Source organism: Pomacea canaliculata, linkage group LG14 (genome assembly GCF_003073045.1).
Source record: "Pomacea canaliculata isolate SZHN2017 linkage group LG14, ASM307304v1, whole genome shotgun sequence".
Taxonomy (NCBI): domain Eukaryota; kingdom Metazoa; phylum Mollusca; class Gastropoda; order Architaenioglossa; family Ampullariidae; genus Pomacea; species Pomacea canaliculata.
The window spans coordinates 8,837,174-8,959,069 of record NC_037603.1 but is presented as its reverse complement, the minus strand read 5'-3'; the positions used below and the strand labels follow the sequence as shown (position 1 = coordinate 8,959,069).

The following is a 121,896-nucleotide window of genomic DNA, read 5'->3' as shown; positions in this document are numbered from 1 at the left end:
GGTATATTGTGCCAGCACAGACTTGTGCTTAAGAGGTCGCATGGCAAAGCAGTCAGCACTTTTATCTGTACCATCCAACGATCTTATATTTATCCAGTTTCTTTCTTCATATCCACAAGCATGGGTATGTCTGTAGGTTCTGCCCTACACACGTATATAAATTCTTAATATCAATGATTTTCAGAAAAATAAGAAACTTATAAAATGGTAACTGCAGGATAAATGGACAATCTCTTGCAAAATACATAAGTGTAAAAAATGGACTTACCTGTACCCTAGACTGTATTTGCATAGTTACTGCAAGAAAACCAATTGCAAAGTTCAAGTAAAAAATAATATACTGTATAATGTGAAATTCACAAGCTCATATAACCATGACTAATTTTTCAATGGGAGAAAATTAGATATTTTCATGTATTTTGGGAGAGTCTTTGAACAACTGGTGATCCAAAAGTATTTTCAATTAACGGGATCAATTTTATAGACAGAGAACAGAAGTTGAAATGAACTCACTGGTCATGATGTTAGTAATTCTGTAAATTTGCATGGTGCTTTGTTCCAAAGAGATTAACACTTGAGATCCTAAAACACTATGTAGTTGGAGAATACTTAATTAACACAACTTTTGAGTCAACTGCATCTGGAGAAACATTCATAAGGCAGTGAAAATCACAAATTCCCCTCCCCCCCAAGCACACACACATATACACATATAAAGATATGCACTTTCCAAACTCCTTTATTAATTTTATTACTACATTCTTGCTGCTATACTATGTCCCTCATAAAGACCAGTCTGACAGATTCAGGACACCATTGCATTTTGCAAATAATTATACTAGCAAATGCCTAACGCAACCTCTATTATCACATGTAAATACAACTCAATCACAAATAATATAACAAGGAGGGAGATTGGACTGGGAAAATGGGATTTTATTAATATTGCACGTATAGACGATATTTTTAGAACAGCCATGTCCTACATGCAGGAACAATTCATTTCACAATTCACTTCACAAAACTACACTCACTTAAAACAGTCCCCTTTATTGTGCTCATATTCTTATAATGCCTTCTTCCTCTAGTCATGCAATCTGAACTGCGAACCCAACATAGATTTTTCACAATGCCTTTACTTCTCATCAGCACTCCAATCTGCAAATGGTTGCCTTCCAATGCAGAACACACACAGAAGGTGATTTCTCTGCACTGCTGTACATTATACATCTCACCGCTCACCCCTGTTCCTCAGTCTCTCTCTCACTTGAACTCTTTCTCTCTCCTGCTTTGCTAGGCTGGCCTCTTGCTGCACTGGTGCATCCCTTTTCAAATCCTGGCCTTCACCTTTATCACTCTGACTCTGACTGTCACCTTGACCTGTTTCCCGTTTTGTCTCCTTGGCTGCCTCCTGTTTCTGGCGGCGTTCCAGAGCTTTGGGCGGCACGTAGATCTGCCTTTCTGGTCGTTCCTGCAAAATATGAAGATGAGCCATAATCACAATGGCTAAGACAGGGTGCAGCTGATTAAATGGTGGATCAGACTGTCTTGAAGACCAAGACATCACGCACAAGGGATGCACACTCAAACATCATATAGAAATCTAGGGAATCTAATACTTTTTAGAGTTCTCATTTCTTGGGGTTTTCCACAAATTATTGTTTAAGATCTGAACTGTTCAGATGAGATACAGTATCATTCACATCTTTAACATTAGATGGTCTACCATGGTCATGAAGTAGGTCAAAATCAGAATCCTATGTACAGTGAAGACATTTCATCCAAACAAAGCCACCAATCAAGCCAATGACTTGAAAGATAGCAGGAAAGCTATGGGACACCCTCACTCATAAAGAGAAAGTCAGGTGAACTAGCAGGTTTAAATGATAGATGCTAAACTCTGGAATTATTTTCAATCATAGTTTTGGGTTGTCACAAGTTTATTTAGTGATGTCTTATAACACAGCTCTGATGTAGTCTGTAAAAGCCACCATGTTTCCTGCATTTTAGCAGAGAAAAACAAGCTGATGCTAATTTATGATGTCACAGCCATCAGTTGACAACAGAGAGGAACTGGAGGCTATCTCTCTGGCAAGTTGACAGCTTGCAGGATGGCAGGAGCAGTCTGTCACATGCTGCAGTATGTGAGCTCATAGTTTAGGGGAAATGTGTAAATACGCCTGTCTTTAATGCATTCTACCTTTGAGAAAGTAGGGAGGGTGGGGGGCACAGGCTACTCGTCTGTGTGAGAATCTGTATAGATTCTACTTCTAGTACCATCAGATTACAAAAATTATGCTTAAGGAGGTTCATTTCTGTCACACAATTCTTCTACTTTGTTACACACATACTGACATGGAGCACAGGGCCTATGTGAGCGACTAGGATCAAGAAGAAGAAAATACTGACATGATTAAAAGTCAGCAGTTCTCATACAGCCAAAAATTATAAGCAGAAATGATTTAAAATATCAACATCCATTTTTAAATGCTACTTCGGTATTTATTGGACTTGCAGTTGAAGCATTACATGGTTACTTCCCATTGTCTCATCTAACCGCTCTCTTCATTTCTTGATCCAACCAGTCATTTACTGATAATACACAACTCTGTGCCTTATGCCACAATTTCAACACTGACAACACTATGAAAAGCTAGAATACTGTGCTATGAGCCCAATATCTAGTATGGTTGCTGTCTACTCTCCATCTAGACATCCTTGTTTCTCGGTAGACCACATAATTCTACACCAGCCAAAAATTCACACCAGGAACTGTTTGGCAAGTGATCCTTCTTTTATTTACAAGACTCAAGCTAAGGAACTTGTTGCAATCTGTTTGCCATTCAGCCTGTTCTATGTTTTAAGAGGACCTTAAAGACTACTTTCTTTCAAAAACACCTCTGAATTCTACAGTAACTCTATTCCCATTGCAGTCCTATGTTGTCCATGGTTCAGATATATGTACTTTCTCTATGTAAATGTGTTTGTGAGAGTGTACTACTTCCCTATCAGTTGTGTTCTATACACATACACTGGTACTGTGAAGGATAAAAAGCCTGGCCTTTTGCTCTACAGCAGGGATGCCCAACCTACGGCCCGCGGGCCATATCCGGCCCGCGAAACTTCTGCCCACAGTGCAGGAAATCGACATGTTAGTAATAAAAAAAAAAAAACGAAAAAAAAAAACGAAAAAAAAAGGGAAGAAGAAGTATTTATCCCCACGTAGTGGCGTCTCCCAATCTTTTTTCCGATGGACGAACATTTCGATTCAGTGCTCCGACTTGGTGTCTCTACGATGAGGCCGGACATTCAGAAGTTGGTTTCGGGAAAACAACTTCAAATATCCCACTAATTACTACATAATTAATGGTAAGTACAACTTGTTTCTAATAAAAAATGGTATCTGCTCTATTTTTTTTCCTTTTTTTTTATTTTTGCGGGGAAGTGGCCCGCGACACGGCTCTCCGAAATGGATATAGCCCGCAACACGGCTGTCCGAAATGGATATGGCCCGCGACACTGCTGTCCGAAATGGATATGGCCCGCAGGCCGAAAAAGGTTGGGCATCACTGCTCTACAGCATTCTCATCACCACCATTCTGATAGTGCTTCCAGCAACAGTGATATAACATAGTACACATTCTCATCAAACAAGTACAACTTAATGTCATGCTCTGTGACATCTCAAAACTAGCATATGCCTCTGTGCTTACACAACCTTTCACTGATTTTTAAAGACAGTGACCAGATAGAAAAAAACAACTGAATTAGTGTTTTTGTCAAATGAATCTGATTGTTCAAGGATTAACAGATAAAACTAGGCATTGTACAGCAGCCTTAAGCACCTCACATTGTCTTAACTGCACAAATAAATATGAAATTATAATAAACATTAAGAAAAATTTTCTGTCTTAGAACTTTCTGTAATGTCTTAGGAAGTCTTTAAAAAACACCTAAAAGTAAAAAAATCTATTTTTCAATGTGTCCAAAGGGTAAACACACAACAATGCAAGAGTAATTACAAACACTTAAGAATAATATCATAGTAATACAAGACTGTCATCTACCATAAATAGGACTAAACTGTACAGCATAACACATCTATGCACACACACACCATGCAAGTGTAATAATGGACACTGGAGAACAATAATGTCATAGTAAGGCAAGATTATCATCTACCATAAACAGGACTAAGCTGTAAAGCATAACATCTATGCAGGCATGCACACACGCCCACACACAGAGGAATACAAAATGTGAAAAGAAATAAAACAGACAACGCACACAAATTCACTAACAAGTGCAAGATGGGGGAAAGTCACAAAATTTCACACACAGCCACTTTGTATTATTGAATCAAAAATTAAATTTGTTTCTCCCCTTACCGTGTCTGCTGGGAGTACAGCTGATAATTCAGCAAGATGATAAATACTAGATAATACTCACTCAGCAATTCTTAAAAAAAATTACTTGTGTGCTAACAATAAAGCATGATAGATAGCTGACTGCATGTTAACAATGGGATATGACATATTCCAGATTGCACATCATCCTTAACAAAAGTTATGACAGATCCCTGAACACATATCATGTGATGGAGACTCTGATGCCATTCTTTACCTTTCGTTTCCGTCTTCGATCTTCAGGATCAAGTTTATTCCCTTCTCCTTCCGTGGATGGGTCTCTGGTTTTTGAGTGAGCTTGAGACTTATCTTCTCTGTTCTTTCTCGTGGTTGCCAACACAGGGCTTCCCTGGTCTTCTCTTTGTTTCATGCTTTCCCCGACCTTGCTGGCTACACTACGCTCACCCTATTGTCAGTTATACACACAAACGCACATATATACACATGCACACACACACAAACGAAAAAAAAAAACCATGAAATAAAAAACACGCAAAACTAACACACCTGTCACAAATTTACAACTTGGAGTAACAGCAACATAAGGCACAAAGCAGCACAAAATTAAATATAAAAAGCAAACAGTTCATAAGGATACAAATGTATTGTTACTGCAAGAATGAGAAAGACAAAGAATGTGTGTGTGCAAGCACACGTGCCCAAGCATGTACATGCATATGTTCCCTATGTTTGTGTTAAATCAGAAAATAAGAAGGACCCTGAGTGTATTAAAACAGTGAACTGTGGCTTCCCAACCCACTCTCTAATAACAACTACAAAATAGTCCTCACTTACGTTTTTTTTCCACAATAAGCATGAGATACACAGCACATGTGAGGGAAAAACACATGTTAGCAGTGTATGTATGTACAACATCTCTCAAAACACAGAAATCAAGATTGATGACTATAAGATGACCCTGCCCAAATGGTCATGCAAGACATGAAGATATGAAGATGAGAATAACTTGGGGGGCTCAGCCAATCAACAGTGAATCTCACATGCATGCTTTATCATAAACTTCTTTAAACTATTAAAAATGACAAACAAAGTCAAGCCACTGAAAAACTCATGCCAGCCAAGTAACAGCAAGCACAAAGTGACCACACAGATAGACTAACTCGATGTCTGTCCCGATCCCGTGGCGGCAGATCCTGGTCTCTCTTGCTGCTGCTAGCACCACTATTTTCATCACGGCTCCCCTCTTTGCCTGCTTCTCTTTTAGCTGCAGTGCTTGACCTGAACACCAATACAAACATGTGATTATAATTTTAAGCATAAAACTACAGCAGTACCTTGGAATCACTTAAAAAAACTTCTAACAATTTCCCAATCTTATCAGAGTCTACGCTTCCCAGCATAAAACTTTTCTATCCACAGCTTTCACATTATGAGTATGTTTGTTTTAGCTTTCTTCTTTATGAAATACTATCACACTGTCCAATGTGCACATACAATAGCTTTTGTCAGGAGGAGGGGGGTGTTTTACGCCAAGCCAGCAACTAAGGCTATATCACGACAAGCTAGCCAACCAGCCCTATAAAAGCTTTTGTCAGGAGAGGTCATTTTAAGTGGAAGGTCTGGTCAGGTAGTGTCCAGTCACTTAATCCCCAGACACTTAATCCCCAACACTTAATCCCCGACACTTAATCCCCTAGACTTTTAATCCCTAAGCACTTCATCCCCAGACACTTAATCCCCAAACTAAACCCTTAACCATAAAAATTATGAAGTCAGCGAAAAATTCAATTGAAATTCAAATAATTATTTTCATATAAACATCACAATAATTTTTATAGTTAAGGGCTTAGTTTAGGGATTAAGTGTCTGGGGATTAAGTGACTGGGAACCTGGTCAGGTAGCTCACCCACTACCACCCTGAACAATACATGGGAACGTTTTCAACAACCAGTCATTGCAGCGTGAAACTTTGTTGGTTGTAGTACATTAATAATAATAAATGCAAAATTTGTAAAGCGCATACTCACACTACTAAGGACCATGCTCTTAGCGCTTAAGAACAAGAACGAAACATGGACAGCATACCAGGGACAGAAAAACATACAGCATATGAACTATAAAAGAATAAACAACCATACTAAACGAAGAATAAAAACAAATACAGAAAACACAAAGAGGAACCAAATAACAAGAACAAGAGCACATGACTAGTTTACAGTTTCCTCCCTGTTAACAAGCTCTCATCTGATGAATTTTTCCCCAATCTGAACCTTGCATCCTGACCTACAACTCACCCTGCTTGACCTTTATCCCTTCTCTGTCCTCCTTCTCTCTCCCTATTCTCTCGACTCCACTCCCCCTCTCTCTCCTGCAGCCGCGATCTGGGCCCACGCTGATCCCTGTCACGATCGTTTTTCTTGTTCTTATCTCTTTCTCCATCTTTCTGTCTGTCTAAGCGCTCCATGCCTCGTTCTTTCTCTCGGACCTTTTCCCTTCGGTCTCTGTAGCCAGGATGCGGTCTTTCATCCTGCTGGTACTGATCGTCACGTCGATAAGTATCTTCTTGTTGAGGCTTGCTGCGCTCTCCTCTGTTTCCAGTTCCTGCTCTATTCACAGGCTTACCCCTGTCTCCACGATTAATCTTCTCTCTCTCTGCTCTTTCACGTTCACGATTTTCCTTTGAAAAACGCAGATTTTCACGTCCACTAGTTTTTGATTCTCTTTCCTCGCGAGCTCTAAATGAGTCTTTTTCATGTGGAAGACCTCTTTCTGCTTCTCTTTCCTTTTCTCGCTCTGTATTTTTCAACAACTGTCAGATACACAAAAAAAGCAAAAATATTCTTTAGAGCTACAGCATCGTGATGCAAAATGACATGTAAAAGTTCACATTTTTATCTTCCTTATTGCAAGAATGAATCAACTGTTATACAAGGTTCCAGCCCTGATTGTATCACATAGAACAGAACATAGTGAGTTCAAGATGCATAAGCCCTTCCACCTTTTCTTGTTTGCTCTTTTCCCAGCTTCTTGTATGCTCAGAGAAGTTCTGCCCTTTTTAAAGAATCATTTGGAAATAATATCATTACATAGGCACAATTTATAAAAAAGGACTAAGAAGATTATTAACCCTGACCTTGACAGGATGGTGATGATGAAAGCCTTCTGTTTTTTCCCCCACGTCTTTATCTCTCCCAGCCTTGTAATCATGCCCCTTTTCCAGCACTTTGTCACGCTGCCTGTCTGTTTCCCACTGCTTGTCTCGACCTTGACCTCGGTCTCGCATGTCCCGCCCTGAGCCCTCCCTGTCACTTGGGTCTTTGCGAGGACGCCTGTCGTCCTCTTTTACTCGTCGCCTTTCTACTTCACGACGTCTGCGCTCTTCTCTCATCTTCTGTACAGAGTTAAAAGAAAGCTTGGAAATGTGACAAAAGATGAACAATGATAAGCCTGCAAACATGTGGCCAAAAAAAAAACCAAACATACAGAAAGCCTGCAGATATGGTAATAAAATAAACAGAATGAAAGCAAATGTGGCAACAAACTGAAACCCAGCAGTAGATCAATCAGCCTTACTATTCTTTAGCCAAATCATTTTCCTTTTCCCAAAGATGTATAATATGCCACTAAATTTTTTAAAAGTTTGACAAATTCTATCTTAACCTAAAATCCTTTGAGAAAAATTTACACAAAAGATTTCATGCATATCTTTTTTTTATCTCTGATGATTGTAAGAAATTCTGATGCTTAAATGATACTTACCAAAAAGGCAGTTTTACGTTCCTCTTTTCGACGTTTGAGGAACTCCAGCAAAGGCGTTGTCAGTCGATTACCACTAGAAGCTTTAGACATATAAAAATGAAAAATCATTAACCTTGACCTGGAAAATCTAAATAATAATAATAATAATAAAAAACAACTAAAACAATATGTCTTTTCTTTCACTATCATATCTTCATAAGAAATATTATCACTGTTACATCTGACAAATGCCATGTGCAAGAAAAAGACTGTCAGACAGTCTCACCTTTCTGCTGACGCTCGCGTTCCTCTAGCTCCTCCAGGTATGTGTCAATGGACACAGAGGATTCAGGTTCTGGGTTCTGAAGAGTTTCTAGGAATCGCTTATAGTCACTGTCTGTTCCAGAGATCAACAAAAACAGCCAATGGAAAAGTGCTTGAAAGATTCTTGTCATTTCCTATAAAAAGTTTGGCTCTGCTAGTGGCAGTCAGTCAGCAGCTCGTAAAACATTCATGGTGGAATTTAGGTACACCTTTCTCAACACATTTATGAAATTACATACCCAATTTACTGATGACCACAAATTGTCTCTTTAAACATGAAAAACTATTAATATAGGACTCAAAATACTAAATATGACTAAACATACTAATAATACTAGCAAGATATTCGCATCCGATGTAGGGTATCAAAACTTCATAAATCACTGGGTCTGTTGTGACTACATACAGACTAGCAAGGTTTTGTTGAAATGTAACAAGTAGGATCACTTAGACATCTGCTCTCCTTGAATATGTTTCATGTATGGTAAATAGCATTGTAAAATTGGTACCCTGTTCTATCGTTCCTTTCTTGGCATCTCCTTTTTTTGCTTTCTTCTTTGGAACCTTCTGGAATGTGGCAAACTCCACCACTGCAGGGTACTCATTGCCTGATGACATAAACATCACTTCAAGCACTGATTTACTCCGTAGGTATGCATATGCAAACAAACACTGGCATTAACACATGTCTTTTTCAATTTCATTTTTAGATAGAGTTATTTTTTTAAAAAAAACTGAAATGGGAAGAAACCTGGGATGACACTTCATCATAACATCTTTTCCTTTCTGCTTATCCACCCTCATGAAAATATAACTTTTTCATTTCTGCATAACATCTCTGCTGCTCTACTCATTTCTCTCTTTCTATAGAAAAAAAAACTATAAAATTATAAAATAAGATCTTATGGGGACCACTTGTGGTCCAGCAGTTTAAATATTATCAAAATCTGATTTATTCTTAAAGAAGCCACAAAGCGAGAGGACTAACTGCACCTTTGGAATCCAGGAACACATAGCCATCAAACTTGTCTCTGAAAGAGAATACATCCTCTGGATTCTGGAAATTAATGTATGCCCTGGTGAAAGCATACTGGCCCAAGCTGCAGAGAGGCCATCAACAGCTGTCATTATTATCAACATCAGCAAATGATAACACAAAGCACAAACAGGATACAATACATTAGTAAATATGCCGTACAAGTACAAAAACAGTTCTGCTAGATCTGATATCTCCGGAGGAAACAGCTGGTTACAGACTAAAGAAAATATACAGTATTATACACCACTGCTGCTAGACATATTCTATCTTTTCCTCCCTGAACATCTCTAGCAGACTGAGCCTTCATATCATCCAATATAACCTTCATTGTGAATATATGGATATTGTCTAATAGTCATGTATATATTAAATCACTTTCCAGCAAAATATGGTGGCCTTCATGAACTGTCCTGGAGCAGTGTTTTAAATATGACTGTAAAATATATTCTGTGATGCAAAATGCAGATAAGAAATAATTAAGATAATGTTACCTGACATGTTTCACCCTTTAACAACGTAAATGAAGAGAAAAGCACATTTCTTTTCCATTAGAAATGATATCTTTAAATACAATAGTTGATGACTAAACATCTAAGTGTATGCTGATAATGGCAGTTCTGCATACAACAGTAATCCTTATTCTAATAAAGATAAGGTTAATGTTTAAAATTTATACTTTAGAAACAATCAACTATGCTGACTTGTCTTTCTCACCTAAGATCTGCACGAACAAAATAAAAGAAGTCATATGTTGGTAATGGTGCCACCTGCTCCAGGAAATTTTCTGGTGTGAGGGATGGGGGAAGGCGCCTCACCACAACCTGATAATAAAATTATACCTTTAAAAACTATACACAACAAGTACAGAATAATACATTTTAAAATTATATATAACTATATATAACAATTACAATCAGATGATGAAACAGCAAATCACAGAATTAGTCTTTGTGCACCAAAGATGAAGCCTACCATGTTAGAAAGAGAGAAAAAGAGAAAATCATAAATCATTGCTATATTATTATATTATGTGTAAAACACCACGTCGTACAATTTGTTTTTAAAGAAGTGCAATTTATAGTCCCCACATCTAAACCAGACAAGCAGCCACCACACCACAGAAAGTGCAGACTCCAAACAATACATTCCACAGATTGAGTAGGATTTATATGACAGGATATAGCAGCTCTATCTCACACACACATAGTCACAGATCACTAAATATAAAAAGAAAGTATGTGGATCTGTGTTGGCACATGTTTCCTGGTCAAAAGAAACTAAAGACAACTATTTTAACTGAGGCTCTGAAGACCCCCAAGAGTTCTAGCTAATGACAAAATATGTTCCTGATGAGACCGCCAGCTTAAAATTCTTCTGTTTGTTCCAATTCCAACACCAATTTTTTTACATTTTCAAAACCCTAGGCACATTTTCTGATTTAAAGTATATACATGATTTATGCCTATTTCTATGCAGTGGAAAGTACTTCAACATATGTGCTCAATCTGGTGATCCTGTTCTGGTACTACTCTTATCCTTGGCAATGAACTGAATAAATTCTCACTTTCTCGTTATACACCTTCAGTAGCAAAAAAAAAAACCAGTTTTGTTACAACCTAAACTTCATTCACTGTGTTGCCAGATTCCAACCACAAGCTGCTATGGTATGTATACTGTATTGGTTATGATGCATCTAAATTGTCATTGAGGTATGTTTTCTTACCAAATGGTGTTTCTGAGTACTGGTCAGCACTCTGACCTTGTCAGTATAGCAAGGGCCATTCAACGGCATTTGATAGGTTACAGATCGCAATACAGTACTTTGAAATGTTGCATATATAAAGGGAATTGTTAATATCGGTAAACAAAAGTAGAAAGACTCCTTTGGCTACTTCACAGTACAAGCAGAAAAATACGAATGAGTGTATCGGCATATCTACTAGATATTTACACAGCAATACTTTCCTATTCTTAGCAAAACTCTCCTTGATTATATCGCTGTACAATGAAAATGACCTCCCCACCGCGACCCGAAAGCCTTTTAAGATTTTAAGAGGTAACACATATAACTAAGCCTTTGATCATTTAAATGGAATTGTCACTTATACTTCAACAAAGTTGATTCAATACGCAGTCGTTCAATGTTGTTTCCTCTAACCACGTCCATGCTCTAACCAAATCGGACTTGTCTTACCTTAGTTGGAGGATGATCTTTATCCTTTCGTTTCCCATCTACTTTTTTGTCATCTTTCCTTGGAATCTTTTCCAATTTTTCTTGAGTCATTACGAATATATCACAAATATACGTCCGTGGAATATATGGAGTATTACAAGCAACGGATGTTGTGGGGTACAAGAGTTGTGCACCGGAGCATAAAAAAAAAATAACGCAGATATTTTAGCAGAAAATAATCAAACATAGCTTTTAAAATTTTAAATATTTCCACCTATTTCAACTGATGTATTGTTACTAAAAATTGTTTTCTTTTTACTTTGCTAAATATTTTGCGCGATGTTAATCTTTTGTTGCTCTTCTTTCGTACTTCCTGTAACCTTCATTTTTCTGTAAACTTGGAAAATGTGGTATGAAATTCTGCCAAGTGCAACTTTAGTTTTCACATTTTTATACGTTCCAAATATCTTCAATTGGGGTCTTAACAAGATCTTCAATAATGGAAAGGTCAGTTACAAATCCACATATGCCTTCTCTCTAGAAATTTCAAATATTCCATGTCAATAGAATTGCTTGCCCTGAACTTCTTGAGAATTGTTTCATCATTATCTCACCTCTAAAGTAACTAAAACTTTATGTTTTTTGTGCTCACAAGGATGAGTGTGGTAATTTTTCTTTGACAGGCATTCCCGAGTATCTTCTTGGTAGACTTCCATTGATCCTAAACAATGCTGTTCGTCTTATCTGCAGGTCATCCAGATCTGAACATACAACACCGATCATCCGGTGTCTTCGCAGGCTGGCAGTCTTTGATCATATAAACTTTCCCCTCTGACATGTTCCGTTGTTTTTGGTACCTTTCCTCACTACCTCACCGAACTCGCTACCCCTCACTTGCTTCGTTTATATTCTGACGCTTTTTCGAGTCTCACTTACCAAGACCAACGCGTGGGGACAGAAGTCTTCCTATCAACTTGCAATAAATTATAGTCCATCTTCGTCACGTAGATTCTTTGACCACCTTTAAATCCAAACTTAGGATGCACCTTTTTTCAAAATCAGTTACTTTACCCTAGCCTAACCAGACCGTGAGCTGGTCTGATGTGTCTATATTTACTTTTTGGATGTATTTGTTGAATGAGTGTGCGATATTTTGTCTATGCTGGTTATCAGATGTTAATGATAAAAACTTACATAATAAAATTATAACTCTAATAAAGGAGTTCCATGATATCAGGAATCGAGGTAATATTAACACCAGTGCATGCTGCTTGGTTTTTGCACCTGGTCAATAAAATAGTGTATTCACAAGAGGGGAAGGTAGTTTAGTTTAATTTATTCCTTGTTACTCCTCGAGGAGCTTAGGGCCGCAAAAACACCTCGCCAACAGATCCGGTTTTGGGAAGCCCCTCCCTCAGTTGGGCCGACATGGTTCTGACGTCCTTTGGCTCGCTCTCTGCTGTTCTTGTCCAAGTTTAAGAGGGGAAGGTAGTCAAAAAAATCTGTAACTGAAGGTTTAAAAATCAATAGTACTTTATGGATGAAAATCATTGATTGCAAAAATAGAATCAAAACTTATTTAATATTTGCAGATAATAGTCCTCTGGGATAAATAAAATGTTATTTCAATAGTTGGAATTGCACGAATCAGTCATTTTAGCAGTTCATTAAGTTTCATGTGTCAAGGCCACAATGGTGATTTTGTGGATGTCTTTTACAGCACTGTGCTCGGGACTGGGAAGCTGCACAGCTCCAAGACTACAGAGTCTACCAGCGAGATTTGCGCATCACAGGCAGTGAATACGTACCTAGGGTCAGTCTACTTAAATCTGTAGCAAAGTAGAAAATACTAAGTTAAATACAGCTATTGATGATGCTGTCATGGTTGACCTAAATGCCTCATTATAAAAAGAATTACATGGGGTGATTACCAGCCATCTCACACCAAAACCATACCACCCCATCGCTTGATTCAAATCATTTCAGCCATGATTATATGTTCCTAAGTAAGACCACCTCATCCCTAGTCTAATAATGAATTAATCACCAATGACACAAGTTACTATGAATGTCAGATACATGATGTTCAGACACTATACATATGCTCAGCTGCCTATTTTCAACAGTCATGTGAACAACTTCACCCACCAACTTACTAAATAAAAATGGCAGCTTAGCATTATATATTCAGAGAATATATCTCACAATGGCTCACAGGCATAATTTTCTTTTTAAAACAATTTTTTGAGTGAAAGCTTTTGTCTTCTTGTATTCTTTACTCTGGAGGTTTGTATTATTGCAGTAGTGCACCAACACCACTGTTGTAGAGGGAAAGAGGTTAGGGTCATTGGCTTATTATCATGGCATCACTTTAACTTATTTGCTGCACCTTCCCCAGTGCAGTTTTCTATCTAGGTCAGCCTATACTTCTTTAGAATCTCTTATATTTAAATTGACAGTGGTTGTTCTCCTAACATGAGTGTTTTTAGATATCAAGTCAGTTCCTCAGATGGTGCCTTCTACTTCCCATGATTGCTTATTCATCTGTTACCAACACATACAGGATCCTTCAGTTGTCTATGAATGCATTCAAGAGCAACTTATATCAACAGCATTATGCATATGTGTGTGTGAAAGGCCAGTAGCTGCCTTTTAGGATTTTCACCTTTCATTTTGTCTGATGTCCATTCTTTTAGCATACAGGGCATTCTGCTATGTTTGTCCTTGTTATTGAAGACACTAAAAGCATCTTTGAAGAAAATGGTATTTTGTTATCTTTGATACATGGCGAGTAAAATTTGTATCTTGTGATGTTATCCCCAGAGACTGAGTTTGGTCTGCTTAAATCAGCAGGGTTTTGTCTCACCAGAGTACCATTGCTTAATGAATTTTACTCTAAAGACAAAGGTCAATTACAGTGTTTCAGGTTCTATACATTCTACAAAAAAAAGGTACCACAGTTCTGAACCTTGATAAGGTGATGCTCCCATCAATTTTTGCTGCCTTTTCTGGGCTTCCTTGTTTAATATCTAAAACCTTGTTGATTTTTAGCAGAACATCCTCTGGCAAGAGACTATACAAACACCATGCTTTGTTTTGATAATTGATTTTAGTAGAATGTCATGAGTGAGCCACGCCTGAAATGTATTTGTTATTTGGCTGCAGGGTTTGGAGTCCATTCCTGACCTTCCGAAACCGTAACAAGCAAAATTGGAAAGACAAGCTTTTAGGCTGGACAGCATAGAAAATAGGTGATATGAGATCATAATGTGTTAAAAACTTTACTTTAATAAAACATGTACCAAATGTCTTGTTTTGAATTTTTCATTATCACATGCAGCTATTCTAATTACCAGCCTATTCTTAAGACATCTTTTGTTTGGTCAACACTAGTTGTGTCAAATTAACAGCCTATTTTTTAAACATCAGTTGGCCAGTATCAGTTTGCATCTAACACTGTTTTTTTTTAATTAGTCCAAAAAGGATGTGAATTGTGGTGGAGTGCCAGATGTACTACAATTTTGTTTTTAAACAAAAAGCAGATGTAAGAGATGAAACAAAAGACATGCAGCCAGCATATTTATTTACCAAAGTTCTGTGGTCAGTGCTGAACTCACAGTTGTGATGTCTCAACCATCTACTGTGAACCATTGTCATGTTTTATGCATCAGTGGCAATGGCTTGAAATATCATTTTGAAAATGACTTAGAACAAGTAAAATTGTTTTTAAAAAAAGCAGTAATATCAATATTAATTAAAAATGGCCTAAACATAATGGTAAATAATTCATGTTCTAGCATGAACAGGCAATGGCAATAGAAGAATTACTGTATATGTTGAAATTACCTTGGTTTGATCATTTTGTGTCATTGCACTTGACATCAACCAAGCACGATGCTGTCACATATTTTTAAGTCCAGATATACTTCCTTCATAGATATTTTTTTTTCTCCTGTCATTTCTCAACAATGGATATGACCAGCTGGTTTCATAATCCATTTATTGCATGCACCAATTCAATCATTTGTTCAAACCATATGGAAATTAGTACCTTTAGGCCATTCTTTTACAATGTGTCAAAGTTGGGTTTATAAAGTCTTGATTGATTATACATTACCCACATCTCACTGTAGAGTAGCACATCTGCTGACATCACCAAGACTGGCAATCATCAACAGCTATTCATCACCAACTCTCATTCAACATGCTGGTCACACCGTACAGCCCTCCCATACCATTTTTTGTAATTTGTAGACACAGTATGATACTCCTTGACTTGCCATCACATCTGTCTTACTGTAAACATTTTGGGTTTTTCACATGCATTGGCTATTGTGGCTTAATGGTGTGTCCGCAACAAGAGGTCATATCTGTGATTTCACATGAATGGCACTTTACTCCATTTCTCACAGGCCCATTCTACAGCTATCAAACCAACACACTTTTCTAGCCAACCCTTTTGATTCACGTCATCTTTAAAAAAAAAAAAAAAAAAAAGTACGAAAGCCTTCCATGGAAAATCAACGTAGTACCAAGAAGAGTCTTCCTTTGATTGCAGGAATATCATCTGTTGTGAGAAGTCGATCTCGTCTAATTTACATTTTACAGACTTTAGGAGAGATGCGACAAAGAAATTTTACACGTTTGCAGACAGAAATTGCAAACGGTATACTAAATATTATCAAGTCTTGAGCAAAGTTAGGTTTTATTTTAAAGAATTAGATCTGGGACTTACCCACAGTAAGGATCATCACAAAAGTGTGCACTGCTGACTACAGCCAAATGTGATTAAGTTTTAACTGATAAAGTACCTCCCTCCATCCTTGCCAACATGCACATTTCCGTCAAAATCACATTTCGATTTAGGTCACCTAGGAACCACCAACAACAAAATCAAAATGATATTAGTTTTGCTAATTCTGTGCTTTCTCAAGGTAAAGGATTGAACATGCGTTAATGATGAAGCTTTTGGGTGTTGCAAAGTCAATCAACACTCCCAAGAAAAATCTCCCATGGAAAAATTCCTTTACGACCTATGAACTCCTGATTGTAGCAGGATAACTGTAAACCATTAATCTACAGTTTCAACAGTCAGATGTTTGGCAAACCTGAATAGATAGCAACCACTCATGCTGACCTTCCTACTATGGCACACCCTGGTCCCAGAACATGACATCCCAGATGCATTATCAAGCACAACAGGGCATGTTTATTAACAAAGTACCAGTGAATAGTTGGAAGTATTGTTAATACGGTAACTCATGTAACTAGTAAAATAATTCTTATTTGGAAAACAAAAACACAGTTGCATCAGCACTACAACAGCCATTTTCTTAGAATGAGATTTTAACAAAACATACCATCTCTCAATGGTGATCAGTTCTTGCAAGATGCAGTCTTGCTAAAGATCACTGTTGTACAAATTTATTTTTTAATCCTATAAAGCATATTTTGATGTTACACACCTTCACTTAATATCCCCACTTTTTCCACATGATTTTAGAATGGCCCTTGGTGGAAAAAACCAACAAACAAAAGAAATCAAACAGGACAATATTTAATGTTTTAAAGATTACACTTGCAAAAAGTAACCATGCATCTCTCAATTGCAGCTAGCCAGCAAAATCTGGATCTTGCTAAACCTGGCATGTAAGACATGGTACCAAAAGACCTACGACCCTTCTTGATTTTCCGGGCAACAGTTTTGTCATTTACTGATTATGTTCTTCTCAAATGCATCAGTACATGCTGTGCCCTCTACAAGCAATTAGCATAAAAAAGTGAACAGGGTTAAAAAAAATTTGCTATGAAAGGTAAACCTAGTTTACTGTTTTTCTTATAAAGAACACTAAACTAACCAATCATTTAAATTTGCAAAGTGGCACAACACCCTGTGAGCACCTCTCCAACCTGTACAAAATAAACAAAAAACTAATAAATAACAGTACCAGGCAAATACATGTATTCATTGTAAACAGTCTTTTGACTATTGATATAACAAATTGTGTATATCAGGATATCTGTAGATGTTCATTTCTCTGTACATCCACATGCATGATGTTGCCTGCACACATGTACACATGCCTGCACTATTTCAGCAAAGGTCTCTGTGCTGCACACGAACGCCACCCTCACAAATACAAAAGTCCATGCCATCATGTTTTCTTGTCTTTTATGCTCAACCTCACAGATACTCTCTTCCAAACACTTCAGTCTCACTTCTTCGGTCAGCAAGCATACATATCACTGTCGGTGGCCACATCAGAACAGTCACAGTAGATATAGATAAGCCAGCAGTTGAATGCCAGTCACATGGGAACAAGAATCTAGCCGGCTTCATGCCAGCCTGCAGACAGGACACACACCAGTCAAGTGGAAGTCAGGGGCTGTACCTGATCTAAAGGCAGGCCTTTGCAACCCTCCGCTTTTCTGATGACACGAAGGTGACAAAACAAGCAGCCCATCCTGTGCAACTGGTGGAGGAGGGTTGGGGGCACTAGGAGGGACAGTGGGGTTCAACATAAGGAAATGTCACAAAAAATGGAGAGCCAGGTGACCTGTAGGGCAATGGTGTCAGGAGGGGTTTCAAGCCACATAGTGGTAGGTGTTTGGGTTATCTTTATCACGCTCCATGTACTCCCTGTCAATGAGAGATTCAATTCGTTTCTTCAGATCTGCAGGCTGCAAAGAGAAATGTTGGAAGTCAAGAGTTACAGCAAACCAACATAGGCAATCTAAGGGTATTTATACATTACATTTTCAGGAACAAGAGGATAAATACACATTAACTGGTCATACCTTGACTGGAAACTTAAGCTGGTTGTACAACTCTGAAATAAGAAGGTTGTGAGGAAGAGTCTTGCGTGTTTTCATGATGCGCACAATGGCTGCATCCACCTGATACTGTCGATCATGGAAGACTCGCTCTGTCGTCGAAACATTTTCCTCTTGCTGCCATCAAACACATTGGGAATCACAATTTAGCATCTTCAATATGTTGAAGGAACTCGTCTACCAAAAGATTACAAATTAAATTTGTCAGGTGTTTAATTAAAACAGCACAATATCAAAGAGCTTAAGCCAAAACATCAACCATTTGGGAATTACAATGATGTGTCAAAGACCACCATCAAAACTGCATGTTCAGAGCCATGACAAGGTCAAGGAGAGTAGCTATCTCCCAGTTCTGAACATGCAGCAAAACAAAAAAACTTAACTCACAGTCTCTTTCATTTGAATCTGATTGATCTTGATACGGTATAACTTGTGCTTGAAATCATCATTGAACTGGAATTTGTCTCCATCTTCCACGTCTTTACCCTACAGCACATTAAGAACGCAATGACACCGTTATGTACCAACAAAGAGAAAGCCATACCAGTTCTTCCATCCATTTAGGCATACATCTGTAATTAAGACTTTGGACAAGATTCATTTTGTAACTGATCTCCACAATTAACATTGTATTAAATATTTTCTTAAAAAATATCAAAATGTACGAATACCTTTGGAATTTTATGCAGGACACGTGCTTTACCACAGGCCAGTGACTGTAGAGTCCGCCGCAACTCTGTATCCTCTGTTGACACAATATTTAGTCTATAATTTAGTAGAAATAACATTGTGACTGGTATCTATTTATTATAAGGTGGATTTTGTGTGCCATGTAATTTATTTACATGTGCTAAAATGTGTGCATGTACACATGTGAGAATGTCTACATCAGTACATGTACATGTCAAATTCAAGACCTCACTTAAGAATACTTCAGTCCGTTCACATCTGTACAAACATGGCCAAATGTTTCTAAAACTCTTGACTGCAAACAAATTTCACACTCGAAAAATGATTACTTGGGTGAGGTATATCCTTTTAATGGCTAACCCTTTTAATGACTTGAAAGGGCTATATGGTGTATGCTTCTTCAACACAAACAAGTCTAAAACCACTCCCATAGTTTCTTGATGTTTCTGAACCTCCATCCTACATCCTCTATTTTAGTTTATAAATCATCCCTTTTTTGACAGTACATTGACTCTTTTTTTAAAAAATGTTTCTTGGTTAATTATTTCTTAGTGAACTGACTTTTTCATTCTGTGTTGATCATTGTTAGGCCTCTTCAGAAATGCTTCTAATTTTCATAACAAATTCCACAAAAAGGTGTGGGAGGAAAACATGATAAACATTTTAATACCAATCTGATTCCTAATGCTTACCAATGCCTGTGGCAGCTTTGATGTCTTGCAAACTATACTCTGTGTGTTCATTGAATAGAAGCAGACATAATGTCTGGAACAGCGAGACCTGTAGCTCTTTCCGTATCTAAGACAGAAAATCATGCAATGCCTGACGCAGTCATCTGTCTGCGGCACAAAAAGGTACAAAGAAAATGATTTCAAATACAGGACATTTTGAGATTCTTTAAATCAGAAACCATCTCATTACAAAAATTCTCTTTAATACATGTATGTTACAGATAACAAAATACAATAAACATCCTGCAAGTTAATGCTTTCTTCTGTCTCCTCAAGCTCCCCATCAGTTCTAAAACTTGATGGCTGAGTGTGTAAAAAATATTTTCCATTCAATATTTGAAAGCTATAAACCTTTACGCTGTTCTGACAATCTGCTAATAATCTTAGCTGTTTACTATATGCTAAATGTATCTATATGTAAAACTAAACTTTATAATTAGCTTTCTCACTGCGTAGTTGTTGAACTCTGCTTTCAGGACACAGTGTCCTAGTGTGGGCTGCCACTGGAGCTTGCGGCCACTGTGTTTGCCTAAGTAGAATTTCTTGAATACCTCCTGAAGATGTACCATCTGAAACAGCAACTATTACTGACAATCATGTTCAGCATTCAATAACTTTTTAGTCTAAATCTGGCTGACAACTGCTTCTATGACATTATTTAACAAAGTTGTTAATCTATTTTGTCTCCAGACAATAATTGACTGAGTTATCAACTGTGAAGTATGTAAATTTATACACAACACTATTCATTGATAAATTTTGCACATTCTTGGCTCAATATTATACATGAAGATGTCACCTGGTACACTCTCAGAAAAAAAAATAAATAAAAAGCATTTCTCACCTCTGCTGGGAGAAGCACCTCACAAACAGGGTAAGTAGGCCAATAGCCCATGGTAAGGATGTTGACAGTGAGGTCAATGGCCCCTGGAGAGTCCAGCACCTGCTGATGCTGCTTAAATGCCAGAACGATGTCTTTAGACAGCTCCATGTCTTTGAACATGCCCTCTAGCTTGCTAGTGAAGCCTCCACCACACTCTGGACACACCAATACCATTTGTTGTTCTTCAAGGTATAAGCCACTTTGTACACACGTTGCAGTCTACAATAATACTATTGAACCATAACCAGACTTGGAATTCTTGTGACCACACTTACACAGTGCAATTTCCCAGCGAAAAGGCAACCTTACTGCATTGTACACATCATAAAGGATTGGGAAAGGTAAGGCAGCAAGGGAGAGGAGATGGGAACCGCCCTCACATAAAGCTGGCCCCAAGTAAACTGAGGTCTCTAACATCTCATTCCCCCAACGATTTGAAAAGGTTAGGAGATGACCTTTAACTACCTGACACATCATAGTATTTCACAACAGTTGTAGTCAATGATATAAAATGAACAATGTGATGGCTTTAGCTGCGAGCTGTTTGGAAAGGGTGATCACTGCAGATTAAACAGTAGAGACACATTTTAGAAAATGTGCAAAAATCAAGAGTTAATAAGATGGCAAGAATCCTGTAATATTTAGCAAACAATACCTTGCTTGAGTTTGGAGAGCATAGACTTTTCAGCATCCACTGAAGCACTCTTTCCCACTAGCAGCCGCTTGGCCAGATCTTTCTTATAAAATGCTTCAAACACATCCTTGCCTGTCAAAGAAAAAAAAAGTGAAAAAATAAGTATAATCTTAAATTGTCTTGCTTTTAAGAAAAACTGAAAGATGCACAGTGCATTAGGCTGCATCATACAAAATTTCTCATGCACTTCACTTTAGACAGACCAAATAAGCACATTTGCATGTATGCATGCACTTAGATTACAAATCCCGGTAGGCATGACATCATAGATGAAGTACGTGAAAACAGCAGATGGGAATATCAATGTAAATAACATCTGTCTGATGAAAAGACTGCAATGATCAACTGAAATTAAAAAATATAATAATCTACACCCAGCCACCATTAGTCTTGCATAGAAAGATAAACTAACACAGGTTTAAAAAAAACCAACTCCATAAGACATTTTCTGTGTATGGGTTGGTTTTTTTTGGGTACTGTTAGTACAATGATGAATGGAGACGAAGACATAACAATAGAATAAAAAAATAACCAAACCAGAAGCAAATTGAAATGATGAAAGCATACAATTAGACTGACAATAAAACTTGGCTCAGCACTGACTGAAGCATACAATAAAACAGGCCTCCACACTGACCATGAATAAAACGGAAGAGCACCATGATCTTGTCCAAGAGTTTCTCTAGCTCCTCTTCTGTGGCCTCCTATGACGAAAAACATTTTATTCTCCCAGTACTTAGCAAACACAGGTCACTTTATGAGATATCACCCTACTAGTCACTTCAACTGTGGTTGTCTTCTCCTAAGTGGACAAATATTTATCATGACTAGGGAACATACAACTCTGACCAACTTGTTCCCCCTACTATGTGTCTCATCTGAGTGATCTTCTCACAACAGTGAAGCAACGCAAGCTGGTCTGATTTAGCAACATTGTACTTATTTTCAAACATATGATTAACTGTTTTAGACAGACTAGGCAAGTAAATAAGCAGACTGCAACAAGATTTTAAGAATATTGTTCCTTCAAGATTATACTCCAAACGGAAAACTACTACAGAGATGCTTTAACAAACTCCATTTACATGTTAACGAGTGGCTTAACTCTATGTGCAGATGTCCAATCATAGAAAAATGAATTCTATTTTTTATATCATAACTTATGAGAGAAATATAAGTTGAAATTTTGTAACAAATCACTATTAACTCCAATAAGATGATTAGTAATTGTTATTCAACACACTATACAGGCGGTCCTCGGGCTACGTCAGCCCCAAGTTAGATGTTTCGTGGTTACGACAAATCTCTTGTTTGCTGTATAAAGCCTTGTTTCAACTTAATTGATTTTGCGTTGTAAACATCGTAATGCTTTGTGTCTGTTGTGCGCAGCGGAAGAATAAACGGTTGCGCGGTTTGGGACCGAGGAGGACGGCATCATCCCAGTTGCATTGTATGCCATTTTAGCTTGCTGCTACATCGTTTTCTCACATGTTCACGGAATTGTTCTTTTTTTTTATTTATTACTGTTTATTATTCCTGTTTCATTTCATTGTTAAACAAATTTTATAAGTGCTTTTTTGATAATTACTGTTAGGATAGGATAAGTGCTTATAGTATGTTATTTACGTACAGTATGTATGTATGTTCCGACTTACAGCAAAAATCAATTTACGACGCGACATAGGAACGGAACAACGTTGTAAGTCGAGGACCGCCTGTATTATGAGAAGAAAGATTAGGTATGCTTAAGCGAATAGGCTGCACATGATGATTTTTGTTGTGTTTAACCTTAGTATACCTTTACAGCTCCATATCTTTATATCTGTCCAGGCCTAGACACATTATGTGTTAGCAATCTACACCCTACACAGGTGAAAGTTATTGCAGAGTGGTAATACAGGGGTCTCCAATAAATTACTGGCTGGTAAAACCATTTGAAGAAGTGTACCACATATTGATGAACACAAGGATTTAGCTCTACCTGAAGGTTTCAGATTTACCCACTTGTAAGAATACGCCAGGTAAATGTGCTTCATGACCAGACCTGACATATAACCTACCTTGTTGCCTGCCCTTAGCTTGGAGTCAACGTACTTGGCTGCAACATACCACGAACAGGTGTTCATGCTCTCAGTGACCGTTTGGTTTAATCACAACATTTAGCAAAAACTATTCTTGACCAGACAATTTTAGACAAATGTCTGCCAAAATCTTTATATAATCATCATGTAAAAACTTTATCAAACTTGTTCAAATATCTGTCCAGTTCAGAAATGTCATATTAAAGGGAGGAAAAATGTGTATTTCAAGAAATCTGTTCGATAAAAAAAAAAAGTTTGTCAGTAGTCACTGTAATTGTACAATTATGTCTGCATGGTCAGAAGATTCATAGACTCGAGGCCTCTAAGAAATAAGTAAAATAGGCTTTAGACTCACCTATCAGTTCTGCAGGTTTGTTTTGACGCTGATTTATAAAGTTCTCAAAACTTTCCTTCATAGCATTTATAAACTTCTGGTTTTGCCCAAAGCATACTTCAATGATGTTGTCAATTTTATCTTTAAAATCTGTATTCAAAAATCAGTTTCCATTAAATAGTTTCCATCAGTTTCCATGAAATATGTCAGATGGGAATTAAAATAAAAATCCAACATATTCTTTAAGAGAAGCTACTTTGGTCCCAAAGTTCCTATTTCTCATGCATACACACATACAGAGGTTTGTGACTTGCTGTGGGCAAAGAACAGGACCCATGTGTCCAGAGATTTTAAAAAAAAGTAAACCAATATATTGTCAACATTTTGTGCATGCTGATCCAATGAAAAATCTTACTTTGAATTTTAAAGCATTTATCACAAGAATCTTCAATAATCATGACCCAATCACTGAAATTTTTAGGCATTTGGGTTTTGAATAAGCGTCCCCCTCCCCGATACCAATACTGATACGCAGCTTCATGGAGCGCTAGGAATCAGAAATCCTCATGGACAACTGACTCCCCCAAAACCCTTTTAGTTCATGTTTTCTTGAATGCTGGCAAGGCAAAAGTAATAGATAAACCTAGGTACATGTTCTCACCTAGTAGGTGCTGCACCATGTCCTTGTCCTTTTCAGCATCATTTGTTGGGTTGACAACAATAAGCTTGCCTGTCTTCTGCAAAAAAAAAAAAAAAAAGACAGGAACACACATTCAACCCTTTCCTAACAATTTAGTTTAAAATATGCTTCAAGAAAGCTTATCTTGCATGATTTCGGTTGAGTGGCCAAAAGCTAGGTGTAAAATATTAGAACAAAAGGGATGTGCTTTCTGATATCACCAATATGAATGTTAAATGCACAAATGCTAGGGATTGTAAAAACACTGTGACTCAAAAATGATAAAATCTGATAAAATTAAAACCATGGCTAAAACAGTAAGACAATATTCAAACCAATGCATGTTGCCTGATAATGTCCATGGTGTGTGCAGTGCATTTGCCACTATTTTTGATGACCCCCACCTACCTTGATGTAAGCACTGAAGGCCGAACACAATTCTTTCAGTCCATCTTTGACTCGAGAAAACAGCTGGTAAAGGAGGCCCAAGTCTGTTACACGGTTCTCATCCAGCAACTGGTCTAAGCCTGAGCACACAAAACCCATGTTTGTTTTACAGAGGAACTCTAGAACTAGTTAGAACAACACATCTAACTGCCACAATAATGTGAGTTTCAATCTCTAACAACATTGCATGGAAGCACAAAACAGAAGACATATTCACCTTTCTGCAAAATCTGCTGTAAATGCTGCTCTAGCAGCTGTCTCTCTACACAAGCAATGAGTTGTTTCCTGTAAATATTCAGAACAAATACACTAAAGGCATATATTAATGTGATTTATCTGTCCTGACTTTTTCAAAAAAGAATGTGTCAGTGCATGTCTGAGCAGATGTGCACATGCTAAAATCTGCGCTCTAATAAGATCATTGTAAATATGTGAGAATTTTTAATGATTTGTAATGCAGCTGAAATAAAATGCATTCATTAATAATCAAAGAGCACTCATTAGATGGTTTCAGACCAGGTGTCTCGAGACTTGAGGCTTGCACCATACTCAATGTAATACACTTCACCTGCTTGACCCAGGTCTTGAATGGGTACTGATCCTTCAGACAGCTGGACAAGGAAAGACAGCTTGAAAGAGGAGACAGGCACTGCACTTCATCACCCCTCCGCTTCTGGCCAGTAAGCACTGTCTCTAACACCTCAACCCCCAACAACCGAAAGATTATGTGGATATCATTTAACTCAGGTAGCAGTGGGAAGCAATCACTAATTTGTGACATCGATCAAATACATGGGCCAGAAGAAAAAGGAGAAATCAACCACTCCCAGTAAATTTCAACACACATGCACTTGTATCCTGAAATGTATACAAAACAAGATCACACATAGAAGCGCCTCACTTTGTAGAACTGTCTAAATAATGAAGTAGACGCTCCATCTCCTCATTAATTCTTTTGTCCACATGGGCCAGATACTCCGGAACCTGTCACACAAAGTAAAGCTTAATTTTTCCATAAAATCACAATGGAGATCTCGATTATGTTAAAAGCTTAATATCAACACTTTATTACAATATTCCCAACATAACAAAAACAGCATTTATCTCTTTAAGATTGAATTTACTGCAATGTATTAAATAATGATGCTTGACAGATCAATGTTTTAATTTCTCAACAAAAAAAGAAAAGGAATACAGTGGAACCTTGGTTAACGAACTTAATCCGTTCTGGAAAGCTGTTCGTTATCCGAAACAATTTTTTCATAAGAAATAAAGGAAATAGATTTAATTGGTTCCCAGCCCCTGCTGACTCACTAATATTTGAAAGTTACAGGCTATATAGGTATTTGTTTTAATGAGGACAGTTATAATGCAATATAAATGGAGTTAAACAAACATAAAAACATTAACGAAAGCATTTAACATCAGAAAACTTGCCCTTTTGACGGCGTGGTTGGAAGCAGGTGTGGGGAGTGTGGAATTACTGCTTTGATTTCCGCTCCATGAGCACACGTGACATTATAAAATCGGGGGTGACTTCCCTTTTCTGTAGCTTTGAGGTTAAAGGAAAAAACTTGTCCAGTGTCTGTTCCTTCTGCCTTTTTTGGAAAACTCTTCGGTAATATGACATCACATATCCGACAGACGCATGCCACCTTCATACTTTGAAATCATTTCCTTTTTCAATTCATTTGTTGGCCGCTTCCTTGTCATTACCTCACTACTATTAATTGCTCTTAATCTTCTTTGGAGCGGTCCGGTGGCGCAACGGTTAGCGCCTGTCACCAATACAGTGAAGGTCGGCTGCCCTGAGTTCATTTCTCGTCTCGGGCACGCTGTTCTTTCCCTGCACGTGGCGTCTGTTTACAGGGCTGGCTGCTTGCCGTAATATAGCCTCAGTTGCTGGCACGGCGTAAAAAACCAATTCCCCCCCCTTAATCTTCTTTGGAGCAATTATTGAGGATTATCTTATTAAAATAAAGCACAAAAATCACTAAATAAGAAGGATGCGCATAGATAAGGAACGACTGATCGTAACTGTGTCTCGAGCGCGAATGATTACATGCTGAACGGTCACATGTGGTTCACGTGGCTGTTCGTTATCCGAAATGTTGTTCGCTATCCGAGACAAACTTTTAACGAAATTTTTGTTAGCTATCCGAAATATTCGCTATCCGAGGCGTTTGCTAACTGAGATTCCACTGTAGTCAAATTTTCACTGATGTTATTATGTACCGAGGACATTTACAAAGAAAAATAGCTTAATTTAAAGTGAATAGATGAGACGGAAATTTTTATTATGGCAAAATCTAGACCTTTAGACACGTATAAAAAATTGTAAAAACAACAAACATGTGTACACTCACATCTCTCTCCTGCATGAGCTGTCGGCCTTCAGCAGCATACAGGCGCTCTGTTGCCTCCAAGAACTTGCGCTCAAACACATCCTGGTAAATCTGTGCAGCAAGCACTTAGACTAAAATCCTGATCAACAGTTCTTAACAATCCATCCTTACTACTACAAGCATGGCTTACTTCAGGCCTTTATGTTTTTGACTGAAAGGTAAATGCCTTGCAGTCTACAAGTTTTGTCTCCGTGGAGTTTAACAGTTATCAGATACGGTTGAAAAACATTTTCAAAAATGGGCAAGTGCTGATCATTTAAAAGTAATTACCAGAAATGTTAATGAGTACAGAAAAAAAAATTGAAGCAGATGTTTTTGAATGATAGCAAATGATCTCGTCTTCCATTATATGAATACAAACATAAATAGAAAATATTATTGAGTGGAGGTTGGGAAAGTTTTTCTTTAATGGAAAGTAATCTGTTCAAAATTTTTATGAAGGATTCTGGCTAGGTTTTACGTTCCCTCAACTGCCATGGACTCTCGAAAAGGTTGATGAAACACAGCTTCAACTAGCACTCATTTATGTTGAATAAGCTTTTAAAAATGCATCATTAACAACTGTAATATGAGGAGAAAAAGAGAAAAAAAGTAGCTGTTCACCTGTAGGTCTGTTAGCATACGCAGTAAGCTCTTCAGCAGCTGTCTGTTCACCGTCTCACCACATCGCTCTCGCTCAATCAGACTGAGTAGTCCGTCCACTGTGCGAGCTTCAACAGTTGGATGGCTGATGATATGAGCACGAAACAGGTCAAGTCCCATATCCCTGTTTTCAGAATAAATTTCATTTCTAATGTTAGCGGCCGTTTTAGGACTAGTATCTGAAAAGTGGGAGATATTTCCAGCAAAATGCAGGGTAACATAACACATTCATAAAGCTTAAGAGGTTTATAACTTTTGTGTATAACCACTCTGCCTGAGTTATAATCAAGATACAATGATAGTACAGGTGCTGAGTCTGCCTGTCAGTCATGTCTTTGTTTACAATAAGTCAACTTTCCACACTGAATACATCCCAGAGTGTACTGTGCATCACTTAAAGCAAGGTTTTTGGAGCATAAGCATCCTCCTCCTTGTGAATTTTTTTTTTTTGCTGAAGAGACTGCATAGGGGTCTTGAATAAAAGATGCATGTTGGGGAACTGTTGTCGTGAAGCCAAAGAATCATTGTACATTTTTGGTGTTTTTATGTTATGGAAAATTTTTTTAAAAAAAACATGCAAAAGCCATGCTTTTTTATACCTCTTGTGACATTGAAATTGTTTAACAATTCAGAATCTGAAAATGAAAGCATGACTTGAGAAAAGATCTCAAAGTCAAAAGCAAAAATAATCAAGAGTACCTTACCCACTCCTAAATATTTCCCATTTAAGGACCTCATACCACTGATATGGTACTACAAGTGTCACATTCACACAAACCAGCATCATCAGAACCCTCTTGTTCTTGTTCTACACGTTCACAGCCCATGAACCAGCAAATTCAGAGCAATCTAGGTTTATATCAAGAGTAAGATATGAAGAGTAGGTAAGAATCATGACCTTCGAAATTAATAAAATAATGGACATTATGAAGTTATACAAGCAGTTTTATGTCTTGTATATAAAATTAATCGACCATTTAAAAAGATGTTATCATTGCTCCAAATCTGAACAAAATATGTCCAGTAGATTAGAAATTACAGATGTTTTAAGTTTGTTACCCTCGAACCTTATATATTTCATAAGTCATTGAAATGGAGTGCTTGAAATGGTGTGTATTCGTGAAAAATGATTAAGAGATATACTGGATTTTTTCTCAGATTTTGTTGGGCTTATTTATAGCAAGTCTTTGTGCGAATTAGTTTTTCCGCCACTCGAGTAGAAATTCTGTGTTGGAGACTTCTAAGATTTTAATATGCTGTATGCAAGAGCTTCAGACATTGTCTATAACAGCTTTAGCTGAGACACAAATCACAAACTTTAAATACTGACATCTTGAGAACAGGGATAGACACTCAGTTTTTGTTTTGTTTTTCTTATATTTTCTTATTCTTCTATTGTGAAAATTTAAAAAAGTGCTGTTTTGAAACTTAATTTTGTGTGCTGATGCCTCCAATAAGAAACTCCTAGGAAGTTGCAATTAATGCAAAGATTCACAAAGAAAGAATCTACACCAATAAAGCAGTGTGCATCAATCAAGTGCCCCCCCCCCCCACACACACACACACACAAAAAAAACAAAAAAAAAAACCCCAACATATTTCATCTATAAAAACAGTCTCATCCCCAACCTCCAGTAAACGTAGTTAAATGTCTGCCACAAGCTCTTGCCTGACCATATTTCATGCACAGGAGCTCTGTTATAATACATTAACTTGCAAATAAGGTCAGACTTACCGAGTATTCAAATTACCCAAAAGTGATCATATACATGAATAGATATGGTATCAATATTACAAAGGATATAAAGTAGATATGAGGACACAGATCAAATGTAACAAAGCAAATTGCCAACCACCCCAATACTCTAATACAAAGAGCACAGCAGACCAAGAATGTGAGAAGTTATCTGCTACAGCTAAAAAGATATCTTAAACACATGCAATGCACTTTACTTACCAGATGGATAGAATGGACGATGTCTGTAGCACATACGTGCGATCCAGAAAAAGAAATATACTCCTGATCATTATCTGCCACATATTTAGTCAATATACTCCTGATCATTATCTGCCACATATTTAGTCAATAGACATGTCATTCCAAACACAAAAAAAAACATTTCTCATAAAACAGTCTGTACACATATATTCTATCACAAGACTATATACATACACACTGTATTCTATCACAAGACAGTACATTCAGACTGTATTCTACCACAAAACACTATACACACTATATCTTATCGCAAAACAGTATGTACATATTGTATTCTATCAGAAAGCATAGATCACTAGCCAATCTATCAGAAGGCATAGATCATCAAACAATATGTAACAAAAATACATAGAATATAACAGCGATAAACTATTTTTTAACAGGCTACTTGGTCAACACAAACACCTTTATCAAGGAAATATGTACACACACATCCACACATAAGAATAACACAAGTAAAAGCCTAAAATAATACCAACTTTCAAAATATCACAAGTCTAGACAATGTTTCTAAGAATATAACAACACACACACACACACCCATCTCCTAAATCTCTTCTTCTTAACTACTTAACGACATACTGAATACCAAAGAAGGCTCTCACCATTTGTCTACAGTGTGCTTGCCAACAGTTGTTCATCAGCTTTAAAAACTGCTCATGTTCACAGGTATCACTGGTTACTGTTAAGGCATTAACATAAAGCTGCATGCACTAAATCCTAAAAAGCTTACAACTCAGTATCACAACTCCCATGAAAGTACCATTTCATCAGCATTTGGTTAGTTTTTACCTAACAAACAGCTGTCAGTTTGCACAATTTTATTTAGATTACAAACAGATATCAAATAGCAAATGTGAAATAGCTGGGTGAAAAACCATTCAGCAGAAAAGTCACAATGTTTATAAGACAGTGAACAATCAATGGTACTTCCTTTCAAGAAATCATATGCCACACTCAACATAAACTTTTATCAGCAAATGACTAAAATATAAGCCTTTGCACTGCGAATTCCGCCTGTTGAGGCAACTAAAGGATACCCAAGGAACTGCTGCAAACTGGCACGTACATGTTTCTGGCAGGCTTGTTTTCAAATGCTGGTACAAACCTGCTGCCATCTTATAGGAGCACATGTTTTCCACAGCCTGGTACAGCTCCTCCAGGCTATATCGGATGGCACAGCTTCTCTGTATGGCCCCTACTGCCTCTGCCAGCTTTAGCCATGTTACCTCTTCAAAATTTTCTGGAATCGGGGGCTTCTCTAAATATAAATATAAATATCTTGGCAAAATAATAGGGTGCACAGTTATGAAATAATGTTATTATTAAAATGGTTCTCTTCATCTGTCTCGGAATTTGCAAGCATATACATCCAAATACAAATAAATGTTCTTGTTCTGATGTATCTTAGGTTATACTAAAAGTCTTAGAGTAGTAACCTACCCAATTCAAAACCCTATGCTAAAGCAACAATGACTAAATAAATATATCCATTAACTTCCACTAATCATCTCCATACATGCATTTAAGTCAAAGCATCGTTTGCAGTTAATAGTTGTAGTCCATTTGAGTGAAGAAAAAGTTAATAGTCAACTTTGCTTGTTAAGTGGATTAGGAGATATCTTTCTAATTTCAAACTGTTTTCGGGCCCAAATAAAATCTAATAACCAACATTTTCAGCTTATCTTATGCTTGTCTAATCACCACTTTTAAATGCTTGTTTTTTTTGTTAAATTGTACAAATATTCTAAATGTACTGTCAACACTATAAACTGTTATCATTTTGGATGGTTCTCCCATTTCATTTTTGTCACTGTGCAACATAAGGTATAAATCTATTCATATGTGCTTATTTGTGATAAAAAGGTTCAAAAGCATATTCTGTATTTCATTACTGCTTGTTCAAATCTGTTGCGGCATGCAATTTTGGGAAAAAATATTAGTGTTGTTGACGTTTATTTTTACGTTTAAAGTGACTGCATAAACACATAGGGGTTAGTGATACAAAGGGGAAAACAAGAGGAAAGAGATGGGTAAAGAGAAAAACAGAATTACGTTGACTCTCAGTGATTGTCAACAATCCTACCACTAGCAACTTAGCAAATATACCATAGTAATTTTGATCATCTCTATATCTGTTTGATGTCTTTGAATTTTAGTATGATCTTATTATATACCTTTAAAATTTTTTATAACAAGTTTTTTGGAAGCCCCTGGCTTTGTAGTCGACAACGGTGAGGCATGCCGACTGATTCCATTTCCTGAGAGCGCTGAAAAGTTTGCCTTTTTCTGGGGTTCTGTCATCGTTGCACAAGTTTCATCCAGTCCTCTGTTTCTGCTCTCCACACTTCTGCGTTTGGAGTTAGAGCAGGTGTCTCCTTTGTTCTCCTCTGACAAAGTACGCTTATTTGGGTTTGAGAGAGGCATGCATTACTACTTAGGCCTAACCCTGGCCCAAATAACTAAGCTAAAAGATCAGACACACGTCTAACGTATCAAATACTCTAGAACTGGCAAGCTAAGAGCTCAAAATGGCGGTGATCCCGTTTGCCTCTACGCGATCAGGGGAGGCCACTCTTTAAGCGGATGTCACAGTAGTTGTCTGTGCGCATGTGCTTGAAGACTTCCTTTTACCTGATAAGTGACCAGCCGTAAGCCCTGAGCGATCGGGTTGTGTTGTTAAATCGTAAAAAATCCAGCAGAATGATCATCTATAAGGATATTATTACTGGTAAGTAAAGAACAGTTCATGTATGGCTTTTGTTTGAAAGATTAAATTAAGCTGTTTGTTACATAGGATTGTTTCATTTTACAACATATACTTTCTTTGCTTTACCCATTCTCTACTCTCATCGTAACCTAGATATTTATTCCCACCATCATTCCTTCTCGAAAAGAATTAAACTACAGCGACAGTTACCTGATCTTCATAGCAGTTGTTAAGATGAGATAAATTAACTAGAGAATAAATTACTTTGTAGACTTATTGTATGTTTACTTTTCTGTTGTCAAATGTCGATCGCATTCATTGTTTTGATTACGCATTTCCTCTCTCGAAAAAAATATTTACATATTAAATGGCACTTTGTCACATTTAGATGGACAGTTATCTACGTCTTCATAAATGTCGCTGTGAGGAACTGATATGAAGTTATATGACCAGTCTGTAAACCTGTTTTAACTGGTTAGCAGAATTCCGCTGATCCCTTGTTCCCCTCCCCCACTCATCTTTGTGCCTTTGCTCAACGTCTTCCAACTTTTAGACATGAAAATTACAACATAATTAAATCCAGATCAAATATTTTCACTTCATCACCCTATTCTCGGTTTGTTCATTAATATCAGTTTCTCATTCAGCCATTACCAGTATCAGCGTTTCTGCAAGTTATGAAGGAACTGAGATGGGCATGAAACTTGACCTAATTTAGACTCATCTGTGTGCCACATGGACGTTAGGCTCTATCCACCATAGTTATCTTTGTTAATCTACACATACTGTTATGAAAAAACCTCCAGCAGCCCTTGGCGCCATGGGGTTTACCTGTAGGGCCTAAGTTTATTCAATTGTCCCTTATAGCACGATGGGCCACTAACGTGGCTTTGCGGGGAAAGCAATTTTCATTACTTATAGCAAAGTTAAAGTTTTCTCCTTACCAAAAATGTATATATGTTCATTGATATAATGTTTACCCAAAAGCAGCAATAATAAAACACAAACTTCACTGTCATCTTCAGATATTAGCCAGTCTTTGTAATACTTATAATTTTATGTTGTTCTGGGGTTGTTAAAGACTATAGCATCCATGTCACCCAGTTCATTAATGGCTTTAGCTTATATTCCCACTCTTTGTTTAGTGCTATCATACCTCTGTTCAGGAACCTTGATGTGACAATGTATTCCATCCAAGCAACGCATTTGTACCTGTTACTTGTGCCTTATTTTTAGTGTGTGCGATTTTACCCATTTCACAAGCAACCATTTCCTATTTGTGATCCATTTGCAGCGGACCTTCTGACATTAAATATTTGCAGGATTGATTTCTCACCATTGTGTTAGTGTAGTTCATTTAAGAAGGAAGATGTTTTGCAAAATCCTGTTTTAAGATGCCTTTTTATTTCAGGTGATGAGCTTTTTGGGGAAACTTGCAACCCCAAGCTGATTGAAAATGCTCCATTCTATGTGATGGAGGCAAAGGTAAGTATCAAGCTTTTTATTTTAAAAGTGCATTGATGTCAGAGGTGTTGTTAATAGGACAAGCTATTTGTGACTTTAAGTCATGTAAAAGGAGTGATAACATATTTGCAGTTTGTTTGGTTTTTTTTTTTTTCAAAAGATGATTAAACAGAAACAGGGTGTAGACAACGTCAACATTGGTGCCAACCCTAGTGCTGAGGAGGCTGATGAGGGAGTAGATGAGGCTGCTGTAGAGGAAGGTCTGGACATCGTGCTGATCAATCGTTTGAAGGAAACTGCATTTGGCAGCAAGAAGGATTTTATGAACTATTGGAAGGCCCATTTCGCATGGTATACCAGTTCGCGGTATTAGAGATATGGTGATAACGTTAACATGGTTTTACACTTGTGGTCATACGCTAGGTCTGAGAGCTTACAGTACTGTAATGATGATGCTACATGATTTTACAGTTTTGGTTATATGATGTGTCTAAAAGCTGAAGTTTTTTTTTTTTTTTTTCACAAAAAATTAATTTTGGCTTTTCTTTAATCGTAAAAAACTTAGAGAATTTTAGCATTTGTACCACATTTACTCAACTTGTAGACAGTATAAAATTAAAGCATTTTGTATTGTGTAATATGAAAATCACAAAGAACTGACACCAGCAGATGTGATGTCATGAGGTGAAAATGATTTTTGTGTGATTTATTGGCTGATTTTTTTTTTCAGTTTAAAAGAGAAATTGCAGGAAGTAAAACCAGAGCGGGCCGATGTCTTCAAAACAGAATGCAAGGCCATGGTAGAGAAATGGGTAGGCTCTTGGAAGGATCTTAGTTTTTTCTTTGGTGAGTTAATGTTGATTTTGCCAACTTTTGCGTGCAAGTTTTTCACATATGAAAAAGGCTGCAGCTTTGTCATGACTGTGATTGTTTTTTTTTTGTTTTTTTCTTCTTATTTTTACATGTCTGGGTCGGTCAGATGTGCATTAGGTGGGTTAACGTGGCTTTAGCCAATAAAGGTTAGGGGTGCCTCAAAGCGGTTTTGGGGTGTGGTGGTGAAATTTAAAATAACACCATATTTGCATACTATGACATATGATAAAACAGATTCCGGCGTGTTTCTATTTAAAAAAATGGATGATTTGATACCGTATGAAATAATTTTTATATCTACCCTGACCAGTTTTATCTCCAAACCTCGTGCTGACCTGAAAATGGCTCTTGTTTGAGCATTTGAGCCTTGGTTATGTATGCGACAATCACATGAAAGCCAACGCATACCGTTCAGACCGGATTCTCTCCCGTAACTCATTATACAAGTGAAAGGCCTATGCTAAAAATAGTTCTAAGCTACTTTTAATGAAAACCAGGTCACTCTTTTTCGAATCATTCACTGCCATTGGCTTCTATTGTATTTTTCGGTTAAAAATTTATTATGTAATCTGATTAGTTCATAACCATAACAACAAGCACTTCCATCACCCCCAAAATGGCTAACATTTGTTGATTTATTCCAGCTGTTGTGCTTGATGCATAGTTTGCTGAATATCATCTAATTAATGAGAAGAATAATTCTCAGAAGTTGTAAAAGCAAAATGCTGCGACTTCACAGCAAAATAAACGAGCGTTTGGAAATACCAAATAGTGACCATTCCTGACAATTTAACAAAATTTAGATAGTAAAATCTGTTATATGTTTAAAAGTATACGATTTGCAAAAAATTTTATTATGATAATGAAACGCAGAGAAAACAAAGGAAAGAACACCCAAAAAAAAAAAAAGCTAGTGATTTCTGAGCAAGAAAGCTGTTAGGGTGAAATTTAAAGTCCTGGCAAACTATGATAGACTTTAATTATGTAGTAGGATGTCAAGTGTAGCATATAAACACTGAAATATATTTTTCAAAAATAATCTGATACAAGATATTCATTTTTAATCTTTTAACTTAAATTTTTACAGTTTCCATTTTAAATGCAAGGGCTTACGTGCTAAACATTATATCTCAAGATAGGCCTGTGCTATAGCATTAAAATTTTGCAGTTAAGAAATGCATATGCTTTATGGGGATATATAGGGATTATGGTATGAACGTTGCCTTTGATGAAATCAACACTTGAAAATCTCTAATTGCCACATTCACATTGAGTGAGGTGTTACTGTTTTTTCTTATATCTCCTAGAAATCTTGAGATGTCAAAATGTTAGTCCATTTATATTATTGCTTCTAGTTTGCAAAAAACCTAAAAGATATGGTATGTGACTTATGGTATTATGTTAATTTGTTTTTAAAATACTTGTAATTTCTTCAAGAAAAACATCGATTTAAGTACAATTTTCATTCAAGGTATGCAAAAACAGTTTTAAAGTACTATTTATATCTTATTTAAAATTACTCTGTATATATTTAAAAATGCTTAACAATATTTAAAATATTGCTTTTAATTTTTTGGAGCGTGCTCCTGACGTGGGTTGGGTTTAACCAAGTGGGAAGCAACGCAGTGATTTGAGATCTCATTCGATTAAAAATTCCATCTCTTGCACGGCTTGCTATTATGATGTAATTTGTATTCTGAGTGTTTATAGAGGCTGATACACTGTTTATGGCCTGTGTTTTCAGGAGAATCAAACAACCCAGAGGCTGCACTCATTGTTTTTGAGTGGAACGATGATGGCGTTAGTGGCAAGGCATATGTTCTTAAAGATGCTGTCATCTCAGAAAAATATGTGAGTCACTGATCTTACAGCTTGGGCTCTTCTTAATCAGTTCCTTGGCAGTTCAAATAATTTGCAATATCTTAGAGCGGAAAGTGTGCATGCCACTAGTGCAGCAAAAATGCATTTTTAGTTGTCATAGTGTGTGCATTACTTTCACAAATTTTGTTTTCTTGTTGCAGTAACCCCACCATCTGAGTTAGCAATGGATCCTTTTCTGCACCTGGCATTCATGATGAGAACAATATTGTGCCGTGATATTTTGGGATTATCTGGACTGCATCTCTGCTGTGACTGTAGTGACAGAACCTTTCTTAAGAATTTACATTATAAAGTGCATCAAAAGAACTGTTCAGCCAGCTTGTGGCATTTAACAGAATAGTAGGGTGTAAAGGTGGGAAACTTAACCATTTCTGGTGGGATGGCAGGGGGGTTGGCATCATTAAGGTCTTGGCTGGACACAACTAATCTGCTGGTACAGTTAAATATATAAGCTAATGCCAAACTCACAACTTGTGTTGTCTGTTGATCTGTCAGAGGTTTCTTCGAAGGACTGATTGTTTTACCATTGTCATTCACATAAACATAACGCAGAACTTGTTCAAAGTGTGTTCCTCATTTATATCACTGAACATTTACCAAAATAATAGGAAAGCCATGCACCTTGCAGAGCAATATGCGGATCCTTTCAGTAATGTACATTTCTATGGCACTTGACGATAACATTAGAATCGCTAATCTAAACAATGGTTAAAGCATACCACAACACCAGATAAGGAATCAAACGTGAAACAATCTGCTCAACAAATGAGCTTAAAACTCAAGATATTTCTTGAATAAATATGGCATGGATGAATTATGCTGGTGGTGTATTGCATGACTGGTGAACCTTCATTCTGGTAGGATGCAAGTGTCTGCAGAGGTACAGCGATGGCATCTTGGAATGTGGTGGGTAAAGAAGCTTCCAACCGTGGTCAGATACTTGAAATCTGATACTTATCTTTCTGGTCAGACTTTACTTTTAGGAAATTGTCCACAGTTCAGTCCGTCCACCACACTGTATAAATTTTCTCCACAGTACACTGGGCTCACTAGTATATTCCATAGGTCTCCGCAAGACAGACTTCTGCTTACCAGCACATAGTTTCTTACTCGGAGGCCAGGTTGCCTCTCCTGGATTTTTGGGGTATCCCTGTTCCCCCTTGATGTTGGATCATTGTGGCTATGTTCAAGCATTCTTTATTGTTAGGCATTGACCCGTACAAGTGGACTTGAGCTTCCCACACCAGGGTAACGACGCCATTCCATTATGAAAATACAGTGTAAGCAATGAAGCAGTTTCTAAATCGGATTAAACATAGTAAACAAGCAGATAAAATGAAAATCGTACTCGTGCATAATTTTATAACAAACTTGTTTACACATATCTAATTATATTATGTATGGCAACTAGACTTTGTTTGCTAGTGATAAAAATTAAAGGCTTTCAACTTGAGAATTTCAGGAGACAACAACAATACTTTAAAAGTACGTGTTGAGTCTATGGCAGACCTGTTTTTCTGTTGTAAACTGCTGTTAAATTAAAATGACAATGCGTGTAAGTTCAGTTGACAGACCTTATAAGAATGTTAAGGTTACAAATAATGCAGACTACTAGTTCAACATGACATTCACATTGCAGAAGTGCCAGCACAAGCCAAATAATTCTAGTATTTTTCACATTTCTAGTTCTGGATGCAATTGAAGCAAAATCTGCATCATTTCAAGTCTTTAGGGTTGAGTGATGTTCAAGCAGCTGCATGTGTTGTCACCTTTGGTCCTGTTGAAGAATGTGTTCGTAAATCTTTATGAAATAATAATAATGGAAACTAATAAAGTGCAGCATCATGACTAAGATAGATTGCACTCTGCACAGGTCAGTAATGATGAAAGATAACAGTGGACAGGGAGAGTAAAATATATAGGTAAACAGTGTAAAGAGTCGTTAGTAATACAGTACTGCTAGGATAGTACAGATATGTTTTCAGGGAAAGTTTGAATGTAGCCTTGGAGTCCGAGTGGTGCATGTGATGTGGAAGAGAGTTCCACTGCTTAGAAGGACATCCATTGTCCATATGTGATATGTCTTTGTGGAAGGGAGGGATTGAATGTGGGAGTCTCAAGTGTGATCCTCGTGAGTACTGTTCGTCTGCCTATTATGCTTTGAACATTTACTAGGGAAATGCCTTGGTAATTTTCTGTTTTACTAGCATCGTCTTTTTTATGTAAAGGTTGTGTTATTGATTCAGTCCACTGGTCAAGAAAAAGACCATTGCCAAAAAGTAGATGGTGAGAAAAGAGAATATAATCCGAACCCTATTTATAGAATTCTCCAAGTAAGCCATATAGCCTAACTGCGTTTTTGTATGTTCCCCAGACCAACAGTGAATTACTAACGTGATTTTCACAGATGCTTTGCTGATGTAACAACTCTTGGGAAGTCACTTGCTACAGGTCTGCAATAAGTTAACTTGGTAATTGTTAATGGTTTGGAAATATTGCAATCTTCTAGTCATAATGCTTTGAGTGTTAACTTTACATATATCTCTAATACAGGTTACAGAATTAGTATTTTATTGTCTCTGAAACTTCACAGAATATGTACTCGGAGTTGACAAACACGGGCAAAGGTGTAGGAGGTTCTTGCAGGTATCAAAGCTGCTCTATCGCCAATTTCCCTGTCAAAACAAATTTAGTCATGAAGTAAAATCTGCAGATAATGCCACTCAACAAAATATTTGAGTTGAAACACTATGACCACTAACAGCTAACCATGGAATGTCCCCTAAGTCTACTCAATGGTGCATTTACCCCATGGACTAATGTAAAGTGTTAAAATGTCACCCCCTCCCCAAAAACAATGCTGCTGCTGTAGCCAATACAACGATTTGAATTCATGTTGTACTTCATGAAGTTACTTCAAAGTAAATGAAAGCTGAAACAATATAGAACTACTCACATATTCTTGCTCCTGCAGAAGCATGGCCAGTTGGAAGTCTCGCTCTTCACTCCATACAGGACCCTCAGCCTCATCCATTTCTGGTGCATGACGATTCGTCTCTATTAGTGCATGATTCTGTCCACCAATTGCACCTTGGCACTCAGGGCATCTTCCCTCTTCTAATGGGCGACCACATTCTCCAACAACATAATAGTGGCCTGTGGAAATATGCAATCATCACTTCCTTGTCTTGTGTCTGGCACCCTTTCCCACCATGCTAGTCCTTTTTCACACCCTTTCCTTTCGCAATATTATATTGCTCTCTGTTCTTGTTCTTGTTATTTGGTTCCTCTTTGTTTTCTGTATTTTATTTTTCATTAGTACTGTTGTTTATTCTTTTATAGTTCATATGTTGTTTTTTTTTATTTTCCTGTCCCTCAGTGCTGTCCATGTTTCATTCTTGTTTTTAGGTGCTTTGGAGTGTAAGTATGCGCTTTAAAAATGTTACATTATTATTATTAGATGTGTTCATAAAACTTAACAATAATGATATCCATATATTTTCTGTGTGTTTTTTTTTCCTATTATTCAACAAAAAGATAAAGAAAAATATATTATTTGCAAACGACCAGCAGTTCACATCTCAGATTGGAAAAAACATGGGTTGCAATACATAAGAACTCATAAATACAGAACAGTGGTACTCACCTCTAGCGCAGGCATACCAGTGTCCCGTAGGAAGGCTCACTGCTTGCACAATTGTTCGTCTCTCTTCATCTGTCAAGAGACTGTAAGGGTCTTTAATAATTTCTTGCAATGCAGTTTGCACTTCTCTCCCTTCATCTAGGTCATTTTCAGAAGGAGAATTTCCTTGCTGGAGAACTCGAATGTTGGTCACGAGCCGTTGCATCAGTCTTTTTTCAACCTGTTTTTGTTTTGTCACGTCTTTATGTTCAGTTCATTTATGTATTGGATAAAGTTTTTTGGTATGAAGAAACATGTAAAAGCAAGATTAATGAAAAATTTGGAAATGTGAAGGCAACAAGCTTTGTTAAAGGATGGCGGGGGGTGGAGAACGACTGCTCCACTGGCTTTAGCATGGTTTCACAACTGCCAAAATATGCTAATAGCAGCAGAATATTCAGTTTCACATACAAATGAGAATTTTTCATAATCTGGTACAAAGCCAAACAATTTTATATAGCTGCATATGCTGAAACTGACCTGGATGTTATCAGTGGAGATTGTATGGCGGCAATGAAGAAGATAAGACAGTAAGCGAAGACGGTGAGATTCTTGATGGGCATCAAACTGTTCTTGAGTGGTCAAGACGCTGCGAGGAAGCAATAACCACTCTACCATATGAGCAAGGTCGCTCTCTAAAGTGTTGTAATGCATCAGCCAGGCCAGGCCATCTAGCTTTTGCGCTGCTGACCTGAAAGAGACAATTATGGTCCTCTGAAGTAGTTGCATTCTTTGAATACCTGGATATCAAACATGAAATAAACAATTGCTGTCATGCCACAACAGAGAGTGTGGTTTAATGTATAAAAAACATCTTGAAGAAAATGCTTTTTACTGCTAATGTCCAGCATGTTCTGTTTTATACTGTCGTCAAAAGTGACTTTGACAGCTCATGTACAAATTCAAGTTTTACCTGTCTTTGCAGCTGGATGAGGTCTGTTAGAAGAGTTAGCTGATAGAACTGAGCTGCCAAGCGCGATTCAAACAAACCTTTGTTTTCAAAAAATGGTTTGACCTGTATAGGAGACAAAGACAATAAGACAGATCAGTTAAATGAGGATACCAATGAACTATATAAGGTACAATAAACTTTTATACATCCACATGAGCTTACTGTTGATATGCAAGGAAGCTATGTTACTAATCAGATAGTCATTACATATCCTGATGCCAATGTCAGTTAGTTGTTTTTGTTTTCATAGCCTTGACCTCAAACTGAGTTGTCAAGATTGCTTAACTCTCCATTGCTATAACTTTGAAAAGGTATGAAACTCTCCCTATGTTGTCTTTGCTTTCAAGAAACTATGAGGTCCAAAGAGATATCTACACAGGACTGATCCAATAAAGCAAACCAGACTCTTAGACTTTTGAACACTACTGACCAAACTGTTTTAGCCAAAAATATTGCTGGTTCAATAAAGAAAATATGCAAGCTCATAATCTGATGCATTATTTCAGATTTATCAAGGATATATTATGCTCATGTTAATCTCATTTTAAAATGCTAATTTCTTACCTTTTCTTTTAATTCTGCAGGCAGCTGGCTTCGAGCCTGTTCTACCTTGCGAAACAATATATCATTTTGCTCCTGGTTGCCACGGCAACGGTTCTTCACCTCCTCTATTTGTTCTAGTGCAGTTTTGACTTCTTTACCTTTATAGAATCACAGGACACTACTTCCATGGATTTTGCCATAAAAAGACAACACAAGTGAAGCTATCATGTAATACTACCTTAGCCACAGCGTTATAAGATCACAATGGGTTTTGTAGTTTTGGCTGAGTCAGATCATCATAACTATCTCTTCATTCTCACCCACCTTGATAACTTTAGTTTTAATTCCTTGCTGAGTAACACTGACCATGTCCAACACATCATCACATTAGCCACATTATAGACTTTTCTAAACACCACTAATCACAGAAACACTATTTATCAGAAAATTGTTACTCAAGCACTTATGGTACACAATACCCACCATAGCGAAGATTGCAGCGTATAGGAGTTTTGCATTGTGGACAAAGCGGCAGTTTTACTTCTCTGTCAGCCGCTCCTTCGACAGATCCACGGCTGTACTCATCCACCCACCTGTCCAGTTGAGTCACCTCAAAAACATGACCACAGTCCTCCAGGACTACAAACCTGTCTTCTGGTTCTGGCTCACCAAAGAAAGAGTCATCCAGTTCCTGCCAGCAAAACAAAAGAATGTCAACTGCAGAAAGAACAGTGGCTACCCTGGAGTTCTTTTTCCTATAAAAATCTTTTTAGCAGGGTGATAGACACAGTGCACTTATTGTATATGAAGTACCTGTTGCAATATCATGTTACTCTCAGTTCTTGTTATTTGGTTCCTCTTTGCATTTTCTGTATTTGATTTTATTCATCATTAATGCTGTTGTTTATTCTTAGTTCATGTGTTATTCGTTTGTTTTCCTGTGTCCATGTCTTGGTCTTGTTCTTAGGCGCTGAGCATGCTCCTTCGGAGTGTGAGTATATGCACTTTACAAATTTTTGATTTTATTGTTATTAATATATCGAATGCAAAGTTCCATTAAGAAATAATTTAAACGACGACGATTCGTTTCAAAACCAAAAAATATTTATTCATCCCTCCATGCCTCACAACACTATGGATGCTGCTTCTCTTCTTAAAATTATTAAACCATCCCCTGCTTGCATCAAAACTTTCTTTTGTTTTCTGTTGACGTACATACAGCAGTTTATTTACGAGGTCGGTGTAAGAGGCCTTTGCCTTCTTGTAGATTAAACTCTCAGTCATAGTATCACCTGCTAGTTGCTTTAAGTTTGTATTAGAAGAAACAGAAAACCAGATGGATTACATCATCATTGATTGCCAGTTTAGAAGGAGTCTGCTGGATGTCAGAGTAAAGCGAGGTGCAGATGTAGCCACAGACCACCACCTGCTTGTGGTCACCATGAAGATAAAGCTGAGGTCTCTCCATGACACATCAGACAGACCACACCACAAGTTAACGTGCAGTTTCTTAGAGACCGTAGAAAACAAGAGTTCAACTGCGAAGTTAAAAACAGTTTTGCAGCACTGGAGGGACTCCTGGAAGAAACAGTGGCTAACCACTGGACAGGAGTACAAGAGACGTAGATGACCAACTGCATACCAGTTCTGGGGAAAAAAGGAAAACAGCACAAGGAATGGCTGACTCTAAGGACCTGGTAAAAGATAGAAAGGAAAGAGCTAAAGAAGATCAACTGATGTCAAGACCAGCAGAAAAAAGAAGAGCTCAGAGCAAAGTACTGGGAGATAAACCGAGAAGTAAAGAGTGCAAGAGACAACAAGAGACAGTTCGCACAGGATGGCAGAAGAGGCAGAACAAGCAGCTGGGCAAATAACACAAAGAGACTATACGAAATTACAAGAATTCTGTCAGGAAGGAAAATAACCAAGGAGTGCAGGCCCATAAAGAATAAATGCAGAGTCCTTACCGAGGATGCAGAGCAAAGATCACTATGGGTGGAACGTTTTGATGAAATACTTAACCGACCACCACCAGCAACTGCTTTGGACATTTCGCCAAGTGAACACCAACCCACCAACCAAGGCAGAAATCATCAAAGCCTTTGAATTCTGGCAAGTAGGCAGGCCCAGATGGCATTCCTGCAGAAGCACTCAAGGCAGACCCAACAGCCGCAGTGGAGATCCTACACCCCCTGCTGCAGAAAATTTGAGAACAGGAGCAAGTTCCAGCAGACTGGAAGCTTGGCTACCTAGTAAAGCTACCCAAAAAAGGCGACTTGACACAGTGCAGCAGCTGGTGTGGGATTACGTTATTGTCCTTTCGTAGCAACGACTGGAGTGAGGCAAGGTTGTCTGCTCTCACCAACAATCTTCCTGATCGTCATTGACTGGATCATGAGAAGAACAACCTCTAACAGCAACAAGGCGTTCAGTGGACCTTCGCCAGGCAGTTTGAGGATCTCGACTTTGTGGATGACATCAGCCTGTTGTCCCACAAGCAGCAACACCCACAGACAAAGCTCACTCGGCTCGCAGAAGAAGCAGCAATGACTGGTCTGACCATCAACATCAAGAAGACGGAGGTAATGCGGGTCAACAACAAGAAAGAAGTCCCACTCCAACTACATGAGGAATGTATTACAGAGTTTGACCACTTCACCTACCTTGGCAGCATAGTCAACAAAGATGGAGGTACAGATGAAGATGTAAGAAGCCGAATAAACAAAGTCAGGCTTGCATTCCACACCCTATCTGGAACTCCAAGGCTTTGTCTCTACACATCAAGATCCACATCTTTAACACAAATTTAAAGTCAGTCCTTCTATATGGAACTGAGACATGGCGTGTGATAAACGTGTGAAAGAGGGAGGAGAAGGGCTCACGTGATCTTGCTCACTTACCAAGTTCACAGTTTTTTAAAATGTTAGCTCGTTTTGCAAAATGCTGGCAGACCAGGTTAGTTATAATCTGAGGTTCCACTGTATAAAGAAGAAAAGACAATGGCACTGTACCTCCTTATCACATTCCCGACAAAGAGGGGGGCAAGGTTCTCCGCACAGACCAATGCAGGCATGGCCACAGTCAAGTGTCTTGGGGCATGGCTCACTGCAGCGCTGGCGGTCACAAGGCTCGCAGCACAGCCTGGTGCAGCGTCTGTGCTGACATTTCCAACTGCACGGCATGATGCAAGGTCTGCAAGGCTGACCACAGAGCTTGTCACATCGTGAGTGCACACACCTGATTAAAAAATGCTGTGGTGAATGTGCTGATAATTTCATGTCACTGTCACTGAACATTCTGTTCCATTGTCCAAAATTTGAGAATTTATAAGAAGCTTTTGCAAAAAAAAATTATTAGTGGGAACTACTCTCTCTCCTGTCTTGTTCATGGATCTACCTCTTCTCTTGATCTGTGTTTTTTGTGTGCATTTACCACTAATTGTTCTTTCTTTGTATGCACCTGACATCTACACACTACCTTACAAAGACTTCCCACCATTGTCTGCCTCCTTTATCTTGTCATAATGATTTCTTCATACAAGTTTGCTGGTGAGAGGTCTCACAGTCACTACACACTGTGTAGTGAGCTTATCCTCTCTGCTTCATGACCATGTATATCCTAGCAACTTATGAAAATTTCATCTCGAGACAAGAACTATTTCGTTATATATTGAACTGCTTTTAACACAGATTACGAAGAACTTGGTACATCTGATATGGTGCTTGTGTATACATGCAGTAGACATCTATCTTCCGTTATATCATTTTCAGCTGAAGAATATCGCAGTGTTTCTTTAAAAGTAAAGTGTTTGGTTTTGCAACTCATGAAGGAAGACAAACAGTTAGAACATCTTAAAACTATTTTATTGCTGGATTTGCACTGCTTCTCTTCCAACGGCTTGTGAACTCATTTTTCAAATAGGCATTCTGCAAGCAACCCAATAAACAAAAAAAAAAGCTTCTACCTATTACATCCTTTCACTTGCATACAGCAGTGTGGTCTCATAATGCTCACCAGTTTGGTAAATTTGAAGATAAAATTATTTCTGCACTGATACCATGCGGCTTAAAAAATGCTACTCAAAGCAGCACTCACCTATTCTCACACTTCCTCCCACAAGGTGGGCATTGGCAACAAGAGCTCTGACAGTCATGGCCACACACCAGAACTTTCCGGCAACTCTGACTGCATGGCACATGCAGTCGCCCTTGCTGACATCCACCACATGTTCCCGCGCACACATGCCCACAAACCAGCTCCTGTCTAGAAACAGAGCAATCATATCATTTAAATATTTTTCTAAGTTTTATACAATTTTCCACTATGAAATGTTTACTAACTGAAATGTAGCTGTTCCAGTGTGATGATGACATCAATTTTTAAATTGCTGTTTCGTGGTCACGCAAATAATGACATTTTGCAACTTGTTTTAAAATATGTAATCAGTAATGCTTGAATCCACTTTTTCATGTTAATTTAGTTCAGTCCTTGTTGCTCCCTTGAAGAGCATAGGGCTGCAACAACACCTCGCCAGCGGACCCGGTATAGGGCAGCCCCCCTTCAGCAAATGTGGTTCCAGGGTCCTTTGTCTCGCTCTCTACTGTTCTTTTCCAAGTCTGCTTTGGTCTCCCAACTCTCCTCTTCCCCTGAGGGTTCCAGTAAAGTGCCTGCCTGACAATGGTGTCAGCTGGTTTGTGCACGGTGTGTCCTATCCACCCCATTTGTGCTTTGTGATGTCTTGGCTAGTGGCATTCTGGTTGATTCTTTTCCACAGGCTGCTGTTGGAGATCTTTTCAGGCCATCTTATTGCCATGATAAGGAGTAGGCATGGGTTGACAGAGGTCTGCAGCTTGTTGCTGATGGCATTTGTCCGGTTTTAGAACCACTGAGTAGGACTGCTTTCACATTGGTGTTGAAGCTGCGGATCTTACTGCTGAAGGACAATGCTCGGGAGTTCCAGATGGGGCAAGGCCGTTGAAAGCATGCCTGGCCTTGTTGATGCGGCTTTTGATGTCATCATCTTCCACTGTCCTTGTTGACGATGCTCCCCAGATACATGAAGCGGTCTGTTTCAAGGCAGTTCTCTCCCTGAAGTTGGACTGGGAGTTCCTTCTTATTGTTGATTCTCATCACTTCGGTCTTCTTTATGTTGACCTTTAAGCCAGTCTTCTCTTCTTCCTCTAATAACTTTCTCAGTTTGGTTTGTGCCTGTTGTTGCAGATGAGATGGAAGACTAATGTCATCTGCAAAGTCCAGGTCCTCTAGCTGTTTGGTGAAGGTCCCCTGGATACCGGTGTTGTTGTCTTGGGTTGTCTTGAACATAATCGAGTCTATGACCATCAGGAAGATTGTTGGTGATAATATTCAACCCTGTCTCACGCTGGTCTTCGCTACAAAAGGTTTAGTGAGTTTGCCATTGGGGATAACTTGGCAGGACGAGTCTTTGTACAACCCTTGGATGACGTTTATGACCTTAGGTGGAATGTCGTAGTGGATCATCAGCCTCCAGAAGACGTCCCTGTCTACAATGTCGAATGACTTCTCGAAGTCCACAAAAGTTATGTGGAGGGAGGACTGCCACTCAATAGACTGCTCAATGATGATACGGATGATGGCAATGTGGTCAGTGCATGATATATCCTGGCGAAGCTCTGATTGTTCTGGTCTCAGTCTCTTAGTGCCTTCTTCAGACTCTCTGTTTCATGTTAACAATGCACGATTCCTCATGCTGGAGTACCATACTCTATCTGAAGCATACATCAACAAGATGACCATTCTATATCTGATATTAATACTCAATAGTGCACTGCCAGAGCTGGGAAATAATTGACATGAAAACTGATGACCATGCCATCTTGCCGATGCAGATATCAGCAGAGTAAGAAATAACTGATTAACATAGAATGGGGAAAGCTATAAAGATGATATTATGGCATTATAAATGCACATATCATACCCGCATAGTGCTGAACATTTAGCAATGTCTCTCAGGCGACACTCTGCCTCAAACTGGTGGCCACAGGCTTGTCCAGTCAACTGCACCATAGCTCGACACTGTAATGCAGATGTGTGAGGCTCACCGCACTTTGCTTGACATCTGTGTCCACAGGTCATAATTTTTTTGCACTCAGCCTGACACACAGTGACTGAAGGGTCTCCTCCTACAAGAAGCCAATGGTATATGACTTAGACAATTGCCACCATATTAATCATAGTATCAGTGACTGGGAAAAAATTGCAATTGACTCTGTGTGTGTGTGTGTGTGCATGGGGTGCACCATCATAATATCTAACCCAGACGACTTGCTATAGTAACAACTGCTAATGGCATTCCCATGAACTTTTGATCTTTAGAGAGGAAGCAGTCAGAGACTGTGCTTACCCCAGGGCTAGCATTTCTTTTGGAGTTGGCTTTACTTTCCCAACCATTTTAAAATGGCCAGGGATCAATTCAATAGATAGGTTAATGGGGAAAGTTTTCCATTTGGGTATCCAAGTATATATACTATGTACCTCTGGTCTCAGATCCTAAAGCTATACTCACTCATCTATCTGTTTCTGACTTGTTTTGCAGGTATACAAAACCAGTAATACAGGAATACACAAATGTTAATAATGTAGAAATACATAAAAGTCAATAATGCAGAAATACATAAAATGAATATTGCACAAGTGTGTAAAATTATAAATGGAGAAATGCATAAAACTAATAATTAATGCAGATATATTTTTCTCTCACCCTCTCATCCTTTCTTCTTATTTCTCAGAAGTGAATTTGAGTGAGTGTATACATGTTCTGTATGTGCATGAGAGAGAGAGAATGTGTGTGCATGCTATAGTCACACATTCATGCAGTCACGTGTGAATCAGATTCTCAGGATCAACCAAGTCCCTTAATCTACATCAAGCTGCTTACCACACGATACTGGCTGCACGTGCCCGCAGCGAGGAAGCTCTATTTCTGTGGTACACTTGCACTCAACATGTCCAGAACACAGATGATCATCAGCTGAACATCTCTTGCCACACCTGCTGCACTGCTGAGCACAAGGGAGGTTACATGGCTGCCCCTCATGATCCTGTTGTGGGTGACATATCCTGATGCAGACATGGCCACATGCTAAACGCACATCACACCGTTTCTTACACCCACCTTCTGGAACCTGCTTGAAATCGTCTGCATTTTGAACTGAGATTTTCTTTTCATTTGGATGATTGCTGCATGCAAGGGGAAGGGCATTACCATACACTCTTCGTCCCTCGGCCCGCCTCACCACCTGCTCCAGAAGGGTGCTGGATCTCTTCAGCAGCTCCAGATTGCCAATCACATAAAGACCTTGCTGTACCGTGAGCAAGGAGGTATAGTTAAGCCACACAGCACAGTAACTGACTATAGATATATTATCATAAATAGCTTCCAACTAGATATCGGAAGACAAGACACACCTAACAAATGCAAGTAGACCTAATGCCCTACTACAAAAAAGCATCACCAGCTAAGCACAAAAAGGATCCTTTCCGTTACTCTCTCTTTCCCACACACACATAATATACGTACATGTGTGTATGAACTTCAAAAGTATCCTCCAAAAGGATCTGGCTTTCAGTAAACTATTTCACTTGAGATGCAAATTTGGAAAAAAACAACTTGATACCTTAGCACGTGACAGAGCCACACAGATGCGGTTGTTAAACTTGAGAAAGCCAATGCTGTCATCAGAGTTGCTGCGTACAAGGGAGAGAAGAACTATGTCACTTTCCTCTCCTTGGAAGTTGTCCACTGAGCTGATCCTAACACCCTTCAATCCTTTTTTTGATATCAACTTTCCAAATAAGCGAATCTGTTGATGAAAATGAAATAGCATGCCATTACTCATTCATGTCATGGACATTATTCATGTAATAGTGAATCTGCAGTTAATAATCTCCATTATGTCAGTTTGTTTTTCTCATAGGTCATCCCATGTCTTGAAATCATTCAACTTAAAATTCACATCATGGGACAAATGTCTCCATTAGTTCACAGTTGCAGATCTCTGACAAAGGTCTGTGAGGAAGTCTGAGAAAAATGATATTCTTTCTGCCCTCCAGTTCTAACTATAAACATGAAATGAATTATTCCTCTCCTGGTGGATGTATAGTGCAGTTTGATTGCAGAACAGAAAGTTGCTGCTTCACCAAGGGATTTTATCCTTCAGTCTGGAAACATCTCTACCCCCTTTCATCCCACTCTTCATATTCATTCACAATCTGTTTTTGCAGACAAGTCATCTAAATTATCCATTCATATAATCATCTCAATTCTTATGCTGCTTCCTTTACTGTTCTTCAAGCATTAATTTTTCCTTAAATTCATCAAGAAATACATATTTTTTCACAGAATCACTGTTTCTCAATTCTCAGTCTTACCTGGCCAGAGTAAGGTGTAAGGAGAACCACTTGCTCTGGCTTGTAGCCCTGTTTCAGCAGGTGAGCACAGAGAGCCACCAGGAAAGTGGCCTCATGCTCATTACTGTAACTCCTTGTCTCCTCATCATGGGTTTCACTTCGGGAGTGGCTGATATAGAACACACTATGAGCAACACCACAGATGGGTGGATAATGCTGGACGATTTTGTGATCTTCCAACTGCAAAGAAAAAAAGGTTAGCATAACAAAATAATAGTTCATAATGGTATGATGCAGGTTAATCTTGTTCTTGATGGTGTCACATTTTTTAAAAATACTTAAAGCTGCCTATAAGCAAGAACTTGAAGGCGCTGAATTTGATTGTCACACCTTTAGTAAGAAACAGATGTAAGTTAAGAAAGTACTTGTATATTAGGTGAGAGATGATGTTGGCTAATCAAGTAAAATGAAGTATCTTGATAAAGGCATCAGCACATTTCACCTGAGGATATAGATCAGGCAGCTTCATCATGAAGGAAATTTCAGGCCTCATGCGATGCTGGAAATTCAAACAGCCAACCTGGAAGCGGTTGTTTACCATGCGCTCAAAGAGAGAAATGTCAAGGCCACAACGTTTAGCCAAGTCATATACAACTGGAGTGGGACGCAGCTGTTTGTGGTCACCAATCAAAATGAGATGCTGGCATTCTCTGCTCAGTGTTGTCACAACATGCGCCTCAAAAACCTCTGCTGCTTCTTCCACTATAACAATACGGGGCCCAATAGCCTGGAGCGCCCCCTGGTGACGAGCAGCTGCAGTAGTTGTCATCCCAATGACGGTTGCATTCTGGAGGATTGCACGATCCTCTTGTTGTAAAGTTTCCTCATACCTGAAAGAGGACAGTGAAGATAAAAGGATGGTGTTTCATTCTCTTCACTTTGATTACCCCAGCGTGCATGGGCTTTGGGTGTTTGAACGGCCCCTATAGGGAAGTGAGACTTTGGGATGGGAAGCGTGTAATTCGATCCTAAATTGACGCGTCCATCGCGCTTTTTTTCTTCAGCCGCTCTCGATTTGGTAGCCACGTGATCGTGTCGCATCCATCCACCTCCCCCCCTCTGTTTCCCCACGTGTACCTGCGACAAGGTACGGGGTTAATCAGAGGTCACATCGGCCTGTTCAGCTTTGACCGGCGCGCAGACATTTTGAACTGTACGTCCATCTTCAAGTGAAACACCGCCGATTTCTGAAGTAAGTCTTAATAAAGTTAAGTGAAAGATGCCATTAAAACAACTATACTTTATAACAGTGGATAGTCATGAATAATTTATGATCATATATAAGTATTGTAGTGCTTTTTGTGAAATGTTTCACGTGTTGTACCCGGCAGGTCTCACACATACTACATCCGCTAGCAAGTCGCTTTTACATGACGCTGTCTTCTATATGTGCTGTAAATAATTTAAATGGTTTAACCATATATCCTTCTTGTTGTAAATAATCAAATTGCTTAATCGTATCTCTTGCCTACTAATTGCACGTATTTACTAATTACAGAAACGAAATGTTGAGCGCGAATACGATTGGCAGAAGCAAGATGACAGTGCATGATGGGTTCAAATTAACTAGTCAAGAGGTAAAGTACACACACACACTCTCTCTCGTATTATTGATGATTAACTTCGAAGTTGAAATCTATGACATGAACTCATTGAGTCATGCTTGAAATTCGTCGTCTGCTTTCTCAATAACAGCGGTGCTGCGATTACCAAACGTCTTGGTGCATTCTAGGGGAAAGCAACAAGACAATCACATTGCTTTCTGAACAACTAAAATTTTGGAAAATTATTGCAAAGCAAAAGAAAGAATTTTATTTTTGTACTTATACACTTTGAAATTAAAACAAAATGTATGAAATCCAAAGCTATGCAATGAACTTTGTCAAAATCTGTCATTTTTCTAACAATCACTTATCTGATCACATATATTTTCTATTCTCTTAAAATGCTGCATGCCATTTTTTCATTTTATTTTACATGATTTACAAAAAGAACTAATTATAACAATCTTTAATTGCAGATCACACTGACTGTAGGTCTGGCTCAGTGAATTTTACCAGTAAGTTTATTTTGTCTCCCTCTATGATTTCATGAGGATCACTATACAAGCACAGGTTTTGTGTTTTTAATGGTCTACATGCACATCCTTATTGTATCCATCTAAACATTTTCTGTTAATTGAAAAAATTGTCAATAGACTTGCATCCATAGTTTTGTTTTGTCATTACTTTAAAGACTAAAAGTAATATTTTGATTTCAAATACATTTTTGAACAGAGTTCTCAGCAAAGTTGATGAGCACAGCAAAGCACTACAGAATGTAGTTCACAAACTGAATCAGGTCACCCTGCTTCTTCAAAATATGGGGAAAGAGGAGCTGACGAAGAAAGGAATTAGAACAAAAGTGGTATGTCATTTAAGTATAATGTGTTAGTACTAGAGACCTTTTTTAAATGTTACCTTTAGCTTTAGCTAATATATCAGTTAATATGTATGTTATGCTTTACAGTCTTGATAAACCATTTAACAAACAGGCAGGCATAGCATCGGCTTACAGGTTAACTCTCCTGACAAGAATGTGTGGTCAGTGTAATATTTGTATTAACAAATAATACACATTTTATGAAGTACAAAATAATGTAGTATTTTATATGCATAGATTTTATTTATAAAATAATTCTGTCACTTGCTTTTCATGATGTCAAAATGAGCAGTCTGTGTGTGTCTATTAACTATGACCACTAAAATTGTTTTACTTTCATAAAGAATAGCTTTGATTAAACTCTTAATTAAATTGGTGATTTGAGTCACTTAATGCCATTATTTTCTCTGAAGTCCCACTAGGGTTTATTTAAGAGACTGGGTCTGGTTTGTAGCTATATTCATCATGCAACCATTGATCCCTCATCAGTGGAGTAGGGTTCAGCATTATATCTTAAACTTACCCAATCCAGTGAATTAATTTATTTTGCATTTGTATTGTAGTATTTTACATGGTGGAAACAACTAAAGATTTTTTTTAACAGGCTCAGCACCTCTCGTGCACGGAGAATTTTAAAACGGCTGCTTTCTTCAGAGTTGGCTCAGTGGAACCAAAGGGGAAAAAGTTTCCAGTCACTTCAGCTGAGAAGTATATTAATTGGTGTGTAGTTTTTGTTTGGTTTTGATTTCTTTGAGGTGTACGTCAATATGAACTTAAAAGGACAAAGTTTCCGAACAATTTTAAAAAATAGTGAATCTAAGTATTATTTTCTCTACATTTACAAATTTATTATTGTGTACAATAGCATTTAAGTCTACCTTACAATTTCTATTTGTGCACAGCTGCAGTCCAAGAGACATGGATTGAGGAATGATTCGAAGGGTGATGCCATCTAATGGTGAGTGGAATTACAAAATGAGTTTGTCAAGTTAAAATTATTAATGTGAGCATTGTTTTATTCTTCGTGGATTTATTCAGTAGGCCTATTTACTTTACTTTTTGTACTAAAGATTAATTGGTTACTTTCAGATATTATCCAAAACTTCTTATACACACAAATGGCCATCAAGACATTACCGTTTAAAAATCTTTTTATTCGACTCTTGTTCAAGTTCTTGTAATCTCACTAGTAATTAGTAGATTTATGAAAGCTTTAACTCTTTCTTTACACAAGGCTAAAGGCGGTCAAACCCCCCCTGTACGCGTGAATTTACCCTTTTTCAAAAAATTATTAAAAAATAACTAAACAAGATAGAACAGCAATTTAAATTGATTATGACAGATCAAAATGTGTAGAAGTGGAACAATTTTACCGTAATCTTGCTCGTGAACTCACTTTTATGATAATCCAACCAAAATTAGGTATATTATGTGAAGTTTGGAAAATGTTTTTTTTTTTACACATTTCAAACAAAAAATTCGGGAGCAGATGAAAACCATTTTTACACCATTCATGGCCAAATTCTCTTTCATCTGAAGCAGGAATATCCTGTGGGATGTTCTTTCTTTTGTTATTTGACGTTTCAGATGCATGATGTTCACAATGTGTACCATCGAAAAGGACAGGTAGTGTAGAAGGTTCCCAGTCACTTAATCCCCAGACACTTCATCCCCAACGCTTCATCCTTAAAATGAAATTTTAACTATAAAAATTATGAAGCCAGCGAAAAATTTAATTGAAATTCAAATAATTACCTTCATATAAACATCACAATAAGTTTTACAATTAAAATAAATATTGAAATACATTAATAATATTTAAATCATGCTATTAACTTCAACATCATTTGAACATCTACAACATTAGTTAAAGTATTTTAATTGTAAAACTTATTGTGATGTTTATATGAAAATAATTATTTGAATTGCAATTAAATTTTTCGCTGGCTTCATAATTTTTATAGTTAAAATTTCATTTTAAGGTTGAAGCGTTGGGGATTAAGTGTCTGGGGATTAAGTGTCTGGACACCAGTATAGAATATCGGCGACACTTTCGTTCAAACATACGTCCTTCGTCATGTAAGGGAGATAATTGTGTTCATAAAGACCTAAACTATCTTATTTATTAAGTTTTTCTTTTAAACCACGAGCTGGATAGGCCTAAACAAAATTACAACAATGCATCAGCCCAATGTGAATACTGCATAACAAGTGAGCGGCCACCTGTGTTGAGTGCATAAAGAAAGAGTTAAGCTTTCATCTATGTCAGAGGTTAGTTCTACTTACACAGCAAAAATCAAAATATGTAAATACATTGTAACTTTTTTCTTTTCTTCTACAGGGATTCCACCACTCATGGATCGATTTTTGGTGTCATATTTTTCTATCTTTTATGTAAATTGTTTGACTTTATGTTATAAATAATTATTTCAAAAATAACTTTCATGGGGTAAAAAATTATTGACTGTAATTTTTATGTAAATAATTGGATGAATGCTTATGTTCAAAAACAACTTTAATGCTTTAAATAATGTAAACTGTTAAAATAGTTTTTTGTTGTAAATAATAAAATTGTTTAATGATATCTCTTGCCTACTATTTATGGGTTGTGAGGAAACGAGATTTTGAAAAGCTGTTGAATGTTTTCTTCATGGTGTGCAAGCCTGTGTACCAGTGTAAGTAAAAGTGAGAAAGGGTGAGGGATGCAGCAAGAGGGGAGTGGGAGTGGGGAATTTGATGGGAAAACACGACTTCTCATGGGCGATCGGTGGGAAGGTGGGTGGGTCTTTCGTGGGAAAACATGGCAACCCGTGGGAATTCCCTACGAGGTCCCCTTAGGGTCCCGCTTCCAAAACCCGAGAGGGACCCAACTTTCTTCCCGAAGAGGTCCCATGAGGGACCCAAGAGTTCTTGCAGGCTGGGACAATATTCATATGATCTGCAATATTTCACATTTGTATTAGAAACACCAAGTACTCCTCCTGGTACCCCCCCCCCCTAAAAAAAACAAAACAACCCCAACCCCAATATTTTTAACCGAACAATATTTTGACTTTTTTCTATCTTCATGTACAACAGAGTAATTTTTCCTCCTCATATATGTACAGGAAACATTTTATTTGTTAAAAAGTAGGAAGCCCTGTCACTTACCACTTCAACATGCATCAGCTCTCTGTACTACTGAAAATATTACATATTAAAATTTTTATTAAATGGATGACTTGTTTCTTTGGCTATTGATGTTTTGAAGTTAAGTATCCATTAGTTATATTCTGCGCACATCAAATCAGCTTATTTGTAGCATATGCTGAATAAAGCAAGTCAATTTTTTTCTGAAATCCAATTTGTTTTACTTGGGATGGGGAGAGTGGTAGGGGCTCTATTTTAAATATTTTATGGCAAATCTACTGATGCTCCAAAGTGGCAGACAACTGTGCTCCTGTCACAGATAGCCATATGCAAATTCTTGACTTTGATAGTTCAATGATCAGTTATCATTCATCGCAAATTAATTCACTTTTTTCTTTTCTGAGCGACACAGAAATTTCTTCAAATCTTGTTATTCAATAAACAACTATCACCTCTACAATCTCCATCAATAAATTACCCATCCGGCCATCCCCCCTAACTGCCCTGGCACAAGACAACTTCACCTGTGAAGATCTTACTTAAAGATCAGATCCTGTGTAACAGCAGTGCAACACCTTGTAGCTGTTCACTGTCCATATGTCCATTACTGTCTAATAGTATATAACTATATATCATTAGCTCTTTCAATGAGGGTTATCATTTTAAAATTATTTTTAAAACTACCAGTCAATTGTCAGGACTCTTTCAGTAAAACTTTTTACTGCTGTATTATCTCCTTATCAAGCAGAAAAATCATAATATAGCTCAATAATTAAATTACAATTAAAATAAAAAACATTTAAATTAACAATAATAAATAAATGTTTATTGATAGAACACTTGATTCCACCAAGGACACACTCAAAGCACTTTCATGAAGTTGCATAAACACATACTTAATTATTAGTAGGCATCAAATGTGTCTTACAAAATTCATTCACCATCATTCAAATTATAACTATTCACTCCATCTCTCTCTCTCACACACACACTCACTCAAAAAGGGTGAAAGAAACTGAAGTACCTCGAAAAAAAACACTGTCAGTCCTGTAAACAGTGTCACATGGTGAGATATGTCAGAGCCAAGATACTAATCTGCTATGACACCCAATTCTCACTGTCATGACAGGCGCTTTAGCCACTGCACTTCCAACTGGCCCTATGGCCTATGCAGACTGGTTAAAAGCTAGCTGCTATTGATCTGTACAATTGTTAATAATTATGTGAGGGTCAGTAATTAATATTCACTTACTTGCGAGCTTTTCTGCAATATGTCTGCTCCAAATCCCGAATTTCACCACGTGCCTGGCGGCAGAGTTGGTCCACCCAGTGCCTGTACAATCGCCACCGATCAGGTGATTTCAATTTCCAAATGTCTGTCACTTTATCAGCCTCTCCAAGGAACATCATGTTTGTATCACGAAGCTTGCTCTGAAGCAGTCTTTTAAAGTTGCTCCTAAGTCGACGATAGCTCTCTGACAATTTCTTTTGTTCCCCTTTAGGGACACTGAGTTTTACTTCATCTGGAATAGTCATTGCTCCTTCATCACAAAATCCTGTGATGTCTAGTGCCACCTGTGTTGCTCGCATATTGGCAGCAGACAACTCCAGTTCTTGCATCTTTCTGTGAAATTTCTCTCCCTGTGTTTCCCGTGCCTCAAGCATATCATCCTCCATCTCAAAATCAAAGTCATCAAACAGATCTTCTTCTAGCTGTCTCTGCTGCTGGTTGTCTCTCAGTGCTGCTGCCAGATCCTCCATCATTTCATCATCATCATCGTCATCTTCTTCTTCATCATCATCATTAGCAGCAGGATGAGGTGCTGCTGTCTGAGCAACTGTCTTGCGTATTGTTTGTGACTTCAGCTGTCTAGCAGAAGGAAGCTTCTGGAGATGATGTTGGGCCTGATACAGCAGCCGTTCATTCACCTTGTCCAGACCAAGCCATGACAGTATGCCACAGTCCTCCTGGCCACGTGTTGTGAATGATTTTTTGTGTCCGCCAATGAAGTCTTCCAGAAAAGACTCTTTCATGATTTCCTGCTCCGCTAACTCAAGTTTTGCAGCCATCCCATGGATCTGAATAGTCATTGATCTCAGCTCATCTCTTGCTCGAAGTCGGGCCTCATACACTTCCATGGGAATTTTCCTGTTCTGCCGTGCACGTGTGCGATAGTGGATAAGACTATGTGCCTGGAGCTTTTCGCTCTTGCTGCGTGCACCCACACGTACAAGAGTACCTGAGAAATTGTCCAAAAGTCCCTCCAGGAACTGATCAAGAGCATGATTGGTATAGCACACAATCAGCAGGGGGCGCCGTTGTTCTGGATCCTGCCAAGCATGAGCATTGTGCAGCAGCATCAATACCAATTTCAGACCCAGGAATGTCTTGCCTGTGCCTGGAGGTCCCTGAATCAAAGCAACTTCCCTTGTGAGGGCCAAGTACAGTGCATGCTGCTGAGAAGCATCCAAACCCAAATCCTCCTGATTGGGCCATTCGTTTTCAGATATTACCTCTACTGTACCTTCAACATCCTCCAAATTAAGTGCTCCACCCAGGTCTGCAGGGGTATCCTTGACAACAAATCCTTTTTGCAACAGTGGTCGAAAATCATACTTCACTGAATTCCCCCTCTGGAGATACTGTGCAGGGTGGACTTGAATCTGACAGTCAACAATATACTGCTGGAAAGGAAAAGTGTGCTGGTTCATGTTTTTCAGTCCTTGCAGCACATGACGATATGCCTCAAAATATGCCGGTGACTCCACCATGACAAAGCGCGTGTCACGAGACATTTCAGTCACATGATGCAGTTCATCCTGCTCCAGCAAAAACACAACATCAACCAGCCCATTGAGCAAGAGATTTGGCTCGTGCTCATGAACAGCTGCACAAATAAATGTTGCAAAGTTGTCATGTGACAGACACAGCAGTGACCCATACTTCAGTCGCTGAGTTGTCCTCCAGTCCACAGATGACAGAGCTGAGACATCAAAGGACAAGCGGTATGCAATGTTGCGCTCTGTACACACAGGTCGCAGTACACGCACCCCCCGATAAACATTCACTTTTCGACATCCAGCAGCTGTGTCCTGCAGGTTGCAGCTACCAAGAAACTTGTCAATGCTCTCTCGAAGTGGAAGAATGAGGTCTGCACGAAACAGACGAAACTGCGTGTCAAGGTACTGCTCTATGTTTTCATATCTGCCGTTGATAATATTGCATCTTAAGAAAACTTCTTCATCAGAAGTCAATTCCTGCTGCGTGGGAATCAATGGCAAGTCGCGAAAATTATACTGTGCCTGCTCATCATCTGCTCCTACTCTAAATCCACGATATCTTTCACGTTTGGGGTCTTTTTGAAAGTTTCTCTTAGATGCATGATATTTAAACAGTTCTTCAAAGGCCTGGTACTCTGTTTGCAGCTCAGAATCAAGGGTACCTGGCAATCCGCTGATCTTCTCCCTCAGCAAGCTTTGAAAAGCAACAATCTTAATGAATGCAGTGTCTGGACAGATGTCCAGTAAGTGACGCAAAATTTTCAAAGTTCCTTTCAAAATCTCAATTTTACACTCCTGTTTGTCAAGCTGATTTTGCACTAAATGAAACAAGCTGAAATTCAGGAAATCACTGTTAAGGAACTTGTCAAGAATGTCTTTGATGCTATCACGCATGAATGTTAGCAATGATGGGATCAGGGCCTTATCTAGGACATAAATCAGCAGGACAATCTCCTCAATGCTCAGAGAAACATTAGCAACAAGTTGCTCCAAGCCACCATCAGCACTAGCTAATCGTAAGATTATTTCATAAGGTTGTTTTTCTGTTAACAGCTCCCTCAGGCCAGCTTTGGTTAAGGGCCTGGTCCGACGACTGTTGACATAAGAATGGGTTATCGTAAGTCACAATAATAATTGAATTTACTCAAAAAGTGAAATCCACTTACTCGATCATGTTGATACAAGCCGAATGAAATGCATGCGAAAGACTACAAACAGTTAACCATACAATAAACATAGACATTAGCTAACAGATGACACTATGGCAAAAACATGAACTAAGTGAATAAAGAGTTGAGGAGTGGAATAGCATGCTTGATTAGGCAAAGTTTTCTTAAAGTGATGGGTTTTGAGGGTGGATTTAAAGCTGCAGCTTAGAGAATTCCAAACACTGGGGCCTGTTTATGTTTATAGCAATAGTTCAGTGTATGGCCTTTACTGTTTGTGTTCACAGCAATAGTTCAGTGGATGACTTCTGCAATTTGTCCTCATAGAAATAGTTCAGTTTATGGCTTCTATAGTGTTTGTGTTCCTAGTAGCAGTTTATTGTAAGACTTCTACTGTTTATGTTCATTGCAATAGTTAAGTGTAAATTCAGTAAATTATAGAAATCTGTATTATCATACAATCTTCCTAAATTGTATCAACAATTAGCAATTTTCAAAGCTGAACTGTTTTAATGTTTATATTTTTGTTTACAGTTACAGAGGAGTGTTTTTTTATTCGTAATTACAGGTACTTGTGAGAGTGTGTGTGCATGTCTCTTTACATCCTTGCACAATTCAAACAGAGGCATAAGAATGAAGTTCTCTAAGTATATAGCTTTTAGTTCATATAGGTGCATCCATATGTGCATATCTACATGCATGCACATACACACACAAACATGCACACAGGTTAATGCAAGTTACCTTCTATGAGACTTTGGTTGAAGGTCAATAGCTTCCTCCTCTTCCATGTCAAATCAGCAAGTGCTGTCCTTTGTTTGATGTCTGATGAAACCTCTGATAAATGCTCTGCTGCTTCTTATTGTCTATTTTTATATCTGTTGAACACTCAGCCAAATCTTCTTGTTTATTTTAACATCTTATGAGTTCTTTTTGTCTATTTTTATGGCTCTACAGGTTCCTTTTGTCTATTTGTACATCTGATGAATACTCTGCTGGTTCTCCTTGTCACCTGCAACAATCGACCAATCACCCATATTCAGTATCAAACAGAATATTATACTTTTTAAAAAATAATAAATGTTGAGGTAAAAAGTTTGCAATATGTCATATGTCTATATACAACATATATGTAATCAAAGTACAATACTAACTTTAAATACAGTGCAATATATCTGTACATTTGGTACAATGTTTCTATTTTATGTCTACAAAGGTGAAAAAAGTTTTTAAAAGGTGAAGTCCGCAGCCTAGAGGTCATAGTGAACATGAGTGGTTTGCTGTGTCTAGAGTGCATGGTGTGCAGAGGGTGAACCCAATCCTCTCTTTCCTACCTCCCCTGATAAATCAGGTAGTCATCGGGGCTATGATGGACCATTGTACCCGATGACAAAATTTGTCTGTGTAACACATAAAATATATGTGTACAGAGTGCAATGTATATGTAGTAAGTTAACACATCAACTTAGAAAATGGGGTTTCTATTGCAGTAGTAACATTTTGGGACTCATGAAGGAGCGATAACCTCACAATTATCAAACACCTTGGATAAACCTTTATAATGGACCAGAATCAGGCTTGTTTGAAACAACCAAACCCAAGAGAATGTGGAAAAATAAAACCAGCTTTTGGAACAAAGCAAAACTCTAGAAGGAGTCAGGTCTTGATTGATGAACTACTGAACGCAAACATGTGATTTGCTTTGGCGATACCTCGATATGATGATAGTAATGCACATTTAGATAGCCACTATCTCCACTGTACTGCCAATGCGCTTTACAAACATTTTCAGAATACAAAACACTGAAAGTACACATTCAAACTGATAAAAATGTATATAACAAACATATTGATGACAGACCAAAACTTGTCAGCAAGTAGCCAGCTAGAGACACAACAACAGACATAAAAGACAGACAAACCTCTATCATTACCAGTCTGTGAGCGAGAATTTCACTCTAATGCACTGAATAGTTCACTTCTGTTTTGAGCAACTCTATACTGGTGTAAGCCGACAGCTGCTGCCTCCAGGGAGAATGATCAATCATATGAAGGAAATGTATGAAGACAGCCAAGACGGCCTGGGTCGTGAAGAGCTGCGGTACATGAGGTCGATGGCGAAGTGGTCTGGGCGACAACCGGGTGACCTTCCACTTGTTCAAGACCATCACCAATGAGAGCCAGCAGAAAACGGAAAACGTCCAGGATCGAAACTTGTAAAGGCTGCCTGTTCTCGGATGGCAAAGCTGTCCTAGACCGCTGGACGGAATACTGCAGTGAGCTTTACAACTACCCGCTGACCCGAACATCCTCCAAGATACACAGGAAACGAACATTGAAACAGAGGACCTGCAAGTCCTACACGCAGAGGCTGAACGAGTTATATTCAGAGCCTAAAGAGAGGAAAGCCTCTCTGGGTAGACAATGTCAACAACAGAGAGGATCAAACCGGGTGGAGAAGAGATAGTGAGGACGCTTAGCAAACTGTCTGTGCCGGAAGATCTGCACAATTGTGTCCATAAGAATGGACGCAGTCACCGGTCGTACCCCTGCCTAACAAAGGCAACTCGAGGTAGTGTAAGATCGAACTATATCACGATCGATCAGCCTGATCAGTCACCAAGTAAAGTTATATTGAAGGTGATCCAAAACCGCCTTACACCGGCGGCAGAGGAGATATTTGCTGAGAAACAGGCATGTACCATAACTTTATATAATATAAGGAGGCATTCCATAGCCTATGGCACGAGGGGCTAAGGAATGTACTTCGCTCGTTCGATGTGGAGGAAGCTCTGGTACGCACCATCAAGGCACTGTATAACGACTCCAGAAGCTCGGTTTTCTCCAATAACCCAGTGGGTGAGCTCTTTCCCACGACGGTGGGTGTACACCAAGGATGCACGCATTTCACAAATACAGTGAGGATTGGCCGTCATGGGTTCAGATCTCGTCCTGGATGCATTGTTCTGTGTGGTACCTTGTTTACAGAGCAGGCTGCTCTGGTGTGATATAACACCAATGTCCCCTCCTCAGCTCCCCCAGCAGGTGGCTGGTGCCTTGCCGTGATCTAGCCTTAGTTGCTGGCTCGGTAAAACACATGCTCTCCCCCTCATTACCAACAGGTGGTGTATACATATATCAGTGATAGACATGGAATATCAGCCCTTCTAGTTTTCTTCTTCAACTTATGAAGGATGTACCCCATAAAACATTCCAGAAAGCCTTATAACCACTCTATCTTCTAGCTCTTGGAGGTTGGCGGCATGCACGAAATCCTCATCAAGCAAAATGATCAGCTGTAGCAAATTAAGGTCACTGGGACCACGACTATATACAAGTGTAATACAAGTTCATGCTGGGATAGTCGCTGGAAAGTCAGGGATGTACTGCAGAGGCTGAATGGTAGTCGCTGAAATTCGTACGAAGGTGTAAATGCGTTCCACTCGGACACAAATACCTGGTCATCTGTCTTAGACAGATCCATGCTGGATTAAACAAAAAGTTACCCATGCGTTTTAAAGAGCTGTTCATTTTTTGTTTCGAAACATGATTGTTTGGTGCATTGACACAGGAAAATCCACACACAATGGCAATGACTCACCCTCGTGGCCACAATTATAACTAGTGTAGGGATGCAGATGCACTCGAAAATGTGATTATGTTTGTGTCTAACATGTTATGTTTGCTGTTGAACCTTCTACCTCGATACAATACTCAGTATCTTTCTGTCCATTTTGAATTCTATTTGGTTAAAAACATCATCAAACACTTACAATCTCTTTGTAAAAAGTTCTGTCACCTAAGGAAACGGTATCGTAGTGTGCACTGTTTGATCCTTGTGATTACAGTTCTAATCGTGCAACACACTTGGCAGTTATATGTCCTCTCCCCTGTGAGCCACCACTAAGAGGGAACACAACTGCGTACAAAGCCGGTTAAATGCTGTTACTGAACATCAGCCTCAGATAAAGTTTATTTACAAACAACAAGAGTTTACGATGACCCTGGAGTCAAGATGATGACTCTACAAGTATCAACAATCGTAGATATTGAGCTCTAAGAAGGAAGTCAACCACTGAAATACTTACTTGACTGTTGCACTGCCACTGCATCAATCGGGTCTCAATGGTCAGCAAGAAACGTCCCGCAGCAATCCCTTTCCACGGAATATTTCTACTTTCAGTTTCCACGAAAGCTATTTTTAGATCCCATGCAAGAACCTTTTGTCTTATTTCACGTGGAAGCTTTCAGGCAACCAATATCTGGACGGTAACCATACAACAAACACGTCCTACGTAGTAGTAGTCGTCGTCCACGGTGGTGTCGTGTGGACGCTGTAGTAGCACGCATGGTAGGCGACGTGCAGTTGACAACATTCACCCCGAGGATATGCTGGCAATGGCAATTTATCCTAACCTCTTGGTTTCTGGCCAAAGATTTTTTTTTTTTTGGCGACATAACTTTCACCGACATTTTATTAATCAGAGTCTAACCGGGAAAAGAGTAATGCAATTTCAATTATTGCTCTGGCGTTTTGATGGGACAGACTGTATAGTACTACTTGTATTACTTGCAGAAAAGTACTACAACGGGCGTGTTAATACAACTTCGTACTATTACCTACTTACAGAATAGCTGAAATAAGGAAATGATGTTAATAGATAGCTGTTAGAAGGGTGACTTAAATTTTAATTTACTAATATCTACTTTTACCTAAATATCTTAACATCATCACGACTAGCCTGTCAGGAATGGTACGCAAGTATACAGAGGGTTACTAACAGCGAAGACAGACAACAAAGGGACAATGACTGGTGGTCCGCATGGTCAGCATGACAAGCTGATTTCTGAAGCATCCAGTACCTCTTTGCCCTGTTTCTCCATGTCTCAGTATTCCTCGCTCCGAGAGCAACGGTTGAAGTCGCCAGCAGAAGGTAGGCATTGAGAGGTAGAGGTACTTCATGGAGATCACTTTGCTTGTTGGGTGAAGAGTAAAGATAGTAGATGCCTGGTGGGCTTTCTTCAGACAGGAGACTTTGTAGCAGAAGCTGGTCAAGTATTATCAATGAGAACTACTGCTACAGCCGTAATATGACATTTCCCTGAAAAAGCATTAATGCTTGTGTGCAAATATTTGTATGCTGCCACCAGCACATCCACTACCCTTACAAACTTCAAACAACAGACTAAAACAAACATTTCTGAAATGTAACTAAAGACTGAGATACAAAGAAAAGTATAAATGAATGTATTTTTCAACAAAATGAGTAAATCAGACATTACATTGAGGAGAATGACAACCAAACAACCAGATGCAAACAAACACAATAGGAATAATAAAATATGAAAAACAAAATCTAATTACTAATTAGTCAGCTGAAGAAATCTCCTCAATTCTAAAAGTACAAGGAACAATAAAGAATACCTGTCAAAGGTACAATTTTCCAATTACAGTATAATATGCAAAACATGTAATAGGTGTAATGACAGAAATATATAGTGCACAAAGCTAGTTAACAATGAAAGGATATACTATGCTTAGAAGTGTGAAATGACTCAAATAGTTATGAGCCGGTTTTGAATATAGTTTCCTGTGTTTCTAATAGCAACCAACATTTCAATTCAGTAGGAAAACTGAAAGTGGAAAGTTCCCCAGTAAGAGTGCAGCATTAGTAAAAGCTTTCAAAAGATTTAAATCCCTTCTTAAAGGACTCCTTGAACAAGCACTGATTAACAAAATAAAAGCACAGCAACCCTATGTGTTGGAAATAGTATAAATTGCACATTGTTTTATGTGGAAATAGCATAAACTGTATAATTTTTTTAAATGTGGATTAATGTGCATCAAAGTTAAACATTATGTGTAACAGGTTTGTAGAAATGTGAAAAGTAAATGGCATAACAAATCATTTAGAATAAAAAGAAATCTTACACTTTGAACAAAAGCACATCTTGTCATCTACATTTGACAACATCTATTTTTTTTTAAAACCTCAGTTTAGCAGCTCTCATATTTACAGATAGCATTATGAATGGACTAAATAATCATGAAGAATTTAAATAATATAAAAATAATGTCCAGTTTAAATAATAGATAACGCTAACTCTTAGGGATTAGATGCTGTATATGTGTGTCCATGACAGCTGTTCTGTTACTGACAGAAACTTGTCTACTTCAGGGACTCTAGAGCTTGTTTCAGATCAGCGATGACCATATCAATGTCTTTTTTACTTGTTTCCCGTCCAACAGACAATCGCAAGGCATTGGCTGCTAATTGTTCTGGTACGCCCGATGCCAAGAGAATAGATGATGGGCGGTTCTGAGAATGGCATGCTGCTCCAGTGCTAGCTTGCAGTCGTTGTGCAGCAGCAAGGACTTTGTACCCAGCAAGGCTCTTTCTGGTGAATGATATGTTACAAGTGTTGGGTAGTCGCTCACTGGCACTGAATTTGGCATTGAAGCAAATGTTGGCGCCAAACTCTTGTAACAGTTTTTCTTCCAGATAATCTCGTACCTCTTTCATATGTGTTTGGTACTTGTCAACATGGAGATACACCAGTTCTGCTGCACACCCAAGGCCTGCAATCATAGGTGTGTTTTCTGTACCAGGTCTAAAGTTTCTTTCCTGTCCCCCACCAACCAGCAAAGGGAAAACTGCAATTTCTCGGTCTGGCTCACGAATGTAGAGGGCACCAATACGTGGTCCATAAAACTTGTGACCCACGATCGTCAAAAAGTCAACACCTAGATCTTCCACATCAACTGGAATTTTGCCAAGTGCCTGCGCCGCATCTGTGTGCAGCAGTATGCGCTGGAATGGTATAGAGTTTCGGTTGAGTCGATGGATGCGCTCGCAGATTTGAGCAACTGGTTGGAGAATACCAGTTTCGTTGTTGGCCAACATGATGGAAATCATCACCGTAGTTGGACGAACAGCAGCAACCACATCATCAACTGTCACTTTCCCGCTGGCGGTTGAGACTGGCACGTAGCTAACTTCAGCCAATCCTTCTTTCTCAAAATTTTCCAAAACAAGCTTGACAGAGTCGTGTTCGATGTTACTGGTGATGAAATGGGGCTTAACTGCTCCTGCAGATTCTCCTTTTCCGTTTATCTCCCTTTGGGAGCGCTGATGCCTGAAATGCCGTAGACCCATGTGTAGGACCCAGTTGTTAGCTTCTGTGCCCCCAGAAGTGAAAACAATGTCCGCCGATTTGGCACCTACCATGAAGGCAATATTTGTACGAGCCTCATCGATCAAACGCCTGGCTTTGACCCCGGCCGTGTGGGAACTTGAAGGGTTGCCCCACGCATCTCTCATGGCGTTTGACACCGCCTCCTGAACCTCAGGGTGCAATCGGAGTAGTCGCGTTATAATCGAGATAAATTCGTTCTGTATCTTTTTCGGCTCGAAATTTCTCTGTTTCAGTGTTGTTATTCATTATGCTTACGAAATACAATCAACGACACAAGATAATATCATCAATGCTCACATAAAGACACATTCGCGGACACAGGAAAAAGATCTGTGAGTGCTGTCCCTTTGCTGGTGTGAAAACACAAAAAGTCTCAATGGCGTCTAGTGTCAGTCACGGTCCGTCCAGAGAACGTCTCGGTGCTTTAGAAAAAATCGAAGGGAATATAGCCTCCGCAATTCAGAGTGCAGGTATTTCTAGTTAAAAGAGTTATTTTTTAAATTATCCACCTCCAATGATTGCCAATGCTCCCAAATTACAATCTGACAGCAGCAGGGTGATGCACCTTATTGTGATAACGTATTCCAGAACCCGATTGAATTAGACATAAATGTTTTATGTTCTTTGATTTCCAGAATTATAATGTGCCTGTAAAGTGAATGAAACCTGTACGTACACATGTCTCTTCCGTGTTGCTTGTCATATATGATTATGACATCATAGTAATATGTGTTCATTGCAAACAAAACTTGAAAAGATTGTCAACAAAAGTAAGTTGCCTAGTGTACTACACCAGTAGCGGCATGATGATGATGATGATGATGATGATGATGATGATGATGATACACAGGTCAAGCCCTTCAGGAGCTATCAAAAGACAAGCCCATCTTGAAACATGCCGAAGGCCACACTACTACCTTTATTAAAACATTGCAGGAGGTCGAAAATGGCTTGATGCAGCAGATAACATACTTAATGCAAGTCACAACAGGTGAGTTTTCAGATTAATGGAGTGCTTAGAAAGACTGTAACCATTGTGCTATTGTGGTTGGTCATTACTCTGAGGTTTTCAAACCAGTAACTAGAAATTTTCCTTGTCCATGGTGATGGGTAGCCGGCTTATCATGATAGGTAACAAGTTTCAGCTTTTCACACCATAGTCTAAGAATTAATCACATTGTAAGTTATAGCCTTTGTGCCTCTAGGCATGAAATACTTATAGTGTTAGTTATAGCTTACTGCCTTTAGGGTTACTAGGCAACGGGGCCCTATATTTCACCCCATCAAAGTGCTTGCACTCAATTTTTTTCTCATTTATAACGTTTTATGCTTTTATATATATATAGTTTCATCCTATATCAGTATATGTTGTAACGATAACCCGAACCATTCCCACACTTGGGCATTAATTAGTTGGGACATCACTGTTAACCTCCACTAACATACAGGAGAAACTTTTGAAAGCTGTGGATATTTACGTGTTACTTAAAATATAAGACTATTTGGTTACCATATATGAAATTTTCTTAAAGCTCCCATCATTTTATAACCCTGTTGTAATACTTTTAATACTTTATAGAATAGAGACCATGTAAAAAGTATACAATAGCCCAAAAGTCTTTCATATAGTCAGTAACACTGACAATAAGAAATGTATGTGCATATGTATAGATATTGGAACTTTTAAAAATTCTTGAAAAATTGCATCAGAAAGTTTAGGCATATATGTTTACTGCAGGTCAGCCACATGAGGGGTCATGTTATGCAGCAGCCAAAGACCTGCAGATGGCAATGCACCGCAGTGAGCATGTCAAGAGTCGGCTGGGCGAACTGGAAAAGCTGAAGCAGGAGCACCTACGGATGAAACATTCAGGGTTGGTGCGAGGTTACTCTCTTCCTGAGCAACCCAGGTAGCTTGGGTTTTGCTAGCTGACCTCTGACTTTATGTTATGCAAAGGGTATACTTGCAACAAACCATTTGTTTGCTTCCATCATTGGACAATGATCTTGGTAAAATACAGTGGTCAGAGGCATGTTGTAGGACTTGACAAATAGTTGGAAAAAGAGTAAATTGAAGTTTGGGTACATGGACAAGATAGTTTGCCAGATTTGAACATCAAAGAACTTCATACATGTTAGGTGGTGTTTTAGCGGGTTTGCAGATATGGGTTGATTAACAAACATTGCTAAATAGATGTTGAAGATAATGGTATGCTACAGGTTCCTGCAACTTGCTGATGATGAAATTCAAGGTTACTTTAAATTCTGGTACTTTATAATTAAATTTCTTGAAAATTTTTACTTTACATTTGTGTTTTGGAGGTTTTTTTTGGGAAGGTTTTTGAGAGACCTTGGTTATTGTTTAGTTAACAATAATTATAACTTTCAAGGCCTGTTTCAAGATATGTTGCAGGTCTTTGATAAAGGAGGAACCAGAATCAGAATAAAAATGGGAATAACCACACAAATGCATTTGTGGCTTTCATGCAGTTTAATCAGTATATATAATGTTATACAAAGATGAAATTTTGTTACATTTTGTAATGTGGTGGTAATGTGGACATGTTCTAGTTTAAACTTCTTCATGGTGCTATGAATATTCTTTGTCTGTACTTGAGAGCATGTACTTGCTGAGGTAGCATGTTCCTCTTGAAACTTAAAGTAACTGTCAGTAAAAGCGTTATTTTCTGCTCTCGAGTTACTGCACTACAATTTGCGACAAATGTTTGCACATTTTATGTACTTTCATATGAATGGGAGTGTAGCCATCTACATGCATCACTAGAGCAATTTCAATTCTCTTTCACACACATTGAAAGAAAATAAATATGTAAATTCTGAACAAAATTTTATGGGTTGTGTTGTCAGTTTCTGAAATATGCATAGTGCTGGCAGCATATTCATTACCATTCAGTAGTTGTATTCTGATAGCTGGACTATCTGATACGCCTTTTAATCGATTATGTTAAGTAGAATTTTCAGTTAGACTAATTATCCAAACAAGTTAATGTGGCTATGCAACTTTTATACATAAAAGATTTTATACAGTTAAAAATTTTCCGAAAGGACAATTTGATTTTGCATTACAGTCTATACATACAATGTATGTTAATGTACATTTGTAACTTTAGACAATGACCTGTCAACCATTGCAGTGTCAACTGCAGCATTCCATGGCCTATTTTTAACTGAATTATATCAGGTTTATAAAAAATTTTTAGGTTGGGTTTTTAGCACAGGTCAGTCTAGGCCAGTTACACCATGTGATATGTTTCTTACTGTTCAAGCTGGTTACCATTAAGGCACCACTGCTAGTACTGTCACATATATTTAGACATTTTCGACATTACAGTGCTACCTGTTCTTTTTATAAGTTTTAATTATTTTGCGTTTGCATAATGAAAGTAAACCTTAATATGCAAGAGTTCAGTAAGCATAGATTGAATGTGCTTGGCCAGGCTAACTGAAAACTAAAGTCCATATAAGGATGAAACACTCTTTACTAACAGATACAGAAGACATGTCCAAAAGGCAAAGTGGACAAAATTTTGCCAGGATAAATAAATGGTACAACCATATGTAAAAAGAATACTGTCATGCATTCATTGAGAAAAACAAATCGAGATACCCAAGTATGTATACAACTTGGCAAATAAATAAGTCCAATGCTTTATGTATGCTTAAAGCTGAGATATGGCTGGGAAATGAGAAGCTACACAATTCCAAGTATGTACATTTTCTACAGCCGTGAGCACAACCGTATGAGATGTGCAACTTAAATATCATATATACATCTTTGACTATGACAAATGTACTATGATGAGATGGGATATAATGATCCAAAGTTTATGTTCTAACAAATCATTTTAGTATGTGCTGCTTGCCAAAGCTGCCTAATATCTCCAGGTCAAAAGACTGGATCTGGAAACCCTGTGACATTTGAAATGCATATGCCTTACGTCTTGAACACCACTGATGTTTCTCATATTCAACAGTCTTGCCCAAAGTTTTTTTCTGTGTTCTGAACTTGCACATATGCACATGGAAATTATCAATTATTTACATGATTGGTCAGAGGACTTCTGGGCAGGATGGGTTTATACAAGCCTGGAATCAAAGAAAAGACCAGAATTTACTAGCAAACACATGCCAAATGGAGTTTAGAGCTCACTGGCAGAGTTCCACATGCCAAAATGAGTTAACGGTTCACTGGCAGACCTTTGCACATTCCAACTTGAGTAAATGGTTCACCAAAGTGAAAACCAATAACAGCAGACTCGTATCAGTCACCTGTCATGCCACATGCTGAAACATGCAATAAAGTCAGGGCTTGAAGGGGTGTGTAGGGTGGAGGAGGAAAGGTCTAAATAAAGAAAAAGGAGATGCCACAGCTTGAGTATATGTAAACTCATTTGTTCATAAATGTCCCTCTAGTTGCTTAATCATCTTTTCAGCTGATAATATGCCTGTCCACGCTATATCAACACCAGTCTTAACCAAAACATGTTCTATGGTTACTATCCGTTGAATGAAGCAATGAGTTTAAGAATTTAAATGTGACAAATGTGTAAGACATTATTACAGTCAGTCTGTATAAAAGTAAAAAGATCATACAATTTAAACAAGGTCAAAAATAATTCAAAGACTTGAAAATATATTATGCAACTGTCACAGAAGAACAGCCAATGGAATGCATGGAACTGAAAGTGACAGCTATTACCATTATTTGCCAGATTTTTAATATTGGGAACAGTTGACCAAGAGGAAGACACTGACATTATATAAATCACATTCCATTTACATCACCTCCTCTCATTTATAAATCTTTAAGTCCACTGTCTGTTTCATAAAGTATTGAAGTGGTTCTGTGAAAATTAAATACTTTTTTGTCATGATAAAAGAAAAACATCAATATCAATGTCATCTTTGTAAAGTATTGTGCCATTATTGAAGTGGTTTGATTTGCATTAAAAAAAAAATGCAAGGAAATGAGAAAAATATTGAAGGTATCAGCAAATATTTTCATCATCACCATTACACAAAAAAGAAAATAAAACAAAAATGCATTACCATTGTTTCATACATCTAACATAGTTGTTGGCTTATCATCAAAACAGCATGAATAGTTTCATGTAAATTCAGGTGGCCTCTATTAAAACTGTACTAAAGGCCTGTTTCATCATTTTTGTGTGAACACATCACAAATCCATTTATGTGGATGCATCGGGTTTCCTTACACACTCAATGTATACATTCACATTCTTCCTTATAGCCTTGTATCCAGCTTCTTTCTAAACCCCATAAGCACACTTCAACTATGCAAAAGATTTTGTGGTTTGTGAAGATTGGAGATCCTGGGAAAGAATATGCATCAAACCCTTAGTAAAGAACAGTTTCTCTTACTCTTTTTCTTGGGCATGAAATGGAACACCATAGACCTACCTCATGCTTTTTTTTGGGTTAGAAAAATATCATACCAAAACGAAGCTGAAGACAGCAGTAGATATGTAAAATGACATCATACACAATATTATAGGAACTAATCAGATCTTGTGACAAGTACACTCCCCTGAATCTTTTACATTTTTTTCTCAAAAAACATCTTTTGGTTATAGCTGCTCATCTAATGACAAACCTCAAAAACTGAAAATGCTTGACTTAGGACAAAAAAGAAAGTCAAACCACATGAATCATCCGAGGATTTTAGGTTGCTTTGGCAGCTGAAAATGGAATTATAAAAAGGCATTTATGTTAAACTCAAGAAATCTGACAGAGACTGGGATTAGGATCTCATTTTTATAAATGTATATTATTGTGACACATCTTAAAAGGTAAAATAAGTAGGAATGGAATGTACAAAAGGGAAGTAAACTTTTCTTTAAAATTGGTACAATGACAACAGTATAAAGGATGCATAAAAAAAGCACAATAAAAATTATACCTGATAATTATGTTTGCTTCTCTAAATTAATTTTTCTGTGGAAATCTGTCCATCATTGACACTCTTCCTGTAGAATGCATGTACGATAGTCTGCGTGACAATCATCTTGCTTGTCCACTAGCATAAATAAGCAACTCTGGAGAACACTTATGGCATGTTCTAAATTTGTAAGATCACTGGTTAGTATAGTCGGTATAGCGTAAGAGTTCATGCACACTCTGAAGAATACGTGTGCGGTGTTCTGGATGCTTTATTCCCATTTTCATGACCTGAGCAGCAGTTAGATTTGCAACAGAACCAATTGTGTCACAGCCATTCCGCAGAAACAAAGACAGATACTCTGTCAGTCCAAGGGTTGCAAGCCACTCTTGTATGGTCTTGGGTCGAGCTAGGTCGTCATACAGCTTACATGGTACATCACCTTTGATCTGTTGAATTGCAAGCATAAAACTTAATAGCACACACCATTTTTACTAATAAATTTTTTAAGGTACTTCACCTTTAGGACTGTGATATTAAAATAATATTTTTGACAATGTAACATATACATGTAAGAGAAGGACTTACAGGAACTGCACCAGGGGAAGCAGGTTTAAGTTTGCGTGAGATTGGTGGGGGTGCATCAAGAGAGGTTCCTGGTGACACGACTGGCAATGTAGGCAGAGAAGGGAGCTGAGAAGGTGCTGGTAAAGGGGGAATTGTGTCAACTGGTGGAGCTGATGGTGTGGAAATCACTCGTGCTGGTGCAGTGACTGGAGTCACCTGAATTTTATTAAGGAAAATATCAAGATATCGTGAAGACATATGTGCTACTTACATCTTTGTAAGCCACATTTAAAATCTATGCTCAGTGAACTGATTGAAAGTTGTCAACATTCAACATAATAGTCAAATGTAAATACATCTAGAAGACTTTAGCAAAAAGAGAGGCTTTAGATGGCCTCCTAGACAAGCTTGAGAACTCTCTGAGGAAGATATCAGTAATACTGAACAATCTGCTCTTGTTATTTGCAACAGAGATTTTCATGTAAATAACAGTAACATCATTTGTTGAACACATGGTCCATGAAAAATGTTTTTGGAAATAGTATTGGACATACCTAATTTCCTTTGGAAATTCCTATTCCAACACGAAGTAACAACAGTTCATTTCTTCATTTAAATGTTATTCATAATTTTTATAGATTTTTCCCAATCACACTTAGTTTATTTCATATTTTTTTAAAATGCTTGAAATTTGTATGCACCAGGGTATCGTCTTGATTGTCAAGATAATGTTGCCAATGTGTTAATTATTCCTGTGAAACTAGTCATGTCACCTAGTGCAACTTATTTTGAAGAAATACTGCTGACAGCACCTATGGTTTGTGGTTTACTCTCACCTGTCGCTGTGTGCTCTGAAGACTGGATTGGCCCATCAGAATGGGACGCACACGTTTGTTGGGTATGGGTGGTGGGGAGGAGGCAGTGGAGCCACGGCCATTGACCACTTCACCACGTTGCTGCTGCTGGCCAGGTGGGACTTGGTTGAGAGGCTAGGGAAAATAACAGTTTTGGTTGTAAAATTTCTTTGAATGCTTACCAGATCATATAGCTGTATGAAGATATCACCTGAAAACTAAGCTTGAGCATGATAGAAAAAAAATGTTCTGTCTGCTTGATGCTCAATAAGCAATAAGTAAAGCTCATTTATATCCACCCTTCTCAGGCGAAAAGGAACTAGAAAGCTAACTTTCAGCATCTTCCCTGAGAATATAAATACATCATTTAGTGTCTCTGTAACTGTTCTCAAGACTCCTAACTGTTGCAGTAAAAGTGCTCTTTCCATGGGTGTTGCTGCCTGCCCTGCCTAGGTGGGCAGGACACTTTGTAAACATTTGTGCCAGTTTGACAGACACTTTGTAATCATTTAAGGCCAGGAAGCACATGCACTTTGCCAGAGAACATAAAACCACTTTGTCACTGTACCTGTGGTCGTGGGGCTGGTAGGGGAGGTGATACAAGTGTCTGGCCATCTACTGTGGTTGTGGACATCTGGGATGAGGAGGATGTGTGGTGGAGTTTACTGTGACCCTCTGGTCGAGGAGCACAGGCATGAATTTCTTCAGGATCATGGTATTCTGTGTCCAGGGCGATGATTTCTGATTTACAGCATTAGAGAAAGAAAGTAAATTTTTAAAAAGGCTGTCAAAATGGAACTCTTGACCATGAAAGCAAGTATCAATATAAATACAAATACAAAACATCTTTATTAGTCCCTTCCAGGAAATTAATTAATCTGTCATGTGAATATAATATCTGACATTACATAATGGTTACCTCTTAAAAAAAACAAAACAGGAACGGGTGCCAGCTGTATGATAACCTGCACTTAAAGATGTGTCCTAGCCATGATCTGGTTGTGCATGCAGATTGCCATCGGAATAAAGGAGTACAGATATCGTTAGGTTCTGGCTTGGGGAACTCTAAATCTGCCACTTGTATGTGTTTGTTGTCAAATTCCTGTCAAAGTGGATGAGAGTCATCCTCTAAAATTGTAGTCAATTTGTTGTACAATGCTTGTCTAAGTCATACTGCCCCCTCCCAATCACCCCTCCTGCTTTTTTAATGTACAAGAAAATACTGGCAGCTCTCCTGTAAGCTTATGCAGATCCTATAGTTCTCAATATTCTGTTGCTTTAAACAAGTATTATCAGAAGTCACTGAGCCCCTACCATATGTTTTGCGTGATCTGGATAGCCGACTCCTGTCACTGCATCGCACATACCATGTCCCCCTGAAAAGCACACAAAATAGCAGCCACTGACAAAGTGCAGAAACCAAGCATTTACAGAATCAACACAGTGAGAGACCATATTCCCAGCAAGCATACATAACTGTTGCTTATCATGCAACCAAAATTTCAAACTCCTTACTGTACTACAAAGAGATTATTGTTGTTATTATTAGTAACTGATAAATATTGTTCAAGATATACTATAAGTATATTTAATTTGTATGATGACTTGTTACTTTATGGAGGTACTAAGGCTGAATGTATCACAGATTCTGTCCTGTGTTGCCCTGTATTGCACATCACACCAATCAACTTCAGCATACAACAGCACTACATACACTGTCCAGAGGCAGTCTGATAAAACTGTTTTGATATCTGTTATCACTGTCTAATGACAGGATCATAATGATGCATGATGTGATGGACATTTTCATTCACTTCAGTAGTGCTGGTTATCATGATGATGTTATGAAAATGTTTTTCACTAATATTTTTGTTCCATGAGTAAACTGCCTTTGCACCCACATAACTGTCATGATTATCACCCGAGTCAGCAATGCAAACTAACAATGTCAATACATATGGTGGCTGCCTATTTCTGACTGCTGTAACCTTAGGTAATATAGTGCGCAGTGCTGTGCAGACTCAAAAAATGATTTTATCTACAAGCAGGGTGGACTTCAATATATCCAAAAAATACAGAGATGCCTTCTTTTAAGATGGGGTGCTTCCATTTAAGGTATTGAATGAAAAAACGCACAAAAATGAAATTATTTATTATAAAATATATGTCAGTACTAATTATCATCTGTAAATTCAACCGTTACCTTATTTTTCCAGTCTCCTCTCCATTGTGGGTCAAGATATATTCAAAACTTTGGACTTCCAGGCTGTCAAACATCCCTTTCAGGCTCAGGATGCACTCTCCTATTGAAGAGGTGAGCAATAGAATGTACTGAGCCATTCAAATAAACTGTAGAAAGGATTTATGGGTCAAGATTTATTCAAAACTGTTCAGTCAGTCGTCCCTTGACCGGCCACCTGTTGTTGGGGGGAACACATGAATAGACACGGCAACTGACACGGCCCACCACTCTTCCTTATTTAGGGTGATAGGGAGCAAGTCCTGTAAGCCAGTTCTTCCTCTGGCCACCACTATGGTGCCTTAGATGATAGTCTTCAACAAGATGTTAAGCTGGGTCATATGATCTTACATTGCCTAACTGTTGAAAGCAGAGGTTCCTGGTGTACTATGAGCGTGTCCATCTTGTTTCGTACAACGTCGTTGGTTCTATGTCACATCCGTAGAGCAGGATTGGCACTACCAGGGATTTGTACAGCTTGTATTTGGTAGGGAACCTTATCTTATGGCTATGCCAGATCCTATCTAGTCTAATCTGCTTGAGCAGCTTGGCTAGCACATTATCAAGGCCTGGCAAACTTTTCTCCCTCTGACTATATACAGCTCTTTCAACCCCCTCCTGTAGGACTGGTAGGTTCTGGTAGGTCTGCAGGTTCAGTGTCTCTAGCATGGAGGTTTTGGAGGGTATTCGCATCAGTCATCAGCTGGAAGTTGTGCCCCTCCAGACTGACAAACGCCCCTTTCAGACGCACAATGAACTCTACTACTGAGGAGGTAAGATCAGCAGAATGTATTGAGCCATTCAAGTAAACTTTAGAAATAACATATGGGGATTTGTAACTCAAGTGTTTGTGGTGAGCATACACAAGGACTTTCATGAGACCATTAGTTAACTTCATTCTTCTTGTAACTTAAGTGCCTGTGCCTCTCATGAGATGATTAGTTATATTCTCCTTCTATTTTCCTCTTCCCTTCTTTCACACGCACCTACAACCACATCCATACTGAAACACACACACAACTTTCACTGTCCAGATCCTGTAATCAACTAATGCATCTAAAAATAACCCTTCAAGTAACTCACCAAAATTTATGAATAACCTCTATATTTTGTTTTTATTTGAAATTATAAAAACTTTTTGTTTATCTTGCAATCAAAACATGGCATTGGTAAAAGATTGAAGCTTTTACATACTATACAGAAAAAGTAAAGGCCTAAACTCTGGAAAATTGAAATTAGTTGCACATAAAATTTGCATAGATTCCTCCACAATGTCAATGTGAAAATGATAAAAATTGCACTTGACAGGCTTGAGACAAATGGAAAAGTGTTACTTATCTCAAACTCTGTGGCACTGAACGCCTCAAGATCTCCAAAGACAATATGGCAGCTATGCAGTTTTTTTTTTTTCTCTATATTTTTCTTCTGTAGTTCAACACCTTATTTTAAGGTGACCAGACGGGACAGTCCCGCTTTTGACCTCGTGTCCCGCCTGCTCCCGCTTTCTGGCTTTCTGGCAAGTCCATCAAATGTCCCGCTTGTCTTTAAAAATCTGAATACCGTACACTGATTCGGCGTTCTTTGACGGCGACGACACCATCATCGGCACGTGTCCCGCTTTCGCCCCCGAAACGTCTGGTCACCTTACTTATTTATAACTGATGATGAATTGATAAGCTGCTTACCAAAGGACTCATGGTCATCATCCGCCCCCTTGACTGCAAGCAGCAGGTGCTGGTCCTCCAAGTATTCCTGGTCACCAAACAGCGGCCGCAGCTGTCACACAGACACATAGTTCCATGGAAACATAGTGGAAGATATAGTATACATATTCCTGGTCACCAGAGGTTGCAGCTGTCACATAATATGCACACACAATTCCATGGAAATATAGTGGCAGAGATTTAGTGTCCATATTTATTCTATCTTCCTTCTCTTCATCATTAGTCAGCTCATGATGACATACCTAAGTTATCACTTTCCACACATCATTACATACAAATGTACACGTTCTGACCTCTGGCAGTTCCTCGTATTCCCACAGGGGGTTGCAGCTCATACCAGGGTCCTGCCAAGAGCCGAAGATCTTGTTGGGCTGACAGCAGATAATATCTGTCATCAGAGTAAAGTGACCATTAGCCCAACAGGGCACTGGAATAATAAGTCTATACAACAGTGAGATACTAAATACATTAATAAAATAGAATAGTGAGATATTATGCAAAACAGGGTCATACCAGGTAGACATGAAGAAGAGAATTCTAGAATAAAGGACTGTTGGCAGGATGTCCGGATCTGTGGATGCAGAAAAACAAGAATATTTCATAGACAAGATACACTAGTAAACTAAGGGTTGTTGAGAGGGGTGGTTGCAGAGGGGTAGAGAGTGTCAGGCTTAACACATTAAAAAAAAAAAAGGGAGGTTACACAGTAAAAAAAGAAAAGGAGAGAATAGTCTGAATGAACAATATGAATAAACCAACACATCTGAATGGTATTTGAGAAAAGTTAAGACAACAAATAATGATGGCATGGATGGAAAGAAAATAAAAGAAAGAGACCTGTGCCTCCACTGTGTCAAAAATGAGGGTGATGATAGCATCTTCCTGTAATGAAGTGCGGTTTTGAACAAACTGTGAGGTGATGCCAAGGACAAATGATCCAAACACTGGACGATGATCACTGTTCAGTAGATTGTCCACAGAGCCTGAAATTACAAAACATTCATAAACACCCACTCTGCAAGGATAGGTACAGCACTTGCTACATATCAAGATACCCTAGCACATAACCCTTGACATTTCACTTTTGAAATGTATCACTAGTGATGCACCTCTATCAAGTAACTAAAGATACACTAGTACATAACCCTAGTGAAATGTACCTCTATCAGTTAACTCAAAGCTGACACATCCCTTGCTACAGCTGGACACACCTGAGAAATGTATTATGCCATTTATTTTTTTGTTTTTTATTCACAGCAAATGATTGACAGAACAGGGGAAATAAATGTATTTAGAAATGCATTTAGAAACTGACTCATTTCAATACAAGTTACTTCGTGTAATTAAAATTACACGAGAGGATTTCCAGTCATATAATACCATCATTTCTTTCTGGTGCAGCCAAAGACAAAAGTGGCCATATGGGCCAATGCTCCACATATTCCCCACATATTTTGTGCAGCCAAGGTGATAAAATAGTAAGAGCAACAACTCTCATTTTCATTCACAATTTCATTGTACAAAAGTAGCACTTCTACCACTCTGTTTTAAGTGTCTCCAGTATTCTCTAAAGTTTTCTGATATGTAAGCATATTTTAGAGGTATCCAATGCACTTTTAGGTTCTTAAACATGTACATAATACATTACTTCTTAAACTAATCGCTAAAATGCATCTTGAGCATTGTTATGTTGTGTGACAAATAGTTTTTTAAAAATAATTTTTGACAAGTGGCCAAGACACGGAGACTTGAAGGGATTACAAAGCCTAAGGGGAGATGACCACATTATCTAGTCTAAGGCCAGGTGTGAAAACACATCTTTCTGGACTAACTCACTAAGTCCATGCCAGCAGTGTCTACAGTCTATGTCAGATCAATGCCATGCAAAAGAAAATATCCATGATAAAATGTGTTTGGAGTTAAGATTATACAGGCAGTCAGGGCTTCTGCTAAGGCTAAATTCTTCAGATTTTTAAGGGGTCCCTGTTCTTCGCCCAGATTTGAAGGGGACCCCATTGACGAAAACTGAAGGGGTCCTCCGAACTTTTAATACTGTACGCAATTATTTGCGTAAGCAGAAACCCTGGCAGTGGAACACTACTAAGGACAATCATAATGAGTTAACTCCTCATATGCAGAGTTCTTTACAAATGTTGATGTCCCATATGCAGTTCTTTATAAAGGCTGACTCACCATATGCAGAGTTTTCTATAAAGGTGCCAGGAAAAGAATGCCACAAAATTCTGTCACACCAAGATGGCACATTGATTCGTTCCTGTAATGCCAACATACATCACACTCAATGGATATGATGAGACGATGTAACATGAACAAAGATTATCTTCAGTGGCTATGAACAGACTCTGCATTTTTCCAGAAGGCCTTTGTAGATAACCAGAGTATGTTGAAATATTGAAATACTTCCATACAAAACTGTTAACACTGCTCTGCATAAGCTTGATAAGAAACAAGTCATTAAAGTCTGTAGCTTAGCTTCTTGACGCATGTAATCAAATATTATAAGCTACAGCCATCAATGCACACATAACACACTCATTCACTTACACATATTTACATACATAACACATGTACAATAGTGATGTATGCTGATAGCTGTACTGAATGCTAACCCCAGTTTTCTTCACTTTTCGCCAGTCATATTTGTAGCCTGCAGTCTGTCGCTCCAGCCGATATGTAGGCATGAAAGAGATTTCTGTTTCATCTGTTCAAAACAAATTGAGACAATAAGAGTTATTTTATGTTCTGTCCCTCAACATATACACAAGCATGTGTCTGTTATAGGATTTGCTCTCATTTAAACTAATCAACTTGTGGACTGAACAGAAATATTGTTCATCAGAAATCCATTGTACCTTATGTGAAGATGATAAACAAAGAGAGCAAGAAACATACTGAAGGCAACGAAAGCCTTCTTCAGCAGCTGGGCTTTTTTCAGCTGATCCTTATCCAGCAGGAATCGCAGATCTCTCTGTTCTGTCCGCAACAGCACACTCTAAACAAGCAGTGTATATAAGATGTAAGGACATTTTCACAAATGCACATCCGCACACGCACACATATATCCTGTAAAGGCAGTGTTTCATCTATTAAAAAGTTCCTCGAAAGACCCCTCCCCACAAAAAAGCCAACAGAATGATTCTGGAAAAAAGTGGCAGGTTAGATGGTTCTATATCTGTATCACTAGAATGACAACCTACCTCAATGGGCTCAGCCACTCTATAGTTGAGGTCGCCAAAGAAAAAAACATGGTGGAACTTATGGGTGACATCATAACCATCTAGATTCCGAGGCCCTAGTGACAAGCCCTTCAAGATGTCTCTAAAGTTGGTGTTACGTCTGCAGCAAAGCCAAAATTTATAATTTTTACTCTAGAAAAAAATAATTTGGCATGAAACAATCGCCAGGCAATGAAGTTAGAAAGAATCTTTGATTACTTAGTAACATTATTTAAGCCAGACATCAAGATGCCTTAAACAGTCATTGTTCCACTTACGTGTCATGAAGTCAGGTTGCATTACCTGTGCTGTTTTATCAACATTTGCCCCAAATAAATTTCACATTAACCAGAATCTACTCATCTCTCTTGCCAAAGTTTATAAAAGGAGGAGCAGTCAAAGGTCATTACAACACTCACATGCTGTAGCAGATCCCCATATCCTTTTAACAGATTTCATTAAACAAAGAAAAATAAGGACCTGTATAGCCCAAGAAATTTTGTAACACTATTTTGATAAAAAAAAAAACAACCTTATATATATATATATTTTTACCTGTCTTCTCGTTCTTCTCCAGAAGTTAGATGAGAATTGATGAAGCAAAGAGATGTGCCGTTGAAGAGAAAAGATATTGCCACTGCCCCCTTGTTACCTGTAGGGAATTTCAACCACAGTCTCTACCTATGATTGTTTTAGAACTGATGTATGCATCGTTGGAAAACACTTAAATTATGAAGGTTAACTTAGCCCAGACATGACATGAGGTTGCCCTATTGATGATGACCATTAACCATCAAAATGAAAAAAATGTAGTGAGCTGAATAAGTTAAAAAATGTTTGAGGAAACTGAAGTATCATGTGTCAGTTCTCTCTACCTTACACACATAAGCTCTCCCACACTCATATATACACAGCTCTAACGCAGTCAAAAGCCTGAAAGGTACCAACCTAAGGCATTAGCAATTCCTGTTCGCACTGAGGACTTCTGTACATGACTGATTTTGTTTCGGTGTCGTGGCAGTATGAGAACTACCAGACGCAATCCCCACAACGTACAGGTCTCCAGCTGCAATATACCACCTCTTAAACATTTTGCCACTTTTCCAATTTGCCTGTAAACATTTCTAACTCATATTTACAACTTTCAGATGCTAACTCAAACACAAGTGCACATGCAAACATATGCACACTCATCTGCAAAATGTGCATATTCTTACAATACTAAAGCATTAGCAAGACATATAAGAAAGTGTTAGCAAGACAAATAATAAAGTGCTAAATTCATGAATAAAAAAAATATATTGCGCTCTCACCAAATCCACATCCACCATCAATGTTGCCTTCAGAGTTGCTTTTAAGAGATTTACCCAATCCTTGTCTGCCATAGAACTCTCTTGAGTTCCCACTACATATACGTCATGTGGTAACCGGGACAATGTCCGATCTTTGCTTTTCCCCTCCCCCCAGCAGCGTAGCCAGAACTTGAGGGTGTTAATAGGAGTCGACTTTCCTGAAAGAAACAGTTCTGTTTGTGTGCCCATTTAAGTTGAAATTTATAGCTGAAAATTATCAGGCAAGGATCATAAACAACCCATAGAGATAAAGACCTGAATGGCAAATTAGTGAGTGATGGGCTGTAGCAGTGTGGTGAATGGTGAAGTGGTTTGATAAATAGTGAACATTTAAAAGCTTTCAGGCAGCTGCTTAGGTCATGGTTTAGTAAAAAAAAAACAGAAGGCAAGGGTTATGCTTACCCATATTCCAAGTGCCAATAAATACAGAGAGATTATCAACATCAGTTTCCTGTGAGTGGAGTGTTTTCATCTGACGCACTTGCAGGCAGAAATTTTCCCGCTCGTGGGCATTTTCAAACTGGTATGTCAACTTTTTCTTCCCTTCCATGATAACGTCCAGTCGACTGTTTTCCTGCGTATGCTTCACCAGCTGTAAGACTGAAACATCATCAGAATCATACAATGTTTTGTTGCCACAACAACTATCTGAATCAAGTGGCTTCTGATGCGATACAGTTGATATCTCTCCTTCTCTTCTACCTCAACAATCATTAGTAAAAATTTTTGTTTTACCATAGCAGTTTTCAGTTTCATAGACAAGAATTTCCCATTTATAGCTATAATAACAGCCACTTTGAGGAAATCATTCACTTGTACATGTATGAGCACCCAATTCTACCTTCAGATTTTTAATTCCTGCCAACAAAATGATCAATTTTTAGCAGGAGCACAGAATTTTCCTGATTATGAAAGCTTACTTTTGTCATGTGTGAAGATATTGCTGGAGTCAAGAAAGTCCTTGGAGGGCTTGACTGCAAACAGTCGACCTTGGCGCATATCCACATTGAGGTTGACCTTACTTGGTCCTGTCATCTTGCCTCCTTTTATTAATTTGACCTGTTAACAACAAAGGCTAAGAATACAATTTATTAGAAACAGAACAAATGTAGACGTTGGACTGCCAGATAGCAGGACTGGCATAATTATTCTGTTGTCGTCACAGATTAGGGTTCTAAGGCCCAAAGCAGCTCATTGTTTATTTTAGCAGAAAATGAGGAATTTTTTTTCAGCAATGGTGTTAATGTCTTATTAGTTTAGGCACACATATAAACTAGACATATACCAGACTGCCACACACATACATGAACGCACCTTCCCCGCCCCCCAGCCACACACATGCCCACACACCAACCTCAAAGGTGGAGAGGGGGATCCTGACACTAGGAGCCTGGTTGTGAGGTAAGAGGAAAGAGGACTTGGCCTGTGATGTCACTTCGGCCACATCTGGATAGTCATATTCATTTCCACTGGCATCACTCAGCATCTCTTCAGTCTATTGGTGAAAAGAAAGTCATAACGAGTGCTGTGACTCTTAAACATTAAAAAAAAAAAAAAAAAAAAAAAAAAAAAAAAAAACGCCCCCCCCCCCCAAAAAAAAGAGAGAGAGATGCAGGGACCTGTTTAAATGGCAAAGTCAAAGAAAAGATAAAATTGTATCCTCCTACAGAAAACATATTATGCTGTCACATAAGACCCTCAAAAATAGAAGTGAAACTGAACACCCTAGCAACAGGAAATACACCCCAGCAAGTGAAAGTACAGAGAATTATGAATGACAAGGAGGTGGCTGTGTGTTCAGTTTTGGAGCAGATGGTTGCTCAAGGCTTGTGCCTGGAAGATCTCCAAGGTCCAATAGAAATGAGTATCTAACATACATCAGGGAAAGTAAAGGTCGAACAGAAATAGATATCTTATATACATTGGGGAAAGTAAACGGGGAATGAAGATGAAGCTTGGGCTCCTTCTCATGCCCTAAGACACACTGGATCACATACATTAGCTGCCCTTCTAGAGCTCTCAATCTTTTCTTGGCAGAATAATTTCCTGATGTTTTACATTTGCTGCCCTTCTGGAGCTCTCAATCTTTTCTTGGCAGAATTATTTCCTGATGTTTTATGTCAAGTGTGTCAACAACTAAGGGGATAGCACAACAAAAGAGTTCAATTATTTGTAGAGAGCCATCCTGAGAAAAATTATATCTGCCAGAGAGAAGATTTGTTTTCAGAATTTATAATTCTTATGGATATAAGAAGATGTTCATTTATATTGCGCTTTTCCCCCACCATTAAAGGCATTAATAATAGTTTGTCCATCTGCCACTGCCCACCAAACCACCCACCCACACCTCAAAATACAGAGTAACAATACACAGTGGTGACAAATACACAGCAGACTAAAACAAAATATACATACTCTGGTGAGTGTATCCAACAGCTGTGTCTTGCTCTGCTCAAGCTGTGCTGCTAGAAATTGAATATAATTCATGCCTGTCTATCTCACACACACACATGCACACATACACATGCACACACACACACACACAGAGTTAATGACTGTTTATAAATCTGTATATTATTCTTTGGTTGTAGGTGTGATGGTGAATTTATAGAGAGCTTGAAGATACACACTAACACTAGATGCTGCAAACACATGTTCAGCCAGATTATATACATTACAAACCATACTTTACCTCTACATTTGAATTCAGGGCTACACGCATGTTGTTACACACACTCTTTTCTTCAAGATTTTGTTTTTCTGAATCTGTTACTTTGTTACACATGCACGCTGCTTTAGGTATACCCTGGCAGCTGGTGCACTTGGATAAGTTTGAGAATAAATAATAAAAAATCTAAAATAATGCTGCCAAAATGTGTCAATACAAATATATCCAGGTGGACATTTTGTTAACAAGCAGAATTTCAAGACAGCAATCAGACAGTGACCAGAAAGTGAATCTTACTGCATTGATATTGGGGACTGGTGGACGCTTACGGTCATCATCATCTTGAGCCAGCACATCGCGTATCATAGAAAGCTTCATCAAAAACACATCCACCTCCCTAGCATAGCCACACAACCATGCATACAAACACACACAGAGTGCAACAACATTTAAAATAGGACAAGTAATAAACAGAGATAAGAAAAAATACTTTCTTTTAAAATTTAAGGGGCAGGTGCACTGATGTCATTGGGTGCTAAGAGGAGGGTTAACGTGAAACAGCTAAAAATATTCACAAAATATATAGATAAAAAGATTCACAAAATAGAAATAGAAACATAATAGCTGACTGCTTTGCATTAACCATTAAGATAATGCCAGGTAATGGTCTGGCACTAGGTGAGTTCATCCACAAAAATTAAAATACTCCCCAAACCTGAAAAAAAACCAAAACCGGAACCTGGTTAAGTCATCTTACAAGTGGATTCAGTTTTTTAATGTTCGTCTTAAAGCCAGCTGAATATTTAGAAAGCACTGTGCATTACCTCTGAAGTCCACGACCAGCTGTCTGCAGTAGCTCCTGTAACTTGAGCATGGCGCTGCTGCCTGAGCGAGTGCTTGCTGCGTCCTGTTCTAAGCCACTGTCAATGTATGTCTTCAGGCTTTCTATAAACTCCCCGTCACACCTACAACCAATCAATAATATACAGACAAAGAAACAGGTAAATGTACACAAATGTGCATGCATATATATATATACACACACACAACCTATGAAAATGTGCTTCTCAATAAAGCAGAGGGTGTTTCAATGTGAAAACAACAAAGTAGGTTATATCAGTACAAGGCAAGAATAGTGGAATGGCATTTTTTATTTATATCAGTAATTTTGGGCGACACGTGAAAGAGTAAAGAAAACATTGATCTGGGGACTGAATACAAGTTTTGACTTACGCAGACAAGTCCAGACGGGCAAAGTTATTCAGCAATCCAAACTTCATGTTTTTAGTGACAGATCTCTCATCCCCAGCTCCTTCTTCTTTAGCCCCATCATCACCATCTTCTTCTTCTGTAACAGTAATACTACATGATGTGACAAGCCAGCATTGCGATCATGATGAAATATTGCATGTGAGCATTTTTAGCTTTGCAGCAGGGTCTATATCATTGAACACAACCACTATCATTACAAAACACAGTTCTGGAGACAGTAAAAGCAACATTACACAAACCTACTTCACCTACTAGCAAAATTAAGCAACAAAAAGGTGACAATACCACCATCAGAGAACAAGTCAAATATTATCAAATGCATTAACATTCCACAGTAAGTAGTTCTTGTACTGATTCCTTCTTCTCTTACTGATAAATCATCTATCCATAGAGCTAATCTTTCCTTGCTTTTATATTAGCCTCTTCTGTCTTCAATAATGGTCACAATAAACTGATAACAATTAAAAGCATGACTTTATGTATCTTTTTTTTTATTGGTCATAAAATAACCTAATATAGTTTTAAAATTTTGAAAAAGGCAGATTGGGCTTACAATTTCAAAAAGAGATGACAGAATGAATAAGTCAGACATAGAGAAAAGAAGAAAAATGCCGAAATTAGGACTGACCAGAATCTGCCTCTTGGGACTCTGGACGTTCTGGTGGGATTGGACGACGCAGTGCACAAACCAGTCCATTCTTCTCTCCTTTACTGACATAAACATTGACAAGACTTGGCAGGTCAGTGAAGGACAGGGGCTGCATATCACCCTCCGACTGCAATACAGCATACATGACATGTCATCTAACTGCCTCATTTTTCAGTTCACATTGTTGGTATGATGTGTTGTTAAGGATCTCATCTATACAAAATATTTCTTCTTTTCCTCCAGAAGAAACCAAATGTCATCCCATTGAATTAAAAAAAATGGTTTTGGAGATGAAATTGGGGAGGTTAAGAAAATATGATTTATTTAAAAATACCCAACTTCAACATTAGCAGAAAAAGCAGAGTGTGAATGCACAATAAACTTTATATACCTGCACAGAGAGTCGGCCATCTTTGTCAGGTAAGATACGATATTGGTGCACTTGGAGCTGGAACCTGAAATATCCAAATGAAAAGTTCATTTTCTCCTCCAGTTCACAAGAGTTCATTTCTGTTGGCCACAAAATTGATCCCACAAGCTTTAGTCTACTAGGTAGAAATAACCTGATGTTGGTGGATACCATTGTTAATGACTGGGGAGTGGGTGCCGTAGTCACTATCATGCCTTACCTGTAACACCTACACCTTAAGTTGCAACACCTTGTGGACAACATGTAGCTTGTGCTAAATGAGTTTATTAAACCTTTTGTACAATGGTACAACACTTCCGATTCCTTCCTCCAAAAACTTCAGAACTTTGACCATTGCAAGGCCTGATAAGCTTTTCTTATTCTCCTGAACATTTCAAGGTTTGAGCTGTGGACTAGGATTAAGAAACATCTGAATAATAACAGTGGAGCTGACGTTACCATCTCAGAGGGCACCTAAACACATCTAGAGTGACTGTATAACGTTTTTTTCCATTCTTATTATGTTTGTGTGCTTTTCTTTTCTTCTTTTTTCTTTTTAGTATGTGCTTTGAGCCTGCCTATAATGGTGGTAAAAAGCTCATACAAATTCAATATATTATTATTAATCAACCAGTAGATAATGAAACAGTGTTGCTGGATCCTCATATACACTTCTGGACACAAACATATTCATCTGCTTCAAATTGACAAATCTGCTTCAGAGTAACAATTATGTCCATTACTTGATCAGTTGATGAATGATTAAAGCAAAAAATCTAGCTATGTTAACAGCTAAGCTTCAGAAAAACTTCACATTAAAATTTTTTATCACCACTTGGCTAAGTACATTAAAACTTACCATTAACTGCATCAGTTGTACTTTGTGATTAATGGTTGACTCAGAAAGTTAGCCAAGCTTATCATACTTCTGACTGTGAAATGCTTTGATGTAGTAACATAATAACCCCAAACTATCACTATCTTCTAATAGAAATTTTTTAACATTACTTGTTTGTTCCACAATATCCTTATAAGTCTAGAAAGTTTGATGTGTGTGAATCTTTAATGTCTTTGTGTTTTAGCACAGCAACAGTTACTAAGCAATACACGTGCCCTTTTTATTGTCATACTTACAGAACACACAGTACATATGCATTTGAGACGGTCTCACTATCGCGAACAAGAAAGCTGCCATCTTCTCCTGCAAGCTGCAATAACTCCTCAGCACGAAGACGTGAAATGCCCCGATGGAAGAATACTGACATTTGCATCTTTGTGCCCCCAGCAGCACTTCGATTTCCTGTTTGCCTCACATTGGAACTGTTAGAAGAACATAGTGAAGATTTAGCTTCTGCATCCTTTGTGTGCTTGTCAAGAACCAATGCCAAGTGGACTTAACACATTACGATATAAATTGTACACATGCTGTTATTTTAAGTGTTTGCTACCAAGTCTTTGAGATATCTATAAAGGAAGGAAAAATTGACTTTCTAGTTGTTTCCAAGAGGAAGAGAAATAGAACTAAGAAGTCATGTCATTCAGTATATAACAGTCTATAATGATAGACTTCCTCCAATCTTGATACAAGTTATTTACTTTACACCACAAAATGTTCAGCATTAATGTATATTTACAAATCTCAACATTCTGGAATTGATGGAAAAAAATACAGCATATCTGAATGCTGCAGCTTTAGTATGATCCCTTCCCACTGGTCAAAGAACATTATTTTTTACACCAAGTTTTTCCTATCATTTCCCTTAAATTACTGAAGTTCAGAATGTGATACATCTAAGTCATAACATAGTCATTGTGTGATACATCTAACTAGTAACATATTTATTATAACTTAATGGCACAACACCTAGGAAAATAGCACAAAGAAATTTTACAAAGGGTAGAATGTTCTGGGGGGGGGGGGGAACGGGCAGCAATCAAATTTAAGAGCAAGAATCAAACTGAGAAAACCACTTAACCCAGCAAAGAAAATCCATAAATTTTTAATACGAAATTAGGGTAGAGACATTCCAACTTCCTTACCCCAACACCACAAACAATATTAGATGTGAATATACACACTCTCACATGACATCCAGGATAAGTGCAACCTCAAACTCTTGCACAGTTAAAAAATATAGATTAAATAAATAAATCTAATATGGTACTGCTATACTGCACCACAGGTTAACAAAAGAACAAATAAATCCCACAGCAAACACAACCTTCATATGTTGTCTTGAGATAAACTTTACAGCCATCTACACAAATTTCTAGTTTGAAAAAAAAGATATTTGAAGATTTTAATAAAATTTCATGATATAGTTTCAGAGAAAACTTATTCTAAAAGTTAAAAACTGACCCTCAGAATTTCTTCTACAACGGAGGCTTAAGGAGCATCTGTCGAGTAAAGTTCTAAAATATATCTCCATGCACAAAGAAACAAATATGCATGAAGCAGCCAGTACAAGACAGAGTGGACAGAAAGGAAGCAAAAAAAGAAAACTCTTTGCTTAACTGACTTCTTGGCCAAGTTCAATCTTAAAAATATTTTTAAAAAGCTCTGTGTGTGTGTGTTATCTCATGTATGGATGTCTGTACATGTGTTTTTGTATGTGTATGATAATCAGTGCATGCACTGATGAAGCAGGAAGGAAAAAATATCTACAAGGAAAGATAATAACTCAACATTATCACATGGTAAATAGCCTAGATAAAACTTGTATACCAGATAAGTACAGAGATATGAGCAACACGGAAGGAGAAAGAATTGCTTCACTCACTGCAGAGTGACAATGAGACTGAACACTATCAGTGAAGGCCACATGGGTTAGAGGGCATAAACACTTTTTCAGTAAATTCCACACGAGTTAGGGCACACAAACACTGTTTCAGTGAATGCCACACGAGCACACAAACACTGTTTCAGTGAATGCCACATGAGTTAGGGCACACAAACAATGATTTGATGAACTTTCTGTAGAGTGATGCTTACTATGCATTGAACACAAAGAGGATACTGTTCAAATGTGTTATCCTGGATACACAAAGCAGATGTGACTGCTCTGCTCCAATAGTCCATTTTGGGCAATTCTGAGAGTGGGAAAAATGTCTGCTACTGGGAGCACAAGTATCATTAGCTGTGAGAGTACAAGTACTACTAGTTGTGGAAGTACAAGTTCTGCTAGTTGCAGGCAGTGAAAGTCACAGAAGCAATGAGATGATTGGTGACATCTGGTGCATGTTTTTTTTAACAGTTCTAGAAACTATTTAGACAAGGAATGGGTTTCTAAACAAAAAAAGCATAGACAATACACACAAATAAGAAATGAAATTAAAACTGGTTAGCAGACAATGGTATAATAGTCACCAGTTATTTAGAAAGACATATAAAAGGTACATGATAATAAAATTTTCATGGGTTTTTCTTTCTTGGGCTGAACAGAAGGGGGTTTGGAGAATCTGAAAACAGTCAGTATGGAAATTTCTAACTTCATTCACGCATTAGGATATAAGAACGTAAGAAAGTGGTTACACAGCCAGGTACTCTCTGACAGTGAGGAACTTCTTTGTATAAAAATCAACCAGGAGTCAGAATATCAGTAACCTTTCAACAGTTTTAAGATTCAGTTCTCAGCCTTAATGCAAAGGTCAAATAAGTTTAAAGAGCACTTTTGCTCAAACGATGTTAATAAAAAGTAAAGAGAAAAGAAAAACAAAGGGACAGGAAAAAATGAACTGGCAGGCACATTCACGAAGCAAGTTTTGTTGGACTGAGGTGAAGCAGGACAAATGCTCTTGATATGGAAGAGTATGACTTTGCTGTCCAGTGTAATTCTTCTTTGGGAATGGTGCAGAGAGTGGTTCTCATCTCCATGGCAAAAGGAATTAAAAGCATGCTGCACTCACTTCATTATCAGCCCTGGATAAGCCATGCAACTAGATGGTGACAGCCAATATTTTCCTAAATAAAATGATATATCACCTTTACATAAACATTAATTTCACCAGAAAAAAGAACCAATGCCCTTTAAGCAGAAGGTTGCAAGTTTGAGACCTGTCCATCAAGTAGCAGTGGCTACCTGACTTACCAATATATTATGCCCATATTATGAGCATTTCACAATTAAGCTAAAGGTGGTAGAAATAGACAATGGGCTTTAGTTTCTGCATGCTATGCTCTAGACATGTTGAACCAGTTACAGTTTGCTGCCTAAGGTCACTATCAAAGAGACCTTTACCTCACACTATTTCTCAGGCATTGAAATATTGAGTACACCATCATCAAGAAGTGCCTTTCATCAGTTTAGAAAATGTCGCTTCTTAAAAGAGTAAATATTCACTGCAACAGAAGTAGCTATCCCAGTGCAAAACATTCTTGAATAATTTAAGACTAATCACTTCCCTTCACCCCTTAATAACAACATTGGCCTGCCAGAAAAAGACAATAACTGGACATTATACTTATTATCCAGTTTGTTAATATTTACCATTCAAGACTATTAAGTTATTAAAAAAATAAGATGCTCTGGCCCTTGCCAAGGATAACCGACCTAGATATTTCACTTTTGGCATAAATCTCTAACCCTAACCCTTTGCTGCAGCAAAGTATTTTCAGTCTTCATCCATTCTGTCTGCTGTGGCATGAGAAACCTTCACAGGTACGCAGATAGACAGGACCTGTAGCTATCTTTTCAAAGCAGAAGTCTCTTATTAACTACTGTAGGAGCATAAAGGCAAACCACAGAAAATCTACATACAACCAGTTACTACCCACACGATTTTCTCCCTAACAGTAAGACATTAAAGGGAAGTGAAAAATAAGTATGGCCAACAGGTTGAATGCATGCTTTGGAGTAAAATCAGCATTTGCATGCAGGCAACTTTCTCTTCAGTAAACATTTATAAGAATGCAGGTAGACAAACAGGAATGAATACATGCTGCAAACACACACACACACAGAGATCACAAGAATGCACACAGGCTACTGAAACAATCAGACATGCTATGACAGAGCCAAAAATTGTGTATAGTGTAATGTAAGATGACAAAGGCCAAAAAAGCATAATTAACTGAGAAAAATGAAGGAAAGCTGCAATCAGCTGAAAAACAACTATATATATATATTCGGACAAACCCCATATCTATCTTCCATGGGCTGAAAATGAAAGAGAGCAACAAATAAAGTATCACTGTTTCACACAGAACATGATACAGTGTACAGTTTTTATTTTTAACAAAAACAAAAATTGCCTTAACACACATTGGTGATGCTGACAGTTGTAGCTGATCGAGTGTATACACACTCATTAAGCAAAAACATTGTAACGCAGTGCTGCTAGAGAGACATGAGAGAAATAGTGGTATAGTAAGCTGTAATTGTATAAGGCTTGGAAATTCAAAGTTTTGTACCGCCTAAATCTGAATCAGATTTCTGAAAGATTTAGAAGACGATGTAGATCTGTGCATATGCCTGTAATTAAGTGAGCACAAATAGTCAAATAGTATTAAAATGCAATTGATGGATAAATTAATGGTGGGTTTTGTATTTTTGCAAATTTTTAAGTAAATATTATGATATGTCGATGTTTTTGGCTGAACCCATCGGCAATCCGTTCCATTTTTAACATTTTATATTTGTTTGCCAAACAGTTTTTCCGAGATAAAATTGTTTGCCCTAAACAGTTGTAAAACAAAATCACATAGAATGACGTGATTTATTGAAAATCGGTGTCTTTCCGATAGATAAGGATAGCTGGTCTAACTGGCTAAACAAAAACTAATGATCAAGTGTAAACAAATCGAGGAATCTGTCATTCATCAATAAATTCATGTATCACATGCAGATGCTTCGAGATTGCATTACACCATTTGTAATCAAAAGCTGCAACTGAAAGAAAAACACTTGATCGATGGAAAAAAATCACTCACGTAACACAGCTGACGTAAATTCAATCAAACTTTTCACAAACTTCCGTGTTGAGAGCAAAATGCTTGCAGACGGCTAGTGTAGGAAGTGGTAAATATATATCCTTGACATTGTTATTATCCCCACCTTATTCTCGTATAACATTCATACTTCCGTATCTCCAACCTTCTCTGATTATGGTTTACTATTTAAATAAGATCCTTAGATTATTCAATAGCAAAATATTATTTAAAATCTCTGAAAGTATATGTTCTTGTATACGAAACATTTCGCTTACAGCTCTCAGGAGAGAAACAAACATGGCGTCTACCACAACAAATTGGAAAGACGATATACTAAGGAAATTAAAACATCGCAACAAGACACAAGCAGGCCCATACGCCAAGTTGATAACTGCTAGTACGTACATGCTTATTGTTGATGCTCACATTTTCAAAGGCTGAAAAGAGTTTTTATGTACTAAAGCTTGTGTTTTAAGTGGATGACTAAGAGTAACTGATAACAGTTATTAATAACAATAAACGCAAGATTTGTACATCGCATACTCACACAGGTAAATAGCATACTCGTAGCGCTTAGGAATAAGAATGAGACATTGAAAGGGACAGAAGAACAAACAACTTATGAATGATGGAAGGATAAACAACAGAGCTGATGACTAATAAAAGACAAATACAGAAAACGCAAAGAGGAACCAAGTAACAAGGACTGAGAATATCGTGATTTTGCAAACGAAAACGAGTAGGGAAGTAGCAATAAGCGGAAAAGGGGGAAGGGTGTGAAAAAGGACTAGCATTGTGTAGACTGTTGTTAGGAGTAATGCTTAAGGAAGAAGTACATTTTCAGTCCAAATTTTAAGGATTCAGCTGTGGGTAGGTGATCGATATGGTAAAGGAGAGAGTTCCTTTGTTTTGCTATATGATAGCAAAAAATCATGTGACCATATTCCTGGTGACAGGAATAGTTAGGAGACTGTCATCAGACAAAGAGTGTAGTTGTCTGGCAGGGATGTAAGGGAAGTTCAGAGAAATAGGGCAGGAGCCAGCAAAGAAATTAGAACAGCACAGAAAGTAGAGGGTGTGGAGTCTATAAAGGAGCAGAGTGTTCCATAGTGTCAAATGCAGCAATGTTAAGGCTGAAACATCACCAGTGTCAAGGGCAGATAATATGTATGTGGTCACTTTTTTAAAAGATTAGTTTTGGTACTGTGAAAAGGTCTAAATGCTGACTGAGCTTGGGGATAAAGTGGTACTCATAGGGTAAGTAGGCCTAGAGCTGTGTCAAAACTACTTTCTCTATGATATTTGAGAGAAAAGACAAGTGTAAATGTAGAGGGCTGGTAGTCTGATGCTTGTTGATAGTTTTTGTGGGACCAGTGGATGATTGTTGTTGGTGGGATCTGCTGAGGCATGGCGAGAGAGGATACTCGGCAGTGGTTGGCTAGGGTTAAAACTCCTAATGGCCCCACCGTACAGGAGCATCGCAAAAAGTTTAGCCATACGAGAGGTATATAAGGGTAGAGCTGAGATGAAACAGAGAGCAGATGTCCCAGATCAGAGAGGGAGCACAGGCATGTGACAGAGAAGAGACAGCCTGACTTTTAGCACCTCTGGTGATGCAACGCAGCCATGGCCATTGTACAACCCCGTGTATTAAAGGGTCGCACGCCTGCTGACCGTTCTTGCCTTTGTTCAAGTGTTGGAAGTTGTTGTCAATCCACAACCCCCACCACTCAGCTACATGAACTTGGTGGTAGCTGTACCATTCATTTTTTTTACATCATGTATGCCATCCACTATAGTGCCAAATGTCAAAAATATAGAAAATCATTATCATTATTTCACTGAAAAAAGGAGAGAAAATGCTTTTTTCTGCTTTTTTAAAAAAAATAGCTTTTTGGGGGTATTGACTTAAACTGGTTGACAATAATATCTATTTGAATATCACAGACAGCAGATTGTTAGAGATAACATCAACGCTGAAGACTCGTAGCACTCAGCTGCAAAGTGATGTTGAGCGGCTTAAGGCAGAAAATTTTCAACTTCAGGTCAGGGTTGACACAGGGTAAGTGTGTGCATTATATAAATATGTGTGTGTGTAAGAATCTGGAAACTAATCCTTAAGGTACCTCCAGATCCAAAGACACTTTTCCTGTTGTAGCTAATTATCTGTCTAAAACAATGGCTATCTTTCAATACAGATACACCAACCTAAAATCACTTTATGAAAGACATTTATTTCTTTATTTCTATTTATATTTTTTTTTGTAATTCCATATCCATTAACCTTTTTTTTAATGCCAGTAGCTTTTTTTGTCTGCTGAAGGTAAAGTTCAGTCAAGGTGTAGATAAGTTTAGTGTGGTGAGTGGTGCTATTTTGCATCTGAAAGTGTCTTCTTGGTGTCTTGCTTTATGAGATTTGTTACCTTACATTACAGCGGTGGCGGGGGAGGTGGAGGGGAGAGAACTCATGCCCTAGAGCAAAAGCTGTTCAGACTGCAGGAGGAGCTGACAGAGTTGCACAAAAAACGGGGAGAGGTCTGTGACTGACTTGTTCATTGTCTTCTCATGTTTCCATTTGGCTTTAATTAATTCTTCTCCCTAAATGTTATGAATACAACCTAAATTTTATTGTAATCCTATTTAGTTAACATTTTGTTTCTAATTTTACTTTAGGCTTATTTTCAGCTTTATGCATCTACTTTGCTATTTTTGTCTTCAGTATTTTTGCTGTTGACTTCTGTGGTGCTGAATATCCATGCAGTTTGTAATGAGTTTGATTACTATTTCTTTTGTAGAATGCTGACTTGAGTGCTGGCCTGAAATGATCATTGTTGCTATTTGTGTTGTAGAATGCCCAGCAGATCATTGATCTCAACAATGTTCTTCAGGAAAAGGAGCGAGAGCTCATGAGCAAGGACAGCAAGTAAGTATTCCCATGGTGACAGTTCAGTTACAGCTAATGTTTCTTAACAAATATTGCACCTTCCCAGAGAGTAACTGAAAAAACTGGAAATGTAAAAGCAAGGCATTAAGTCCTGTGCTAGGCAAAACTAGTTCATGATTCCATTGTCATTAAGCATGTACCAAGAGCTGATTAACAAAACCTGGAAGGCTCACAAATGTTGAAAGGATTTGAACAGTGTACAGCATGGATGTAATCTGTGTTAATAATCTTGTGAGGCTGAATGTTGATTTATAACCTGATAAATGATGATAAACATCCAGTGTTGCACCCCTTGTCTTTGCAGTGGGATGCAGATAGAACAGAAAATATTAGAACCTCAGCATCCATGTTACTACACAATGGCAATCTTATTGCTAAAGTTTCACATGTGCATGCTGATTGTGAAGTATTATGTGCAGAATTTCCGATGCAGAAAGTAACATTTTGGCGCTGAGGGGAGCACAGAGAAGTCTAGAAAACACCATCCTGGAACTGGAGGCTACCAATCAGGTTACACTTGTCCAGAAATTTTCTTGGTGTTAGAGAGTTATGATATGCTTTTTTGTGATAGTACTTGGGAATGTTTGTGAGTAGTTTATACCTTGTCAGTTAAGTATAGTAGCGTGCAGAAGGTGCTGGGTATTTAAACCCTGTTTATGGATGAAAGTACCTGTGCAGGATAGTGATGATCTCTGTCTCATATTTTAATACAGATGCTGAAGGATGAGCATCAAGCACTGCAGCTTGCCTTTGCAGCACTGGAGGAGAAATACCAGAAAGCCCAGGAGGACAATCGTGACCTTATCGAACGCTGGATGGCGCAGAAGGCTAAAGATGCTGACATTATGAATGAAGAGAACGCCATATTTATGAAGTAAGTCTAGGCTTAGATGCAATGGCAGCCAGGCCAATGTGTCCACCCATGCTGGTATGTCCATTAGGGTGTAGTGATGTCAGTGATTTTGATGCACATTTGAAGTTTTGTACAATTCACTATCCTGATTTCAAATATGAAAAAGATTTTGCTCTGTGATAAGCAGAACACCTCTGTCGAACATGTCGGCTGTATGTGGTGACAGTCCAGCCAAGTAACGAACTGTATTCCCTGACACACTTTATTGTCTGCTTGCTAAAGACTTATATGGTTTAGTATCAAGTGTCGCCCAAGATGTTATGAAGTTTGTTCGCTCATACTATGTTTGTTATGCTCATATTGTGTTTGTTATGCTCATGTTATGTTTGTATATGTGGTTGGGCTTGTGAGCAAAAGAAAAATTTCTGTCTTGGACTTCCTCAGACAGACAATAAAGTTTGACTTGATTTGATGCACTGATAGACCAAGTTGCTACAGAGTTTGTTATCATCGGTCTGCAAGTAATATAACATGGCCTGTAGTGCAACTGAATGCAGGAAAATGTTCTTTTGTCAATGCTTAGAGTTGACGATGAAGTCAATAGGAAGGCAAACTTGTAGGTCTCAACAGTAAGTCAGAAAATTTTGACCTCTCATAATGAAGAGAATGCTCAAACATTGTAAGACTTGCTGCCATCAGTAGAGCAACCACCTCTCAGAAAGTGCCTCTCACATGAAGAACTCCAGCAAGCTTGTCACTCATCCCTTTATCAGATACCTTGCCACTCTGGGAGTCGAGCGCGTGTGTCAGGACAAGTGAGCTGTCATCAAGACAAGAGACTTTATGCCATCATTTCACACGATTTTCGTTTGGTGTGTGACTGGAAATGAAAACCAGTGCCTGTAATAAAAATATGTTTATCTATATAACGCTTTCCCTGCTGTTAAAGGCAGGCTTAAAGCTCTAGGCACGGCTGCCCACAGTTCATGGCGATGGACAAAGCTACATAATGTGGGAGAAAAGTCTCATGTTGTAACTTCTTGATTTCTCCAAGTTAATAATAATCTATGAACTTGACCAGCTACTTGTTTTAGCAAGTTGTCTGCCCTGGGGCCCATGCTGGCTTTCAACGGCCCTGAATTTAGATCTAACAGGTTGTAAAGCTAATGAAAAATCTGAAAGTCGTAGAAGAAAACAAAAGTTTAAGTTAAACAGTCCTTCACAGCAACAAGGAAAAAAAAATAAAGCACTGGCCTACACAATGGGGACCAAAAAAGGACAACAAACTAATAAAAACGCAAAAAATTGCAGAGAGCTGCCTCCCTAAAACCTGTTAGGCGAAGGGACACCACTCCACACCCTGTACTGTTTATAATTATTGTCTGTCAGTGCAAATGTTATCACAAACTGGTCTTTTGTTGCAGTTATTAAATATAAAACATTTTACAAAAAAATGAAACAGTTTTTAAAAAACATGATTTTTGCATTTTTGGGGCAGAAAAAGGAAGGAGTTCTGCTCATTGCTTTACATTTTTGAACATGGTTGAACAAAACCCCAAATATGCCTGTTGATCTGTTATAATTCATTGGATGAAGCTACACCCTAATGTCCATACAGGTTGCAGTGTGTCAGCCAGGCTGGTATGTAATGACAGGATGAAATGTCATAGCTAAACTGACATGTGCATGCATGCTGCATTAACATGGACTTGCACATCCTGAACATACATGCTTACTGGTGCAGTTCTATTGATGAACTTTAGGTTAAGCCACATTGTTTACCACTAGATAAAGTGGATGTTTTCTTAGCTTATATTACTTTTCCTGTACCCCAACTGCCATATTAATATTCAGATTGGTCACCAGAAATTATGTGCCACTCTTCCCTGTCTTTCTGACTGCCTACCTTCATGCCATCCTGTTAGGCGGGAGGAGGTGGTCCTTGCTAGACTAAAGTTAGGACACACCTATGCCACACAGGGACACCTCTTATGAGGTGAACCACCACCTGTTTGTCCTGGTGTAAGGGGAAATTTTAGTGTGTTACATATTTTGATTGTTTGTTCTGAGCTCCAGACTGTACGACGACAGATTTTGTTTTTTCTTTGTTCAGGTCCGTCCCATTGGCAGCAGTCTTTACATTTTTAAGGAGGATAGAACTTTATCATCAAATTTAAGAAATTTTATGTCCTGTTTTCCTTTGATTCTTGGTTTGTTGGTGGCCTTTTTGGGCTTCACCGATCCATTTTATGCTTTACCCAGTCTTTTACATATTGATTACTTCTTGTGCTGACTTTTTAAAGAATGTTATGGTTGTATTACTTGGAAGGTTTTTTCCCTAAACTTTTAAAGTTAAGATTACTTTTGTCGCCGTGATATAGCCTTAGTTGCTGGAACGGCATTAAAAGCAAACAAAACAATATTCAACAGACAATAATAATATTAATGATGTCTTTAATGATAGCGAACTCAAGCAATGCTTGTTTGTTATAGACACGTCAGGAGAAGATAAGCAAAGACCTTGCAGATGCTGCCACAGAGCCAGTTCCACCTATGAAAAGGTAGTCTCCTGAAATACTGTCATTGTCTGTTTCATACTGCTTTCACATACAAAAACATAATCTCTTGAAACACTGTTATGTTTTTATGCTGGTTCTTATGTTCCCACATTTGATGGTATGATAAAATGTCTTGATTATCAAAGACTGCTGTATGTTTTTAGTGTTTATGAATTTGAGAATCTGCTCATGAATGTAATAGTCAGTGAAAAAATGTTATTAGTTTGTAAAGGAGTATTGTATGTTTTGCTCAAGAAACTATGTATATATTTTATAAATGACATAAAATACTCCGCAACTTTTTATAATTTAATTCATGATAAAACAAATTTTTGTTATAAAAAGAAGAATCAGTGGAAGAACACTGCTCAACACTCAAGAGCATTTGGAAGACAACCTGTACAATGTTCTAGGGAAGAGGGAGAGAAAACACAAGGATGACTCCAGAGACCAGGGCAAAAATTGAATCAAGAAAGGGACTGAAACAGAAGCTCAACCAGGGACAAGACCAACAAGAGAAGGAAGATATCAGAGCTGAATATTGGGCCAGGCATGCTTTCGACAGGCTACACCCCATCTAGAACTCCCGAGCATTATCCTTCAGCAGTAAGACCCTCATCTTCAACACCAATGTGAAAGCAGTCCTACTCAGTGGTTCTGAAACCTGGAGAGTGACAAATACCATCAACAACAAGCTCCAGACCTTTACCAACCCCATATTCTGGGAATAAAAGGGCCTGAAAAGATCTCCACCAGCAGCCTGGGGAAAAGAATCAACCAGAATGCCACTAGCCAAGACATCAAAACGCGCAAATGGGGGTAGATAGGACACACCCTGCACAAACCAGCTGACACCATTACCAGGCAGGCACTTGACTGGAATCCTCAGGGGAAGAGGAGAGTTGGGAGACCAAAGGAGACTTGGAAAAGAACAACCCCATGGGCCCAATTGAAGGGGGCTGTCCAAAACCAAGTCCGCTGACGAGGTGTTATAGCCTTGAGGAGTAACAAGTACTAAAATAAACTAATAAAATGACTTAAAATCCCTCAGCTGTTTCAGAATGTTTTATTTTCAAACTATTATTTTATAGAGTGTTTGCCTTTAGCAGTGGCTGATTGTAAATTTTAGTAAAGCTTAATATACAGCAGAACTGTAGTAGAGAAAGGTGTTTATCTGATTCAAAAAATGTTTATCTGATTCCAGAGAGAAACCAATCATCTTTCCTGGATTGACTGCTCTCTGTTCCATTGCTACGGTACCCAGCCGAGCCCTTTGTAAATTTGTAAGTGTCTCCTTTGCTGTGACTTGTTGCTTTCCTTTTTTGTTTCTGTTTTCATCTTTTTGACCTCAACATGCATGTTTAGTGTGGTCATCTGATTTTTTATTGTTGATATGTATCTTTGGTGATGTAGATTATTCTCTGATTTTCTGACCTTGATATAATTGTTTAATGTAGTAGATTATCATTGTTTCTTTCTGTCCTTATTGTACCTGTCTAATGTTGTAGATTATCATCTGATTCTCTGTCCAGGATGTTCATATTTAATGTTGTAGATTATCATTTGTTTTCTTCTGTTTTTGAGTGTTTTTACTTTCTATTGTTTTATGTGGGCTTTGTTAGCTGTTGGTGGTGATTGAGGGTCATAGGTACAGTTTGCTGAATGCAACAGCATGTCAGAAATATACATATAAAAACATACATATATGCTACATACTCTCTTTTTATTATCTACAGCTACACATGACTTTCTAGACTTATATTCTAGAACAGTGGTTCTTAACCGGGGTTCGATCGAACCCTAGGAGTTCGGTGAGTCGGTCTCAGGGGTTCGGCGCCATAGAGGTCAAGACTTACCCGCAATTCATGATGACACTAAAGAAGGGTTCGATGAATGTGCATATGAAGCTTGTGGGTTCGGTGACTGTGCAGATGAAACTTGTGGGTTCAGTACCTCAAATAAGGTTAAGAACCACTGTTCTAGACGAACGTGCAGAAACATTTACATCTCTGTGGAATCTTGTGAACAGGTGTGTGCAGATATAGTTGCAAAGAAATACAGAAAAAGTGCATGTGTCACCAGATATGTATGTATACATACTGTACATAAGAATGCATGTGCACATATGCATGCAGATGCAGATTGCACATCTTTGAAAATTTTGGTACATAATAACAATGATTAATAGTAAAGTGCATTTTTGATGTGGATATAAGCTCACTTAGTGCGTTGCATATAAAAGACCACAAACTGCCAGTAAACATTAGTGTCAGCAAACAGGTAACATCATGAAAATGTGTGCATGGAGGAAGAAGTGAGGTGTGGGTTTTTACACTCTTGTATGTGTGAAATATTTCTTAAAGAGATGGGTTTTAAGGCTGGATTTGAAGGCTGCAAATGTAGACACTTCAAAGAGAAAGGGAAAGAAAATCTGAAATGGTAGTACCTGAGAAGGAAACGGAGTGTTCTTCTCATTTACCTGTTTTTACAGTGATCTATCAGCGAAGGACAAGAGCAACTTTATATCCATAATCCATCTGCTCCAAAGTCATTGGGACAACCCAGAGTACTGTTCAGACTGTATAACATGCAGACACTTCTAAAATGTGTCTGAAATCCTTCGTGATGACAGGCATGGCATGTAGGGAGAGTTTTTCTGACTCCTGTCAGCATGCTGATTCTGTGAACCTGCATGCAGGACCGAGGGTGTCCTTTATTGTTTTGGCTGTGTGGTGTCCAAATATTACTGTGCACGAATGAATGCAGCTGTCTGAAGCATGAATGCATGAGTGTTTGGTGAATATTGAGAGATTAGGGTATTGTTTCGTGCTTTCGTATTGAGCTGCCCCAAATTTCCCTCTGGGGTAAATAAAGTGTTATCTTACACATGAAACTTGAGTGAATCTCTATCAGAGCAATATGATCATAGATAGTTGAACCAAAGAAACAATCTTTCATATTGGACAGTGAAATGTAGGAAAACAGCATGACTGAGGAAGTAATTGTTGATGTACAATCAAACAACAGGATTGAGGAAGTAATTGTTGATGTACAATCAAACAACAGGATTGAGGAAGTAATTATTGATGTACAATCAAACAACAGAGGAAGTAATGAGGAAGTAATTATTAATGTACAATCAAGTAGCATGACTGAGGAAGTAATTGCTGACATACAATAAAGCCCAGAAACTGAGGTAAGAGAACATGCAAAGCGGACATCTGCAGTAGACTTCACCAGTGAGACATGTGACCTTGGCTGCAAGATGTAACAGAGAAATAGCAGAACCTCTGAAATGTATCTCAACTTGCAGAGTATCGCAAACAGGATTTTTTTAGTTGCTTTTTTTTTTTTTTTTAGCATCATATAAGTCTGTTCTTTGGGTGTGAAAAGACTAAGAAAGTATCCCATGCCATTTTATCTCCCAAGTAATCTAGCAGTTTAGTACTTCAGAACAAAGAAGTATATTGACTATTTGACTCAAACATTTGGTGAGATACGACATCCTGATATTCAGAAGTGGGGATCAGAGACTAGTTATGGTGTATTTCAATAACCAAAAGTAGCATTTGTACATTTTACTATTCAGCACATAAAATCATTTACATGCTGTCACTATTCTAGGAGTTGATGCATGTCTGACCTGCCAAATTCTAATTTCTAAGCACTCTTCCTTATCCATCATAATGGTTGTCCTGGTATGGCCAGCAGGTGCTGTGATAAAAGATATACTTTCATGCTTTCATTGTGTACGATCTGAAACAAGGGTAGTGGCTAGATCATTGTATCATATACCATGGATGTGTATAGGCGGATTGCTGTCTGTCTGCTGAGACCAACGCTTAGCCTTTTGTGAAGTTCTCCGCTGTTAGTCTCGGTGAGCCTAAACAAGGAATGTGACTAAACTGGAAGCTTTGTACAAACCTGCATCGTTTTAGTAGTTAACTGAAAAATCATCTGCCAGCAGTCCAGTAATACATGTTTGTGCAGATACTTAAAGGGCTGTAAAGGATTGGTGGCATTTAAAGTAAGGTATTGAGTAAGTGACTTTTACCATTGAGAAAGAATAAAGTGAAGACTTGCAGAACAGGATTTATGTTCGTGATGTATGTGAGACATTTTAACAAATTTAATCTAAAACATTTTTAAAATATTTAACTGGGGAGTCAAATAATGACATGGAATTAAGCATTATCGTAGAATTATGTATACTTAAAAGGCTGATATTGGGAACATAACTATGCTATTCTTGCACTTTGTGAAGGATGCCCATGATGGGGAGGTGAATGCAGTCCAGTGGGGTCCATCTGGTCGAATTTTTGCCACAGGGGGTGCAGATCGAAAAATCAAACTGTGGGAAACAATCAGTGGTGAGTGACTTAAGGAGCCTTTTCCAACATTCATGCATATTTATGCACATATAGACATACATGGAAGGATTCTGACATGCATGTTTGTGTGTGTTTGTGTGGATGCATGTGTGTATTATGTGCATGTTGTGCAGGGGGATGTATATATCTGTGAGCATGAGTGTGTGAGAAAGAGGGATGAAACCAGAAAATGTTAGTATGTGTTAGTGACTACATGTGATTTGGGTCTCTTTAGACTCACTGCTTCATCAGCTGAGTGAGCATGCATTAACTGACACATCAGATGACCTGTTGGTGCACAACTCAGTATGTCATGATGACATAGGTAACTGCACTGTACTAATAATGTAGACCAAATATCAAACAGAGCTGTGCTAACATACTAATATTCGTAGTAACATTATGTCCCATGATAAAATTAACAGCATCAGAGACACAGTTTGCATTCATCTCTGGAAAGGCAGGCAAAAAGAGAGAGGATTTAGAAAACAATGTGATGCCCAACAAGGACTAGATCATGATGCTGAAAGTATAAAAGTAAATGATTTAGAAGATACAAAGTGCACTGATTAGACCCTTCCTTTATTTGTTGTGTATCTTTTTATTGTACATACTTTGGTATGTAAATAAAATTTCACAAATTTAAGCCTCAGCTTATGTTTGCTGTGCTAAAGTTCTCCAAAGAAGAGCTTGAACTTATTGAATATAATTGGATGGTTGGTGAGGTACATTAGAGCTAAGTGTACGGAGTATTTTATTTTAATTGCACCGTATATTATAGCAATACAATTAGCTGTAGCTAGGTTCACACAAAGCTTTTGAATCCATTTTTGACAACAATTTGGTTCCTACTTGTTATCATTTGATATCTTGTAATAAATCTTTGAACCTTTTCTTTGAGAAAATATTAGTGTTAAAGAAAATTGCAATTCAGTTTTTTATGTTTTCGTCAATGGATACAGCTCTTTGCTTTAAGTACTGCTTTACACAACCCAAAAATTCTGAAATGTTTGTATTTAGCAGGTTGAGTTGTTTAAAATATTTGTATGTATAAAAATCTGGCCTTTTCATCAAGTAAATCTCTAATGATAACTATACTTTTTGTCAGCCAATCTTTATTAATTATCATCAATCTTAATATCGGCATTATAGAAGAGAGGTTCTGCTTAGAGCTTATCAACCGTATCTATTTTAACTTTATTTTTAAAACACCTATATACAAGTAGAACATCCTTCCAATATAAATTAACTCTTTTGTAAGGTAGCTCACAGCCCAGCTGTCGTAAGTAGTTACTTTCTGGGAATATAACTTTAATTGTATTTGTCCTTTTTGCTTATTGTATTTCAGTTTTTGAATACATCATTGTTTTAAAGCTGAAAAAAAATTATGACACGTAAGGAATACCTAGACCACCTTTTGCAATGAATTTAGTGCTGGTATTTCTACTTATTTTATATGATTTTTGATTCCATACAAAAGCATAGATTAAAAATTGTAATTTGTTAATAAAATAGTCTGGCAGGTTAGGCAACAGGAACCAAAGATATGTTAAATTTGAGAGTATAACCAATTTTAATATAGCAATTCTACCTATAGGTGTTAAAATTCTTGTCATCCATGTTTTCATAAGATATAAAATTTCTTCAAATTTATCATCATAGTTTATTCTGTGTAAGTCTTGTAGGTCATTTGTTAACTGGTATATGGAGTATAATCAGAAGGATTGGAGAGGTAGGTAAGGTTTCTCAGACATGCATGCTTTACTAACTTTTGCATAGCTGCTGCTGTACTATACATAGCATGTTCTTCCTCGTTCACTGAAACATGCGTATTCAAGATATAAGATTGCACCAGGATTGTTTGTAGTTTGTGATTTGATTGAAACATGCAATATTATACAACTTCATAATTGTTGCATGAATAATTTCTGAAACATGTAGCTTCTTTAACATGTATCAGAAAACTTCTAATAAAGAAGCCACAGTGAAGCTATCAATTATCCATTTGTTTATTTTTTTCATTTATGTCTTTAGAAAAAAAAATTAAAAGCTACTAAAACTACTAATAGAACTTATGTCTATAACATTCTGTAAGAATTTTCTCCAAGGCTTACATTGTTACCATGTGTTAGTAACAGAAATGGAAAATGTAACAGCTTAATTGCAACATGCTCACGGCATACTCATTGTGGAGTCTTTCTCTTTCTCTTTATGTATTTCAGAACATATCAATATCATTTAGTTTTTGTTATAAATATTACAATCAGAAAGGATTTCACAGGATTCTACATTTTATTAAGACTGGCTGTGTTTGTCCCATTTATGACTATGCTCAGAATGCATGTTGGCCACAACTGTGGCTGTGCTCATGACACCAGGAACCTCTATTTCAACAGGCAGGTGACATAAACTTGTCTTAGGCCATGTGTCCCGGCACGACACCTTGTCAAAGACTATCCAAGGCACATTGTTGGGTAGTCAACACCGCAGTGGCCAGAGAAAGTATTGGGTTATGAACATTAAAAACTAGATTGGTCATGCTTTACAGGACCTGCTGACTATCGCCCACAATAGGCAAGAGTGGCTGGCCCTGTCAGCAGCCATGCCTATCCATATGATCCACCCCCCTCTACAACCACAGGTGTCGGTCAAAGGAGAACAGATCGACTATGCTCAGAATGTTGGTCACAACTGTGGCAGTGTTCATAATGCATGTCACTTGCAGCAGCTATACCAGAGATGGAAGGAGTTCAGATGCTTTTGTGAGGTTGAGGGGGAAAAAGACTGAGATACATAGGAAGATCCTTAGTTTTGTATTTTTGTAAGGCATACTATGACCAAGTCACCAGTGACAAAGTACAAAGTATGCCAGAAATAATCTGGGTTTGCTAAGATAGCCTGACCACAGTGTAGAGGTAGGACTGAAAAACTGTTTGCATATGTCATGATTGTCAGGACTGTAAATAACGGTCCTGCAGGAAATAGTACAAGAAGGTAAGAGAAAGCGAGATGGGCAAATAAAGATAAGCTGACAAGATGAGAGGGAAAACCAGAGATAGGCAGACAATTAAGATAGGAGACCAGAGAAAAGTAGATAAAAGAGGAGATGGACAGACACCATTTTAGGCAGACCTCATATCCCAGAGAAAGGAAGTAAAATGAAAGAGATGAAATGAGTTGGAGGTAAGATTGTCAGGATTTGCCATTGATGATGATTGATGATGATGATGATGATGATGATGATGATGATGATGAAACTGATGGACAGACAGCATGGAAGCAGTAAAAATAATGTGAAGATGAAGTTAGGCAGTTATCTAATGTGATGAAAATGGTATCTGCTAACATGCAATGCTGTGTAATGACCTGATGACTTTTTTGCAGGGACCTGTAACAACCGAGGAGTGCTTACAGGCAGCAATGCAGGCATCATGTCTGTGGAATTTGATGATGAGGTATGTTGCTAGTGACACATCTTGCTATTTCTCTCCTTTTACTGTTGAATGGGATCTGCTACAGTTTATGTGGTTGGAATTTCCTAGTCACTTTTGTGCTTGTCTAGCACAGTGGCTGTTGTAAGAGTCTGTTATGGCTACCTAGCTGCTGGAGTACCCTTTGTTTGAACTCGGTGTTATTGGCATTACTGGTTGTCTAACACAGTGACTGGTGTTACAGACACTGAACCATTGTAGAACCATTTATTTGGCAAGATCTCTGCTGCTTCTTTATTTCCTGTTCAGTTTCCTTATGACATGGGTAAGTCATAGTAGAAGACATTTGCGGTAAGGTGCTACGTGTAAACTGATGTGTACCTGAAGACCCAAACACATGGGGGATACTGGGCCTTGAATGTCCAGTCTGGCATCAGGAGGAGCCATGACACCGTCTCTTATGCCTCTGATGAATTTGCTTTCAAATCTGCCATTAATGGAATAGTCAGTTTGTTTATGGAGTAACTGCTCTGCTTATGGCATGGAGTAGCTACTTTGTTTACAAAATAATTACTCTATTTATGATGTGGAATAGTTACTCTGTTTATAGCCAAACTACTTTAGTAATGCCGTAGAGCAGCTGCTCTGCTTATGGAGGGACTAGTAATGACATGAAGTAGCTACTCTGTTTATACTCTGTAACTATGGAGTGACTACTTTTTGTTTATGGGAGTTACTGGTCTGTACATCTGCAGGAGAATCTAATTCTTGGAGCCTCAAATGACTTTGCCAGTCGAGTCTGGTCTCTTGCTGATCAGCGATTGAGGGTGAGTGTAGAAGACCCCATGGCGATGAATGTTAATGCTGATGCACTTACAATGCATTTCATTATGTGGACATAAAAAGCTTTGCTCATATCTGTAAGCAGAAAAAGTGCATAGCACTGCACAGTGTGCAGATTTGTATAGTTTGTAACAGTGATCCATGTATTGGACAGTTAGCAAAATCCTCTTGGCCATCTGAAAAAGACATCAGCCTGCTGTCAGTATACTAGTTGCCACCATGCCTTGAATTCAGTGTGCTTCTGCATAGTCTTGTTGAAAGGAGAAAATAAACTGCTAAATTGTCATTATCTTCTTACAAGACTGATCTATACATACCAAAGATGTGCATAAAATGTACAGACTATCTCAGTGCATTATATATGAGTAGTTTTGAAGAAACAAATTATGATTTCTAACATGACACCTATCCTATTTGCGTCTCAGCACACCCTGACTGGACACAGCGGTAAAGTCTTGGCAGCCAAATTCCTGTGTGATACAAGCAAAGTAGTAACCGGCAGTCATGATCGCACACTCAAGGTGTGGGACCTCCACAGTAGAGCTTGTGAGTAAGCAGGACTAGTCAAGCTGTGGAGGGTGTGTGTATTCTTGTGTGTGAGGAAGCAAGGGATGGTGGTGATATGGAAACAGTGTCATTTTGCTTTTGCATCCAGCTCTGTCCTAGAGAACGAATCCACACCATTTAAGAGGAATCATTTGTTTGCCAGGTGTCAAAACAATTTTTGCTGGCTCAAGCTGCAATGACCTGGTGACCCTGCATGACAACAACATTGTTAGTGGTCATTTTGACAAGCGAGTTCGCTTTTGGGATATCCGCAGTGATAGCAGCACTAATGAAATTATGCTACAGGGTCGTTTAACATCCCTCAACTTGGCTCCAGGTAGGTACTTGTGGCACTCCGTTTCTGTGCAGGTCTTCAACCTGCAACCTTTTTTTTCCATTATTGTTATTTCTTCTTTGATTGTACCAGATGACTTGATCAAAGGAGATAAAGGGTTACACTAGCTCTTTAGCCATCGAAAAGTTGTCTCTCCGACAGTGTGCTAGCACGCGCCTGGTAAGCAGAGCACTCCATTAGTCAGGTGAGCAACTGCCTTGTGACAGCGTAAAAAGCCCTGTACAAGGCTAATACACCAGTTGTTTCCATGGTCACTATGTTGCTAACTAGCCGTTGCTCTTACCACAGGCAATATTAGCACTGAAAACTTAAGCGTTGTCAGTGTTGCCAGCATCAGATCTTTTGTTGTTTTCTCTTCTGACACCATTCTCCTTTTCTTCAAGAAAAGACGCGTGTTTTTCAGCAGGGTCAATTACAGTTTTTTACATTATAGAAAATTCTGCATTTTTTGTCAGAATTGTGCCACCAGACTTCTTTTCCTTGAGGAAAAGGTATGCCTGATTTTCTGTATTGCCTGTGCCACGCTTTTTATACTACAGAGAATTCTGTATTTTTCATCAAAATTCTTGTGACTCCTGTCACTCGGTGTTGTCTGTGCAACGGTTTTACTGCTGTATAAAACTTGCCATGTTTTTTTTCGGAATTGTTGTGATACCGGACTTCTATTCGATGAAGAAAAAATGTGCATTTGCCAGTCCATGTTGCCTGTACTACGATTTTTACTGCTTCAAAGAGTTCTTCATTTGTTCGTCAGAATTTTTTGACGCCAAGACTTCTTTTCCTTAAGAAAAGATATGTGCTTGACAGTTTCACCTTTGCTATGGCTTTGACTGCTTCTGTGAATTCTGTGTTTTTCTGGCAGAATTCTTGTGACAACGAACTTCTTTTCTTTGAGAAAAGACGTGTGTTTGCCAGTCAATACCAGCTGTGCTATGGTTGTTACCACTTCAGAGTTTTATGTGTTTTCGTCAGAATTCTTCATACTGGACTTTCTTTTCCTGGTGAAAAGACTTGCCCTTGATAGTTCATATTGGCTGTGCTAGAAACTTCTACGAATCTTTTCCTATGCTTCTTGTGCCGGCCGCTGGATACACGACCTTGATTCCAGCTGTGTAATGGGAAAAATCGGACCACACTTCTCACTTGGACATCCCCATTGGCTGTGTTTGTGGTGGTGAGTGCTCAGAGGGTTTTTCTACCAAACATGGGATGTCAATGCCTTTGGTCCTAGCAGAGACATGACAAGCCACCTCACGTGGGATCTACGTCGTGGAGGAAGGTACCATCTGCTGCAAGTAAGGCGAGGTTTTTGTTTTACACACGTCATCATGGGTTACAATGGGCTCTGCTTCATTTGAACCCCCACCTGAGTAGTGGAGTGCTGTGCACGCCAGGCATGTGCAAGCTCACTGAAAGGGAGACAATTTTTCAATGGTTAAAGAGGTGGTGTAATCCTGTATCTCGTAGAATTATCTGGTAAGTCTTGACGAAGAGAATTTACTTAAAATTTCATTTTCCAGATTTGGGCTGTATGAGCCTTTGGATCTTTTTACATGTGTAAAATGCTTATAAATCACAACAGACAGCACCATGGGACAGGGACCTGCAGACCTATAGAAATGATGCACATATCTGTGTATCATATAGACATACACATGACATTTATATATATACATAGATGTTCATCTGCAGGTCTACATGGTAGTGTGCCTGGATGAAAACATTTTACATGATTTTGTTTCTTTTAGTGATATGTTAAAAGTCTGTCAGTATTTAAAACACTGCTGTGTGTTTGCTTAATTTATTTGTTTATTAAAGGAAATTGGAATTGTTGCAATCCCCAACTATTGACATCTTCATTGGTGGTCTGATCCATTTTTGTGAACATCAAAATCTACATTTGATATGCAGCACAAGTAACACTAGAAAGGGCATTATCTCATATTATTTTTACACCTGGCTGACAAACAAAGCCTTACTTTATTGTTTATCATTTAAATGTTCCTTAATTGGTGATTACAAAATAGTTTTTGTACAGGTTGATAAAAAGCTTGCAAGGTTATAAAATTGCTGTACAATAGCGACAATGTCAACACTTGTTGTTGCTGCTGATTTCTACAGATCGCAATAGCCTGTTATGCTGTACAAGGGATGACTCAATCAAAATTCTGGACTTACGCATGAATCAAGTGTGTGCTACTTTAGTGTGAGTACTTGAGTGTTTAGTTTGTATACACGTACCTCTGTGTGTATATGTGTGCGCATTCTTATGTAAGAATGTAAAATGTTTAGCAATTCTTAAAGCTACTGAAATGTTGTATGTATATTGTGGTAAATAGTCTGTGGATGGAGACAAACCCTACTTATTTATGTAAGAATTTTACAAAAAGGAGCAAGGTCAAGTACTAGCCAGAACATGGGTTTGAATTCACACACAGCTCGATCAGATCAGCTTGGCTGGTAAAGGTCACTAACCAATCTTTTTCTAAAATAAAAAGTTGAAGCGCAAATGAAATGGGATGAAATGAATATGATGAGACTAGTTCACGGCTACCTATCTCATACTTTAAGTGAATCATTAGGCTTATTTTTCAAGCCTTTATGCATCAAACAGTTACATGTACAATAACTGGTTGTTATATCCATGGTGCCTGTGAGTTGCAGTGTGTATTGGTTACAGGGCTGATGGCTTCAAGGTGGGATGCGACTGGTCTCGGGCTTGCTTCAGGTGCGAGAATATATAACATCAACATCAAACATGCCAACATCATCATTAGAAACATCAGAATCTGGAGAAATATGCAAATATTTATGATTGTTATCATTATTATTAAACACCTGTAATAAAGCACAACGTGCATGTGTGTACACACCCACTGCCAAATGGCCGTATAGTCTGGTACACACCCACTGACACATGGTCTTATAGTGTGGTACAAAGCCACTAACACATGGTTGTATAGTCTGCTATCTTCAGTACTTGCACACAGTGACCTAGTTTACGTGTGCAATCATAGTTTTGCTACACAAATGCAGATTGAATGATACTTTACTGTCATTTCTGTTTGTACAATGCTAAATTTAATGTGAAGTATTACTGGTTGAACAAATAATAGCAGTGAAGCATTTCAGATGGCTTAACTGGTCAAAGTAAATCTGATTATTTGTGTGTGTGTGTGTGTGTGCATGATGTACATGCGTTTGTGTGTATGCGCGCATGATGTGCATGTGTGTGTCCATGTGTACATGACAGTCCTGATGGCAGTTATGCAGTGGCTGGCTCCAGTGATGGATCTCTCTTTATCTGGAATATTGCCAAGAATAAAGTTGAAAAAGTCCTAAAGGAGCATAGGTAGGTATGCAGCAGTAAAGGAACAAAGCTGTTCTTGTTCACTTTCTCTTCTTCTTGTCTGCTCTTTTTCTTATTTCTTACATTCACATGATTCAAATCTTGCCAATGCCTTTCATGTCAAAATGAAGTATTGTAAAGTCCCATTGGTTATGTTCAGTTGTCATGAATGAACAGCTTTATGGGGGCAGACATGATGACTGTATAGTTAAAAGCAAGTGACTGAAAATGAGGGTGTGACACAATAACGCACTGAACATTATGATCACCACTCTGAGCATCATTCTGCACATATTTTTTGCAGTCATGCTGTGCTGGCTTGCTCATGGAACCCTAACGGATCATCCATTCTAAGCTGTGAAAAATCTCGCAAGTGTATCTACTGGTCAGACTTTTGACCTCTGTGTCTTACTGGACCTTCATTTCCTGTACGTGCGTGTAATTTAGTGGGGGAAAAAAGGACAAAGAAATACCCACACACAGAGTTGCAGACACATGATGTGTCCTTGGCAGCAGTTTGGTAATTCCAGGATGATGTGAACATTTTAACTATTGCAAACATTTTAGTGTAACCATCTGAAACATTCTGGCATTTGACAAATTCTCTATGATCTCCAACTTAAAGCTGCATTTGCAAAATAACGCAGACAGCAGACTTTATATTACTTTTTTTTCTTGAACGCTTGTTTATTGTAAAAATGATTGTGAAATGTTGATTGCACTTTGAGGACTTTGTTATGAGTGAAGGAAAATATAATGACTGTCAGTGATTTTTCTTTTGATGATCTATGAATATGACAGTAATTATCTCGCAGTACTCTGAGCTCTTGATGGGGATGGGTGTGTAGTCATGTGCTCACTAGTGTTTAATTATACGCAAGGTGGAGAGTGGAAAAGTTTGGCAGATGCTTTGTTTTTGTACTTATCTCTCACAACAGCTTCTGTATTTACAGCACTGTTACAGTTTGCATGCTTTTAACCAAGACTGAAAATTTTTTTGCTGTGCTGTTAGGTTATTGAGCTGTCATCTTGTACTGGTTATAGTGTCACTGTTACATGTACTTATTATCAGCTACTGGCAGTCATGCCTTACTTTACAGTCATGGAACACTGTCATAGACTGAACTGTCATCTTGTACGAGCCATAGTGTCACTGACTGTTACATGTACTTAACAGCTACTGGCAGTCATGGCTTACTGTACAGTCAGGGAACACTATCATATATTGTATTGTCATGTTGACGGCATCTTAAACATACTGGTTAAGTTTTCATTGCTTTTTTTTTTTTTAGAAAGAGAACGTACATGGTTTAGCTGTTGGATTTAATTTTTCTAAAGTCATTAACCACAGTAGCATCAGTGATATGGCTGTTGGTGATATAGCTTGAAGTGTATATGTTATGCCTAAACTGTCAGTAATAGTTTACCACAACTGCAATGCATGGCAATTCTTGGAGGACTTGTTATTAGCCAGTAACTAGGCAGAAGGTTAGTCCACCCATTGAACATCTACGTGAAAGTGAGAACCAGATGGAATGAGAAGTATGCAAGGGTATCATTAACAGCTAGACAAAGAGGCTTACCAATGTCAAAATGCTGTCAAAAGTACAGGGACTTAAAACTATTTCAGGAAGAATACAGAGTAGTTGATGCTGTTTGGAATATAAGACACCAAGATGGGTAAAGGACTTAGATGGAATTACAGTGTTCGTAGATGTCCGTTGTGTCAAATTGTTGTGAAGATCAAAAGGGGATTTTTAAGTCATGTGCCATAATATGCCTGTTACAGTTCTGTTCAAGGGAGTGGTATGCTGAGAAACTGAATCATTGTGTGTGGTTAGTTGATGTCATAGACAGCAAGTGACTGGTTGACAGCAGTCATCATGACAATACTGCAATGTGCCATCCAAGGATTGATGGGAAAGGATTGTTGTGTGAAATGTGCTTGTGTAAACATTTATTAGTTGGAAAATATTGAGCTAAATACAGTAATATGATGAGGAAGAATTTTCATTTGTGACATAAATTTATTAAAAAAAATAATAGCTGTGTGTAATTCTTAAGATATATATATATTTGTGTTTCATCTTCTGTTTTTGCTGATCAACAGTTGTTTGCTGAATGATTTGTCACATGACTGACTGCACTTCATATGCTGATGCAGTGTGACATTTGAGATCTTGCACATTTGTGCAATAATGCATCAGCAGTTGTATTAAGCTGTAACATAATAACATGGCTTTGTTGTTAGCTTTTTGAAACACTAATGATGTCATCATTGTCTTCCAAATGTTGAGAACCAGAAAGATCAGATGTCAGATCTTGAAGCAGAAGGGTCAGCACTAGAGGATTAGGGGGTTGTACCTTTCAGCTTCTAAAAGACAAACACCTAGTTAATAAGATTAAAATATTTTGTTAGTTTCCAGCTAAAGGATTTCTTCAGTACAGAGACAGCTGTTAGAGCAACATTCATAGACCTGTATTTAAATGTAGAATATGTCACTGTAAAATGGGATTTGTATTAAGTGCAACCTTCCATGTTTAGTGAGACGTGGCATTTGAATATGTGTCCAGCAGCACAAGGGTTGTTGTTTTCCACATCAACAGGTCTTGGAGCTGCGGTAAGATTGCCTGCAACCTTTATGTTTAGTGAGACGTGACATTTGAATTTGTGTTCAGCACAAGGGTTGCTTGTTTGTTTTTGTTTTAAGATTTCCTGCAACATAAGACAGCCTACAGAATTTTCAGTAAATTATTGTCATCTGGTTACAGGAGGAACAGATAGGGTGCAGTCCCTTTTCTTCTCCTTTTTGTGTCCAATGTGTCTTGTTTGGTAATGATCATAAATGGTCACTGCTATACTAAACAGTAAGGTTGAGGTTTGTTGTTCTGAATGATAAAAGCTTTTGTTTTATTGTCACAGTCTTCTCCTTTCTTATTCTGTTCAACATCTTATTGTGTTCGCATATCATGGTTCTTCCTCTGCACAGTTCTTTATCAGGATGTTTGAAGACTCCCAGTGCCAGTATCTATGTAACCATTATAATGGTAAGAGGGATCTCTAGCAGTATTTTCTGAAAATTACAGTCTTGACAGTTCTTTTGTTCAGTATTTCATTGTGTTCTTCAGAGCAATTTCCAGATTGTTCATTAATACAATGCGGGAGGAATGATTGAAAAAAATGATCTTTTCAAGGATGGTTGTTGTGCAGTTTTTAAAGGTATTGCCCTATCATGGTCAAAATGTTGTGTATGACTTTGATTCCATGATTTTACCTGTGAGCGCAGCTCATTTTAGAGCAAGATTTGTTGTTGTTGTTGTTGTTTGTTGGGATTTAGTGTTCATTTTACTTTTTCTCTGTTTATAGTTTCAGAAAATGTTTTCTTCACATACTTTTGATTAATACATATATTTGTTTTATCCAGTTACACATTCGGTTTTTTTAAAGGAAAAAGCACAAAAGTGAAGTTGCGTAGTTGACTGATTAAATGAACTGAACCTTTTTACTGTTTGTTAAACAGTTCACATATTAATGAAAATAAACACACCTGTTGCCATAAATAGCTTGCTCAGGAATTGAGGAGAATCAGTTTGGCTTTCAAAGAAAACAAGAATCATTTTAAAACACCACATTTTTCTTGGGCTACATGGAAGTAAAATGAAAGAAAATTAGAGGATTTGTGTGGTTATTAGTAGTAGTATTATACTGCGCCAGGTTCTAGCTAGTAGCTACTCACTGCATACCATGTATGCGCACACGCACACACATGCAAAGCAAGCCCTAGTTGACTGACACAATAGCAATGCATTGACAGATGTGAAGCAAAACTTATCAAAGGTGTATGGATAAACATTACTGTGTCACTAGACATGAAGGAGACATGGTCTTGAGAGAGGATATTATCTAAGTATGTGACAGCAGACTGGTGAAAGCAGCCATTGTGTGAAGTGAATATAGTACTAGCTAGAGAGTTGCTTAATATTTGTCTTAGAGGCCTCTTCTTGACTTCCTCTCTTAGGGGTGTGTATCATGGTCTTAATGATAGGCCGTTTTGCTGTAAGATGTTTTGGGGATGCTGAGAGATAAGTGGTTAGAGCAGTGGGGTCTGAACCGTGAGGTGAACTGGTCAATACCCATGTGGCCCAAGCAAACTTCCCCCAATCGAAACTGCTTTTGGGAATGGGCACTAGACCCCACAGAGGGTTGGGGAAGGTGAGGGAGAGAAAATGGGCACCATCCTCATGCAAAAATGGTTGATTGATGTCATCCTATTGGGGACGTGGGTTAAGTGATTTTGTTATTGATGTATTCAGCCTTAATATACAAATTGTTGATTTATTATATTTCTTTACAATAATTGCTTATGAAATAATTGTGCAATATTTGGTTTATTTTTTTCATTGCTTGTTTTGTCTGCTTAAGTGATGTTCACTACCTTGGCCTATGTAAACACCTTGAGTGGTGTGTTCTTTGAATACTTTGCCTGAGCAACGTGTTGTCACTGTGCTTTCTGTCTAAATAATGTTTAGTAGTTTTGAGTAATCTACATGGGAAGTGCCTCCCACTTTTACAGTTTTTCAGCCATGATGGATGTGGAACAAACACCCCCTTTCTCTTGTTTCTGTTAGGACATGTAAGGCAGTCTTAGAAACGTAAGTCATCTGAGAAATAGGAGCTTTTCAGAGCTGGTGCAGTTCATTAACATTGTTGTCTGCTTTTTAAAAATTTAGATCTGTTCAGTTGGCGAGTTTAAATATGCTGAAGGCAGGCCAGCGTCTTAGCGCCCACACTAAGCAGCTCACTGTAAAATCGCTGCACATGGTTCCAAACTGCTTATGGTGGATACTGCTGAATCCACTTGCTGTAGTCTGTAAAAGTGATGTAAAACAAGGGTCAGGGAAAATTGAGCATTAGAGTGACTGGCCTTTCAAACTGTTGAAGCAATCTGTTCAAACTATACCAACAGCTGGTTAAACTCACTTCCTAGACATGTGTTGGCTTGCATTAGAAATAAGTGGTATATGGCAAAGTACTAAGATTAATAAAATCACCTCCATATATATATAATTATTAGTATTTTATAATATATATATATTAATCGCTTCCTAATATATTGTTTTTATTTGAATATCTAGTAGGTTAGTTTGTTGACATGTCCACCATGTTTAATCCGTGAAAGTGAATGGCACCCATCTGTGTTTTACCTGCATGTGTTGTCACCATGGTGGTGTCATATGTCTGCAGTAGTATTCATCTTACTGATCGTAGCTCAGTTAGCATAGCTAAGAAATCATGGCCGTGAGAAATCAAACATCCCCTCAAAGCTTTGATTGAATCAGTTATTCTTGCTGATGCAAGGAGCCAGTCTATGATAATCTCATGAGATATGTCTCTGTCATGGAAAGTACACTCAAAAGTCCTTGTTTGGCTGCCTTGGTAAAAGCTGTCTGGGCAAAGTGCCGACAATGTGGTCTAGGTGAAGACCTATGTTTACTGAGTTGTGTTCACTGTGCTGCGTCATATTGTAGTGAGAGAGTAAAAAGCTCAATCTTTGCCATTTTTAGATATGGCTGTATTTTTTTCAAAACTTGTTCTCACATCTGGGACTGACATTTTGGTCAAGAGCTACCTGCCTGATGAGCTGCATCATGCCTTGTGCTACAATCCCAGCAAGCTGCCCGCAATCACAGCTATGGAGTGGGTGCCAGAAAGAAATTATCTGCTCACTCCTGATTTCTTGTCTGCTTGCAGTCAGCTTTACCACCAGTGCAGGGCTTGCTATGGCTGCTGTGCCTCATTTGTACCTGATCTTTTATCGCCCTTTAATGTGCATGTACTTAATGAAAGTATTTGTTGTTAGCATTCTACACCAGGGTTACTTAATGCATAGTAATGATCACTATTGTGTCAGTAAGTACCAAAGGTAGGATATGAGCTGCCTGAGCCAGTGAGTTAAGAATTAAGAAAAGAAATGAGATAACATTTTGTGCTTTAATGAATGTTATTATTAAGACTACATGATTTCATTCTGGTGAGAGATATGATTTAGGTTTGTATCTATCTGCTTTGTATATTTTTGGCGTGTGAATGGAAAACAAACTCAGTGAATTGTGAGTAATGGATGGCCTTATCATTAAAGTATAGTCTTGCTTCTGTGATAAGGTATTAGAACCATGACTGTCAAATACTAGGTAGTGAACATGAAAAAACCCTTATGAAATGTGTTCCAGTATCAACATCAAAGCCATTATGCACAAACTAGATAAATTGAAGACTGCAGCACACTGTTGATGTGAAGACTGTTGATGAACTAACTGTCATAAAGTCTCAGACAGGTTTGAAGGCGTGTGTTGAGTGTCATAGACATGAGTGATTGTGATCACATGCATGTGAACGTGCAGTGTTATTGATGATTTAACGTAATGTCTTGTGTAACAATAAATGGTCAGTTTACTGCATCGGCACTTTGCGTGCAGCAATCCTGGATGTTGTTGTGTCTGTATACATTGGCAGAATGTGGTGTTAAATGTCTGATGACAGTGAGTGTTCATTGTAAGCACTGGGAAACAAACAAATCCACTTTGCTCGTTGTCACCTTATTCTCTAGGTTGCGAGTGGTGTGCCAGAGATTTGATAATAATGTTGTCTATTTACACAGCACTGGACCACCTGACCTTGTTCATGGAAAGAAAAGGAACAGGCGTAGACCCAGTCATCAGGGATTTATTCATGAAGGGGGGAAAAACTTCTCGTGTCTGTAGTTACGACTGTCAGTAAACCGTGAGTAATGCTTTGTGTCATCTTACCCTTTGTCACTGATTATAACTAACGGTCTAGGTGTAAACAACGTCGAAGTCCAAACGCCGTGTAATAACTACGGAGACAGTCTTACCCTTGATTTACCAGGAACAACAACTTGTTCCCACAATCCATGAATGTGGCCCCTGACAGGTAAAAGCTTCGACCGAGTCGCCTGACAGACAGTGGAGAACTTGCAGATACAACTGTTAGTTAATCCTCATTCGCTATGAGTATACAGCGCCAAGAAATCTGTTCCAGCCATCTTGGTCCTGGGTGAGCAGTTAACTTCGTTCCAGGTCTTGCCCACCAGGTCTTGCCCTCGAACGTTACTACTCAGCAGCCTGCCTCTCTCTTCCTCCTGCTGGAGGCAATGTGAGTGCAGGTGTGGACTCCTGTGTCCATGTGAGTGCAGGTGTGGACTCCTGGTCTTGTGCATGTGAGTGCTGGTGTGGACTCCTGGTCTTGTGCATGTGAGTGCAGGTGTGGACTCCTGGTCTTGTGCATGTGAGTGCTGGTGTGGACTCCTGGTCTTGTGCATGTGAGTGCAGGTGTGGACTCCTGGTCTTGTCGATCTTCAAGAGGGAGGTCGGCTTGCGCCATCGTCTGTTTTACCTATCACACAGTTGGTCCTGCAAGAGTGCACACGTTCCTCCCACTTCTACTTGATGAATCTTCAAGCACTTGACGATCACTGCCAGCTGTTTGTTGTTGTTGTTGTTGTTCCTTTTACAAAGTCAAGTATCAACAAAGCTGATCCAGTAACGACCAAGTATTGAATGCTCTGGCATCTCTACTCTGAGCGGCTGTAAGTGAACCCCGCAGGTCATGGCGAGACCGAAACGAGCTTTGTGCGAGCATACACAATAAATACAGACTTCAAACACAGGCAGGAGTGACCTACATGTAGTCAGGGTGCTCCTACTCCCCCCATATTTCACTGGTGTTTCCCCTACAGGTGTGACAACATCGCCTGCATTCCTGTGTTTTCAGTCTCGTGCAGGTGGAGATAATCGAGATACAGGGCACGTGATGTGGAGAGAGAGAGGGAAGAGACGTCTGTGTACCGGCTTTTCAATTTCTCTTCCAGCAAAAGTTTTGCTTGCTGTCTCTCCCTTCTCTCTCTCACAGCACATGTATCCCAGTTAACTAAGTTGAAGCGGGTGTCGTCAGGTAAACAACAGACCAACAACTCATTGGTTGCAATCAGTTTACTTTGCGCTGTTTGTCAAACTTCGCTCGAGTAGTAGTCGCCTTGAGGTCGGGGGTCAACTTCGGCTCTTCCCGTGGGTGAGTGTTTCTATCAACAGCCACCCCATAGCTATTTAATCAACACAAGCCTCGTAAAAGCCGCTCTTAATGTTCTTTCTTCCCTTACACCATTGTGAATATGTCAAGAGTTCTTGTTCACACAGCCTCGTGTATTCACATAAACTGGGTGAAGCCATTCACACCACAGCACACCTGAGGGAAACGCCTTGGGTGTGCTAGGCATGATCAAGGGGTGGATGTTTTCGTCTTGCTTGAAGGATATCCGAAAGGGAGGCAAATACTGAAATATAATGGTAGGCAAACTTTTCTCGTGCCGGATACATGAGGTTCAGAGGTGTTAAAGCATCTCCGACATTCTGGCCGAGGGTTGTGTGTCTGCGATGTGCGTGTGTAAGTAGTGGCGGCAGTTTAGGGTGAATCGTGCTCCATTAGTTTCATAACAAGAACAAA

General features: G+C 38.3%; 8 protein-coding genes across 15 annotated transcripts; 3 read left to right on the top strand and 5 right to left on the bottom strand.

Moving 5' to 3' along the window:
- Positions 1-721: 721 nt before the first annotated feature.
- Positions 722-11,857, bottom strand: LOC112555826 (regulator of nonsense transcripts 3A-like). Of its 3 annotated transcripts, none has more exons than XM_025224355.1 (11): positions 11,663-11,856; positions 10,183-10,289; positions 9,423-9,529; positions 8,939-9,037; positions 8,392-8,502; positions 8,127-8,206; positions 7,501-7,758; positions 6,662-7,176; positions 5,528-5,645; positions 4,624-4,812; positions 722-1,471 (listed from the first exon to the last, which is right to left on the bottom strand). In XM_025224355.1, exons 1-11 carry the CDS (start codon positions 11,750-11,752, stop codon positions 1,232-1,234), a joined length of 1,914 nt encoding a protein of 637 aa, XP_025080140.1. In that variant the 5' UTR covers positions 11,753-11,856; the 3' UTR covers positions 722-1,231. The 3 variants fall into 3 exon arrangements, with proteins under 3 accessions (XP_025080140.1, XP_025080141.1, XP_025080142.1); XM_025224356.1 differs by having other exon boundaries at positions 7,501-7,755; XM_025224357.1 differs by lacking the exon at positions 4,624-4,812 and having other exon boundaries at positions 11,663-11,857.
- Positions 11,858-15,205: 3,348 nt separating this feature from the next.
- On the bottom strand, positions 15,206-32,638 carry LOC112555825 (cullin-4A-like). Its single transcript, XM_025224354.1, is given in 22 exon segments — positions 15,206-18,322; positions 18,440-18,592; positions 18,863-18,961; positions 19,147-19,220; positions 19,858-19,963; positions 20,346-20,465; positions 20,741-20,934; positions 21,435-21,545; positions 22,111-22,177; positions 23,534-23,571; positions 23,910-24,038; positions 24,550-24,625; positions 24,976-25,094; positions 25,232-25,299; positions 25,916-25,998; positions 27,381-27,470; positions 28,023-28,185; positions 30,019-30,092; positions 30,666-30,735; positions 31,101-31,144; positions 31,146-31,321; positions 32,238-32,638. Coding segments are annotated over 22 exon segments (2,400 nt in total). The 5' UTR covers positions 32,488-32,638; the 3' UTR covers positions 15,206-18,226.
- On the top strand, positions 32,637-37,796 carry LOC112555830 (translationally-controlled tumor protein homolog). Of its 2 annotated transcripts, none has more exons than XM_025224363.1 (6): positions 32,637-32,791; positions 34,182-34,255; positions 34,395-34,585; positions 34,965-35,080; positions 36,852-36,958; positions 37,129-37,796. In XM_025224363.1, the coding sequence occupies exons 1-6, from the start codon at positions 32,764-32,766 to the stop codon at positions 37,129-37,131; spliced, it is 519 nt and encodes a 172-aa protein (XP_025080148.1). In that variant the 5' UTR covers positions 32,637-32,763; the 3' UTR covers positions 37,132-37,796. The 2 variants fall into 2 exon arrangements, with proteins under 2 accessions (XP_025080148.1, XP_025080146.1); XM_025224361.1 differs by having other exon boundaries at positions 34,395-34,600.
- A 1,351-nt stretch (positions 37,797-39,147) lies between these two features.
- Positions 39,148-64,334, bottom strand: LOC112555822 (NFX1-type zinc finger-containing protein 1-like). Its single transcript, XM_025224348.1, has 17 exons — positions 64,199-64,334; positions 60,855-61,122; positions 57,416-60,037; positions 51,056-51,443; positions 50,575-50,793; positions 49,821-50,006; positions 49,082-49,505; positions 48,122-48,326; positions 46,261-46,428; positions 45,177-45,402; positions 42,649-42,856; positions 42,187-42,323; positions 41,584-41,685; positions 41,151-41,361; positions 40,635-40,851; positions 39,945-40,144; positions 39,148-39,663 (listed from the first exon to the last, which is right to left on the bottom strand). Exons 2-14 carry the CDS (start codon positions 60,899-60,901, stop codon positions 41,233-41,235), a joined length of 5,061 nt encoding a protein of 1,686 aa, XP_025080133.1. The 5' UTR covers positions 60,902-61,122; positions 64,199-64,334; the 3' UTR covers positions 39,148-39,663; positions 39,945-40,144; positions 40,635-40,851; positions 41,151-41,232.
- Positions 64,335-64,778: 444 nt separating this feature from the next.
- LOC112555832 (mediator of RNA polymerase II transcription subunit 11-like) lies at positions 64,779-70,154 on the top strand. Of its 2 annotated transcripts, none has more exons than XM_025224364.1 (3): positions 64,779-65,044; positions 68,158-68,298; positions 69,046-70,154. In XM_025224364.1, exons 1-3 carry the CDS (start codon positions 64,918-64,920, stop codon positions 69,219-69,221), a joined length of 444 nt encoding a protein of 147 aa, XP_025080149.1. In that variant the 5' UTR covers positions 64,779-64,917; the 3' UTR covers positions 69,222-70,154. The 2 variants fall into 2 exon arrangements, with proteins under 2 accessions (XP_025080149.1, XP_025080150.1); XM_025224365.1 differs by lacking the exon at positions 64,779-65,044 and adding an exon at positions 67,645-67,777.
- On the bottom strand, positions 65,342-67,555 carry LOC112555828 (selenocysteine lyase-like). The gene is given in 2 exon segments (XM_025224359.1): positions 65,342-67,462; positions 67,464-67,555. Coding segments are annotated over 2 exon segments (1,272 nt in total). The 5' UTR covers positions 67,554-67,555; the 3' UTR covers positions 65,342-66,280.
- A 635-nt stretch (positions 70,155-70,789) lies between the features above and the next one.
- On the bottom strand, positions 70,790-94,263 carry LOC112555824 (phosphatidylinositol 3,4,5-trisphosphate 5-phosphatase 2-like). Of its 4 annotated transcripts, XM_025224349.1 has the most exons (29): positions 94,127-94,246; positions 93,333-93,353; positions 89,332-89,517; positions 88,180-88,243; positions 87,768-87,915; positions 87,101-87,215; positions 86,692-86,832; positions 86,165-86,264; positions 85,615-85,692; positions 84,554-84,694; positions 84,120-84,258; positions 83,602-83,799; positions 83,161-83,357; positions 82,796-82,913; positions 82,403-82,499; positions 81,830-81,968; positions 81,525-81,624; positions 81,242-81,333; positions 80,805-80,886; positions 79,449-79,594; positions 79,125-79,182; positions 78,905-78,999; positions 78,573-78,663; positions 76,852-76,951; positions 75,963-76,024; positions 75,217-75,389; positions 74,631-74,783; positions 73,816-74,010; positions 70,790-73,676 (listed from the first exon to the last, which is right to left on the bottom strand). In XM_025224349.1, exons 2-29 carry the CDS (start codon positions 93,335-93,337, stop codon positions 73,422-73,424), a joined length of 3,468 nt encoding a protein of 1,155 aa, XP_025080134.1. In that variant the 5' UTR covers positions 93,338-93,353; positions 94,127-94,246; the 3' UTR covers positions 70,790-73,421. The 4 variants fall into 4 exon arrangements, with proteins under 4 accessions (XP_025080134.1, XP_025080135.1, XP_025080137.1 ...); XM_025224350.1 differs by lacking the exon at positions 93,333-93,353 and having other exon boundaries at positions 94,127-94,263; XM_025224352.1 differs by lacking the exons at positions 93,333-93,353; positions 94,127-94,246 and adding an exon at positions 90,557-93,293.
- Positions 94,264-94,386: 123 nt separating this feature from the next.
- On the top strand, positions 94,387-119,855 carry LOC112555594 (autophagy-related protein 16-1-like). The gene is made up of 17 exons (XM_025224025.1): positions 94,387-94,523; positions 96,074-96,188; positions 96,562-96,661; positions 96,976-97,049; positions 97,490-97,580; positions 97,784-97,944; positions 101,686-101,764; positions 104,746-104,851; positions 105,087-105,176; positions 108,236-108,306; positions 109,038-109,109; positions 109,551-109,671; positions 109,835-110,008; positions 112,148-112,232; positions 112,707-112,754; positions 113,280-113,378; positions 113,680-119,855. Exons 1-17 carry the CDS (start codon positions 94,424-94,426, stop codon positions 113,771-113,773), a joined length of 1,680 nt encoding a protein of 559 aa, XP_025079810.1. The 5' UTR covers positions 94,387-94,423; the 3' UTR covers positions 113,774-119,855.
- The last annotated feature ends 2,041 nt before the right edge of the window (positions 119,856-121,896 follow it).

What these genes read in the sequence shown, in the direction of transcription:
- LOC112555594 (XM_025224025.1), top strand. Translation starts at nt 94,424, where the DNA reads ATGGCGTCTACCACAACAAATTGGAAAGACGATATACTAAGGAAATTA. An exon ending in CTCATGAGCAAGGACAGCAA is followed by an intron (nt 97,050 to 97,489) that starts GTAAGTATTCCC and finishes TATTATGTGCAG; the next exon opens with AATTTCCGATGCAGAAAGTA. An exon ending in GCCGAGCCCTTTGTAAATTT is followed by an intron (nt 101,765 to 104,745) that starts GTAAGTGTCTCC and finishes CACTTTGTGAAG; the next exon opens with GATGCCCATGATGGGGAGGT.
- LOC112555822 (XM_025224348.1), bottom strand. Translation starts at nt 60,901, where the DNA reads ATGGAAGAGGAGGAAGCTATTGACCTTCAACCAAAGTCTCATAGAAG. An exon ending in TTACACCTTACTCTGGCCAG is followed by an intron (nt 50,007 to 50,574) that starts GTAAGACTGAGA and finishes TTTCATCAACAG; the next exon opens with ATTCGCTTATTTGGAAAGTT. An exon ending in ACGCTGCAATCTTCGCTATG is followed by an intron (nt 42,324 to 42,648) that starts GTGGGTATTGTG and finishes GATTCTATAAAG; the next exon opens with GTAAAGAAGTCAAAACTGCA.
- LOC112555824 (XM_025224349.1), bottom strand. An exon ending in CAGTCCCCAATATCAATGCA is followed by an intron (nt 85,693 to 86,164) that starts GTAAGATTCACT and finishes TGTGTGAGATAG; the next exon opens with ACAGGCATGAATTATATTCA. An exon ending in AGGAATTGCTAATGCCTTAG is followed by an intron (nt 82,500 to 82,795) that starts GTTGGTACCTTT and finishes AATTCCCTACAG; the next exon opens with GTAACAAGGGGGCAGTGGCA.
- LOC112555832 (XM_025224364.1), top strand. Translation starts at nt 64,918, where the DNA reads ATGACTGGTGGTCCGCATGGTCAGCATGACAAGCTGATTTCTGAAGCA. An exon ending in GTTGAAGTCGCCAGCAGAAG is followed by an intron (nt 65,045 to 68,157) that starts GTAGGCATTGAG and finishes GATGATACACAG; the next exon opens with GTCAAGCCCTTCAGGAGCTA. An exon ending in CTTAATGCAAGTCACAACAG is followed by an intron (nt 68,299 to 69,045) that starts GTGAGTTTTCAG and finishes TGTTTACTGCAG; the next exon opens with GTCAGCCACATGAGGGGTCA.
- LOC112555826 (XM_025224355.1), bottom strand. Translation starts at nt 11,752, where the DNA reads ATGACTCAAGAAAAATTGGAAAAGATTCCAAGGAAAGATGACAAAAAA. An exon ending in AAGATCATCCTCCAACTAAG is followed by an intron (nt 10,290 to 11,662) that starts GTAAGACAAGTC and finishes TTTTATTATCAG; the next exon opens with GTTGTGGTGAGGCGCCTTCC. An exon ending in ATCGAAGACGGAAACGAAAG is followed by an intron (nt 1,472 to 4,623) that starts GTAAAGAATGGC and finishes CATATTTTGCAG; the next exon opens with GAACGACCAGAAAGGCAGAT.
- LOC112555830 (XM_025224361.1), top strand. Translation starts at nt 32,764, where the DNA reads ATGATCATCTATAAGGATATTATTACTG. An exon ending in CTATAAGGATATTATTACTG is followed by an intron (nt 32,792 to 34,181) that starts GTAAGTAAAGAA and finishes TTTTTATTTCAG; the next exon opens with GTGATGAGCTTTTTGGGGAA. An exon ending in GGATCTTAGTTTTTTCTTTG is followed by an intron (nt 35,081 to 36,851) that starts GTGAGTTAATGT and finishes CTGTGTTTTCAG; the next exon opens with GAGAATCAAACAACCCAGAG.